Raw genomic sequence first — 142,749 nt, 5'->3', positions numbered from 1 at the left:
TAGTGCGACCAGATGAGATGTAGCCTGTCCAGCTGGGAGGAGGATCCATCATATCTCTCCTTCAGTAACCTCTGCTACAGTTGTCTGTTCTTCCAGGACAAATCAATTGCAGCAGCAGTGGCTGCCTGGTGAAAGTGCAGCCACGTCTGGGGTGAAACAGAGCAGCTATTCAACAGCCCAGTGCAACGCTAGCTGAAAATGGACGGAAGGCAGAGGGTTAACAACTGCACTGCCTCATACTGGAGCTAAAGCCATAGTAGGCGTGTGGCATAACTGGGTAGCAGGTGGGTGCCCATCAGTAAGGATCAGTAAGAGGGTATGGGTGTGGGGGATGGGGGGGCATTGTCCCATTCATGGCTTTGAGGGATAGTGCTGCACAGCCTCAGGAGGGCCACCCTGACCTGTGTGGGGCCAGACCAACCCCCAGGATGGGGGAGGCATGAGCCACCTCCTCAGGATGTTATGCCAGGCACCTGTGCAGGGCTGAATCTGGCCCGGTGGCTCTTTGGATATGGGGCTGCTTTGCGATGTCCCTTCACTGCAGCAGCGCCTGCTCATGGTTCTGCAGCCCAGCGAGCAGCATAATCCCAGCTGCACTGGCTGGGCCAAGCTCCACCCTCACTGACAGCCACGCACTGACCTCAGCAGCTCCAAAATAGGACCATGAGATGGGGCCTATCGGGCCAGTGATCCCTGGGGGCAACTGGAGGAGAAGGAGGAGGGAGCAGGTCCCCTTCCATCAGGGAGACTGGAGACAGCAGCTGCTGGACACTTGGGTCCCTCATTACCACCAGGCAGATGGGTGGGGCAGGAGCTCCGCAGCCCCTCAACAAGAATCCAGTTGAAAAAGCACCTACCCCACCACCCCAGACAAAGGGTTCTGACCCACCCAGCCCTGCTGGTGCCACGCAAAGGGCTACATCAGCCCTGGCACGGTGGCAGCTCACACCACCTGGACCATAGGGGCCTTTGGGTAGACGTGGATAGGGTTGTGTGATTGCTATGTTGTGACAGCTGCCACATTCCATCCCAGAGGAGGCTGCATTTGTGTGGTGAGTGCTGCGAATCCCAATATCTGTGTGGTTGGTGAAGCACTCTGGGATCTCCCAGCGTGGAAGGTGCTATCTCAGAGGCAGATCTGGGTGATAGATAGATGTATCTCACTGTACATGGAAGTCACCCCTAGCTCTCTAATGAGGCAAAACAAAACCCTCCATCTGAATACCCCTGGACGGGGAGAGGGGGATGAAGTTCAAATCCTGGTTCAGATCTGACATTCACTGCACTGAACCTCCTTGATCTGCGGGCCAGATCTTCAGCTGCTGTAAATCAGTGCAGCTCCAAGAGCTGGCTCTGTACGTCTGTATAGACAGACATCCCTAGCTACCAGGATATATCCTTTCTAGCATGCTTGTCTCGCCCCCACCAAGCCACTGACAAATGCAGGTGTCACTCATTCTGCACAAGCTGTGCAGCACGACTCGTGTCAACATCTTCAAAGTGGCACCCACACAGCCTGCTGGCATTTCTCTAACCTTGAAAACCTCTGGGTCTCACATGTCACAGGGACAACAAGCTGTTATTCAAGATGAGACCAAGACAAAGACGGAGAGACAACAGAGCTGGGGGTGGCGGAGGTGGCGGCTAACTTACCTATTACAGCCAAAAGTGGGCATGCGTTTATTTTTAAACTGCCCTGGGCTGTATTTATTGTTTCAGCGCAGAGCGGCCTGGGGGATTGTCTTTTGAATTCCTCTTGCAAGAACATCAGGGGCCGTGCAAAGTAACTCCGGTGATGGTGAGTAATGAGAGTGGGCAGCTGCGGGAATGACAGTGAGATGAGCTTGTCAGCAGCAGGATTCTTTACTAGGAGCATCTCTAGCGATCAGTGAGAGAGAGAGAGAGAGAGACTTTAGTGCCCTAATGGCACACACATGCCTTATAGCTCCTGAAACAAGGTAAGCAGTCTAGGGGTATTTAATACACGGTGGCATAAAAATAGCAGCAGCAAAGTGGGTTTTTTCTTCTAGGTTAACTGCTGCCCTGTCTTCAAATCAAGAACTAAACAGAGCTTGCAAAATGGGACTGAGAATATTTTAAGGTCAAATTGGAATTCTTTCCCTTCATCCATGCACCTTCTAGGAAGTACATCTCTATCCCTCGAACTGGCACATTTAAATCTTTTTATTTTTATTTTGCAGTACCTAGGAATACCAGACATGGACCCTCTCAATGGGGTCGCTTACAAATCTGTGATATTTATTTAAAAGGAAAAGATCATAGCAGATCACATGTGTGCAGCTAAGGTAGAAAGGACCAGAAGTTCTCAATAAGGTAGAAACTTTAGCACGTGTGTTGAAACATTTCCTGTTTAAACCACAAGAATCGCAATCAACTCAATTCTGGGTTTCATCTTCTTTGGTGTAGGAAAGGGCAGATTTTAGAGCACTTTAATGTGTAGCCATTGCAGTAACATCATTCTTAATAAAAAGTACAAAACCGTGATAAAGCTCATAATAGTGACAGCCATGGCATGAAATCTCCGAGACGTGCTTAACTATCTTTTCCACTCCTGAATGTCTATTGTTACAAGGGGAGATTTCTGTGCTTTTACTTCTCAGCCAAATGTCATTTGAACCACAGCAGATGTCACACTGTAGTGTGGCTAGTCATTTTTCATGTCGCTTCCCTACTAATCAATTTGGTCAAATGCATCAGGAGCTCAAGAAACTGAGCTCTACCCTACCTTGTGAGAAGAAATAATAACTCCCATTGCTACAGAACAGCATGTACTTTACCCCACACTTCTGAGCTGAGAAAGAGCGGATCATTTCAAGAACTAAAGTGCACCAGCATGGAGCAGTCCCTAGCTATTCATAAAGATTTAGGAATAAATTCAGGGTAGTTTAAATTTATTCCACATTGAAAAATACAGTGAGTTAATGATAGCATGCTTGAATTTTCCAAGGCACCCAAGAAAGCTAAGAAGAGATCAGAGGGAGCTAATTCCAACGTCTTCTCTATGTTTGAACAAACACAGATCCAAGAATTCAAAGAGGTAAGTGGCCTTTGTTGCAATGACCATGAAGGGTAAAGCCAAGAACCACCTATATGGTGGTATCGTCAAACTTTTTCTAAATGCTTTTAGGTTCGGTGATGTTGGATTTGGAACAAGAGTCCTAGAAGCTCATTTAAAAGACAACTGCTTTAGTGGGGGGACAAACAAACGTAATTCAACTACATAATCAAATACGGGGTCTTCTCTCAACTTCATGACACTGCACTCCCAGCAGAAGAGTGAGTGACAAGACACTCAGCCAATGGCACACAAGACAGCAGCCCTGTATAATCCGAGCAAATTCTCATTGGCTGAGCTGTGACCATGAGGCAGGGCATTATTACCGAGATCTGGTTAACCCTTTCATGGGTGTCATATGGTTACACATTTTCAGGTCTTCAAAGTTACCCACAGAGAGTCTTTGGACAGGGTGATAACACGGGGCCTTCTTTAGCGGAGTGTATCCATATTCCTCCGAGTACGATAACTGAGGACAAGGCAGTGGCCAAAACTGAACTCCTGCATGCTGGGAACCATGGGAGCCAGTTGGGGCAGGAGACCTCATGCAAGTGAACTCCCCAACCCCTGTGCTCCACAACGCCTTCTCCTGGCTGAGTCCTTCCCCCCGCCCCACTCCCTGGGCTTGTAAACACTGTCATAGTTACTCTAGCCCTGGGCTGCAGACAGAGTGGTTACTGCTTAGACAACTCCAGGCCTACTGATGAGCTTTACAAAACTAGAGAATAGCTACCATGTGGGAGAGAACATCTGTCACACCCCCTTTCCCCCCGCACAGGACTCCTACAGAAGGAATTCTCCTACCTGTAGTGATACCTTAGGGATAATCTCCCACCCCATGGGTCCTGCACCCTGACTGAGCTTTTGGACAGGGACATCTGCTCTCTTCTAGCTGATTGGCTGCAATGTCCATCAATCAGCGAGGCCCATCCCCTGCTAGCATTCTCAGTGCATCTTCTAATGTCATTCTTACGAGCACCGTGGTCAGCTGGGCTCCCAGGACATTAGCAATTGGTCCCATAGGGTGAGGCAGTTGGGTGGAGACACCTGCTCTGGAAGGGATGCAGTCTTGGGCAGCTGAGCAATGCCTCAGCCCGCATCACGCAGCCACTCCCAGAGGGGATCGGGCAGCAGCCTCCAGCCCTGCCCCACCAGGGAGCCTAATAAATGCTGCTGTACTGCTGAACAACAGGGGCTCTTTGGGCCCGATCCTGAACGCTGCTGGAAGCCCTCGCCTCTGATCCCACTGACGTAAATCACTGTGAGAGGAAGGTGCAAGAACAGCTGTGAACAAAGACAGTTATGTCCCTTGCCACACCACAGTTCCTAGCCAGGCTGAAATGTAACATGGCTAAACAGAGGGAGCGATATTACACTCTCAGGGAGCTGTGCGTTATTGTTCTGCATGCTGCCATTCCCTTTTCTCCCCTTTCTAGGCCTTCACCATCATGGATCAGAACCGGGATGGCTTTATTGACAAGGCAGATCTGAGAGATACGTTTGCTGCAGTGGGTAAGCCTGCATCTTACAACGCCCCTCCTTCCCCCCAGAAAAGGCTTTGATCGTGTTAGACTAATTATTAGATGAGAAATCAACGACTCTGCTTTCCATTTCATTCAATCCCTGGTTAATTGGATCTTCCATTTCCTCTGCTCAAAACTACGGGACCCAAAATCATTTCTATTACAAAGAGCAGATTATTTTACTTTCTGAACATTTTTGGTCAGTGTGGATCATTTTTGAGGCTGATGTTGTTAAATAATTTAGGCCCTGGCTAGCAAAAATGGTTATTAAATTAATTAGGGCCCAATTCCGCCAGACTTACTCCTGCTGAGTAATACCTTACTCTATGAGTAGTCTTGCTGGATTATGTGATTTATGGGGCTTATGTACATCCTTGGAGAAACATAAGGCCCGGTTATCACCTCACTTAGAAGGGTGCAAATCAGTTGTGACTGCATTGTAATCCAAAGAGGATCAGGCCCTGTTTTTGTAGCTCTATGGATGACAATAGGCAGACGTTTGGTTCTGTTCATTTTACTGACAAAATGTAGGTGGGAACTAATCATGGTGCAATTCTGTGATGTTCTCTAGACTCATAGAAATCAGAGTAGCAGATACCTCAGTCAGTGCAGAATTCTTCCCTACGATACACTTTCTAGTGCTTTGTCTGGTCCAGTTCTCTTTCTCTCCAAGGATCGAGCTTCTACCACTTCCCTGGGGAGACTATTCCCATGGTAAAAAATGCACCTTTCTATGTCTTTTAACTCATTCATAGGCTTGTTTGTGTATAAAATGGGCTCATGTACCTGAAAATCTGCATAAAGTTTAATCCATGTCCCAGGTGATTTGTCTTTTTGTTTCTTGTCTAGGTCGTTTGAATGTAAAAAACGAAGAACTCGATGAAATGATAAAGGAGGCTCCTGGAGCAATTAACTTTACTGTATTCCTGAGCATGTTTGGAGAGAAGCTCAAGGGTAAGATAAGGCAGAGGGACGAAATGAGTGGAAGGATGGTCCGGTGGCTGTTACAGCGCTTGGGGGGGCAAGAGATCTAGGCTGTATACCTGGCTGTGCCACAGACTCCCTGTGTGACTTGGGCAAGTCACTTAACCTATCTGTGCCACAGTGGCCCATCTGCAAAACAGGGATAATGACCCTGCCCTACCTCACAAGGGGTGCTAAGACTTAGCGCTTTGAGATCCTCAAAGTGAAGATGCTAGGAAAGGGCAATGTATATTAAAACATAAAGTAACTTTATTTGCAGTTTCTCCCCAAGGACCTGATCCTGCACTCAATGGGCGCCTTTGCGTGCACTTAAGGGGGCTTTGGCTCAGGACCTAGGAGTCAAATCACCCTCTTCCCCCCAGCAAAGTGCAGAAGGTGAAAATGTCCCAATGCCATTCCATGGGGTTTCTCCTGCATCTTTCCCTCAGCATGGTGGGGCAGGAAATGGCAAAGACAGGGTGACAGGGTGTTGACAGTCAAAGTCTCATACACAGGATATTCCCAGAAACCGTGCATCTTGGTCTAATGCACACAGCAATCGCTCCTATTCGTTCTCAGCCTCCCCTGCACTCTTCTCAGTTCTGCCCCTTGCCTGCTGGGTGACCTTGAGCAAGTTGCCACTGCTCTGTGCCTCAGTTTCCCCAGCTACAAAACAGAGATAGCAATGCTTACATCATTGTGCAGCACCCTGGGGCCTCTAGATGAGACACGCTCTCTAACAGCTGCCCACACCCCTCAGAGGGGTTTGGTGCCACGGACTCCAGGCGTGCCGATGTGAACTATTGTGGCTCTTTGCTGCCTACGTCCTGACAGGTTTTCAGGAGAGGATGTTGCGTAGAGCAGCAGCTTCTCTGTGACTCAGAGTCCTTCCTGCTCAGCAGCCATATCCCCTCACCCATTGTGCAACCCAAGCTATGGGACACTGGTGCAGAATTCCTTAAGCCCACCGAGCCCGCAGCTCCTCTGAGACTAGCATGCTATAAATACACTGGGTAGATTAGCTACATATTGGGGGCAGGGAGGGGCAACATGAATGTGCATCTGTTCCTCTCCATGCCATGGGATGCACATGGCCCCGACAGCAGGGGGTGGGTGGAGAGATGCCAGCCGTTGCTGTGCATGGTGGTGGTAGGCCAGGGCACGTCCATCTGCAGGCCCCTCCCTGCAGGGAATGAGCTTGCTCGACCACACAGCCCCTGTTTCCTGGGAGATGGCACAGGATCTGCGATCCCCCTCCCCGAAGGGGATGCCACTCCCCGGCGCGGCCCGCGGCAGGCATAATCCCTGCTCTGTGCCAGCAGCGGTTGCATGTGCTCCCCATTGCAGGTGCCGATCCAGAGGAGACGATCCTGAACGCGTTCAAGGTGTTTGACCCCGAGGGCAAAGGCCTGAAATCTGACTAGTAAGTGCAGAGCAGCAGTTGGGGTGTGCATGGGGCAGGGGGAGTTGTTCTGGTTTTCTCACCGTCCCTCCCTCTTTCTGACAACATGCTCTTTTATTTGCAGCATTAAAGAAATGCTGATGACGCAGGGAGAGAGGTTCTCCCAGGAAGAGGTATGCACAGGGCTCCTTTTCACTTCCATCCTTATACAGGGTGCACCATTCAGCAATGCCTAACACTGACCTGTTTACTGCGCATGCGTGGGCAGCAGGCTCAGGCTGTAACAGGTTGGCTTACCTTTCCAGGGTAGAGCACAAGTCCGTGCCTCAGTTTCCCTGTTGTGACTCAGTTTCCCCATTGGTCTGCCATCTCCCATTTGTGGCGGGGTGATCTAGTGCTTTGGACAGAGGAACAAAGCAAGAGCCCGCCCTATGGGGCAACCACAAGAGTTCAAATGAAACCGTCCTTCCCCTGCCCTGGACTGAGCAGTGCCTCAGTGTTTCCCATAGAGAATTCTCCTCACCTCACGGCGATGATAGGGGAGCCCATGCCCGGCCTCTACGCTGGGACCCAGCCCTGGGACCCTGCTGCAATCCCAAGATCATCCTGCGGCACAATTCCCATTGCCACTTCCGACCACTACCCATACAAATTCTCTCCGGGGCTCACCAAAAAGCCCTCTACAGCCCAATTCTTACTTCTCCTCAGGGTCCTCGCACTGTTCACCGCAGCCCTCCTGGGCAGCCCCCCAGCTCCCCTATTCCAAGTCTTGCTGTGTCCCTGGCTGCTCCCACATTGTCCACAGACAGTCCTTCGATTGTCCAGCCCTCATGTGATGTGGGGGCTGGGGGTACCGAGCCCAGGTCAGAGCCATGACATAGGGCTCCGGGGTGCTGGGGGGTCCATTGCATCAGGCCATTGCACAAAGTAACAACTAAATGAAGCAAATCAGTCTATTGCAACAGAGCCCATCTCCCACAGCCTGTACCATCCTACATCCTGGGGTCCAATAGCACTGGGCTTTGGGGGAGCCTAGGAGCTAAATTTCACAGCAGGCCTCTCTTTCCATACCCAGTCAAACCCAAGCCCCTGGATACAAACACTCCCAAAAGGTGAGAATTCAAACCCAGCCCGGATCCACATGTCACCATCTCTGTGATGGCCAGGACCAAGCCATCTCTGAATTGTGTGGGGGTTGGCAAGCAGCACCCAGGGCTGGGCGTGGACCCAACCTCTCCGCGATAGTGATGAGCGATGGAATCCCATCAGAGCGTCACAGGGCACCGCGCATCGCCGTATAGGCATGCACTGGCAAGCGCCTTCAGCGGAGCTGGGGGTCAGGGCACAGGGTTAGTGTAGATCAGTGGCCTTGCAGTTAGAGGTGCGCTAGAGACTTTCCTTTCCTTCCCATATTTCCATTGCTTGGTTAACAAGCGAGCGAAATACGGGCAGGCCGCCGCAAAGGGCAGTCTCCCAGTCCCAGCCTGCTCCCATTGACGCCAAGGACAGAACTTCCTGTGATTTCAAACAGCTCCCAGCCCCCTCCTTCACTTCTGCTCACCTGAATACCCAACCAATCTGTTTAACCCTTTCCCATCTGGGCCCATTTACGTTGCAGGTCGACCAGATGTTTGCCGCTTTCCCCCCAGACATCACTGGAAATTTAGACTACAAAAACCTCGTCCACATCATCACCCACGGGGAAGAGAAGGATTAAGAGCCGGGGTTGTGCAAGTTCCTCAAGCACAGTGATGGGGATGGCCCCCCTTGTAACGCTTGCCTCCCCCTACGGTTCTAGCTGGGTTTGGCCTGACTGGTTTCAGTGCAATCGTTTGTACGTGGTCCCACTCTTGCCTGTTTTTCTCTGCAGGGAAAAGCTTACTGTCACTGGGGAACTGCATATCTGAACTGTGTCCAAATTAAATTATACATTTTGCAGGAGGAAATCCAGCTGCCTATGTCAAGAGTGAAAAGGGTCTGTAAAATAAATGCTTCTGTCTGGGGCAAACACAACCCTGCAGAGCTCTGAGGAAAAGTGGGATGAGTGTGAGTGAGTGAGTGAGTGAGAGAGACAGAGATCTCCCCAGCTGTGGGCTGAGTCACACAAGACTCACTGAGCCACAGCTAGACAAGGTCACCACCGAAAAATCCCTGTGACTGAACTTCTGACGACGAGACTCAGTTACAGGGAAGGTGGCAAAGGCTGGTCCGAGGTGGGTTGTACAGTTTGCAAACATCAAACAGCAGAAGCCCAGCAGGGAGGAAATGGGATCATTCTGCGTGGCTTGCTGTCAAACTGCCACTAATCTAATGATGCACGGTACATCGCTGGCATTAGTAAACTTCTCTTACTGGGCAGCATGCGCAGACCACTAAAGCGTCTCTTTCTCTCTCTGTGACGGGTATCATGTAAGGTATGGGGTGCTTAAAAGACAAAATAACTAAGGCTCAATTGTGCTTTTGATGGCAAAGCAGGGCTACCCTGCCTCCTTTTCCAACAGCTACGACTACAGCTGTTATGACAAAGTTGCTGCCTTGAGAGCACAAAGACATGCAGCTATTTTATCCTCTCAAACCCACTGGTGCAGGCTCCCTTCATTCACACCCCTCTGGAAAACCCCCTGCTTCTGCAAAGCGCACAATACTGCTGTCCCACGTGGCTACAAAACCATCACCATCCAAAGTGAGAAATCTTTCCAAGCTACTGCCATCTCTCTGGATCTCCCAGGCATCTTGTCAGAGTCTCATCTGTCCTTGGAACAGGAACTGTGAGTGAGATGTTCAAAAGCATCTAAGAGGCTTAGGCGCTCTAGTCCCCGTCCCACTGACGTTCAATGGCACCACTGTGCTCCTCAATCACTTAGACGCTTTTGCAAATCCCACATGATTTGGGATTTCTTCATGCACAGTGCCAGGCATCCCACTAGCAACCAGGGATTCCGATCTCGCTTTCCCCCAAGTAAATTTGGAGTCATTCCCCTGAAGTCAGTGGATTTATGCCGCAGCCAACTTAGATCAGGATTTGGCTGAAAAACCTTTGTCCCATCTGCCTTTGGAGTCCAGTTGGGATCTTGAGCAAAACTTTAGGTCCCTTTATTATAGCATTTACTTTATCCTTCCTGCTGGCTTCTCTGATTCCAAGGGGAGGCAAACCGTGATTATCATCTGACGAAGTGGGTATTCACCCACGAAAGCTTATGCTCCAGTACGTCTGTTAGTCTATAAGGTGCCACAGGACTCTTTGCCACTTTTACAGATCCAGACTAACACAGCTACCCCTCTGATACTTGATCATCATGTGCTTTCCATTTGAGCAACTATGGCTGAAGGGTATTGCAGAAAGGGAAATCTCCTTGCTCTATGCGCTAAGCGATCAATGTCTGTTTCAGACTGGAAGATCAGGCAGTAGCTAGCAGTCAAGCTGGTTGCTTCCACTTTTGAGCTTTTCTACAGTAATAATAGACCACATAGTTCTTATACAGAGCTTTTCATGAGTAGATCTCAAAGCACTTTACAAAGGAGGTCAGTATCCGTATCCCGATTTAACAGATGGGGAAACTGAGGCACAGAGACGTGGATGTGAGTTGCCTAAGGTCACCCAGCAGGCCAGTGGCAGAGCTAGGATTAGAGCCCAGCTGTCCAGAGTCCCACTCAAATGGTTGATCCACTAGACAACAGTGTCTCTCCTGCTTTCTAGTTTCCCCCCTTTTGTCTAGTTCTCTGGGATTCTCGCCAGTGTTTGTCTACAGACAGAATATTTGTTAATTAAAAAAAAACCCCCACAGAAATGTTAAAAATCATGGACCAGATCGAAAGCTGGGGTAAATCAGCTCTATTGAATTCAATGGCGCTCTACTGATTTACACCAGCCGAGGAGCCAGCCCCACGTACTAAGAAGTGAGAGGCAGCCACGGTCCAATAGAAGAATCATCTCAGGTCTGAAACACCTGGAAGTGCAACATCAACTCAGGCCTCCATCCTTTGGTTTAATGTGTGGGGACTTTAAACAGGAGCCTGCCTGCTCTGTGTGGATATTGATGAGCCCATGGCAATTTGCACAGGCAGAGGAGATGGAGAAGTGAGGTCATGCCCACCTGTGGCCATTAAATGCCGATGTACTTAGTGCACCAGCCTTTTGCAACACAGAGGACGTTAGTCCCAGTGCCACGGCCAAACTGTTGTGAATGATTGTTAGACAACTGCTGCCCTCCTTTCCACCCCAGAAATGGTTGCATTTCTTTATATGTGATGCCTGCCTATAATTGGTAGAGCTTCGTTTAAGTTTGTAAAAGGCTTTGGGATCCTGCCGGATGGCAAAGCCTATTGTAAATACAAGACAATACTAGCATTCCTGAGACTTAAAGTTAGCTTTGTTTCAATTAAGCACAGAATCAGATTTTGATTTCAAGTGAATTAAGAACCTATTATTTATACCCAGTGTATTTGCTTTTCCCCGTCTATAAAATTATCCCTCTCTTCTTCTCTTTGTCCAGTGAGATCCTACTGGACTCGTCCTTCTCCAAGTTCCCAATAATCAGGCTGCGCAAACTGCCATGGTCCAAAGGCCAATCAACTGTTTCAAAAGAAATTGGGATTATTAGGGTGAAAAATCTCTCCAGAGCTTCAGTTAAAGTCCTAACTTGTCACTGCGCTTGCTGCAAACCCACACTTTCTGATAACTGTATCAGAAGGCTGCTCACCTCATTAATACTATGCAAATCCAGGGGCCCATGGAGTTTCACCCACTCACATTAGTGTTAAATATTGCCCCGGCTCTGCTATGGCATTTCATTCCCATGGCCATCTGAGTATAAGGGTGCTAAGTCCCCAGACTGTCAGAAATTTGCCCACGCCAATAAAGCAGTGAACCAAATCCTGGGTAGGCAATGAGCCCATACATCTCCCATTGACTCCAGCAGGAACTCCAGGCACTAGGGAACTCCCAGCATTTGGCCCCATCTTAGAAACGATGGGGCCTGATTCTGTGACTCCATTCCCCCACTAGAGGCAGGGGTGGAGGTGACTTTTAGCCACCTTTGCTTCCCTATATTTTGGGGCTATAAAGGATCCCGTTTCGTCCCTGGTTTAATTTAGAGCAGCCCCAGGGCTGCTCTTATGCTTCACTTCCCCTGGCCACTGTGAGCCCTGGGAAACAGAGAACAGCCATAGTGCAGTGCACTCCAGCCATCCCATCACAGGAGCTGGGAGCAGGGCTGGTGCAGAGCCCTTATGCCCAGCAGGGCAGCCCCCTCCACAGGGGATATTATCATAGCATCCTTTCCACCTGCTTTAAGGCTTCTTTATGCCAGGGCAATGTAGAAGGGCCTTGGCGTAGTTGAGAATCAGGCCCAGCTAGATCTTTTAGAACAGACTCCCAAGGGAAGTCGTGAAAACCCCATCACTAAAGCCATTTCAAGCCAGGCTAGATGGAGCATTAGCCAAGATGTGAACGTATTGGCAAGTGGGTGGGAGGAGACAGTTATAATCCCGGGAGCCTTTTCCACCTCTGACTGCTACGATCCTGCCATTTGATTCACATTCCCCATTTGGTCCTTTTGCAGTCTCCTTGCTTCTGCCCCAGCCAGGCCTCTATGGTTCTGTTCCCATGTAAGATAGGTTCTGTTCCTGTGAGCGATAGGTAGCGTCTGGGAGAGAAGATGTGAGTACTTACCATCCTCTACGTTCTCTACTACATGCTCTATGGTAGGGGAAGATGGGGGTAATTTCGCTGCATCTGTACTTTTAAGGAGTCCGGTGCCACCCAAAAATGGATTCAATAAAGGGAGCGAATCCTGCTCTCCCTCGACCTCCTTATAGCGCAGGAAGGATTCAATGAGCAGGAGATCATTGGTTTTCTTTTCTATGATACCTGTGTGGGACAAGTTAAAACTGATGACCCCCCACCAGATTAGGGTTGCCAACTTTCTAATCGCACAAAAACAAAAAGACAGCCTGCCTTAGCCCCGGGCCGCCTTTGTGCCACCGACCAGACTTTTAACGGCCTAGTTGGCAGTGTCAACCGAAGCTGCCAGGGTTTCTTTTTGACCGGGCGTTCCAGTCGAAAATTGGACATTTGGCAACCCTACCCCAGACCCAGGCATAAGATACTGTTCATTCCGAGCCCACTTCTGGCAAAAGCCCCACTGGAAGGCAGGAGCCTGGGTTCTATTTCAAGCTCTTGTGTGACATAGGTTATCACTGGGTAGGTGAGACCTTGGGTTTGTGGGGCCCTATTCAAAACATACTAGACCCTATGGTCCCCCCCTAGAGACAAGAATAGAACTCAGGAGTCCTAGTCCCCAGGCTTCTGCTCTAACTAGTAGGCCACACTTCTTCCCAGAGCGGAGAACAGAATCCAGGCTCCCCAGGCCCACCCCAACCACTGGAGCGCTATACAAAAGAGACCAGGTCCCACATTCCCCTGCTAGAGTCAAGAATAAAACTCAGCAGTCCTGATCCCCAGACCCTGCTCCAAGCCCAAGAGCCTACATTCCCCTCTAGTGCCAAGAAGAGAACTCAGAAGTTCAAGAGCCCCTTGTTCTAGCTACTAGACCCACACTCACTCCCACCATAAATGTGTGAGTGACTCACTTCTCTATTAGTGAGTTTCTCTGAAATACTTTGGGGTTGGTTTTGGGGTTTTTTTTGGAGCTTTACTAAAATTTGGGCAAAGGAAAAACCACTAACAACTCACCAAAATACTGCATCAGGTTCAGATCCGTGATCTCCCCACTCTCGCCAAGCTGCTCCATTATCTTGGTGTCCTTGCACTGTATTTGTTTAAACAGAAAGTCCACAGCGGATTTGAGCTGGTCCAGGACCTTGCTGCTCTCTTTACAGGTGTACTCGTACAGGTTGGCCTCTTCGGTGGTTTTCTTCAGCTTCTCCTAGCAGCACAAAGCAAAGCCATCCTAGGAGTTATCTAGGCTACAGGGCTTGTACCATGTACAAGACACGGGCCCAAAGCGAACCCCCCCAAAACTGTGCCCCATCCGAACACCCCAAACTCTGTTTGCAGCTCACTCAGGCCCAATTTCAGTTTAGGGTTGAAGGGTTCGAGGAGCATCTCCACACAGAAGGTGAGTGTGAAAGACACTGAGCACAAACCAGTGTGGAAAGGTTTTGGATTGATCTCGTCCCCGCTGTAATTCTACTGATGCCATGTGTCTGAGGGAAGTAGCCCTCTCCTGGCAGCCCCTTGAGGATGACAGAATCATAGGACTGGAAGGGAACTTGAGAGGTCTTCTAGTCCAGTCCCCTGCTCTCCAGGCAGGACTAAGTATGCAGGACATCACCACCAAGTGTTCCCTGAAAGATCATGGAGCAGGAGATACTCAGCACTTAGGAGTCAGGCTAACAATGCCCCACTTGCCCCAAGTAATCTCACTAAGTTGGGAGGCCCCAGGTGGCTGGGAAGGGCCACTTGCGGGGAAGAATGAGCCAAGGGCTCCATGAATTGCATAGACTGGGGGCCTGGGGTGACTGACCCTGAGCCCATTTGACTTGGAGGGTGGTCAGGGTTGGTGTGCAGTTCCCAGTCACAAGGTGAAGCCTGCGCTCACAGAGCCCGCTCCAGCATGCTGAGCCGGAGGGGTTTCAGACAGGGGCTGAAGGAAAGGGCTGGCAAAAGCCAAAGCAGGGTCCTCTGCTGGGCTAAGCCTATCCCTGCCCCCTCGGCACACACTGGTATCAGAGCTGACAGCAGGGGAGGGAAGCAACGTCCATTGTCGTCAAGGAGGGTCTAGAACTAAGGGCACTGGAAGGGGCAGGGGCTGGACCGGAGGACCCCAAACCGTGGGTCTGCACCCCTGTACGCTACAGAGCTCTGAACCCCACTAGGGAGAGGTTTTCAGGGGTGGCCTGGAGGCAAAGGGGCAGAGCAGGACCAATGGAGGGCAATGGCCATTCTCCTCCATCGGGGGGGTAGCATTCGGCTTCAGAGGCTGCAGCATTGGCAGTGAAATAACTCCTCTGCCAATGCCCATGCGGATAAATCCCAGTGCATGGCCAGGCCATGCAGACGGCATCCAAGGGCCCAGAATCTGGCCCATACAGTACATAGCGTACTGCCAGGAGGTAAGCCACGGGCTAGCGAGGCTCTCCCAGGACAGCTCCTTACCTCCATCTCCTTGAGACTGGTGTTGCTTTTGTCATCAGCAAACTTCTGTTGGGATTTTAAGTCAAGAATTTCATTCTGCATAAAATATAAGCACATAAGACTAATAATGAGGGCTGCCCCACACTGCTGAGCAAACACATCCTGGGACTTTGTATGTAGTAGTGTCATGGATTCATCTGTACACTACCAATGACAGTGTCTGTGTTACACCCTCAGCAGGGCTGATTACACGTAGGGTCTGCTTCCTGCAAAGTTCACTTCCTGCTCTCATTAACCCTGACTGCCAATGGGCTTGCGTGGGAACAAGACAGACCAGAGTATGGCTCCTTGTCTTTTTCCACCTTCTGTTAAAATAGTCCCTTCCAAAATCAAGCAGGATTTTCTGAAAGCAGCAGCAAGTCCTAGCAGTATTCCCTCCCTGGGTGTGGGAAGAGCAAATGGGAGAAAAGTTCTACTAATCGCTGCAAATTCCATTATTCTGAGCTCACATCATTGCAGCTTGAAAAATGTGGGCCAGTTCCTCATCGGCTGGTGTAAATCAGTGGGGCACTGCTGATTTACCACAGCTGAAGATCTTGTCTTTGGTGGAGGGCCTGAAGCTCAAGGGATCGGTCATCAATCATTCTCTGCAAGGTATCTATCACCTTAGGATCCAAGTGATTGGAAACACTTTGGGGCACGACCATCTTTTTGTTCTGTGTTTGTACAGCCCCTAGCACAAGGGCACGTTTGTACAGCACTTGACACCTCCTAGGCACTACAGTTATACAAATAATATATAATAAAAAAGTGCTTCCACCCCAGTGCTATACCCCTAGTGGAAATGCCAGTGCAGTCCCTTGGAATGTTTCAACCCATCTATATTCGTGTCTGTTGGATTGAACTGGAGAACCAGTAGTCCTAGGATCCAGTAGGACCAGTACACCCGTGGCTCTGCTCCAAAATGTAGTGACCAGCTGGAACCAGCTGAAAAATTTAAACTGGAGAATAAAATCACAAGAGATCATAAACAGCCCCATTGTGCTGTTCAACTCCAAGAGTGAAACGAGTGTTACAAAGTCAGCATAATGGATTTGTGTTAATTGCTTTCAACTGCCAGTCTGACGGGTGACTAGACCAACCACCCAATGCCTGATGGAAGCGTTCCGCACCTGGAAAGCACAGAGTATAGCTGCCAAGCACATGTTATGCATCATAAAGTTAAGCAGAGTGTGAGTCCCTAATGTTCAGTTTTCACCTGCAACGAATACATTTGTTCTTGCATTGGCTGCATGAATTAGCCACTGCTTAGGACACGTTTCCAAACAATCAGATCACAGTCACTGGGATATAACTGCTTCCTAGTTAGAAGGCAATAAAGGAAACATTTTTGGTTAGTAGCCAAGATATTTCTTTCCCACCACTAGGCTTCCCTTATCTCCCAGCTCCCAGGCACAAGTATCAGGGTTGAAAAAGTGTTTTCTTCTTTAGTACCACACAAACAAGAGGAGTATTGGGAGGTAAAGCCTTGGAACTAATCCCTTCATCCCGGGGAGAATTAACTATCACTGACAGCTAACACAGAGACCACTATCTCTAGGTCACTGGTTCACATCCAGGTCAGCAGTAACTGAAAGGTGACATCAGTCCAAACCCCAGGGGAACAAGTGTCCGTAACACCAAATTCTCCACTAGACTGACCCCATTGCGGAAGTTTCCACAGAGCAGTGAAGGACTAATTGGCCTTGAGGACAGAAATCTTTCTCCCCCGCAAGAGTGGTCCCTCCAGATCTGGGAGAAGGCATACTGGCAGAGCCGCTGCACTGCCTATGCTGTACCCTGTTCAGCAGGGGAACACACCTCTTCTTTGCTGTCATCCTAACACCCTCCCAAGCACTAAATCCCCACAGAAGATACATTTTAAAGCCCATCTTCTGAAGAAAAAGGAAGCAGAAGAGATTGGCTGCTTTGCCAATTCTGCTGTGTCCAAACACAGACCAGCAGCAGCCTCTCCCGACAGTCCCACTCTCTTTGGCTGTGCAGAAGATGGACCCACCAGCACCCTTCCCCTAAAGATCTCAGCAGCAGAGCCTGGTGGAATAATAATTCTAGGCCCATTCTGCTCAAACACAGGCCAGAGAGTAACAGAGCCCCACTGGTTTTCTCGCCATATTTTAGAGGTCCAGATACGCTGGGCCATGTGCCTCTGGGCGGCACAGAAGTCAGTATGGCTACATTGGGGAGCATTTGGCCAGCTATTCTCAGCCATGCATCTCTACTAACAGGAGACGCCATAGCCACTGGGGAAAACCTGAACAGCTGAGTGTTAAGGCGTGTCTTGAGTCTCTGGGAGACCCCTGACCAGCTATGTGCAGTATGGGGCCCCATTTTCTCTGGAAAACAATCCTTTGTAGCAAAGTAAAACTTTCTCTGAAAGGCTTCATGCTTCCACTCTCCTGCCACGCCTAACCTGTCCATTTGATGGGTCCCTCCCCAGCTCCCAGTCCTCAGTAGGCTGAGAAAGTGCAACATGGAATCCTTTCCAGCTGATCCTGCTTTTATTTAACCAGAATGCGTGGGGAGGCTGCAGTCCGCAGCAGTAACAGACAGCAGTTAAAGCATATGAATTAGAGCATCATCCCACAGCTGCAAGGAGGCTATAGAACACTCCATTTACCCATCAAACAAACCAGAGCTTAGACAGTGGGCAAAGTAAGATCTGGGGATCCCGTCACTAGGGGCTGGAGTGTAGAGTCTATTCAGTTCGAGTTTGGATTTGATGAAAATTTTATGGCAGGTGGGGAGCCAGGTTCCCAGGCAGGACAGAAATACCTTTCCACTGACAGAGGTAAAAAAACTTCTCTCTACCACCAAAACCTCAAACCAGGGGCCAAAATCCTGAAGTCCTCCGGCACTCCTGTCTCCCACAACACTCAATGGGAGTCTCGCCCCGGGCAAAGTCCTAGGAAGAGCTTCCAGGCTTGATCCCGCCCAGTAGAATTTTCTGCACCATTTGATGTCACATTTCTGTGCACATTTCCAGTGATGGCCACTAAAAATAACATCAGATCGGGTTTGGTCAGCATCTCATACAGCAAACTCCCCCAGCTCCGCACAGCTACTGAGCATCACTCTCTTGCAGTATCTCCTCTGGGTACAAGGTGGCAGCAATGAGACGTTGATTCTGTCTCCTAGACGAGAGTTCCTTTCTTTGGATACCCCATTTATGTTCTAAAAGTCACACGCCTGCGGTGGGATCGGCAGCTGAGGCCCTAGCGTGGGCGGCAACAGCTGCAAGAGCAGAAAGAAGAAAACCTTCATCTAAAAGCGAAACAGCAGCGTGAAGGGTGCAGAAAAGCAACCGGAACTAACCTGAATGTCCTGTGTCTTCTTCTGCAGCCTCTCCATTTCGTTGTTCAGCTCGGTGACGTAACTGAAATACGCAAAGTTCTTCTCCTCTTTCTCGATGAAATTTGTCACCAGCTGGCCAATGTCCCCGTCCTCGCTCAGCTTCAGCAGGCGCATATAAGCCACCTCGTAGCTCTCAAAGCTTTCGCCTTTGCTCTTTCTGGCCCGCTTGCTTGACTTGAGGGCTGGAAGAGATCAACGGCAACGCAAAAACTGCTGGGGCAGCAAACTACCTCTGTTTCTTGTCATTTCGTTCATGCCCATCACCGGGCAAACTCAAAAGAATTCACCTGAAAACACTGGGGATTAAATTCATGCCCCCCCAGGGGGAGCGGGGAAAGGTTGGGGCATGGAATGCAAACTCAAGAAGGCCCACAAAACCGATAGCAGGGCTGGAGAACGGGACATGCCAGAGAGACCAAGGGAGAGGATTTAAAGAGACTAAGGATACATCTACACCGCAGCTGAGAGTTGTCAAAGCACTTAAAGATAGCAGTGTGGTTGGGCACCTCGGGTGAACTCCTGCCCGACACCCTGGCTACGTACCTAGGGTGGCTAGCCCAAGCCGCCAGCTGGGCTGCCGTGGCCACACTTCTATGTCCTGAGCAGACCTAGCGCACATACATCTACCCGACCTGGGATTACACCTTCCAGCTGCTGTGTAGACATAGAATAAGGAAACCCAGGGTGGAGCATGTGGCCCATAAGCACCCGCCAGGTAACAGGACAAGTGGAGGATGGGAATTTCTCCCTGAGGATGGCAGGAGAAATTACTTCTGCCCTCAGTCCCATTGGTGCCACCTCACTGAACTCAGCTGAGGCGCAATAATAAATGATTAGCCCCCTCTAGTGTACTTAAAACTAGAGCCCATTTCCCCTCCCCCGCCAACACCTCTCTCCAGCACCTCTCTCCCTCCTATTGCCGCAAGCTCCCAGAGAATCACAGAGATGTAGGCCTGGAAGGGACCCAGGACACCAGCAGCCCAGGTACACAGCTCACTGAGAGTTGCTTAATTTAAATCCGGAGTAACACCACGGAAGTCAATGAAGTTATCCCGGAGTGAGTGGAGAATCCAGACCACGGTGTCTCTCTATTGGGTCCTTATCCTAGCTTCCCAGATCCAATGGGATTTTTGCCAATGACTTCAGCAATAGCAGGATTTAGTCCTCTGTCGACAAAAGCCCAAATGACCTTTCACATCATCATTACTTTTATGGATAATGCCACCCATTATGTGGGAGAGGGTAAGGGGCACTACCTGGTCCCCTGTGAGCAGGGGGTAAACCCCAGCTCAGCGTCCCCATCCCCTCACACCCAGATTCAGTGCTGGAGTTATTGGAGTGAGAGACACAGGGGTGAGAACCTCTCTGGGAAGGTCAAGACCAGGATGGACCCCAATCTGAGCGTGTTCTGTCTTCCTGTTATGGACATTCTCCTCATAGGACAAGACCCAGCTGACTGTGACCATGAAGTTTTAAGGTGAGTCACATCAGCTTCCATATTGGGGAGGGGAGGGGGGAGGTTTGTTATCCCATATGGTACCTTCTTCCCTTTTGGCCTGTTCCTCAAAGTCTGAGCGATCCACTAATTTGATGAGCATAAAGGCTTTCAGCTTGGTCTCGTGGTCAAAGACACGCTCCAGTTCCCTGAATTCCACGTTATACTGCGCGATGTCTTTGCAGCGCCTTTCCTTCATGGCGGAAACCCATGCCAGTGCCTCCACCCTAGACCCAGCCAGAAAGCACACAATGCGCCCCGTTAACTAGTTAGTCTTTCCTGTGTGACAATCCACACATACCGTTCCAGACACCGCTTCAACAATTAACTGGCAGCATGGACAGACTGTGGCTCCTGAACAGCACAACTCAGGAGAATGGGGTCCAGAGTCTTTCCCCTTAAGGACATTGGCTAGACTACGGCCCAGGTTAGTAGTCACCAAGCGTTGTGCCATCTTAGCTGCTGTTTGGGAAATGACTTGGTGTGGTTCAGTTTCCGTAGAACAGAAGTTTACCACCCCATAAATCACCACTGCAATGGGCACGGTTAAACCCCCACCCCCACCCCGTCTTAGCTAAGAGGCCAAGTGTTTGACTGGGCCGTCTCTACACGGTCCTGGCTGAGGCGCACTGGTAGTGGGCAGTGTGGGTGAAGCCTGTCCTACGGATGAGCAGAGGAGCTCAGATTCCAGGCCCACCAATCAGGCATCTTTCCTGGGCACTAGAAAACTCGTCTAGGCCCACATTTTCACTTCGCTTTTGGTGACCAGCTTCGGACATCTAGGGCCTGATTTTCACAGGTCCTGTGCACCCATAGCTCCAGCTGAAGTCAATGGGAGCTGCCAGAGATCAACCCTTCTGAAAACCAAGTCCCGAGTATTTAACACTGAGCGCCCAGAATCAGTGGGCACTTCTTAAAATCTGATCTTAGGTGGATATTTATTAATGAATGAAATGGGCATTTGTGCCCTGGAAAGCAATACCAAATGTACTGCCAAGAGCTAGTGCGGCCTGTGCCTTTTCCTCTCCCGTTTACCTTTGTTCGTATGCTTGGCTGGACTTATCAATTGCAGCGTCCATTGTTTTCCTCTGCTGATCTAGTCTTTTATGAAGTTTTGAATAGAAGTTGTCAAAAATAGCTTTCTGAAATCGCAGGTTTTCAATCTCTTCTCTGAGTGTGGCATTCGTGGTCAGGATGGTACTGAAACGGACAGTGGTCTGGGAAGACAGGTTGCAAATGAAAAGTCTGTAAGGGAGGCAGAACAGGAAAGAGGAGCCCAGCTATTATGGGTCAAACAACATAAAACAGGGCTAAGACAAACACAGCCCAGGGAAGTCTTAAGTGGGCCCTCTGGCTACCCTTGTCTTTAATACTGCAGCGCAGCCCACTGAGCCTACAGGAGAGGCCATTTGGATCAGGACAGAGCTGGGATCTTTTGCTATTGAAATCCACCTGCCCTGTTTCACAGATGATTGGCTGCAATCAACTTCGTTTTGCTGCAAAGTAGGTGTAGCCCTTGGAGCTCCTGGGAAATTGCAAACATTGCCCTTGGATGGACAAGCTTGAAAGAGCCTTGGATGTGCAATATACAGCAAGAGTGATCGGGTCAGCAAAGACAGGAAAAGTCCTTTGCATTGCTTGGGTGAACCTGAATTTTTAAATTATCTTGATAACAGAAAAACATTTTCCAAACCCTCCACATTCAGGTAGCCAGCTAGTCAAGGAGTTGCAGTGCAAAATGTATCAACAGCTCGGTCAAGCAATTGCTTACATGGTTTAGGCGATTCTCCAGCATCTGAATCTGCTTTTGCAGCCATTTGCTATCATTCGCTTGTTTCACCTTTGCTACAATCAGTTTTTGAGTTTTGATCTTTTTTTCCATCTCCATTACCTAAAAAAAATAAAAATCTGTCTTTACGTTCTGGATTTTTGTCAGTGTGCTTAGCCATTGTAAATACCCATGTGTTGACCTGAACTACAGTAACCCACGTCAGTAATGATCTTAAATTTAGAGTGCAGCTTTTATCTCAAACGATCCCTCTTTACAGACACTGAACTACAAACAGGAGTCACTTTATTTTTATGTCACCACTGAAATATGGCTACCTCTGGGGTGAAACAGCAGCTGTTTAGGGCACAACAACACTATGCAACAGAGTAGAACAGAAAAAGAAGAATATTTTATCATGGTACCTCTTGTGCCGTGGTCCATGTCCACCTACTGTCTGGGGAGCACTTCCTGAAGGTGCGTATAATGAAATGTTTGGAGAAATGGGGAATTGGAAGAATCTCCCAACACAAAGTGGTCAGAAGAATGAAACAGTTGGAGGACCCCTGAAACTGACCCCCTACCAGCACGATGGACAATGATTCCATATTGACTCACAAGGGAAGGTGCCACCTACTGAATCTCCCAGATCACTTCTGCAGCATTTGGGTGTTCCTTGGTCTCCTCTAAAAATACTGGCCAGACCCAACTCTGCTCAGCCTATGAGAGCTGAGGATATTTTTATTGTAAGTATTTGGTTGTTTTTTTTAAATGTCAAGTCTCAGGGCACATAAATGAATGTAACAAAAAACACAGTTTTTGCCTCTTTTCCAAGAAAAACAATGAGAGCAAGCGTGGGGTAGGGAATATTCCCCAGCAAATCCCACACTCCCTTTTCCCCATCCAGACCACCACCTCAAACCATAGTGGTGTATCGGAACACAGGGACCAGAGTCAAACCCAAAGTCACTGGGCAAACTTCCACTGACTGTAATAGGAACAGATTAGGTGGTCCATAATGTCTTCAAATCATGTGGTCTTTTGCTCGAGAGGTGACATTATATTCCAAGGCCTGAGCTGACACATTTTATATACAAATGCCTCAAACACTAGATTCCCCTGCAAACAAACTGCAGACAGGCCAGGTTTTTTCCCCTAAGACTTTAATTATTTGATTCAGAGCTTTATTCCCTTTGGCTATTTCATGCCATGATATTGCCATTGTGGTGTTCCAACTAATTAGGTCACAATCCTTTGGATTACATTATCAATTACAGCAGAAACCTGAAAACTTATAGCCAATTTAGGGTCTGATCCTACAGACACTTATCTGAGTAGTCCTTACTTATGCAAGAAGTCCCACTTACTTCACTGGCACTAATCAGGTGTGTAATGGATGCAGTAATGGAACCCAGGTAACAATCAGTGAATTGCTCTTTTAACAAGCTATGAAATGTGAAGACACCTGAAGCTGCAAAGCAAAGAAAGAGCTACCATCCCAGTAGTGACAGATAGGAGGGCATCGCTTGTTTTGTGGCTTTGCTAATGTATTTCATGTTTATCCATTTAACTGTTCAGATACTCTACCTTATCATCAAGTTCAGCTATCAGGGCTTTTGTTGCTTTAATCAGAGAATCATATTCCTCTTTGGTCTGTAAAAGAAATTTAAGCTCCATACAATTTCTGTCATCTAACATCATATTTCTCTGTGACTTTGTAAGGCTCAAGAGTAATGCAATCTCTTCATGTTCCTGCTTCAGTGAATATATTTCTTTTCTGTAGAAAAAATGATAAAAATAATATTTGGCACTTAGCATCTTCAAAGCACTGTGCAAACATTATTCAACCCTTGCAATTTTAGCTTCAGGCTTCTAGCGAGGGAGAAATTAGTTTAGACAAATTATTTTAAAAATGTATAAAAGACATTCCCCTCAACCAAGAAAATTAAAAGTTTTTCAAAAAATGTATACACTTCATAGCCTAATCCTGTCCTCTTGCATTTAAAACTCCCACTGATTTCAAAGGGAGTTCTGCATAAGGAAGGATCAAGACCTAAATAAAGCGTCTCTAATTATTCTAAGCAAATAGATTAGTTTTGTGAAAGCAGGAAATTCAAAAGGTTATCAAGAGAATAGTATCATATAAAGAACCCAATCCTGTAGTTTTTGTGCATCCAATATTCCCAGTGGATGAACCTGGGCTGAAGGATTGGGCCCAAAGCCCATAAATGTGTGCTTTTCGGACTACCAATATCATGTAGTATGCAAAACGCAGAGGGTCATATTCCCTGCTGGGGCACAGTGGCATAGTTCTGCTGCAGTCAGAGCAGCTACGCTGTTTTACACTAGCTGAGGATCTGGCTCAGAGTGGTTTTAATGTAACTGTTCCTGGCATAAGTAAGAGCAGAATCAGGCCCACAGAGGACATGTGCAGCCCGGATTTGAAGGTGTCTTTTCTTTTTCAGCCACGGACTAGCAAAATGAAGCTGCCCTTACTCCTGATGGTACATTTGCTGTTGAGCCTTGACACCAAAAGACTTCCGTCTTTCTACCATCATCCGAAATTGCTGCTGCAGCTTCCGGAGCTCGGTCTCAGCCATCATTTCCTTCTCCTTCTTGGTGAATTCCGAAGGGTCACTTCTGGACTGGGACTCTTTCCACCGCTGGGGAAATGGTACATTTTTGCCAACATCTTAATAAGTCACTTACGAAAGTTCAAGTACTAACACTTAGTGCCTATATACAACACCTTCTATTAATTAACATTTCCTAGTTCAGCCTCATAGCCATGCTGAGAGCTGGGGAAGCAGTCCGACCCCTGTGTTACAGAGGGGAAACTGAGGGACAGAGAGGGCTCTGTTGTGGCTTTAAAAGCCACAACAGCATAAGGGGGTGTCCTGCAGCTGACAGAAGAAAAAGTCTGCAGGGTCTCTTGGGAAGCACATGCAGGAGCAGCAATTGCTACACTCTTGTAAAGGGTGCAGCATTGCCCGCATGCCTGACTTTAGCAGTTATTGTGTACAGGAGTAGGATGTGGTCATGGCTGTGATACCCCCCGTGGGCCGCCTGCCGAACACCACAGCACGCACTAACACTGCTTTGCACCTGGAAGTCCGAATCTCAGGAAGCTGGCGGCCCCCAGGACAGGAGCACAGAAATGTGGGGCGAGGGCTCACAGCCCCTTCTTCCCCCGGTTCCACAAAGCTACCACAACAACTCAATGACAAAGGATCAGGCCACTGCTGCAATCAGTAGACAATCCTCCCCACTAAAGCCAACATTTATTCATACGAGTTGAAATCCTGGCCCCTGGGAGTTCTGCCACTGAGTTCAATGAGGCCAGAGTCTCACCCATGATCTTCTTGACAGCCGTGGGAGACAGTTTGTGCAGCTTTGCTCATAACCCTCCCTACAGTCTCTGATGTTGGCTTTGGGGATTTTTTACCTGTGAATCCTTCATTGTTTCCTGTTGACGTCAGCCTTCCGTTCTGGGCAGATACTGTGATAAGGTAAACGTAGTGAACCCTCCTCCAGAGAAGCTCTGTTCTTAAAGAAAAAATAGAGAACTAACAGGCTATGTCAGCAGATTCCCTGCACTGACTCGGGATTCAGTCTGTCTCCCCGCCCCAGCCCTAAACCCCTTTATTAGCTTTGGCACATGAGCAAATAATCACAGATGGCTGCATGCTGAATAAAAGAAGAACATTTGTAGTGATGTCACTGTGAAACATGTTCCTCCTATCCAGTTTATAATTAGGGGAAGAACAGATGGTTCAAGCCTATTCCAACCCATTCAGTATCTGAGTTTCCATAGAAATCATAGAAAGGGCTCATGTTTGCAGAGCAGCTGCATGAACCATACAGCAGACATGGGGACGAAGGGGTTAAAAGAAGATTGGGGAATCAGATTCTGCCCTCAGCTATAGGCACAGAACTTCAGCAGGAGAAGTGATGGTGGACGTGAGGACAGAAGTTAGCCCTAGGATTTCCAACCCCTCTTCAAATACAGCCCGGATAGTCATTAGTCATCAGTATGGGATGAATCCTGCCATCCTTCCTCTACCATTGGCTACAATGAGAGTTTGCACTGTGCCAGGACTGAAGGCCAGATTGAGCCTGACCTTTCTGCAGGGGTGCAAAGGAGCTGAGGTACAAGGGGCCTTCTCTCCCTTCCCTTGTGGCATCTGCATTAGGGTCCGACCCTGCAGTCTGCTCCCTCCCTACTCCTCCAGGGTCACCCAAAGGGGACAGGGAGGAGGTAGGGCCCTGAATCTGCCCCCCACTCCACACGACAGGGTTGCAGGTGGCCGTCTGTATAAGAGATGGCATATAAGGAACACTTCCCCAACAAGTTCAGGTCAGGGATGCCATCTGCTTCCGAGGGCTTGTGCTGAGTGGGACAGCTCTGTCTGCCCCTTCTTCTGGGCTGCTAAAGGGTGTTGCTATAGAAGCCCACAGGGCTTGCAATTAGGGCCAGATTTTTCAAAGAACTCAGGCACATTGGATGCTGAGTGCCTTTGAAAATCTGGCCTGGATCACGGTGCCTAAACGGCAGCTGGGCTGCTGGAGAAATCTGTCGCCATTTGCGGGTGCTAAGCACTTGAAAACCTGACCCTGAACTCTTTTGAAAATCTGAGCCTGGCAAACAAATCAGTGCTCATGAGGGACCCCTAAACAGTAACGTGTCAGTATCCAATACACCCTTTCTGTCCACTACTGTTGGCTCTGTGCAAGGACTGTAAGTATATTGTGGAAACTGGAAGCCTCTATCTATACTCGGCTCTTTTACAGATACCCAGCAACAGTTAAAACTTGTCTATACTTGAGAGTTAATTCAGATTAAGGTAGGTGTAAATTTAGAGCACAATAGCTATTCCTGAACAGCTCCATGTGTAGACAAGCCTTTACACTTAACCCGTAACTTCATTGGTGGGCTTTACAGTTAAAAAATAGAGTGAACCTGCTAAAGAAAATTGAAGTCATTAGAAACTATTTGTCCAATAACTTGGTAAAAACCTCCAGCAAGGTAGAACTCTTTGATCAGTTGTGGATTAAAGTCGTTTCAGTATTTACACACTTCTTGTCTTTGGGATACAGGCACACACGCACCCCCACACTGACAACTTCGCACCCCACTCGTAGAGGAAACTTGTCACAAATCTCCTAAAAATCAAGGCCAGTCCTTGCAGAAAGGGCTTAAAAAACTACAAATTAAAGCTTGGTTTATCCATAAACTCTCAAATTAAAGGCCAGACCCAAAGCCCACAGGAGTCAAAGGGAGACTTTCGGGGGCTTTGGATCAGATCCCGACACTTTCCTCGTCAGATACCATGGTCTCTGAATACAGCCCCAGGGCTTCAGAGCAGATGCGACTGGGAAGAGGCGGCGGGCTGTCCAGCCTTTGTAAGGGGTGCAAAGGTTTCCTCCCCCAGGAAAGCGGTTTTTAATAGATGACATTTAGAGGCAGGGGGTGTATTCCACAAGGGAACATCAGCTCCTGCTTTCTGAGCCGGGGCCAGCCGATTGGCCAAGGGAGGGAAGGGGAAGGAAAGAAAAAGGCCCCGTCCCCGACCCGCCGCCCGGTGCGTCTCCCCGGCCCCGCAGGGGCCGCCCCAGCTGGCAGCCAGCCTAGGGCAGGGCCCCCACGCCCCGGCCGGGCACGGAGCGCCTACGCGGAGGGCGGGCTGCGGGAGCCGGGCCGGGACGCTGTTCTCCTGCGCTCCGCAGCGCGGAACAGAACGCGCCGGGCCGGGGGTTCCAGGCACACCCGGGGCCCCTCTGTGAGGCGGCCGCCTGCCATTGGCTGCCCCGGGGAGGGGCGGGGACACTCCCCGGGGTCTGCCGGCTGCAGCCCCGCTCTCCCCCCGTTTTATGCTTCCCTGCCCCTCCTCCCCGCTCTGCTTTCCTGCTGCCCCCCGGCCGCTCCCAGCTCGCTGGGATCTGACCCCTGCTGTCCAGGGCACAGATCGCCGCAAAGTGCCTCCCTATTGGGATCCGGGAAGTGGGCGGGTGAAGCCTCTGCACTGCTAAAGGGTCCCACCCCCCCCCCGCAGCCTAAGAGGGGGATGCACAGGACCTGGACACCAAATAAATCCGGGGGACAACTAATGAAATAACAGGGACAGGAGTGTGGTCAAAGGGTCAAACGAAAGGAACCGGAGGGGGACACCGAGCAGAGAACCCTGGCCAGCGCCCACTGCTCCTCAAAGGCGTCAAGGTGCCTGGGGGGAAGACAGGATTTCCTGGAGCCCCCCCCGGGTCACTCCTGAGCTACTGCGTCGACCCTCAGTGCAGAGCGCTTCGCTGCTAGCCCGGCCTCGTCTCTGGTCCACTCTCAACGGCCTGGCCTGGCGGGCGTATTAATGGCCCCGCACATTTTGTGATTCCAAAGGGCTTTGATTGGCACAAATGGGGTTTTGTCCTCATGTGCTTCTTGTTTCGCAGGAGGGTGATACATCACACTGGGCTTGAAGAGGTTGATTGATTTGCTTGCATCCTTGCTCTGTTAGATTTGGGGGGAACGATGGTGGTTAGATACCTTTATTCTCAGCATTCTATTTAGCTCAGACTGGTATAGCTGAAATTTGGATTTTATTTCTGAGTTCAGAAGCCAGCTCCAATTATATAATCCAGCTGATTTACACACTGTATATATATGGGTGGATGGATGCACTGGGATAATGATGACTTGATTACAGAGCCCAGAGGTAGCTGATGCATGTTTTCCCGTTCAGATATTCACCACTAAGGCTGTCTATGATGATAACCCTGACATAACATCTGCTTGAGTTCACTTCCCTTATTTACAATGGTACCTTTTTGCACCAAGCATGTGAGGTAATATCTTCCATTGGACTAACTTCTGTTGGTGAAAGAGACAAGTTTTCCAGGTCACACAGAGTTCTTCTCTCACCAACAGAAGCTGGTCCAATAAAAGATATGACCTCACCCACCTTGTCTCTCTAATACCCTGCAACCAACACGGTTACAACGCTGCAAACAAACTTGATGCACATTCATTTGGCTTATAGCTAATTACATTTTCAAATGCAACATTTGAAATGACGTTTCAGTCTTTGTCGAGAATCCATCCCCCACATACTAGTGCAAGACTGGTATTTGCTTACTGCAGCCTTAGAAAGTAAAAAGTGAAGGACTCTGTTCTAGTGGTTGCTAGCAGAAGAGGCCAGGGAATCAAGCAAGTTTCTGGGTTCTTTTCCCAGTCCAGCCATTAACTTGCTGTGTTCTCCCAGCCTGGATCGATAGACTCACGCTAGCATGCTAAAATACCGGTGCTGACATTGCAGCGCTGGCAGATATTCAGCCTGGCCACATGAGCTCAGGCCCACACGACCCCTAGACACTGACCTGTCTCGCAGGGGGTTTGAGAGGATCAGTTCATTAATGTTTGTGAAATGTTTTGACCTCCTTGTGTGAGAGGTGCTATAAAAAGGCAAAGTACCATAATTAAATAACCTCACTGGCCTACAGTGAGACGCTGCAGTGCCTGAATAGTACTCCAGTCCCTATGAAGTCTCTATTTTGTACTAGTTGTATTGCTTACTTCGCTCTGGACTAAATGGAAATACCAGTTCACTGCTGGCAAGACAAGGGCATTTACACTCCATTTCATATGGCCAAGGTTAGCACAGTTAGTTCGAGAAAGTGAAGGAAAAAACCCACAAAAAATTCATTACTCTTAGGTCTGGTTTGCCCAGTTACTCGAAAGACCTTAATGATCTAAAGACCAAATGATCAAGTTTCAAGCTAATACTAAGCCAGATACATGCTGATAATGTATTTAATTGAAAACTACCTTTGCTGAGGAAAATGAAATGTGGCAATAGATAAACGCCAGCAGAAAATAATGAGCCTCGGGGAGGGATGATCTCAACAAAGCAGCCAAACCTGAAGCCACATTTGATCCTGGATTGCCACCAAGGCTAATGAGAGACTTGCTGGTCTTGGTTTCAGTGGTGTGTGGTGTAGAGTCTGAGCTGCTTCCTATTGACTGAGAGCTCTGGAACTGGGCTCTCTCCTTCTTAGACAATCCTGCCTGGGGCACGTTGCTGGTCCCCCTTCCTCCTGTTTAACAGGCAACTTCATCCATTCTTCCCATCCATGGAAGTAGGAGCAGTACCTGCAGCTGGTGCTACTGCAGTGTTTGGGCCTAACGTGTCATAAAAGTCGTAGTTGGAAGACCCAATCTTAGAGGCCCTGGATTTCCTTGGACTGGTCCTGCTACACAGAGTACACTTCAGCTTAAAAATGCTGGTCATATTGTTCCTTGAACCCATATTCCATGAACCTATTCTCAATTGTTTAGCAGCCACCAAGGCGGTGCATTAAATTGTTGAGAAGGGAATTGATTTGGTAGAGTGTGTCTGTCACTCTACCGCAGAAACATTTACTTTACCAAAAGGAACATATGTTTTTTACCCAAACAATGAACAACTGTCAGGCTTTTCTTGGATGAATGTGACTTTATTGTCTGAATGGACTCTTATGCTGCTGCTCAGCAAAACAGTAATCAGAGTGGGAAAAGATCATCAGTAACATCTGAATCCACCAGCAGCGCTGCCTCTATTTACTGGTGCCCCCAGAAAAGGAATTAATCTGTATAGAATTTCCATTTATCCAGCCCTCTCGAGTGCTGTTTTAATCCTCTTTAAAGCTATGTGCCCTGATTTAGCAGATACACATACAGTTGATTGACATGGAGGAATTATTTCAATTGCAGCTATTTAGACTAATTAAAATTACTTTTGCTACTTTGGGGACCAGATTCTGAACTCAGTAACTCTGGTGTAAATCCAGAGCAACTCACGGACTTCAACAAAATTACTCCAGCATTACATCAGTTTACCTGAGAGCATCGTCTAGCCTATCTAGATGGTATCTACAGAGGGCTGTGACCACCAGTGATACTAGGCCTGATTCTGGTCTCATGTGCACTGGTGTAACTGCACTTGCTTCAAAGGAGATTGCTTCCGATTTACGTTACTCCAAGTGAGAAGAGAATCAGGCCCATGTTTTTAATGCAAATGTAATAAATTAATGTTACTTAATCCCTATTTATAACAAATCCAAAACTTAATTCTACTTAACCAATCTTCAGTCTTTGACACATGAAATCTGTGAGTCAGAGGGCTATATATGGAACTGTCAGAAGTTTCTTTTTTGCTGAGGTTAAATCATATTCAAACTCAGATCAACTCCCGCAGCATCACCGGGCGATGCATGTAAAAACTGACAACCAGTAAGGCATACACTATGGTGGGAGGAATATTCCCAGCTAAGAGTCAAAAGGCAAAACCTAAAAGTTTTCTGATCTGAGATATTCATCAGGTACTGAGGTAGCCTGACAAGTCTGCTCCTGTGCTCGTGCCAGAGACACAGAACATGTAGATTTATATTTTGGGCCTACAGTCAATGGCTTAATTAGTTCTCTGGCTTGTGCGCACAAACTAAGCTGGTCTCCATCGCCCAATTTTAGCCCTGATTTAAGTGGGTGCTACTCCAAAAACATCGCTGGATTGGCATGCTTTTATAGTGGGCTGAATTTTGCCCCTTGTGGCTGCTGTGTAAAAGCCAAAATGCTGCTTTATAAAAATACCGCACAAAACCCACAAATGTTGAAAAACCCACTGCATGAAATTCCAGTGCAATTTTTCTCTGTGTCCTTCCTTGGTTAATAAAAGATGCTAAGTAGACAAATGGCGCAAGCAACTATTATTTATTTTCATTAGTTAATACTTGTATGACAATAACACCTGGACACCCCAGTCAGTACATAAAGGAAGGCAGGCCTTATCCCAAAAACGTACAGGATAAGAAGTAACAAGCATCGCTTTAGCAGTAGTATTACCAAACCAGAAAAACAATGCTTAACTTCCTCCTCTCTGGAGGTTTTCCTAGACAGTCTATAACAGCAGCTGACACTATGCTTTAGATATCAGAAACGGATAGATACTTCTCTGCCAAGGAGGTTACATTTCACATCTGAGGAGTAATTTTTACTGAGAAGCTTTTCTGGATCTCTTCTTGTTGTGCAGCAGTAATTCCTTTTCCCTTGAAATCTCCACTTATCTGCCTCTGAATTTCTAATTGTAAATTCCTTACAAACAGGTTTTCTCTGAATTATTAATAACCAACAAGATGGAATTTCGTGCAGTGGACAGACTCCTTTCGGTCTGATGATTTGGGTCTCCTTTGGGTCTGATGTGCTATTTTTAAAAGGAACATTTAGGGACTCATCCTATAGTCTTCAGACTTCCATCAGGCAGTGTGAACCTGATGGTATAAATTAGTTTTGTCCCATTCTGCTAACTTACATGCTACTTAGGCTGTGACAGATATTCGGCTTATGATGTTGAATTGAACTGGCGTGAGTCAGCAGGGATTTGTGAAAGGGAAATCATGTCAGGCAAACTTGATTCCTTTTTTAGGGAATAGCTGTTGGTCTAGAAAAAGGGAAACATTAAGATTTAATATGCCTGCATATTCAGAAAGTTAAACCAAGTGTAAGGTTTCACATGTTGAATTACTGTATGAACACTGTAAATATGGATTAGGTAATTCATTTTTAAGACAGATACAGATATGGGGCCTGATCCAGAGCCATTTGAAGTCCATAGAAAGATGCCCATTGACGTCAATGGGCTTAGGATCAGGGCCCTGGTTAGATAGCAGTAGGCACTCAGACATGGCAACGATAGAAACCACATAAGTATTTAGACATACAGAGAAACAGACAGACAGAGAGCAGACTGGAATTAAAGGCAGGAACTTTTTGTGGAAGCTGAGGAGTCATGGGGTCCTGCAAGGTTGTATATTTAAAATGTTTTTCTTCATGATTTAGACAAAGCTGTAAGAACATAACATCATCAGTGTGTTGATGATACCAAAAGAGAGAGAGTGATTAAGTCTCAGAGGGATGTAGCTGTTTTACAGGATAACATTGGCAGATTAGGCAAACCAGCCCAGAGGTAGAATATGAAGTGCAATGTGTCTGAGTGTAAAGTGATGGCACTTGGCTAGAAATGTTAACAATAAGTACAGTTTTAATAATAGTAATAATAATAATAATTAATATCTTACATAGCACTTTTCATAATAGAATTGAATTAGCTAATACAGCAGAGGAAAGGGTTTAAATCTCTGGATCAGGCCCCATATCTGTATCTGTCTTAAAAATGCTGGTCCTATCCAGTGTCTAGCAGCAAGAACACCAGTGGGATGTTGTCTTGTATCAGAGAAGTAAACTAATTGCTATGGGTGTCAGAAAGGAAAATCTCTCCCTCTACCCTCAATACACAGTTGGCTCCATGCATTAGATGGGCAGATGGAGATGGGGAATATTTCACTTTCCTTTGAAGCATCAGCTATTGGCCACTGCTAAAGGAAAGATTACAGTTAGATTGACCATGTCCTGACCTGGGATGGCAACTCCTATGCTCTTGTTTCCTCACCAAAATGTTTAACAGTCAGAGGGCCAAATTCATTGCTGTGTACGTAGGCTTAACTCCATTGAAGTCAATGGAGTTGTGCCCATTTCTGCCAACACTGAATTTGACCAAGGGTGTTTAAGCCCCCCATCCCCCAAAAAGTTATCTGAACACCATGAGCCAAATTCTAACCCCACATTGGTTTAACTTTTGCATGTGTGGTTCCATTGATATAAATGGAGTTTCTCCTGTTTTATATTGCTGTGCAATCAGAACCAGGCCCAGATTATGTTTACCGAATTGTTCTAACTTACAACATTGAAAACAGTACAAATATAGTGGCCAAGACTTGTTGGTGCCCACCTTGCCAAGCACTCTCCTTCAGGCTTAACAGGAGTGAAACAACCATAGACAATGGAGACTTCCCCATGAGGCACTATACTGCATGGCCAGGCCTGAGCAGAGTTAACCCGGGTAAGATTAACAGTGCTTTCCCCAGGCGAAAATGCAGGGGCTAGGAGATTGGTTGCTGCTTGTGTATGTTGCAGCAGAAAGCCAGAGAAGCAGTGGTAAAAGAGCTCCTTGAGCACAGAGCTCACTAGAATGGCAGACTTGGGGATTTCTGAGCAAGGAAACTGCCTGTTTGCTTCTACTGTGTTCAGGGAAACAGGACTTTGGGTACACATTTTTTTAAATAAACAAGATTAGACCGAGAATTCCGTTGACTCGTCGCCTCAATTTCTCCTCCCAACAGAAACAACCCTGTAAAGTCCCAGCTAACCACTTGGTACAAAGAGGAAACAATATGTAGCTAGGCCATGCATGTTGTATACAGTTAATACACACAATCATTTGGACCCCACTGTGCCTGTGTGGTTCCTTCGTATTACATTTATTGTGTAAAGAGCAAAGAACACAACAAAGCCATCAGGGAACTTAGAGATAAGTGACTCTATTGAAGTGAACAACTCATGCATTTTTTTGAGTCATCAAATAATTGGACCATCTTCACTTTGGAATTTTACTCCCGCTTCCATTTTTCTGAACAGACATTTCAGTTTTTCATTCCAAAGAACAGGAGTTTTCTCAGCTTCCTTTTAACATGTTATTCCTCCCTGATACAAGGAACAGATTGTTCAGAACATTCTGGTCCATTTGCTGTTTACGCTTGCTGGCTGGATTTGCTGTTTGTCACCACATGCTCAGCCACTGAGCTTTTGCAAGATCACAATTATTGGTCACCTCTTCTCCCATAATCCTTTGGGTTTTGCCTTCTCCTTTCAGCTGCAAGAATTTCAAGTGTGCGGTTGCTGTTTGTTGGCAATTGTCTGGTGTTACTCAATAATTTCATTAAATAAAAGCTTTAAAAAATTCCAAGGGTTTGAGATGCATATTTCTCTGGACAGCTTGAACCCAATTCTGATCTAATTTGTATCAGTGTAAATCAGTAAGCACTCCATAGAGACACAAGTATAACTCCAGTGAAAGTGGGATTGTAATCAGGATTATTGTATGTTTTGTTTGACATGTTAGTATGCATGTTTCTGGTGACTAGCTCAAAGGGAGGCTGCATGAGCTGAAGGAATAACACAGGGCTGGGAAACAAAGTCCTGAATTCTAATCCTGTTTTTGCCACTGATTGGCTTCATGTGCATGGGTAAATCAGTTAAGTGACTTGACCAAGGTCACACAGGAAGTCTGTAGCAGAGTCAGCAACAGAGGCTCAATCTCCAGAGTCCCAGGGCAGTGAAGAAACCACAAGACCATCCTTTTCCTCATCAATTACATGTATTAAATATCATTAACGGTCTTCTATTTTACCTTCAGTTTAGGGCCTCCTGTACAAAACATACAGAACAGGTTTTGGATCGCTGGCAGGGTGGTATGGAAAGGTACTTCACCGTACTTTCTATTGGCCACGTAGACAAGTTCAATAGGCATCAGAACTATAGCAGTTGCCAAGCAACTTAATGCAAACGTTCATCCTTATCAGAAAACATTTCTTTCAGCAACTTGGACTAGATTCACAAAAGGAGGATCAGGCCTAGCTCATCAGATGGTTTAAAAAAATAACACACACAACCTAGGGGGGCTCTGGATCTAATTTATCTGGTCGTCAGGAAAGCTGCCATCCACAGGGCTGCACAAACAGACCAAACTAAAAAAGGCAGCAGTTAGGGGTGAATGGATGGGGAGGCAAACCACCGGGAGGACTGGTTTGGAGAATGAAGGCAAAAAGTGCCCTGGAGTGGGGCGAGGATTTCAGCCATCTCTGAGAAGTGAAGGGTCTGCCAGAATTTCATTAATTCATAAAGGCTGAGGTTGAGATTTTTTAAGTGCCCTGGGGATTTTGACACAGTTCCCAGTGATGGAAGTTGTGCATCTAAATCCCCTAGGTGGCTTTGAAAATCTCAGCCAAAAGGAATAACAACCCTTTGTTCTTGTGGCCATGACAACAACCCTCCTACAAGACCCTTTCAGCAGCAGTTTGGGGACCTCCAGACACTTTGAATCCACTTACCAGAGTAAAAATTGAACTGGGAGTGGTTCATTATCCTAGATTTAGGGTTGACTTGTCTCCTCTATCTTTGTGTGATGGATCCGCAGGGCCAGCGGCACAGAAAGGGGAGCACCACCCCTGTGAGCTCCCTGCTCTTCTTCCTGCTCAAGGGGCAGCAGCTGGCTGGCAAATCCACAGTTGCAAAGGAAGGCTGAACAGGGCCATTTTTGAATGGCCGTAGGAAAGAGGCTGAAAGCCCTGTGCCTCACCACACACCAAAAGTATGCACGCCACTAACCTTGTAATTGACTCTCTCCTGGTTTATTTCTCTATAGGTTAAAATGATTAAATGCACACCTGTCATTTTGCATTACAGAAATGACATCCGGGGGCGGATCATTGGTATGGTATCGCCATCTCTGTATCTGAAAACAAACAGCCATGGCCTTAGCACTTTGGACATAGCAGGTGACAATTATCCCATGGCTGTGGTCTGTTCCTTTGAAACAAACTCTGCAGTATACGCCATTATAAAAAAATTAAACAAAACAGAGGAGCAATACTCATGGTGACATGCCCAGAAGAACACAAGGTGGTATGGCATTTGACTTGTTTGGAATTATTTAGCCCTCAACAATATTTGTCACGTGTATGCAACTCCATATGGCACATACAGAAGTTTGAAGAAATTACTTGATGCTTGTACTGAAAGGAAATTTAGACTAAATCATGACTTTCTGGATGACAGGGCCATATTTCCTAGCTGACTGCAGAAAAACAGCAAAGATTCACATTGACATAACCACCTTTCATCCAACAGGACTTCAGAGAACTTCAGTACAGAATTAACTAGCTGGTGTGTAGGTATACTGCTGCAGCCTGCTGGACAAAAGCAGAACTGCTAATCTGTGTCTTAGGCCCTATATGGCTCACAGCTAAGGAGATTCTCCTTTAACTCAAGGGTGCTTTTGTGGAAGAGAAGCTGAGATACCACTGAGCTTTGTGGAGTTCTCAGGGGCCTTGGTGTGTGTCATAATGACAACTATGAAGTCCTATGTGGCCATAGATTTTTTACATTACAGCCCAGATCCTCAGTTGGTGTAACTCCACACAACTCCATTGGTCCTCACTAGGTATTTATTTATCCACTTACAATTGAAACGTAGCCGCTTCTGGGGTGGAACGCAGCAGCTGCTAGTGCTCAGCAACAGTATGCAATTCTTTAGAATGGGAAGTGACCAGTGCTGTATCCAGCTGGAACTTTCGGTAGTCTGGAAGTAATTACCCAAATGGGACTGGTGGCCAAAAGGACACAGGGGTTAACACTTCTACTCTTGAGAAAAGTGCCATCAGGCCTTTATTGATCCTAAGTAGTCATGTCTGCCATATCCCCGTCAGAAAGTTGGCATCTCCAGAAACAGAGTGGAGCCAGCAGTGTTGATTCACTACTGATTCAGAGGACAGAAGGTCTCCTACTTCATCACCAGTGTTTGCAGCACCCAAAGCCTGGTCTCCCAGCCCTGTTTAGTTTTTGGGACTCTGACAAGATCATAACCTAAGCAGCTACAGCTGCAGGAGAAGAGTGATTTCTGCAAGCGAAAAATCTCTGTGCAATAGGAGTGAACCGGATGCCTTTGCTGTTTGGAAAGCTGTATCAATTATCTGCTATTCTCTCTCTCTTTTTCTGTTACATCTTAATTAGGCTGGCACCGCAACTATAGGGTGGTTGTCATGGATCAGCTCTGAGTGACACTGCTGGCAATTCAATCAAGCAGAAGTCGGAACTGGCCCACGTGTATTAACTGAAGTACTAGAGCTTTCCTGGCGAGCCTTCCTCAATCGAAGAGAGCACATTTAAACTCCGTTTTGAACTGACTGTATGTTTACAGCTGCCGCTGTGCATCAGAAAAGAAACCACATCGCCCTTGATCTGTGTGGGGAAACAGTCGACTCATATTTGTGTCTTCTGAGAAACCACTACTGTCATCACATGGTCACAAACATTTTGACTTAACTTGGGCCTGATCCAAACCCCACTGATATCAATGCCAGTCTTTCCATTGACTTCAATAAATAGGCTTTGGATCAGGCCCTCAGTCTATATCCAGACTGTTTTATGCCTTACATTTATTACATTTGGGGCTGCTCTCTCATAGACACAAACAGGCAGGTGCACACCTGATTCAAGCAGCTGCAGCTCCACGGAGGTCTTTGGACCATTTTCAGGGAGGATGTAAACAGGGCTGTAACTCAAATGCCAGTTGGAAATTGGTCAGGAAAAGAGTGCAAGTGAGGATGGTTTATTTTAGCTCTTTTCTAACTAAATCCTTAGTATCCAATAACTTGTTTTACAAACTCTGGGTCAGAATCTGATCTCACTCAAACTACCGTAAGTCTGGAGTAAGAGCAAATATCCTGGTTTAAATTAAGCTAATAGGATTTTTCCATTAAATTAATTGGGATCAGGATTTGTAGCTGACTCCATTGACCACAGTGGAGTTACTCCAGATTTTGGGGCAGGGATGTGTCTTTGTTCTGTGTTTGTACAGCGCCTACCACAATGGGTCCGCGTCCATGGCTGGGGTTCCTAGGGTCATGACAATATTAATAATGAAGAATCATAATACACCACTGGAACAAAGAAGATTGAATCTCAGTCTCATCCCTTTACATGGAAAACAGAACAGGGGATATATATGGAATGGAATACTGTTGGGATCAGAACTCACTTTGATTAACCCGTTTGGCTTTGTGTAGGTCATTGTGTACAGAAATACAGTTCAAGGAAGGAGACCAAGGAAGTGCGAATTGGCTCTGTACAAACCATTCTCTAGCATTCAGCAGGTGTCTGAGTAGCAGCCGCATTAGTCTGTATCCGCAAAAAGAAAAGGAGTACTTGTGGCACCTTAGAGATTTAAATGTGTTAGTCTCTAAGGTGCCACAAGTACTCCTTTTTTTTAACATACAATGTCGCTCTAGGTTTATGCTTCACTTGTTTCAATGCACCTTGTGTTTTCATAGCATCACACTTGCCAAATAGCAACTTATTGGCATTATGTTCTGAGATGTTTAGCTAAAAACCTGAAAGCAGTTCCTGCTGCTCCTGTAAACAGCCAAAGTTCCAAAGTCTCAATTCATCAGGTTTGTTATAGGTGTGAATATTTCCAGAGGGGAAAGCAAAGGAATGAGCAAAAATCTCTGCTGGGCTACTGCATATTTTGCAATGAGCTGATTTGTCAGTTACTCGGAACTAGCACTGTTCATTTTAGTTGGAGCTAATCAAGGACTCAATTTTCACCATGTCTTGATTTGTAGAAAATGAGACATAAAGAACATGATGACACTGGTCTCGGCTTTTTTTCTCTAAAGATTTTTCTCAGAGGTACTGGGCAAAATTTTCCTCTGGATTACACTGATACAACCTGATCTACCACAGTGGGATTGCTCCAGTGTGAGAGGAGAATCTGGCTCACTGATACTATACAGTGAAGTATAGATCAGGATAATAGTATACTATCTGGCACTTCTAGAGAATCTAAGGTTACTTTGCAAATATTCATTAACCTTTACAACACAGCTGTAGGAGAATGAAATATTATTGTCCCCATTTTAAAGAGAGGCAAAAACTGAGGCAGAGGGAGAGATTAAATGAGTTTCCCAAAGTCACACAGCAAATTAGTGGGAGAGATGGAAATAGAATCCAGTGGTGCTGAAGCCAAGTCCCTCGCTCTCATACACCCTCCCAAGCAAAGCAATCCTGTAGCATCATTTTATATTAGCGCACAATCACTTTCTCTTTTATATTTAGCTACCAAGTACTGTAAAGAGACATTATATAACATCCCTGAAGTATGGCGTTTTATAATTTACAAGGTCTACTTGTGATGCTTCTAGAAACACTCCTTTAGAGTTTATTCCATTGCACTGCCCAAATTCCTCTTGTTTCCCTTTGATCAGATAACGCGCTTGCACTGGGCCGTCGTGTATCTTTCTGTACATACCAGCTACAAACCCCCCGTTATTCCATCTCTCCTGCTATTAGCACCATTGTCAGCTAAATTCTAACTATAGAACCATTAGTATTGACAATGCTGCAAGAGGCAGAAGAGTCAATTGAACATTCTGTTCTCCCAGGGAGCTTGCACCTTTGGCGGATAAAAAAACCCTCTTTTGGATGGGAAGCTGATCAAGTGACCTCTGAAATCACGAAGAAGACATGAAGAGAGAAGCCCCAGGGTGGCACTTCTCAGCGTCGGAAAGCCTTGTGTTACCAACATCCACGTATGAGCTGCCTGCACTTGGCTGCAGTCCTGGTAACTGTACATTATGCAGAGCTCCATATTTCAGCCAGAGTTAAGCAGCTGGGTCTCCAAGTCACACGTTGCTACGAACCTCTGTGCTTTCCCCAAATGAAAGAAACTGCTGCATCATGACATGGTGTGAGAAGTGCAGCTGTCTGACTGCGGGAACTTTTAGCAAATGAAGATAGATGCCTGTTACTCATGGTTACAATGAAAGAATCATTCCAGCTGCCTAAATTACAGGCAGGGGGAGGAAGGGAGCAGCAAGAGGGCCCTTCCCAACTTGCACACCTGTGTAGGGGACAACCATATGACATTCGAGCACCCTGAACACAATCAAGGGAATTTACTACTTCACTGTGGCCTCTTTGCACCAGGTTAGCATTCCCTCTGCAGAGAAGACTGGGGGCTGACTGGGCCCAAGAAGGAAGGGTGAATTAGGTACAAATGAAGGCAGCCTGTGCTGAGAGCCAATCCAGCCTGCAGCAGTCCCTAAGTGGGGGAGATATAAGCCACCTCTCCTCTGTCCCTGCACTGGTGCACAGATGAATTTGGCCCACTGGCTTGGGTAGTCCTAGCACCACCAACAGTGCTAAACACTATATCCCTGCCCCAACTCTCCAGGAGGGGCTAGTGCTCCCACATGCGCTGCGTCTCAGTCATTCTGCGAAAGGGATCCCACCCTTTCATCTAAACCTCAGTCTCCCTGCTAAGCACAATGGGTCAAACTCTGCCCTTGGGTCTTGATTCTGTTGACTACACTGGGACTTACTCATGAGCATCCAAGGGCAAAATAAGCCTTGTCAGACGGAAAGCCCAATGGTATAGTATTTTGTGCAGCACTAAGGCCACAGAGCTTCAGCTTGGAAGGATTCTGCTGCAGAGATCAGAGCCTAATCCACCGTGTTGTAATGCTGCAAAGAAAAAAGCCGCAGCAGCAGCGCCGTGGCTTTGATGTGCAGAGCTTCTGACAGCTTGTCTTGTCTTCTCGGAATCTAGTTCTGCAGTTCAGCACCGGAGAGCAATGTATGCATTAAAGGATTTAATAGCAGAAAGCGCTTGATGTTTTTGGAGGGCACCATTTTACAAGGGGGAGGTCCTCTCTCCTGAATACACAGGCCTTCTTTCTGTGACTGATGGGAACCATTAAGCACAGATACACCTGTTTGTACAGGAACATTCTAGGGTATTGTAAAGAGTACGGTTGCATAAGAACCAGATCTAGTGCACTCCCTCTCTATGCCTCAAGCAAGTTGGGTGTTTCTGCTTCTGTAGAGCTTGCATTTACAACAACAATTTCTTCTCTGCTCTCCCAGTGCAGAGATTTTTACACAGTGCACCCTGTTCAGCCCTTGTGGAACTCCACCAAAGCCAGTGAAGTTATACCAGGACTGCACTTGGCCTCGCATCTCCAAGGTAACTCCAGGATGTGTATCTTGGTTTTTACCAGGGATTGAACCAAGGACCTATTCTTTTCTAGTCAATATAGATTTTTACACCACCCTCACCACCACAGCATATGACATCCAGAGCTAAAGCACTAAAATACAGATTTTTCAAAAGGCTCAGCTCCCATTTAGGCACCCAAATAAGTGCCCCATGTTGCTAAAAGTTCTCAGCATGCTGGGTGCACGTTGGATGCTGAACACTTGAAAATCTGACTGAAGTTGTGGGGGCTGGTCACTTAAAAACTTGGCCCTGAGCTCCTTTGAAAATCTGGTTTTAAGTCCTCTGGCCTCTATTCACATCCTTTGTGCACCGAACACAGAGCGGATCACGTAACACACGCTGAACAGGGGGTTCTTACACAGGCACATTCAAGGCATCTTTTGGTAGCTGTCAACTTCTAGACTTCACTGCACCACTGGAATCCTCAAGATGTGCTGGTCCTTGGCGTGGAAGCACAGAGCGGGAGCCAGATTGGCAGGGTGTGTGGCTATTCTCACCTGCTGTTTGGAAAGTAAAGATGGAAGCCACATCAAAAGATGTTTGTGGAGGCGGCAGTGACAGAGAGAGAGAGAGAGAGAGAACACTTTTCTGAGTAACGTAATCCAAAGCTGGACTCCTCCAGGACAGAAAAAGCACACATGGAAAAATTATATTTAAACATAGACCAAATACAGCAGCAAAGCTGAGCCTCCACTATGTTTTTTATCTTAAATTTGTATTATGTCCACACAGGGCAGCTCAACTGCGTTACAACCTGTTTATGGAGCAACTGTATTGGAGCCATATTTAAACGCAGTTCTGTGGGCTGTGTTGCTAAGGCAAGCCCTGGAAATTGGCCAAAGGTCTTGAACAGATAATAAGAGGCTGCTTTCTGAATAATAAACTTGGCATCAGTGAGAGGCTACTAGTGAAACTTCATATAGTAATACGTGCAGATATGAATAAGTGAGCCCTTTTGTCCAAGAAAGTGTGTGTGTTTGTGTGTGTGAGAGAGAGAGAGAGAGAGAGAGTTTTTGCTTCTCTTTTGAGAATACATATGGTTCAACACTTGTTTTACAATCTCTTGTGTTTCTTGGACATACTTAGCCACTAATTTCTGTCAGACTTATAAGTAACCCTGTTTTCCATTTTCCATGAGCCTGCTGTTTACACTCTAAGGAACTGTAATTTCATGCTTTGTGTGTATAAAAAGATCTTCTACACTTTCCACAGTATGCATCCGATGAAGTGAGCTGTAGCTCACGAAAGCTTATGCTCAAATAAATTGGTTAGTCTCTAAGGTGCCACAAGTACTCCTTTTCTTTTTGCGAATACAGACTAACACGGCTGTTACTCTGAAACCTGTAATTATGATCCTGGCTCTGCATGCTTTACTTATATTGAAAAGTCCTTACAAACTCAAGCAGTTTCCATAGTTGTCAGAGTATCAGCTTGCTTTCTAGGGTCCATCTGGCCACTATGCAAAACATTTTCAAAATTGCAAACAGTGCACTTGGGGGGATTTTCACTGTATTATTTCCATTACCAACTTCATTTTGATATGTTTGCTTTCAGGCTGTGTGTGTGTTTTATTTCTTTTAACTAGGCTTGGCAGAATTCAATTGTTTTTTTCTAATTTTGACGGATAATATCAATGTTTATTTTCAAGCTTTTTTCTATTTTCATCTGTTTAAATTTTCACAGTGGCAGGAAATAATGGAGGAAGTGGGACAGCCAATAACTATTTAATGATAGTAGACATTGAGATTCAAAAAGTTAAAGCTTTATAACCATTAAAACACAAATTGTCATCATCACAGGTCAAAATATACAAAGTAACTATCCTTAAATCAAACTTTGATAAGTTCTTAAGCAGCATTTTTCCTACTTTGCCTGTCTGTGCATTTTGATTATTATTACTGGAAATATTTGTTCACCAGTTTGTGTGCATATGGTGAAATCAACATGTACTGATAAAACTCTAATACTTCCCAGACTAGTTTTAAACTAAAATCAAGAATCCTACTTATATCATATAATGACCTGGCACCTTCTTAGTAAATAATCTTCAACTCTGAAGTACGGCGCCTCCCCTGGCAATGTAGCATTGTTTTAGACTTTGTTCGGATCAAAGTATTCTAGAACTTTTGTTGTTATCCATCCAGTAACATCCAGCTTCTGGAGACCCACCCAAAGCCCAAAATTAGCACAACAGTCCTGGTGTGGGGCTATTTGCCTAAGTACTTTACTTATTGTGAGTAAAGGCTGCAGAATCAGACGTTAAATAGTGAAGGATGAAATCTAATGCAACTGGCTTTGAAATACATGACTATAATGTTATAGAGTGGCCAGCCTGACAACCTCTAATCTTGAGAAATATACAAACAAAATAGGTTTCAGAGTAACAGCCGTGTTAGTCTGTATTCGCAAAAAGAAAAGGAGTACTTGTGGCACCTTAGAGACTAACCAATTTATTTGAGCATGAGCTTTCGTGAGCTATGAGCTGTAGCTCACGAAAGCTCATGCTCAAATAAATTGGTTAGTCTCTAAGGTGCCACAAGTACTCCTTTTCTTTAAACAAAATAGGGTTATTCAGTGGTTGTTTCATTTTCCATTTAAAAGTCAAATACCAGATTCCCTGCAGGAACCTGCCAGTTCAATGCACAACAAAAGTTCAAGATTGTTTTAATCTGTGAATCAGGAAAAATAACCACCACAAACAGTAAATCCTGTATAAAAACTGCAAGTGCAGTAAAAATTTAAATCCAACATGGTTCAATACAGGCGTTTTTCATCATCCTTTGAGGTGTATTAATTTTTTACTAACAAGATCATAACTTTATCATCAAGAAAGGTGAAACCGAAGAGCATAGCATAAATAATCACTTCATGATATGGTGCTCAAAATCTTTTATCAGGTGAACCCAGAGCATAATGAGAGGTATTAAATGCTGTTTTTCTGAACCACACCTGCTTTGCAGATAAATCATGCTAGCTTTGTCTGAGGAATTCCTCAACCTGAAGGTCAAATTCCAAAATATAATAATAGTCACATAAAAACATCTTTCCTAGACCTGCAGAAGAGCTCTGTGGAGCTCAAAAGCTTGTCTCTTTCACCAAGGGAAGTCACCCACCTTGTCTCACATAAAATTATAGACATTTCAGTTGCAGATTTCGGTCACGTGTTACAATGTTTATATTAATCAAATAGTGCTGCTAAAGCCCCGATGACTGAGGCAAACAGCAGAGAGCTAGTTGACTTGGTCAGCTCTTCTGCTGCGTGAGAGACTGGGCGAGTTCTTGTTATTCTGGCTGCTTGCACCCGAACTATTATTACAGATCTCTCCTATTGCCCTGGTTTCAGGGTACAGCAAATAACAGCAGAGTTATTACAGTTTCACCAAGTGACTCACTCTATTTTGGCTTTAGATTTGATTTCCTCATCACCTTTCTGTTTTTCATGCAAATGTTATGGCTGGCACCTGCTGTATTGCAGCTAACTGGGAACATTCCTACACTTGCATGCAACTTTCATCAACAAAATTCTTGCTACAGTTAGAGAAAGCTTGCACTCCAAAGATGGCCTGAGCTATCTTAAAAAAATATGAGTAGCAAGTGGCTGCAGTATGCATCAAACCAAAAGATACCATAGAACTTTATATTAACATATATTTGGTATTTAGTAACTTTCATCCTAAAGAATTGCACATATTGTGTACATACAGCCTCATTGAAATGCAGCCACTTCTGGGGTGGAGGGCTGCAGCCAGCCAGCCAACACTGGAACAGAGGAATTATTTGGCCAGGACACCTCTTCCTAAACAAAAGGTGCTCTACATAAAGTGGGTAGGATTTAGGGGGGTTAAATCTTATTATAATGATCCACACACACAGGACTGCATGCTGCTCATTTTAGTTAATTATTTCAGGAGGATAAAGGCTAGGGTGAACCCTTCTGGGATATGATCTTGCAGTACTACAAGAGCATAGGTATTCCAAGATCCAAGCAGAGATCTCTAAGCTCCTTTAGCTGTAAGGTTCAGTTCAAGCCAAATAAGCATATTTGGAAAAAACAGTGTGCATATGACTGAATGATGAGTCACTGAACCTTCTATACCCACTCTGTTTAAGGCAGATGGTGGGTTTTTCCAAAGTGAGACACACTGTGAAAAACAGGGAAGCCACAAAGGCAGCAAAGGAGGTCTTGGGACATGCAAACCAGGCTCAGAGAACAGGACGGAAACTGAGCAAAAGCAGAGAGGACCAGGAGCCACAGGGCATGGGAGAGAAGTAGAGCGAGACCTGAAAAAGGTCCTTGTAGCTTCTGCAACGAAATGAGCCACAGACAAAATCATTTGGGAAAATGTTTGTTTTTTTTCTGTATTGTCCAACTGGCACGTCATGCAATTTAGTGTCAGAAAGGATTCCAAGGTAGCATGATGATCAAATGATTCAGAAAGCACATAACAAGACACTATTTCAGCAAGCAGCGTATATTTGAAAAGTGGGCTTTAATTTCAGTTGCCTCCATTTTCTGGGTGGCTGCCAGAAGCTGCACTCAGCACCTCTGCATATCAGATCCTGAATGTCTCAGGTTGGTCACGCAAAAACTGGGACACCCAAAATTAGAGACCACTGTTGAAAATGGATGCATTAAGACAGATGAGCCTGTAAAATGGGAAGGTAATACCTACCTCCATCAGAGGGGGACTGTGGGACTGTATTAACTTCTGCTAAATTCTTTGAGATTTCAGAAGGAAGGAACTTGGGAAATGCTCATTATTTATTTTTATTATCTTCATCTCCATATTCAATCAGTGACAAAACCATCTCCTTACATGTCTATTTTTACATCCTGTACGGAGTCTTCTAGCCCTTTCTGAGATGTTTGTCCTTCAGCCAGTCACTTTTCTATTGCCCTGCTCTAAATGTACATTGTCTTGTATTAGCTTTAATATACATTTTGTTTGTCCTGTATGTATTTTATTCCAAATCATTGTCTAGAGCATTGAGTGACTTTCTGGGCTTGCATGTGGAATGGCTGCAATGCAAGCAAATTCAGCAACCCGTTGAGCGCAAAGCAATAACCCCTACATGCTCATGGGCACTGACATTAATGATGGTTAATCTGCAAGGTTAAGTGGTAGACACAGAGAAAAAGAGATATTTCAACTGAAAATATAAATGACCTTTTAATGGAGGAATACGGGCTCCTTAAATTTTGACTGAGCCACTCAACAACAACAGAAAAAGGCAAGTGGGACCTTGTTGAACCCTTTTTATATTTGTTTCTTTAAAAACCGATACTGGCAACAATATTGTCCTGGGAAAGACATTTAATTACAACTATGCTAAAAGAAGTCAGCCTTTGCTTTTATTGCCTCCAGAAAGCTTGATGCACAAACAGATTCAAAATTAAGTCTTGACTATCAGCTGGTGGGTCCCTAAGGCTGTCTGGTGACCTACATGCTACTGTGGGGAAGATAAACCCCACAACAGTAGCTTACAGTGACAAAGGTGGATGAAATTCATTGGCAGAGTCCTGTAAGTTTGTATGAGAAGTGAATACTGCAGGTATGTTGCATCCTGCTGAAATAATTGTCCCCTTCATGCATGGTGAAAGCGGCTGTCAAAAGGATACAGCCAAGCAGCTGCGGAACTGTAAACTAAAAAAAAAAAGTTTACAACCCTAACGTAGGGTCTCCTATTACAGCGAGGGTGGGGAAACATAAGGGTGAAATATATTCCTGTGTGGAGGGCTAAAACGAGGTCTATGGACCAAGTGCGACCCCACTTAAGTGTTCAAGATAGGAGCTGAATGGTCCATAGACTTTGTTCAGGCCTTCTGCACAGGGTGAAATATACCCCTACAGAGTTTCATTGTAACAGGAGAGGACCTAACAGGAAAAAGTCCCCTCCTTTTCACTCTAGCAACTGTGTGGCAAGGCCTCCAAGCCCTAACATAAACCTCAAATATTTTGGGATCACCAACACCTGCCTTTACATACATGGTACTATCTTGAGTTCATTGGCAATGAATTCACTCCTGTTACAAACTTCTAAGGCTGACAAACCCTGGTAACTCTAATCTAGATAAACCCTCAGAGGCCCGTGAAAGCTGTTGGTAGAGCTTCTTCACTGCTATTTTCTCCTCTCCTATTGGGGAGCAGCTGTGGCAAGGCTGGTTCCTTTTCACATTGCATCTTTCCCGGAGCAGCTGCAGCAAGACTATGCGCTAGGAATTTCTTTTCCTTCATCACCACATGAGGTAGTGGTAACTTCTTTCTCCTCTACTGCTCTGCCAAAGGCTCCCTTGGAAATGCAGCACGCTTGCCTAGTCACAATTGTTGAATTAAAAGAGTGAGGGGAGTGGAATCCATTTATAGCAGAGGGAGACGTCATTGGAAACAGAAGGCAGCTTTATTAAAAGGAGTGAAAATCCATTGAAATGTACTGAAGTGTTTCAAGGCTGTCACTATAACCAAGACCACTAGAAGCACATTCTGACTATGGCTGTCTCTACGTTAGACTCTTCTGGGAAATCTCCTAGCATTGCCCTAGCATTGGTGCAGTCTGGCAACCCATTTTGTAGCATTATCCAACGCCGATTAGGTAAAGTTGAGATTTGCTGTCAACAATTGTAAAATGTAATCAGCAGTTGCTAACAATGGTCATTTCACCCCAGAGTCTACAATATCTCGGTCTGAAACATGGTTGTCAAAGTCCTAAAAACCCCTTTTTGTCAGGATTTCCTCATATCTTGTAATGCCCTTTTTCCTTTGCTGTTAGTACAAATAACCCACTGGAAATGTAATACTTAAACCTGTTTACAAAGGAATTTTAATTGAATGTACACACCTTGCTATTTTATTATCAGCTGCCATGTCAAAATAGATGTGCTATTCATTGTCCGTTTTGCCTTGGATTTTTTGATTAAATTCCCTTTTTAAGAGGCCCAGTCCTGCTCCTATTGAAATCAGTGGGAGACTTGCCTGAGTATGGACTGGAGGTCAAGTTCGCTGCTATGCTGAGGGCCTCAACCAGTGCTAGGCACCACTTAAACCCTCCAGTGAGGATGTAAGTGGTGTTGGGGATTTGTGTTCTCTATGCACAGGAGTGAATTCCACCCAGAGTAAACATGTAATGAAGGCTTTGGGATGTGGCCCATAGCGCCAATGACAGTTACATCACAGCTTTCCCGCAGAAGGATCCTGCAGCCCTTGTCTTTATGTGGCAGAGCAGATCCCACACATCAGTCAGGAAGGCATTAAAGAGCTCATCTGGGTACAGTCAGCCTCAGTTCTGTGCACCTGTGAGGTTTGTCAAGCCTAGAGAGGGGCAGGTCCTGAAAAAGGAGGATCCCTGCCCAGTGCAGAGTGGCAGGATTGCAACTCAGCGTTCCCTGTAGTGATGCCATTTCAGATATTTCAGGGGAGAAAATTCTGGTCCCCACTCCCTCCAGCAGGGACCCCAATCTGGTCCCTGCTCATCTCCCCTCCTCCCACAGGGACCCTGGGTCTCCCTCACCCCAGGAGTCTCCCCTCTCTCTTACCCACACAATGCATGAGACAATGCTGCCAGGAGTCTGCTTCTCAGTGGACTTCCCTGTGCTCCGCTGTGTAGGAACAGACTCCCTGGGAAGCAGGTTGTGACGCCATTTGGCCTGGTCATCCTTCCATCCAGACAGAGAGGTGGTCAGGTCAAATTTCAGTGGCTTAGTGACCCTGTGCACCGGGTCGCAACATCACTCACTGAAATTTGGCCCTGCTGCCCCCCTGTCAGTAGGGAGGGGTGGCCAGATCAAATTTCAGTGGCATTGCGACCACACAGCTGGGGGGTGCTGGCTGGAGAAAAACCTGAGAGCCTTGGTTGCCCAGGCCCTCTCAGAAAGGAGAAGGGCCGGTACTTTTCTCTCTTTTTTGGCTTCCCGAAGGCCCACAATTACTTTTTGTGGGCGGCAGAAGCATCCTGACTTCTGGTGTGGGCTACTTTAACTCCACCCTGTATGGGTGCAGATGCCCTGAATAGCCCAGCTGGAGGGCTGTGCCCAGGACTCTGAGACAGGAGCACTGCCTGCCCTCTCCACAAGGGGGCACTAGAGAGGTATAGCCTACTGCAGCTTACCTAACTCAAATGAAGCCACCTCAGGGGTGAAGCTGGACTGTTTGGCAGTACCACCCGATGGCTCACAGCAGGCTTTACCTAGCTGCAACGACCAGGCGAGCTGATAGGACCCTTATTTAGATGGAAGAGTGTGGCCTACTGAGTCACCTGCGATTTCCCTGGAGATTTTTTCATTTTTCACCTCTCTCAGTGGGATGCAGAGATGCTTCCTTTTGTAACTAACTGTATTATTAGAGAAATCCAACTCTCTTAATTCGGGGTGAAGTCTGGTGGTTGCTGAGCATGGCAGCTCTCTCAGGAGGCAGGTACAGCACATGTTGCACTTGATCAATACCTCTGACAGCCTGATTCTACAAAAGGCAAGAGCCAAAATCTGAAAGACGTCATCCTATGGCATTATTGCTGGATTCCAGGAAATCCCGAAAGCAGCAGGAAACTACAGGGCAAAGAAACAGCCTGCAATGGCATGTCCAAGGCATTTGAATGAATTCAGAGGGAGCAGTGATTCAAAACTGGCTTGAGTCTCACATTCCTTTGAATTCATTCATATACCTTTCGGTGTAACATTACATAATAACAGCTTTGCTCCTGAAAATCTGCCAGTTTACACTAATAGAAGAGCTAAAAGGAGGAGGTGCGAATGAAAACAAATGAACACACGCACAAATAAAATAAAGGCAGCTACCTACACAAGGCCAGGTTCTCAGATCATGTATGGTAGTGGAAATCCAGGGTAACTGACTGACGTCAATAGAGTGACTATGGACTGACACCAGTGTGAATGAGATCAGAATCTGGTCCACAGACAGGAAGGGAGGGAAAGGGAACAGTGATTTCACATCCCCGGGACTATGGTCATCTAACTTCAGCATAGGGAATAGCTTGGCTGTATTGAGATTCCTGCCTTCAGTAGCTCAGTGAACGCTCATGTAGTCCCATCTTGCATTTCAGGCATACTCAAAACTCCCATTGGAGTTAGTGCTAATTTTGGATGCACAGAAGTGAACGGTCAGGCCCCTTTCAATTGTCTTTTTGGAAGCCTAAACGCATGACTGTGTCTCTGGCTGGCATTGCATTTACTCACAAATTGTTAAGCCCTTTTGTTCAATGTTTAGGAATTTTTCTTCCCCCCTCAATGTTTTGTTGCCCCAGTTTTGGTCTGTGGTTTCTTGCAACTCACTGTTTTGTTCTTTCAAGTGCCTCAGCTGGCTTGTTCCAGACTGATTTTTTCATTCTTGTGCCTCCTCTTGTTAAGTGGTGTTTCTTCCACTCTAGGGTACAAAGGAACTCTGCCCCCCTTGAAACCAGGAGAACAAAAATCAAGGTAAAATTTACCTTCATCCTAATTCTATACACTGCTCTTCTTTATAGCCCTTCCAGACAAATGTCCAGAGAGTCTGATTTTCCTCTCACGCTGGTGTGAATCAGGAATAACTCCACTGAAGTTAGTTGGGTTCACTGGTGTAAAATCAGTGTGGGTGGAGAACTGGGTCATGTCTCAGGGCAGCCACTCTACTGTTCCACCTGCGTCGTGCACATTTCAAGAGGGGGCTGCAAAGCAGCAGCACATCACTACTGAACAACCAGGCCATAGCGTCCAGGGGCACTTCACTGGGAGCTTTCTTCAATCCATGTGAAACTAACGCAAGCTACATTTCTGAACTGAGCTGGAGCTGTCACTGCTCCTGTTTCTGCATCTGATCCGGACTTTTCACAGGGGGAATTCCGTATGTAAGTTTCGTATTTTGAGAAGTTCTTGGATGCAAAGTGATCGCAGACCAACTTGTTAAAGTGAAGGGGTGTGCTTAAAATGCTCTCCTTTGTGACCAACAGCATGAGCAGAATTGGTCAAAAATTTTCCAGCAGGATGCTTCTCTGTCACAAAATACTGGTTCATTGAAACCAAAACTTCCCGTGGGAACATGTCAATTTTTACAACATTTCATTTAGAGAAAACATTGAAAAAAGCTTTTTGATTAATTTTAAATCTTCCTCTGAGATTTTCAGAATAGAACATTTCACTTTTTCTGTTTTGAAACAACTTTTTGTTTTGAAATTTCTTTGGCTTGATATTAGTAAAAAAATGTTGAAATTGAAACGAAATGTTTCGACTGACCTGAAGCAAATATTTTCCAAACGTGTCACATTGTAGGAAATTTCAAAACAAATCTCAAAAACGTGGCATTTCGTACAACATGAAAAACCTGGTTCCTGCACAGTGCTAGACAGGAACAGCTCAGCCCTCTCTAGTGCAAAACAACTGCATGCAAAGGAAAGGGCTGATGCCTCAACCCAGTGTCAGACCTTTCAGTCAGAAGGAAAATGTGGAGCTTATGTGCTTCCCTAGGTTTCATACATAGGGGCTGAGGGCACAAACAGAACTATGTATTAAGCAGTTAGGAGAGAGAACTTAGTGTAGTTTCTGGAAGGAAGCAGGCTACACATGTTTGACTATGGACTCGTCTATGTTCCGCTTTTGCACCAATTAAATGGAGGGGGCAGAGGCTTAAGCTAGTTGGTTCTAGGAACAGGGCAGTGGTTTCTTACTTGGGATTTCTGCACAAGGAGCTGCCTGCGTACAGTTTGTCCTGACTGCTGTTCAGAGAAACAAGACTGGTGTTTATTTTGTAAATAAACAAATTACACTAAGAAAAAATTGAACTGATTTCTGTTCCAAACAGGAAACTGACTTGTGTGGCCCAAAATTTGCCCAGTGCTCAGCCAAAGGGGGCAACATTACCACCAACTGGTGGTATTGCCCAGAAATTTGTCCGTTGTCAGACTTAAATGGCCACTGTCTATAAAGAAACATCTGAGGCTTCTGGGTCAGCAAACTTTTTTAGACATCAAGATTGAATAAAATGTGGAGAAATTTTCCCTAGATAGAAACGGCAGGATAACTAGCTGTAAACAATAGGAGGCATGGAAGCACACAAGCCATGTTTGAAAGTCGAGCTTGGGAAAGCCAAAATTGATTCAGTTTTATTCTTATAATGTTTGCAAAATGCAGGTAATTCTTCATTTAATACACATGGAATTTCATAGGTTCAGCAAATATGTAACCTAAGTCAATAGGGACTTTGGCTAATTCACATTTCTTATGATCAACCCATTCACATCAATAAAAAAAGAGCATTCATTAAAAAAAATTAGTTCCAACACCCAGATTGAGACAGTCTACTACAAATAACGCAGCGTATGTGCTAGTAATGGAGGAGAAAAATGGGTAAGAAAAGGCATTTCATATTCAGGCTTCCAAGGAGTTCTAAACCAGTGATTTATTTATTCCATAAATAAATCACTGGTTTAGTTCCTAGAGGAGAGGGAGGAAGCAACCCAAAGGTCTTGAAGCTGTGGAGCGAGACAAATAGCATGTCATCATGTATTTAGCAAACTATAATGCAAACCTCAGAAAAATAGAGAGGAGGAGAGATATATGTTCTGTAGGCTGGAAAGTTATTGAATGCTTGAAGCCAGCAAGCTGTTTAAAGGATGGAGGGATTTCCCTGGCTATTTCTCCCACAAACACCCTGAAACAAATAACTGGTGGTGGTGGTGGGAAAATTAAATTAAAACTATTAAAAATACTTTGGCTGTGCCCCTTTTTTAAATCAATGACATTGTTGCCGAGTGAGACTTGCTATTTTCTGCAAAGAACAATTAGTTGATTTCAGAAAAATTCATTTTAAAATGGCACTTTAATGACTGTGGTTTGCAAACACTGTATTTTATTGATATTAATTGTAGTTTAGTATTAGAACAGTGAGTGTTTATGTAGCGCTGTAAATGTACCTAGTGCATTGTAAAAAAGGGCCTGATCCTAAACCCCTGCTGAGGCTACTGGGAATTGTTAGTCCTCTGCACTTTGCATGATCAGATTCAGAGCAAGGCATATTCCCTTCCCTGAAGAGTTTATGTTCTAAAGGCCAATCCTGCATGCATGCAAGTAACTTCACACAGCTGAATGGTCCCACTGACATCTTTGCTGTCAGAATTGAATGCTAAAGGCCTGATTCTGCAAGGTGCTGTGCCCTTCCAACTCCTACAGAAATCAACAGGAGTTGAAAGTACTCAGCACCTCACAAGAGGTGCTCAGGACCTTGCAGGATTAGGCCTCTAAGATAAACATGATGTGGAACAGCACTTGAAATATGAGAGGGGATGGAGACCTTATTGGCAAGAAGAACAAGACAGGAAAGATTCCTTGGAAACATGGGGCCAGATTCTCTGCTGATGTAACTCTACTGAGTTCAATGGAGTTAGCTGGCAGAGAAGTTGACCCAGGGAATTAAAGGAGAGATTTAAAAGAGAGAAAGGGTGTTTGGTGGGCAAGAATTGGGAAATTGTTCCAAGGGAAGAGGCAGCATGAAAACAGAGGCAAACCTGAAGATGGAGACAAATGGAACAGTAAGGAGAATCAAGAAGTTTAGGGAGTGAAGGGGGAGTAGGTGGAAATGAGAAGGTTTGAATTTAAACACACAAATTTTGAAAATACAAAAGTTGAGTTTCTCATAGCAACTCATTACACGTGGCTGGCAAGATCCGGATCTCAGTCACACTGAAGACAATAAAGTTACTTCAGATTTACATCAGTGTGGGGTTACTTTGGATTTACACGGGTGTTCTGAGATTAGCATTTGACTCTGGGGTACCCATTAGAATAGACATTCACTCCAGAGCTAAATTTTGAAGGTGCATTTTGTAATCAGCAAATGCCTGTGGTTACCTATGGTCTCTACATCTATCTCCTTTCAACTGCTTCTTCATTATTGGCTCTAAAATGTGCTGAGACTGCAAGTTTCCTGCTTCATCACCATGATCAGCCTGAACTTTGCTCTGGCCCCACCATGATAATGAGTTGTTATGATTATTATATAACTGCTGTGTAAAGAATCCAGCACGTGTACAGTGGAAGCAATTTATTTTGGAGAGGGGAGGAGGAAACTGGGTTGGCAGAGACATCCCTGCAAATTAAACTAGGAGTAAATAAACCCATTAAACAATATTCAGGCATAGATGCAAAGCAGCGAGCAATAGTAAAAGCCAGCACAGACCATCTCACTACCAATGCAATTTAATTTGTCAGAGACTCAGCTGATTTTAATTGTTTTTGACTTTGCCTCCAATGTGTTTCTACTACATGTAGAATAAAATAATTTTAAATATGGATTACAATAATAAAATATTTTTTAAAGGATATGCTCATTTCTTGTGCCTTCCTCCAAGAATTTCAAAGCACTTAACAAACATCCTGGAAATAACTACAGGCCCAGGGAGACTTGCATGCATAGTTACTCATCTGTAGAAAGTATTGGCAGGATCGGGGCCATTACTGAAGTAAGTTTCAGATCACATCTGGGAGGTAGGTCAGTATGATTTACCCCATTTTATTGATGGAGCAACTGAGACTCCAGTTGTGCTATGGGAGGCCCATGGCCAAACCCCTACACCCACATGGAGTTCCTTGGAGGATAAGCATTTGAGAAACAGAGAAATTGACTTCCCCAACACTAAACGGTGAGTCATTGCCAAAGCCAGGAATAGAATCTGTGGACCCAGCTGTGCAATATGCTCTGCACAGTGGGAGCCGTGAACCTGCGTAGGGCCCTGCTGAAGACACTGGGAGCTCCATTTGGGTATAAGGGTTTATTCCTGTTGGGCACCTTGCAGGACCAGGACTTCAATCTCCGGAAGCTCTAGTCTGTGCTCAACAGACCACGTTTCTTCAACAAACTCCCCACATCTGTGGTTGTCAGACAGTTGTTTTCCAGGGTAAAGCCAGATGTCCTAAGTGGCTGGTCAGGTCTGTTTAAAAGAAAAAAGTGGGCACCTTTAAGCAATAGAGCAAATAGTCTCAAAATATGATCTATTAATAACACAGTTATCACTTGAAATAGTTATTGATCATTTTTCAGTTAGCAGAGTTATCAATGGCAAATTACAATTAATATTAATTAGGTATGTGTATTATATTTATGGATCGACAATTATTATTGATATTAGCTATTCAGGATTGCCATTAACAATAATCTTCGCTCTTTTTGGCTTGATCTAGTCGATTAGGGAGCCAGTCTTGCACGTCTGGGGGCTCTGGCTGCGAGCGGCTTTCTGAACACACCACCCCTTTGCAAGGCTGCGGGCACATGCCGGCTTTAAAGCTCCGGTCGGATCTATGTCCCTGCTCCCGCCCCCTCGCGGCGGAAGGATTTCGCGAGCGCGGGACGCTAGTAAAGCGAACTCTCTCTTCGCGCTCTGCCTATAAAGCGTTCCCGGCCGCCGTGCCGTGGCACTTAGTGTTCGTGCGCCACCAATGCTTCCTGAGAGGGGACGGCGGCCATTTTGTTCGGTGCTGGGTCGCTGCTGAGAGCGGCGGGCGGGCGGGAGGCAGGCGAGCGCCGGGCCGGCGGGCAGCAGGGAGAGGCGGGCGACTCGGGCGCGGGAGCTGCGGGGCCCGCATTGCCGCTGAGAGGCGATGGCGGATATAGACAAGCTCAATATCGACAGCATCATCCAACGGCTGCTGGAGGGTGAGGGAGCGGGGGGTCCTGGCGGCGGAGCGGGGTCTGGGGGTAAGCACGGCGGGCGGGAGAGCGGCGGGGGGTCCCTGAGGGGATGCCCTCGGCCCCGCCGGCTGCAGCCGAGGGAGGGTCCGGTGGGGCTGGAGCCTGGGGCGGCTCGCGGCAGGGGGGCGGGCGGGCGGCCGGGCTCGGCGCGAAGGTAGGGGCCGGCGCGGTGTGTCCGAGGGCGGGGGTAGCCGGGGGGTTGAGGGGGCCCTGCCCCATACGCGCCGCTCGCCCGTGCCGGGCCCCCCCTCCAACAGGGCTGGCCGCAGCGGAGCGGCGCTTTGCCCGTGCCCCCGTGACCTCCCGGCTTCGCCCGCCCTGCCGTCTCGCCCCCTCTGGCCGGCCTCTGCGTGGTCACGCCGGGAGTTTCCTTCAGCGCCGGCCGGCCCTGGTGGAAAACCCGTGTCCTGAGCGGCGCTGCGGTGCGCTTCCCCTCCCCCCGCCCCATTCCCAACCGGGGGGCGATTGGGGGGAGGAGGGAAGAGGTTCAGAAGCTGAATGTCCAGTATCCTGCCCCCCGCACACATGCGCAGTAGATGAATGCTTGGCTGGGCAGTTACCGGGGGGCTGCAGCTTGTCTCTGTCTAAAGCAGTGGTTCTCAACTTCCTGGGGGGCCACGGCCAGGTTTCAGGGGATCCACCAAGCAGGGCCGGCATTAGACTTTCTCGAGTCCGGGGCAGAAACCCGAAGCCCAGCCGCGTGGGGCTGAACCCCGGAGCCCCGCCATCCAGGGCTGAAGCCAAAGCAATTTAGCTTTGTGGCTTCCCCTGTGGCATGGGGCTGTGGGCGGTTGCCCTGCTTGCTACCCACTAACGTATGCCCTGGCTTTTATATGCAGAAAAACAGTTGTGGCACAAGTGGGCCATGGAGTTTTTATAGCTGGGGGGGGGGCTCAGAAGGAAAAAGGTTGAAAACCCTTGGTCTAAAGGACAGAGATTGAGTCTGTTGTAATAGCCTTTTCAGAATAATCTGTGGGATTTTCTGTGTGGTTCTTCAGGTGGGAAAGGTTATCATTTTTAATTAGAACATTGTAATCTGTTGTTTGTAGGAATACAAACCTCTGACTTTGGGTGTGTAATTATGAGTTTTAGTTTATAAAGCCTCATATTTGATTTTTTTAAAGTGGAAGTGGGCTGCTTTTGCACTTGTAAATGCCATTTTATTGAAATGGTTTGTTCTGTCCATCTGTAATGCTTTGGGAGATAGGGAGGTGCACCCAGTGTCTAGTCTTTTCTAAATAAATATGGGGGTTTGTGGTGGGTTTCATTTTTTTTATTTGGTCAGCAGCTGATTAAAATGGTTTGTTTTTCTTTGGTAAAGGTACAAGGTTGTGAAGTAGCCAGTGGATATTCTCCTTGGAATAGAAAGCAAAATAATTTATTTAAAGAAGAAAACTGGATTTATCCAGCCTGTCTCAAGTCTGTCTATGCACTCATAAGTCTGGATTTACCCTGGAAGAGCTTGGCCGGGTTTTAATTTTTTTCCCATTTGGCACAAAGTAATCTAGGACTTTGTTGAGCCAGATAGTAGATAAATGCCTTTAATCTCTTCCTTTTTGTGAGATTTCTTTGACCTGGATAATGAAAGGCCAGGGCAAAGGGACAATTTTGCTGCTATAGAAACTATTAGAATTTACAAATCCAGTGGATTTGGTTTGTGATTGTGCTGCTTATATATAGAGAGACAGAGCTCTTGTCTCTCTTGTTAGGGGGTGTTGAAGGGAAAAAATTTTTTTTTGCATGTCTTTGACAAGTTTAGGCAGAAGTGTTCATGAAAAATTGCTGCTTTTTGCAGGTGTCAGTTCCTTGTTTCAGTGCGTTTGGTGTTTAATAGAGTTTAAAAGTTGTTTGTATAGTGGCTACTTACTGTTGTTGTTGCTTGCCTTGCTATAGCATAACTATCAATAGTATTTTCCAGGAAAAGAACATAAATATGTCAAAGTTCTTTAACAAGAAAAAGTAGTTGAAATGTTAAAAGGTAGAACAAGTAGTAAGATGTATTTGATATTTTATATAATGCTTATTTGCTGTCTAAGACTTTTTGGGATTGGGTGGGAATGTGAAGGTTGCTGTCTTGAAATTAGGGTTGTCAAGTGATTAAAAACATCGTGATTAATCGCACTGTTAAACAATAACAGAATACCATTTATTTAAATATTTTTGGATGTTTTCTAAGTTTCCAAATATGTTTATTTCAATTATAACACAGAATACAAAGTGTACAGTGCTCACTTTATATTATTTTTGATTACAAGTATTTTCACTGTAAAAAAACAAAATAAATAGTATTTTTCAGTTCACGTGAAAAAATACAAGTACTGTACTGCAATCTGTCATGAAAGTTGAATTTACAAATGTAGAATTATGTACAAAAAATAACTGCATTCAAAAATGAAACAATGTAAAACTTTAGAGCCTACTAGTCCACTCAGTCCTATTTCTTGTTCAGCCAATCGGTTGGACAGACAAGTTTGTTTATGTTTGCAGGAGATAATGGTGCCTGGTTCCTGTTCACAATGTTACCTGAAAATGAGAACAGGCATTCGCGTGGCACTGTTGCAGTCAGCATTGCAAGATGTATGCATCCGATGAAGTGAGCTGTAGCTCACGAAAGCTTATGCTCAAATAAATTGGTTAGCCTCTAAGGTGCCACAAATACTCCTTTTCTTTTTGCGAATACAGACTAACACGGCTGTTACTCTGAAAATTGCAAGATATGAATCTTTAGCACATCTGGCACGTAAATATGTCCCTTCATGTTTCATCCACCATTCCAGAGGACCTGCATCCATGCTGATGACTGGTTCTGCTTGATAACAATCCAAAGCAGTGCAGACTGACACATGTTCATTTTCGTAATCTGTGTCAGGATGCCACCAGCAGAAGGTTGATTTTCTTTTTTCTTGTTGTTTGGGTTCTGTAGTTTCTGCATTGGAGTGTTGCTCTTTTAAGACTTCTGAAAGCATGCTCCACGCACCTCATCCCTCTCAGGTTTTGGAAGGTTTTCAGATTCTTAAACCTTGGGTCAAGTGCTGTGGCTATCTTTAGAAATCTCACAATGGTATCTTCTTTGTGTTTCGTCAGATCTGCAGTGAAAATGTTCTTAAAATGAACAACACGTGCTAAGTTGTCATCTGAGACTACTATAACATGAAATATATAGCAGAGTGCGAGTAAAACAGCCGGAGACATACAATTCTCCTCCAAGGACTTCAGTCACAACTTTAATTGATGCTTTTTTTTTTAATGAGCGTCATCAGCATGGAAGGTTTCAGAGTAGCAGCACTATTAGTCTGTATCCGCAAAAAGAAAAGGAGTACTTGTGGCACCGTAGAGACTAACAAATTTATTTGAGCATTTAAGCTTTCGTGAGCTACAGCTCACTTCATCAGATGCATGGAAGCATGTCCGCTGGCATGGTGGCTGAAGCATGAAAGGGCATACGAAAGTTTAGCATACCTGGCATGTAAATATCTTGCAATGCCAGCTACAAAAGTCCCATGCCAGTGCCTGTTCTCACTTTCTGGTGACATTGTAAATAAGTGGGCAGCATTATCTCCTGTAAATGTAAATAAACTTGTTTGTCTTCGCAATTGGCTGAACAAGAATAGGACTGAGTGGACTTGTAGGCGCTAAAGTTTTGCGTTGTTGTTTTTGAGGGCAGTTATGTAACAAAAAAAAGAGATTGCACTACAGTACTTGTATTTTTCAGTTCACTTCATACTATTTCTTTTCATCATTTTTACAATGTAAATATTTGTAATAAAAAAGTGAGCAGTGTACACTTTATTCTGTGTCGTAATTGATATTAATATATTTTTAAAAACCATCCAAAAGTAATACATTTCAATTAATATTCTGTTTTGCAGTACGATTAATTGCGATTCATTTTTTGAATTAACCTGCAATTCACCGTGACACTCAGCCAGCCAGTAAAATAGAAGATTTATTGGATGACAGGAACACAGTCCCAAACAAAAAGAAAAGGAGTACTTGTGGCACCTTAGAGACTAACCAATTTACTTGAGCATGAGCTTTCGTGAGCTACAGCTCACTTCATCGGATGCATACCGTGGAAACTGCAGCAGACTTTATATACACACAGAGAATATGAAACAATACCTCCTCCCACCCCACTGTCCTGCTGGTAATAGCTTATCTAAAGTGATCATCAGGTTGGGCCATTTCCAGCACAAATCCAGGTTTTCTCACCCTCCACCCCCCCCACAAATTCACTCTCCTGCTGGTGATAGCCCATCCAAAGTGACAACTCTTTACACAATGTGCATGATAATCAAGTTGGGCCATTTCCTGCACAAATCCAGGTTCTCTCACCCCCTCACCCCCCTCCCAAAAACCACACACACAAACTCACTCTCCTGCTGGTAATAGCTCATCCAAACTGACCACTCTCCAAGTTTAAATCCAAGTTAAACCAGAACATCGGGGGGGGGGGGGGTAGGAAAAAGCAAGGGGAAATAGGCTACCTTGCATAATGACTTAGCCACTCCCAGTCTCTATTTAAGCCTAAATTAATAGTATCCAATTTGCAAATGAATTCCAATTCAGCAGTTTCTCGCTGGAGTCTGGATTTGAAGTTTTTTTGTTTTAAGATAGCAACCTTCATGTCTGTGATTGCGTGACCAGAGAGATTGAAGTGTTCTCCAACTGGTTTATGAATGTTATAATTCTTGACATCTGATTTGTGTCCATTTATTCTTTTACGTAGAGACTGTCCAGTTTGACCAATGTACATGGCAGAGGGGCATTGCTGGCACATGATGGCATATATCACATTGGTGGATGTGCAGGTGAACGAGCCTCTGATAGTGTGGCTGATGTTATTAGGCCCTGTGATGGTAACAGAGCTTGTAGGTACAACCAGGACCCCTCAGTCAATTTCTTCTGGGGGGCAGGGAGTTCAGACCCCAGTATTGGGGCTCCCTCCGTTTCCGCAGCCAGCTCCAAACTGAAACCCCCTCCAGCCGTCTTGCACCCCCTCCCCGTAGTTCCTCCTCCAGCCTTTGTCCAGATTCCAGGGCAGAAGGTGTCACCCCAACCCCCATCCTGGGCTCTCATGTTACATGCTCAGGTATCTTCTCTCAGGGAAAGTCTCCCATCCCCAGTGCAGACAGTCCCAGTAAAACTCCCCTGCAACATTCCCAGGTCAATATTCCCCACTCCCTGCTATGTCACAGAGATTAATTGCGATTAAATTTTTTGAATTAATCACGTGAGTTAACTGCGATTAATCAACAGCCCTACTTGAAATACTACATAAATAGGACTTTAAAGAACTAACTAACAAGGTACTCAAAGGATATGGCCAAGTCACTGTATTTGTCACTACAAAAATTAGCAATATTAACTAGTGTTGCATTGATTAAATGCCAAAGCTTTAACATGGAAACTTTATATAAAATCAAGAGATTCAAGAGAGGATTTTAAACTGCTTGGGGCAGGTATTGTTTTTCTAGATTTAAATCACTTATGACACTAGTTACAAATATTAACAGCGTTCCCACATCAGCTAGTTCTGCCCCTTTATATGTATTTAGTGTATTATATATTTACTCCTATTTTAATATGAGCTGTAGCAGTCAGTGGCTATGTGGAGTAAAAACTTTGTTAAAAATCTCAATGATATTAGATTAATGTAGCCTTCTGCATTTAATACCATTTTTTACAAACGAAGGCCAAAGATCCATTCTTGCATTCAAGTAAATAGCTGTGTTTTGAATAGAAGTGTTAAGATGTGATTTGTGTAGCTTAAAAGGGAAATAACATGTAAAACCCACCATGCTATTTTAGGTTTCAGAGTAGGACCCATGTTAGTCTGTATCTGCATAAAGAAAAGGAGGACTTGTGGCACCTTAGAGACTAACAAATTTAGTTAGATGCATCCGATGAAGTGAGCTGTAGCTCACAAAAGCTTATGCTCAAATAAATTGGTTAGTCTCTAAGGTGCCACAAGTCCTCCTTTTCTTTATGCATATGTCTGAAACTGTTGCATAACTTCATATAATTATATCTCAATCAAATTCCCCTCAAATGAATAACAGTTCAGACTGAGTTCTCCATTGATTAAAAGTTTGCTCTGATGGACTAGCACATTACCAAAAAAAAAATCTTTTCGTAACTGGACATCTCTCAAACCGAATCTTAAAACTTTTTAGTGAAGGCTTAATCTTTAGAGCTATCTTGTATTTCAATACACCTGTCCTTAGAAACGATATACTCCTGCATTTGTAGGTAATAGTCATTCTAAATGTTTTGCTAATAAAATTTTAAGCATCTAGACAGATAATTTGGAGCTAACAAAACCTAATATCAATGGAAATTTCCTTGTGAAACACTTCAAATCAATGAGAAGGTGTTGGGATTTAAACATTGCTTCCGTATTTATAACATACTTTTTAGTCTTGTACTCTCTTTGCGGGAGACTCAAAGTGAAACTAACCAGAAAATCTATTTTCATTGTCCAATCAGAATGAAGTGATTAAATGGTGAAGAGTAAATTACTTTGTTTTAATAATAGAATGTTAATGTAATTGAACTTTCATGAAAAGGATAAGTTACATTAAAAATTTAGAGTGTAGAAATTGAATGTAGTGATTGTGCAGTTACCTATAACTTTTAACGTCAAAATATAAAGGAAAGAACTACAGTTGACAAAACATGGATTCATGTGTAAAAGAGAAATATAATTTGTCCAACTCTTAATACCCATTTGAAATGTCCCATTAATATGATACCTAGGAAAGATTCAGTGTGAAATGTGTTAAATTAATAAACTTAAATCTAAACAGATTATGGTTAATTTCAGTGCAAATTATTTGTAGTTCTTGGGCTGAAATTTTTAAAGACAGTTTAAAAAAAAAGTTGCTTATACTTTATTTTTGTTTTTTAAAAAGGGGGTATAATCTAACCCCATGTTCATGGACCCATAGAAATGTGGGGCTGGAAGGGAGGGACCTCAGTCATCAAGTCCAGCCCTCTGTGCTGAGGCAGCACCAAGTAAACCTGAAAGATTTATGTCTAACCTGTTCTTACAAACCTCCAGTGATGGGGATTCCACAACCTTCCTTGGAATGCTATTGTAGAGTTTGACTATGCTTGCTTAGAAAAATTTTCCTAATATCTAACCTACATCTCCCTTGCTGCAGATTAAGGCCTTGTCTTACCTTCGGTGAACTTGCAGAACAATTGATCAGTCTTCTTTTTATAACAGCCCTTAACATATTTGAAGACACTTATTGGGTCCATTCCCATCCCCCTTCTTTTCTCAAGAGTAAACATACCCCAGTTTTTTAACCTTCCTCATAGTGCAGGTTTTCTAAATCTTTTGTCATTTTTGTTGCTCTCTTCTGGAGTCACTCGAGGTCGTCCACATCTTTCCTAAAGGGGGTCCCAGAATTGGACACAATACTCCCGCTGAGGCTTCTCCAGTATTGAACAGATTGGGACAAATGCCACCTGTGTTTTACATACAACATTTCTATAGGTTTCAGAGTAACAGCTGAGTTAGTCTGTATTCGCAAAAAGAAAAGGAGTACTTGTGGCACCTTAGAGACTAACCAATTTATTTGAGCATAAGCTTTCGTGAGCTACAGCTCACTTCATCGGATGCATACTGTGGAAAGTGTATTATCTTTTATTTATAAGATAAATAAAAAGATCTTCTACACTTTCCACAGTATGCATCCGATGAAGTGAGCTGTAGCTCACGAAAGCTTATGCTCAAATAAATTGGTTAGTCTCTAAGGTGCCACAAATACTCCTTTTCTTTTTGCGAACACTTCTATAGATACACTTTGGAATATTAACCTTTTTTGCCTCTGCATGACACTGACTCATTCAATTTATGATCCAATATAACCCCCAGATCCTTTTCAGCAGTACTACTACTTAACCAGTTATTCCCCCTTTTCTAGTTTGTTTTTTCCTTCCTTGTGCAAGTGGTTCACTTGTCTGTCTTAAATTTCTTCTTACTGATTTCAGACCAATTCTCCAGATCATCAAGATCTTTTTGAATTCTAATCCTGTCCTCCAAAGCGCATGCAAACCCTCTCAGCTTGATGTCATCCACAGATTTTAGAAGCATACTTTCTATTATCTAAGCCATTAATGAAAATATTGAATAGTGCTGGACCCAGAACTAAACCCTGTGGTGCCCTACTATATTCGCTGCTCTACAGTTCGTGAACAAACCATTGATAACTATGCTGAGTACAATGTTTCAATAACTTGTACACCCACAGTTGAGTAGTTTCATGGAGACCACATTTCAAAGTAGCTGACACTTTAAAAAATGAATCTGTATGATTGGATTTTAAAGACTTGCAGACATACTTTAAACTTTCCTCATTGTAATGTAAATATTTGACCCTTCCTTTATTCCTCAAACTCTTATAATACAAAGCCATTCGACTGGTCACAACCTTAAAGAACAATTCAATGAAAATATAATACTTAGTGATAACTCTGCCTGTAATTGACGCTCCCTTTCTCTTCCCTTGTTCTGAGGGCACTGAGAGTTTATATACTTTCTGCTTATTCCCATTTGCAGAATATTCCAGTAATTTTCACAGCATACATTGATAGAAGAACGAGACTAGAAGTGGGGAGTAAGTAACAGGAACACTGCGCAGAAGAATGAAGTTTCTTAAAATTCCCCATAGTAATAGAATGAGATGTACAAAAATGTGTGTAGCAATACCTGAGCATATATCAGCTGTATAAGAATAAGAAAGGAGATGTAGTCAGCAGCAGTCAGCTTGTGAAATGGCCACTTCAAGGTTGCATTTGCCTGTTGGTAAAATTAAAAGCGTTAGTTACAAGAACAGTATGCTAGGAAAGATGCCTCTGAGAGAATGACCCCTACACTAGGAAGAGTCAGTAGTGATCAGATAGCCATGAAAAGGGGTTCTAGGAAATGGCTAAACTCCCATTCTTGGGGCCAGAGATTTTTAATCAAGATATTCCAGGGTTTTCAAAGCTGGAGCATGGCTTTGAAATACCAGTCTTCGTGCACTTCTGATATTTTGTTTTTATAACTTGAGCCTTCTAACTGCTTCCAGCATTTAGTGCATCACACTACCCTTATTATATACAGTATAAAAGTAGGTGCTGATCAAAAATGGAACTTGGTAGTTTGTGTTGACGCTTTCTAAATCAAATGCAACAATTTTTTGATTCAAAATGTACTTGTTTTATTTTAAAAAGCCAAACACCTTAACGATTAAATGAAACATTGCTTTTTTTGAACAAAACATTTAATTTGACCTGGAACAAATCTTTTTACTCTTTCATTTGCTGAGAAACCCAAACATTGCTTTGGGTTGACTTAAAATGAGTTTTTCAATTTTATGGAATGGTCAGCAAACTGAGAAATTGGTTATTCATGCAGCTGGACTCCACAATAATATAATGTCTTGAAAATTAGATTGAAACTTGCTCAACTTACTGAGGTGGCAAAAGAAAAGAAAACAATCACAGAAAAAAGGATTAACTGACATGTTAAAATAGCTGACCAAGATCTTAAATGGGTATCTAAGGGTAGGCTCCTAAACCTATCATAAACCATCTGTTTCTGAAAATCTTGAGAGCGCAAGAGTGTGAGTGCTGAGATCCTGGCTAATATATGAAAGTCTTCAGAAAGACTCCAAATCAGATATGCACACTTTCTACACCCAGATTTCTGTTCCTTGTAATAATACCTCTTACTTGCTCGTTTGGGGAGACATCCATTGATCTCTGTAAATAGGGAAAGAGGATTTCCTGGGCCTTAGAAAGGGAGGCCTTGGGTGGGAGGGTTGCCTAGGCAGTGTTTATAAAGTTTTTTGCCTTTTTCCTAAAGCAAATAATTTGATTTAAAAAAAAAAAAAAATTCCTCCCCACCCCACACCCCCGGCCTATTAACACTGCATCCACTCATTCCTACCTAATCAAACGTTTAAGGAAGCATTTTCTAGCGGTTAGTGCATTGGGCTGGGACTTAAAGCCAGGAATTGAACCCAGCCTCCTATTACATACTTCCTGTGTGACCTTGGGCAAGTCATTTACCCTCTCTGTGCCTTGTTCCCACCCTTCTGCTTGAATGTATAATACTGCTCTCCCATGTTTTGTCTGTTTAGAAGGTGTTCAGGGCATGCACTGTTTCTTACTATGCTTGTACAGTACTTAGCACAATGCTGATGCTGATTGGAGCCTCCAGGTGCAACTGTAATATATATAATAACTTACTAATCAATGTTTTAATCTTACAAAGCACTCTGAGGTATGCTTTGGGAAGAAAACTTTTTGTGGGAAAGGAAAAGTATTACACGGAATTCTTATTTCCTAACTCTTCCTTAGGTAAAAAGGCTTTCATTTTCTAGAAGTAAATGCAAATATTTTTCATAGTTTTCCAAAAAATTGAGCTATATGTTCTAAATACTCTCGCATCTAACATGTCAAGCATTTCCTTGTTTTTGTGAAGATCCTTATAGGGTTCATGCAGTTGTGGAAATGCAGTCTTCCTCAAAACAAGCCACCAAGTTCAATCATTGTTGTCTTTCACAAATACAGCCACTCCACCATGTTCTTGTAAGGAGAACCACTGCCCATGTGCTCCCATAGCTGGTCATAATGCCAGAGATGTGAGTTGAGGTGGTAGTGGTGATCACTGAAACTGCAACAGTGTTTGTGTGGAGGTGTCTCCATGTTTGCTCCATGGTCAGCCTCTTTTCACAAAGGAGCTAGTGTGGTGAAGTTGTTGAAAATGGGCTTGGAGACATGTTCTTGTAGCATTTAGGAGTGCACAAATGTTGACTTCTGTCTGAACAGCTACGTGCTGAATATGAACTCGTCTGTCTTTAAAAGTTCACTGCACTCAGATCTGGCAGCTTGTTCTGAGACTTCTCTGGCTTTCTTTTAAATCCCATGCTGCTGACAGAATTATAGGAGCATTTTATTAAACAAGCTATTTAAGTAACCCTATTTCAAAGCTCATTGGGCAAGCCTGGTGCATGTGGGACGCATGGTGTCCCTAATTAACAAGGAGTGCTCACTAGTTTGGAATGGGTCATACCCTTTAGTATGGATATCCTTCTGCAGGGATACAGCAATGTCTTATAGAATTAGATACTTAGAATCTAGGTCTTCCAACATTTATTTCTACCACTGTCACTGATGTGAGCAAGTCATAGAATATCAGGGTTGGAAGGTACCTCAGGAGGTCATCTAGTCCAACCCCCTGCTCGAAGCAGGACCAATCCCCAACTAAATCATCCCAGCCAGGGCTTTGTCAAGCCTGACCTTAAAAACCTCAAAGGAAGGAGATTCCACCACTTCCCTAGGTAACCCATTCCAGTGCTTCACCACCCTCCTAGTGAAATTTTTTTCCCTAATATCCAACCTAAACCTCCCCCACTGCAACTTGAGACCATTACTCCTTGTTCTGTCATCTACTACCACTGAAAACAGTCTAGATCCATACTCTTTGGAACCCCCTTTCAGGTAGTTGAAAGCAGCTATCAAATCCGCCCTCATTCTTCTCTTCCACAGACTAAACAATCCCAGTTCCCCCAGGCTCCCCTCATAACCTCTACCTCAGTGAATGCACATTACTACTTAAACAGTCTGAGTAAATATTACACAAAATACTATTTTGTTCTTCAGTCATATGTGAAGTACACATTTTCAATTTGGTGGTGCTACTGTGAGTTTTAGTCTTATCAAAGTTAATAGCCTTAGAATTTTCTCTCCTTGGGGTATGTATACACTGCAGTGTAAGCCCAGGGTTCAAACTCAGACTCAAACCTAACCCCCTTTTTGTCTGCACACAAATTGCTCAGATATAGGGTCTCAGGACCCCATGGGGAAGGAGGGTCCGGGCCTGAGTCAGGCCAGAACCCAGAGTTCAAACCTTACTGTTCTGCAGTGGAGATGTCCCTCCCCTACCCCCTCCCCTTGGATTCATGCTCTAGGAGTCTGCCAAAAGTATTCCACAGGCTGACGCTTTGTCCTCTGGACAGTCAAGTTTGTTGGGCAGTCAAGTTTTCACTCATTGCACCATGAACAGAGGGCTAGAGCATCCACTTTTTTGGGGATAACATTAGGAGGTCTGGGATATCGATGGTTGGACTTAGACCTGCATGATATGGTGTAGATGCTGGAGCCTCAGGCTGGGATCCACAGTTCAGCGATTCCTAACATGGGGTTAAAAATGAGCTTAGATGCTCATGCCCTAGGTTAACAAACCCAGGGTCTGCTAACTCAAGTTCTGCTAATCCTGGGCTTATGTTGCAGTATAGCTATACCCTTAGGTTGCCTACACTGCATTAGAAACCCACAGCTGGCCTGTGCCAGCTGACTTGGGCTCTAGGACCCTGTGAGGTGGGAGGGTCCCAAAATTTGGGTTGCACCCCAATCCAAAACACCTGCGTGACAGTTAAATAGCTAGTTAGCCCAAGCTCTGTGAGCCTGAGTCAGCCGGTGTCTAATTGCTGTGTATGCATACCCATAGAGGCTCGAGCATCTAGGAGTATCTTTTCAGTTCCAGTTCTGAATCTGAAATGGCCACCTCAACATAGCTGCTGCTCAGTCAGCTAATAGTTGAATTTTAACCATTCGCAAGTTATTTATCCCTTTTATGCCCTTGATACAAAATTAAGTGTAAAATTGTCATAGGAATGATCTGCAAATGCCTTTAGTTTGGCCTTACTTGTTTACTATTGGATACCATATTAAAACTCAGGAAAGATCGTTTAATCTAGTATTGAACTGTACTGTTGCTGTTAGACCAAGTCGTCTTGGGCCATGTCTACATGAAGTGCTTTGCCATTATAGCTGTGCCGGTATATTGTACTGGCAACGTGCTACTAGTGTGGACACCTCTTATGCTAGCAAAACTTGCTTTTGGCAGGAGATGTAACTTCTCCACTGGAGGAGAGAGCAACTCTGCCATAAGAGCAAAATAAGGTATATTGGCAGAAGCACAGTTTTGCTGGTGTAAGAAAGATGATCCCTGATCAACATAGCTGTGCTGGTAAAAGCCCTGGTGAACTGTGCTTTTGCTTATGTAACTGCATTACAGAAGGGGCTATTGCTGGCACAGCTGTGTCATATCCCTACATCTCATATCCCTGACTGACATAACTGTTCTGGCAGATGTTTGTAGTGTAGATATGATCTTACACAAGCTTTTGTAAAGAAAACATGAGTCCCGCATTTTTTTAGCTGTCGGCTCTGTAAGTGTTACTTTTAACCTAATCTAAGGACAAGAAGAAATTTGGTTTCATGTTTGAAAGAATATTTTGAGTAGTAATGTATGTATAAAGGACTCGGTCCATGAGTCCCTTCCAATTCTCCCTCTACACCTTATTCCTGAGCGACATAATCTATTCTTACAGCTTTTATCATCATAGGGCCATCTTCATTAGAGAATTGTACTGCTTCTTATTGAAGTAGTGGGATAGCAATGACAAAATGTGCTCACACTGACCTTTCTGTTTAGGGTGCAGTTCTGTCCTTTGTGTGCACAGCCCTCTAATCAAGCATTGCTGACTACTGTCCAGGGTTTTGGAGTGAGATTTTTTTCCCCTTCAACTTCTGGGAATTTGAGTGGTTGGAACCTGTCAGTCTTTCTTTTATGACAGCTTGAGGCTTCTGTGATGAATCTTCATGTCTTCAGAGGTCAATCGTGTAGTAGCAGGTTATTATGAAGGGAAAAAACAGTCCCAAAGGCACCATTGGTTCTGTTTGTCTCCCCACAGCTATCTTCACGCATTGCAATTTAGAGTCATGGAAAGCGCCAATAGACTAGTGCTTCTGGCTAACTCTTTTAGACTTGTGACTTCAACCTCTGATTTGTCTGATTTGACTTCAAGATGGCCCTGGGTTGTGTCAGCAGCAGATCTATGTAGAGGTGATGGTGGCTTCCAATTCAGGCAGCCTTAGAAAAGTACATGCATTAGAATGTTGACATCTGGTGGAGTGGGAATTTTCTGTAATACTTTCATAAATTATGTGCCTGGCAGTAACTTACTTGACTAGGGGTTGCTACTCAGGGGGTATAAAAGGGTTAAAAAGCTACTTTTGGGACAGATCAGGAGACATGAGGGGTTCTTACATAACTGTCTATGGTGGAACGAATGTGTCATTAGAGGACTGGCTGACACCGACCCATATCCATGGAGGATCTGGGAAGACAATGGGAGCACCAAGAACTGATCAGTTAACATCTAACAGTGAAACTCCTGCAGGCAGTGGAGTTTGTGAACTCAACCTGGCTCTGCAGGAACACAAAGGACTAAGAGGTGATAGGACTGTGTGGCTTTTGGAAGAGACTTGGAATCTCTCACCTGGGACGACAGAGAGATGGAAAAAAATGGATTCCATGTCTCCTTGGCTGTATGGAATGCTACCTTAGCCAGGATGGACTGTCTTAACCTTGATTCTCTATGCTAATGTAAAGACTTCCTGATGCTGTGTTTCAGTTGACTAATAAATCCTCCTGCCTTTTGAAAAGACTGCCTGGTGTCACTTGTTGAGGTGCTTTGGTTCCTGAAGAGTGTAAAAGTCTCTGATCAGGAGTCTGGCACAGTTGGACTTGCTGAGCAGAGCTCACATATGATACAGTGCTGGTGTCCAGAGGCTCAGTCTCAAGTGTGGAGACTGAATCACCTACCTGTAAGGAAGAGCGAGATCCCTTGGGGGCGTGGCACACTGAAAGGATTCCTCCAAGGGACTATTCAAAAGCTGGGGTGTAGCACAGGACCCAGAGGATTATCATCTTTCCCTTATCTTTCATTCTGGCCGCAGAGTTTCTCCATAATTTCTCATATCTCCCACAATGGAGAAGATTGTCTTGCTAAGAGAAACAACTAAACCAAGAGGCCTTAATCCAAGTTTCTTCTTTATAAGATAATCTCTGTCTAAAAGAGGAAAGAATCTGTCAATGTATTTTATTGACATTGGAGAATAAGACAGCATCATAAATATATCCATAAAGATCACGTGCAATTAGTACTTGTGATGAACTATTTTATTCTGTTCTCAACTGAATCCTCCTTAGCCTGGGCCACTATCAATCCCAGAATACTTCAGTTCTTGTATGTAGAGATAGTGCTTTCAGTGCCTCTAGAAAAATATTAATTAATATGTACAAAACTATCAAGCACACCTAAAAGAAAAAAAAAGTGATTACATGGCCAAACTGCCAGGTGGTATCTTCCTGCATGATCTCAGCCCAAGCTGCCTTATGTTGCTTCAAGTTCAAAGAAAAATCAGAAGTTTACATCATTATGGTAACATAATTTGTGACTTTTAGTGTGACTGATCTATTTGGAGAATCCCTCAGAGCAGCCTCTTAAGGATTCATTCAGGCTGAATATGCTGCTTTCTCTGGCCAGTTCTTATTGTGGATGAGAGAATCCTTGTTCCAAAAATATAGACAACTTCTCACACCACAGGCAGTCCTGCTGACCATCTTGTATTTCTGAAGCCAGGAGGTACCTTTCCAACACACCAGGACAGAGGTATCATATCTCCATCAGCAATTCAAGCAGATTATGCATATCAGCTAGTTTAGGAGTCATTAAGACTACAGAAAACTAAAATTTCCGTTCTCTGGCCTGGTTACACCTTTGGATCAAAGCATTTCAAAAGTCATGCAAAAAAAAAAAAGTACTGAATTTCAAGAGATTTCCCCACTTCTCTCTTTCCTTCTATCATTCTGTGGCAATGAGTTTAATGTGCCCTGGAAACAGAGCGATCAGTTTATATTGTCAAGACTGTCAGCATCCAAAGGACTAGAAATTGCTTATTCTTACATGAAAACAAGATTCTGGCATGGACATCTACAGGACAATCCCAGAAAGTTTAATACTGATTTCTGTTTCAGATTATCACTTCTAGCAAAAATAGACTCGTGCCATCTTTGGTTGGTCTAGTTTCAAATATAACGGAATGCCTGTGGACTGCATAATTTTGCTCATTCTAAGCCTATTTAATCTCCTTGCTTTTTTAAAATGTGGGATTCAGGGTTTCAGTGTCGTGGTACCTAATATGACTGACTAATGCAAGATTAAATCTGTTTCCTCTCCACAGAAATTACAGATAAACCCATACACTTGTTAATCTTTAAAGCAAAGGTTAACTTTAATATTTAAATGTTAATTTTTCTCTAGTGTCTCTTATAATGCAATTAACTTTGATCACTTTTTCTATAGATTTGTTAGTTGCTGCTGGATATTTGGCATTTTGGACAACTTGCTCAGCTCAGAAAGTGTTTAGAAAATTGCTATATGGCTGAGTAGCTTCATGCACAATAAACTATTATGAAATAAAGATTTAACTTATATTTCTATGCTTCATTACTTGCTTTGAACGTTTTAATGGAACACTTGAAATTTCGTGGCAATTCCAGTAATGCCATGTAATATCAATGCATGATGATATTACAGATATGCAGTGTTATAGCCATATTGGTCCCAGGATATTAGAGACACTGTGGGTGAGGTCAGATCTTTTATTGGATCAACTTTGTTGGTGAGAGAGGAATGCTTTCAAGCTTACCTAGAGCTACACCTGCGGGAATTCTGTGCCTAAAAATGATGCGCACAATATTTTAAAATTCTGTGTATTTTTTTGTCAAAATAACACTACATAATCACACCAGTTTCAATTTTTTTTGGTAATTTATTTCAAAATACCTGTCAGCAAGTATTCCTGTAACAATACAGACAACAAAAAAGATTCAGGAAATGTTTTTTGACAAATAGATTCCTTACTAGGCATACAGAACTCTGAGTTTTAATTTATTTAAACTATAATACAGAACCGTTTTCCACACACCCCTCAGAAGCAGTATAAAGGCTTGGACAGGTCGCTGGCAATACCAGGGGGTCCCTGGTATACATTTCCCCCTCACCTGTCGTTTCGCGTATCCATCGCTCATCAATAGGGGAACGTGTTCGGATTCAGTCAGTCCTGATCCGCATATGTCGCTTCACCTTTTGCATGGCTTTTCTTTGGGTGCTTCCCGCAGCGTTCAGGTGATGTTGGGAAAGGAAGGGGGAAGAGCGAGTACGGGGTGTGCTTGGAGGAGGAGGCGGGGCGGACCATTCTTTCTTATGGAGAAAAATTCTCTGGTATCCTTCTTTTTGGCGTCAGTCACCCTTTTTAGGAATGCAACCCTGACGTATACCGGGGACCCCTGTAAAGAGAAATTCACGGAAGCCTATGACCTGTCCCTGACTTTTACTAAAAATATCCATGATAAAACGGGAAGGGGCAGGGTAGCTGGGAGCTCTGGGGCCCCCACCACCTGTGGGGATTCAGCGCTTCAGGCTCCCCCTGCCCTGTGGCAGCAGCAGGGGAGCTGCCAGGGTATCTCACAGCTCCCCGCCACTGTGGGAGGCCCTGGGACCCTGTAGCTCTTAGCCACTGGGGCTGAAGTCACGGAGGAAGTCACGGATTCTGTGACTTGCTTGACCTCTGTGACAAAATTGAAGCCTTAATTATGGGCTGTAATTCCATGCCTCATATGAGTTTGTGTCTAGTGGTAGGTGACAGCTAGGGGTGTGCTGTCCAAGTGGGTTTTATTTCTGTAGTGAAGCAGGTTCTCTTGGGATATTTGGGTGGCCCGTCCCATGATGTGATCTACTTCTCTTGTGGAGTGTCCTTGTTTTGAAGTAAGGTAGGTGGGGGTGCGTGTGTGTGTGTTACGGTTTTTATCCCAGACTTACTCCTCCAATCATACTCTGTTATCTGAGTGTCTGGCTATAGATTTCTTAAGACTTAGTGTTTAGGTAGTTACTGTATCTCTGAAGGTATATGTGGTGATCCTTGGCAGTCCAAAATATAATAGATTAAAAACATGTTTCCCCGACCTGAAGAAGAGTTCTGTATAAACTCAAAAGCTTGTCTCAGACAGAAGTTGGTCCAATGAAAGATATTACCTCATCCGCCCTATGTGTCTAATATCCGGGGACTGACAGAGCTACAACATCGCTGCATACAATATTACAGATAGTGAAGCATGTATTCCTTGAGTGGTGGTGATGTTACACCTTTGACCTGCAATTAATTTGCATACAGTTAACACACTTTGTAATTTGAACTGAAGTTCAATTTCAAAACTTCAAAACACATAGATTTGTGATTCTGCAGCCTTGTCTACACTAGGAAAAAATAGTACCTGTGACATCAACTGACACTACTAATCCACAAGTGTAGGCAAGCCTCATATGCTGGAACTGTGTCTATGCTATTGGCTAGGTCATTGCTACTACCATTGCGACTTTACCTGGTATGACAGCATTATATACAACTTGGGCCATTTGCCAGCTGATGTATTTTTCTGCAGACTGTCAGAGCTACTAGCTACTTCCTTCTCTATGTAATGGATGTAGATAACTCTCTCGGTGTGCCTGTGATTGCTCAGAAACACCACTGAGATATAGTGTGTGTGATCAAAGATGCTCTCATAGGAGAGCAGCATTTGAAGACTACTAGAGCTGCCTTCACAACTCAGAATTGTAATTGGTCTTTGACATCAATTACTAAAAACCCACTTCTCTATGGCCACGCTGCAGCCCAGGTGAAGATCCTCTTTTATTCAAACTCTCTCCCTGCACAGATACAAATTTATATCCACAGATGCGTGTATCCGTGGATATAAATCAGTATCCATGGAACTGCAGCAGTGAAAGGAGCAGAATGTGGGGCCAGTGCCCTGTACTGTCAGCTCCTCCAGTGTGACTCTACCGCCCCCAACCCCGCCCATTGGGGCAGGCACCAGGCTCACCGGCAACTGTTACTGGTCTCACCTTTCTGTCGAAGCAGTGTGCACATCCCCCAGATGGGACATGCAGACAGCTGTGTGGAAGGGATGGCGGCAGGGCTGGGGGTGGTTCAGCCATGCTGGAGGAGCTGCTGGCATGGGGTGCTGGCTTCTGGGAGTGGTGGCCCCATGTTCTGTTCCTTTCACCGTGAGCCCTGCGGTTCCGCAGATATAAATTTTTATATGTGCAGGGCTGTAATTATAGTTGGCAAGTTAGGTCTTTGAGCTCCCACCACTACCATTCTAGCCACTGATGATAGCTTTTAATTTACTGAAGTTGGGGCTTTAATCCATGAAGTTCAGACCTCTTTGATCTTGATTATGTTTGGGGGTTGATCCCAACAGTTTTCACTAGTTCAGCTGAACTAAGGGAGCAATAATATAGACAAGTTCTGCTGGCTTCTCATATTTTAGCTAAACCTGCTGACTAAAATAGTGACTAAAAATTTAGAAACCACCTGAGCTTTATCAACACTATGGAGCTGGCTTGAATGGTGGATGGGATTTTTGTAAACTTTTCTTGTGAAGACACTGCCTTGGATACTGCCACTGTTAGATTTAAGGTATTAAAATCCCCAGGACACGCTGGACTGCCATTTGAGATCTGGAGGGATGGGCCTGTAATGAGTCAACTGTTGAGGTAAAATACTTTGCCTAAGAGGGACATTTACAACACACACCCTTTTTTCCTATTTAATAGGGCAAGGAGGAGACAAATATTGTCTCCACTCTGCTGTTACTGCACAGGGCATATCCCTAGCAGGAGCGATCTTACTATCATATCATGTCATTTTAATGCTCATTTGCAAAGAGCCCCGGGAGGCAAAAGAGGGGAGAGAGATGAGATCAGTAAAACTGAGGGGAAAGCTGCACTGGTAGCATGCTAACTCAGAACAGAGTTGGGGTTTTTACTGTCAATTTAGCAAAGGTTGGAGACAATTTAAAGAAAAACAAAAAAACTCTTAACACCCTTCAAAAACTGAAGTACTGGTATTATTGACAGACTTGGGAGGGAGCCAGTTGTGGGGATGCAGAAATGTTGGGGTACAAGGGCTGAAGAGAATATTGATGATACCAACAGTTAGTAACAGAAGGGGTAGAGGATGGGGAAAAGCAGGAAAAGAACTGAGGCTGGGATATGTGGGGCGGTGGTAAGAAAAAAGATAGTGAGAAACCCAAATCCAAAAGGGCTAGGGTGAAAGCTAGGAAAAACAATGGTGCGTTGTATTTTTTGTTGTTTTTTGTGTTACAGTGAGGATCTTAAGAGTTTCTCTTGGCTATCAGTCGGGTAGCCCAAAAGCTCAAATGGAAAGTCTAGAAGATCTGCTGTCTAAAAGAGTAGAGTAGATTCCCTCTCAAATTAAATTCAATTCAATTCTTTGTAATCTTGAACCAGTCTTGTTCAGAATGAAACTATGGCTTTGCAAAGTGATCATCAAAATTTGGTAGCCAGAATGCTTGGGGGCGGGCACACTGGGGGAATGCAGAGCTCTCCCTGCAGCATAGACTTCAAAGGCTTCAGTCCTGCTGGGCTGGGCTCTCTGCTCTGGGCATTGTGACATGCTGCACGGAGTCACAGTGCTACTCAGGTTTGGCCCAGCCACACGTCTCATAATGACAGGGCTGTCTGGGCCAAATTTGAGTGAGTGGTGCTACAGTCCCATAAACCTAGTCACAATGCCACTCTCACAGATTTGGCCTGGATGGCTCCCTCCTCAGGGGGACAAGACTAAACTTGAGCAGCACTGTAACCTTGGAGGTTGGGGGCAGGTTGGCACTTAACAAGTCATTTGATTCATTTAACCAGTTTTTAACTTCCCACAGTGAGGGGTTCAAAACCAGGTAAAAACGTCCAACTTCAAGAGAATGAAATTAGAGGACTGTGCTTGAAATCCAGAGAAATCTTTCTCAGTCAGCCTATTCTACTAGAACTTGAAGCCCCACTTAAAATATGTGGTAAGTATTGTGACTTACTGTGTATTGGTCAGTTGACACTTGACTTTCAGTGAACAGGCGTTAACTTGGAAATACCTTTGCAGAAATATTTTGTTTCTTACATACCTATCAATAGGTGTCTTACAAAATAGAACTAATGTAAAACATCAATAGTAATCAGCTGATTTAAACAAAAGGCTGTATGTAGCATAAGGGCATAAACAAACCAATGTCCAGTTAATCTAAAGAATAGTAATGAAGAGGGTAGCAAATACAGAAGTAAAAAAGTGGGGGATGAGGAGCAGAAACCCCAAAGACAAAGATAAGTTGGCTGAAACTAGACTACCAAAAAAGGATGGATGGGCTACTTCCGGGCGGGGGAGTCCCAGAACAGAAGATCTTGTATGAAGCAAGCCCTGCCCTTAGCACAGTCCTGAGTGAATCTAGGGATAGAACAGAGACCCACAGTAGTACTAGGTAAGGTATTTGGGGCATAGATTCCTAGCCTGTCTAATTTATATTGTGATGAAAGGCAAAATGGAAACCACTCCAGTAAGAATACGTAACTCTTTTAAATAGTTCTTAAATTAGGTCGTTTTATTAAATCCTTTTCTAAGACTAAAGATCACCTCAATTTAGAGTAATTTGATCATTATATCTTATAACTGCACAGCTGGTTTAAAGTCTAGTAGTTTTTATAAGTATGATTGCTAGGCATGCTCTCTTTTTAAAAAAGAAATCTAAACCAGAAGTGAAAGTAGCATTCACTTTCAAGCCAACTTTGCAGCTAGGATTTAAATAATCTTGTTACTTTCTTAACACATCCATAAATGGTACTCAAGATTTATATCTGGGAGAGATCTTCTAATTCTTACATATGCAGCATTCTGAAATGAAAAGCTGCAGATGGATGCCATCTGGAGGCATTAAGACCAAAATAATGGGTCTTGATCATAGAATCTTTTCTCAAGCAAAGATTGGAGTCGAATGGGAGTTTACCTGAGTAAAGACTACAGGATTGGGCTCAAAGAGCTTTAACTTTTGGATTGAAGTATTAAAAAATATGTATGAATATTCTTAGATAGCAATTCTTTGGTCATTCAGCACAACGTACTGGGTTATGTAACTTCAGTGACTCTGTATACTGCTGAATGTGCATAATTTTCATACTATGACTAGAGACAATTTGATTCTTCAGACATCTATGATGGGCAGCATGTAGCTTTACATGAGATATCAGAAATAGATGTAACTTTTCTCAAGTTTTATTTGGCTAGTAAGTCAGTCAGCAGTTGAAGTGAAGTTCTCGCTTATGTACCACTTATGAATGCCTTTGTTTTTAAGGTGACATCCATGGACAATACTATGACTTACTTCGACTCTTTGAATATGGAGGTTTTCCACCAGAAAGCAACTATCTATTTCTTGGTGACTATGTTGATAGAGGAAAACAGTCTTTAGAAACAATTTGTCTCTTATTGGCCTACAAAATCAAATATCCTGAGAATTTTTTCCTTCTTAGAGGGAACCATGAATGTGCCAGCATTAATAGAATTTATGGATTTTATGATGAATGTAAGTAACATTTGTTTTTTGGTGGATGGGAGAGGAGGGTTGTTATACACTTAATTATGCCAGCTTACAAAAATTCTCTCCTGGTCTCTGGTTTTATTTGAACTGTGTACTAACTTACAGCTTCTCTCTTGCATAGCTCAGATGGCCTCTTGGCTTGTTTTAGCAGGTGAAATTTGTACCCTCAAATGATCCAATTATGGTCTGATCAGCAAAATAGAAACTACTGCGTAGAATGACTGGTATAATTTTATTCCTGTTTAATCACTGCTGTGATTAACAGCTCTAACTGCTGTACATTGTTAAAGTTCAAATTGTAAGCCTATCTAATCTTGTATAAGATCGAAATTCTAAATTGGAGTACAAAAATATTTACCTTTTCTCTGAAGTATAAAACTTGTGTGTATAATTACATTGTAAATCCTTTAGAGAATAAATGGTCCTTTATCCTATACCCCACTTACCAGATAATAAATACAAGATTTGACTTTTTACAAAACTGTTTACATTAGAAATAGCTGGTCCTTACTTTCCCTTTTCAGGAGGACCTGAATAGTGACATAGCATGAGGATGTGATGTGAACTAACCAGGATGGATTGATTTAAATTAAAGCAGTTTAAATAAACAAGCAAGAAACATTGATTTAAATCAGTCTATTTTAATCATGTTTGCATTTGTACTTTCTTTAGGAAAATAACTAAAAAGGTGTTGTTTTTTTCCCCCTTTGGTAACCATTTGTAACTACATATAGCCTTTACACTAAATTTAATGCTTTCTTTCATGAACCAGTAGGGTACACTATATCTATACAAATGTATTTAAGTAATGATATAACTTAACATACATGGTGATGGTACTGCCCACCTAATAACTTTTGGCACCCCCACCGCCCTTCCTCCAGAGACACTTTTATTATTTATCTACAGTGGAATAGCATGACTGAGGGAGCCATATATCAGAATATCTCATAGCTCACTGGTTAAAGAATTTTCCTGAGAGGTGGGAGACCCCTGTTCAAATCTTGTATGTCCTGACAGAATGGGGGAATTGAATCTGGGTTTTCCACAACCCAGGCAAGGGCTCTAACTACTTAGCTAAAACCTACAAGGTAGGTGCCACCTCAGTTGGCTGGATTTTCTCGTCCATCATCTGGATTTTGAATAAGTCACAATCCTGTAAACAGCATTTGAGCATGCCTACCAGATTGGGCCGTATACACGACTTAGGTGGCCAGATACCTGGTTCATAAATCACTCTGGGGATTTGGCAGGAGATAAGACTCCAGACACCTAGAACGAGGCAGGAGTGTACATTCCCAGAGGCAGAAATAGTAAGCTCCTAGGGAACTCTTACAGCCAAAACATAAGAGCGAAATGAATGTAGGCACCTACAGGGTTCAGCCAGCAGAAGTTTTGTGGATTGCAGTGGAGCTAAAATATACTGGATCCAATCCTATCCTATGTTTTTCAAGATTCAACCTAGTAGATCTCATCCTCACGCCTATTTTTTTCATAGATTGGAAGACCAAAACAAGCTTCCCTGCTTTTTCAACTTCCAGTTGATTTCTTAATTTCAAATAAACTAGTAATAAAACTCAATTAGCAGAATAAACTGAAATGAAGGGAAAAATCTCTCTGCACCTGTAGAAGTGGCTACTGCTGTCCAAAAGCTGGTTTAGCACTTCAGCAATATCTGGTTCCAGTTGCTTAGGCAGTGACTTCCACCACTTTAGTAGTTTGACTTTCTTTAAAAATTGGCAACAAATATGTTGTACTATTTAATATTTTTTTGTATTTAATTTAAATGATTTTAATTGTAATTTTAGGGTTTTTAAATAAACTTGTATTTAATTCAAATAAGTCCACTTTTTTAAAGTTATCAGCTTTTATCCACCCTCTGCTGCCCCCACTCTTTAGAGGAGACAGAGAGGCAGCTCAGATTACAGGGTTGACGTGTTTCATCTCTTCCAAACATCACGTTAAGGTCTTCCAACAAAGGGAAGACAGTAAAGACCTGATATATTTCAAATATTGTTTATATTTTGGGGGCAGGAGGAGAACTGAAGCTATCTTTGTGCATCCTAATGGAACAGTAAATACTAAAATTGACTTCGGCTTGCAGTTTTACTTCTAAACTAAAATTGTAACTGGCATTCTTGTCTCTTGGTAAAAACGATCTTGCTGACAAGTGACTCTTATTTATGGTTTTGATTCCACTTCACTACTGGCTTATTAAAAAAAAAACTCTTAAGATTTAATTATTCATAGTTTGGCAATGGAATGAGGAATCTTTCATGTCTTGTTCAGATCCATCAGACTGGTAAATTTGATCTTGGTGGTCTTAGTATAAATGTATCCACATCATTCAGTTGCTACTGTGGATGACAGAAGAGGGGCCAAGGAGTGAATGGTTCATGAAGACTGAATTACCTTCTAATACAATATAGAGTGCTGAATTCCTATTACCCCTATTGTGACTGTGGCGCATAGACCTTCTGGTCCTCTAAACATTGGTGAACCTAATCCTTTACGAAGAGGACTTAAGTCTTCATAGTCAATTTGGCAACCAGCAATAATACTCTTTAAAAGAATGTTCATGTAAACGATATGAAAGCAGGATAGAAACTGACATGCAGTAGCCCATTGTGATGCGCTTGTTGCTTTAATGTTATTTTTCAAATACATGATCAGTAATTACACAACCTTTCAAATGGAATTGATTAAATGAATGCCGCTTTCCTAGTTATTGTGCCTTGTGACCTTAACTGTTGGCTGTGTGTGGACTAAAAGCATGCATAAAGACTGTTTTTTTCATATGTGCTGTCCACAGTATACACATTTGATTTTTAAAGTGCTGTGCTATTTCAAAATATAAACTTTGCTTGGAAAATATTACCTTTTTAAGTTTTAAAATCCCTTAGCCCTTTTTATACTATGGGGAGAATAAGGATACGAATTGTGCAGAAAACTAAGACAGTTTTTTGTTTTGCCAAATTTTATAAAGCTGGCTTCATAACTTATGACTCTTCATTATTAAAACACTTTCAAAGTCAAAAGAACACTCTACTTTTGATACAGTTGAGGGTTACTGGTGTCCTCTGAACTCTGAAAAAGATAATTTAGGTTTATATACCAAAATGTTAGTGTAGCTCTAGTACCTTGTCCTATATTATCTTGTGCTGTGATCTAATTTGATATTGCATGCTGAGCAGTTTGGACTGTATATGTGTGGATGGAAGACCTCAAAGGAAAACCAAGGTCCTCCATGAAATTACATTGCTGATTCAATAGGTGGCTCTTGTCCCTGAGTGTTGGTGTGAACCCATTATTCCACCATGGTGTTGAGGGTAGCTTTTGGTAAACTCTGAGCCACGTACAGTGTTGCTATGTACCGTTATCACTTGCCACTGGGAGAAAGTGTTGATTCCTATATTAATTAGGCTCTTTTAGGACAAAGACTACATAAGTATACAGTGTAAATCTTAACATAATTCCGTACACAAGTTGCCCAACTTTAGGGGGGGGTCAGTAAGCAAAATACACTCTCTGAATACGTTTGGTCTATGCTAAGAATGTCTCTAAACAAGTGCTCAGTTAATCATAACTTCAGTGTGCTTAAAGTTACGTTTAAAAGCCTTCTGGGGTGAAATTAAAAGTGAAGTTATCCAGCCTGTTAGGATTTTTTTTTTAAAGAGTTGAATGAAAATAGGGGGAGAACATGTAAAATACAGTAGACTTCATATGGGAGTGGGGGTCTCTTGCAACTTTATCTCACATTGATTCATCCAGAACATTCTTTGGATGAATTAATGAGGCTTCTAAATCTTCTACATATTCACTGTTGAACAACACAGATTAGTCATAGATGTCTTTATATAAAACAGCATGCACCTCTTGTGCTGCTTAGGATAACTTTTATAAAGACATAACTTTTTTTAATATGCTTAAATTTTAGGTCCAGGTTTTCTGCTAAGCTTAGTTTCAACTGGATACAGTTGAGTAGAGTCTGGGTATTAGGGAGACAGTTACACTCCCTGATTCTCTGACTGGTTTTATATCTGCTACAGTACCTGCTAAGTTAAGATTCGCCTCAAGGCTGCTCTGAACACTAGTCAACAGTGGTTTCCAAGGGACAGTCTTTTAGTTACGTATTTCCAGAGTGCAGCATGCTCCCAAAATGCCCCTATACTGGGGCTGCGTGGGTCGGGGGGGATAGGAGTTGGTTGAACTGTCTCTGTGCCTGTTTGAGAAGGTATGAGCAATGCAATGGAAGTAGAACAAGCCAGAGAATCTGGCCCTAACCTGTAAAAGGTCAGTCTCATTCTACACATGGAAACTCCTACGACTCCAAAAGAAACTTTTAAGAGCCACTTGGCTTTTCTGAATTTGCTACAGTCTGAGACTCATTCAGACCTTTTTTCATCAGCAGTAGAATGCATTGCATCTAAGAGGAGCTGATCGCGTGTGTGCGTGCTCGCACTTCATTTCTACACTGTGGCAAAGTTAAGACAGCAATGGTAGTATTGTAACATTGTTGGATCCTTTCTAGTTCTCATTTGGAGACCATATGTTTTTTTTCTCTAAAACTGCTTTGTAGGTAAAAGAAGATATAACATTAAGCTGTGGAAAACTTTTACAGACTGTTTTAACTGTTTACCAATTGCAGCCATTGTGGATGAAAAAATATTCTGCTGTCATGGAGGTATGTGGTGTTTCTCTAGTGGTTAGTCAAGTGATTGCTAATCCCTTACCTCTAGGTGTGCTAGTTCCATGTTTGTGTTTATGCATTTTCCATAGTTGGAAAATGACTCCCTGTTGGCTTAATCCTCGTTGCTGAAGTTCTGGAACACCTGTTCTCCCGGGGGGAATATGGGAGGCTCAATTCATGCACTGAGCTGGATATTGAAGGTTGAGGTTGAGGTTGAGCTGGATATTGAAGGGTAAGTTAAATAAACCAACCCTAAATGGGTTGTCAAACTCTGGAACTTGCTGCATATATTTTTAGACATTGAAATACTTAATTGAGCAAGTAGTTTAGTACCATTTGGGATATATGGCTGGCTGCTTTTCCTGTTCCATAGATGTTCATCTGCACTCACATCTCCTTTCAAATAGAGAATCTATGCAATTTGCCAAATAGATGGCCTCAGAGACTTACATAGGTTCTAAAAAGAAGAATAAATTCCAAGGACCTCCCCAGGACATGCCAGGGGGTTAGCCTATGCCTAAAAGTCAGTCTTATCCTTTTTGAAGTGTACTTAGGTTAGGTTTTTTAACAGCTGTTTATACCACTTCAGTAACTGAATGGGTCTAATGTATAACACAGTCCAAGTGTCACAGCAGTGTCATGTGGCTTATTGCAACTCTTGGTATTGGTCTATAATTTGCAACAATTATAGCTTAGCTAGACACTAGGTGAAAAATAGTATGAATATTCCGCAGTGTTACAGTAACTTAATATCTCCCCATCTTAGTATTTCATGTTACTATTCCTGAACAATGAGACAAGTACAGTATTCTTTCTATTTAAATATCTTTCCGTTTGTGTCTTAAAGGCACACTTTGTAGGTGTTCACAAATATTAAGCAGTGAGAATGATGTATTGCAGTTCTGTAAAATGCAGAAGTGACCTTTTCTCATCCTTCTACCTAAATTTGTGAACTTCCACAATAGGCCACTGTTTCTGCTAAATCGTAAAACTGTGAAGACAAGTCACTAACACCTCTTTGTGGCATGATGTGGCCCTTCAGAGTACCATCCACTCGGTTCCTTCCTGATTCTTCCATAATTCATTTATAGCCTGCGGTATTTAAAGTAATGTCCCCCTAGTTGGAGTCTTAATTTGTTAAGTTGTTATACAATAGTGTCTTAGCCCTTCAGATCCAACCTGTCCCACTTGAGGCTTTCAGTTCATGCTTGTAGGCCACTCAGTTCCTTCCCCTTAAGGGGTTTTAACCCTCCTTGTTGAGCTGTGCTATATTTCAGCAGCAGTCAGGCTTCTCCTCACCAGGCTTTTTCCCCTCTTCTTTTTCTCTTTTCCCTTCTCCACCCCCCTCCCCCCCCCACTCCCCCAACAGTTGGGCTTTATCATGTTCAAGAGGTCCTGTATACTACCTGGCCCTCAATTTGCTAGCTTGCATGCCACTCCTTTGCACTTTTTTCCTTTATGGGGCCATGTCATGGAATAGGGTTGGCCGGCCGTGGGCCCCACTGCTTCTTGATGGTGAGAGACCACCCTGTTACAGAAAGCTTTTAAAGTTGAATAAAAATAAAACTTTATAAATACTAATCACCACCAGCAAATCAACAGGGTGGACTTTAAGGCTTTTTGTGTCTTAATAGATGAGTCAAAATGTTTGTCAATGTGTGGAACATACTTTGAGTAAAACATTAACCATTTATACATCTTTAAACTCCTAACAGGCCTGTCGCCAGACCTTCAGTCAATGGAACAGATTCGGCGAATTATGCGTCCCACTGATGTACCAGATCAGGGTCTTCTTTGCGATCTGTTATGGTCCGACCCTGACAAAGACGTCTTAGGATGGGGTGAAAACGACAGAGGAGTGTCCTTCACATTTGGTGCTGAAGTGGTTGCAAAGTTTCTCCATAAACATGATTTGGATCTTATATGTAGAGCTCATCAGGTATTTTAACTTTTTTACAAGTACAATCCATGGTCCGGACCTTCCAGTGGGATCCTAGTGCCTCAGCAGAGTCCAATTAACTTCATTGCTAATAGATCACACTGCAGGATTGGGCCCTGTATCCATTCCTAATTGTTTTGATCTACTTAGTTTAGAATGTCTGTTGTCTAGGCTTAAATGGCTCTTCTACAGCTGTCTGTGCTAGACAGTCATACTATCTCACAGCTGTATGTAGGCTAACACAGAAGCATGTCATTTGAGAAATACTGTTATATGACTGTGCAGTAAGAAACTGTTCCACTCTAATAGAGCTATTTGTCTATTAAAGGTGGTTGAAGATGGGTATGAGTTCTTTGCAAAAAGGCAATTGGTAACTCTATTTTCTGCCCCAAATTACTGTGGAGAATTTGACAATGCTGGTGCCATGATGAGTGTGGATGAAACTCTCATGTGTTCTTTTCAGGTACAGTATTTTAAGATTTTGATTTTTAACAAATTTGCTCTTCAAAAAAACCCAACATACTATTGTAGAAATAAGAAAAGGAGTACTTGTGGCACCTTAGCTTATGCTCAAATAAATTGGTTAGTCTCTAAGGTGCCACAAGTACTCCTTTTCTTTTTGTGAATACAGACTAACATGGCTGCTACTCTGAACTCTATTGTAGAAATAGTTCTCACTGCAAATAGACTTTTACAAATGTGAAAGGTGGCTGGAAAGGAAAATACATTCAGTTCGGTCACTCATTCTCTCCTCAGAAAGGATCTAGGTTGCTGTCCATGTTGGCATAAAGTAGAGCACACTTCTCGCCATGAATTAGATTTTCCAACTGAAGTCTTGTCTGTTTTCCTGAATCTTACTGTCACGTGATTCCAGATTGTCTGGTCTAGTACTAGCATAACTGTTGGGTGGGCAGGGATCACACTACTCCTAGCATTGAGCATGCAGAGCTGCTGGCTGACTTTACTCATCATGGTCACCTGTAGGATGTTTTTTACAAGCAAATTAGCAGATTGGCTTATTTGCTGGCTAAATCACCATAGTAAATGACTGAATTGTCTTTTCAGATTTTGAAACCTGCAGAGAAAAAGAAGCCTAATGCTAGCAGACCTGTAACGCCACCAAGGGGTATGATCACAAAACAAGCGAAGAAATAGTAAATTTGGTACTGCCTAGTTGGGACTTGTATTATAGTATATAACCTCCATTTTTAAAACTGTAACGTGTACTGTTCAGCTTGCTCAAAATAGATAAACGTGTTTGTGGTTTTTCATTTTGATTTAATGAATGGCATTTGCTGGTTGTAACAGCAAATGAAAGACTTTTCTCCCTTCCCAAGAAGAGTTTTTAAAACTTCCCTTATGTCGGTGTTACAGCTGTACACTCCACAGCATCTTATCCTGTCATTATGGGTAATTGTACAACTGACTTTTTTGAATCTGTACAATGAGTAGTGTAAATGCTTGTTTTCTTCTTTAGGAACTAAAGAGGGCACTAGTGTGCTGTGAGATTAGAAATTTGTTACTGTCAGAAGTTACATACTGTTTATACAAACCACTGTGAACTTTTTTTACTTTAAAAATTTGTTTTAAAGGGATTGCTTTTCTTTTAATGTCTTGTCATGTACACATTAGTTTTATTGCTGTCAACATAAGAAATAATCCTCAACCTGACCAGCATCACTGGTATGATGTATATTTAATTAAAGCACACTTCCCCTCCCATATGCTTTAAATGAAAATTAAAGCCATTATTTTAAATGTTTGTGTCTCTTTCCTGAAGCCAAAGTTTCTGTTTAAAAAGCTGTATCTACACAACCCATCAAGATGAGTTGGCAGGGCTTTACATTCAAGCCTTTCTCTTGGAGATAAAAGGAAGTTTTGACTTTAAATACCAAGTTGTAATGCTGTGCTGTTTGTGCTATTAATGGTAAAGATAAACAATGTTTTGTACAATTTCAATATTCTGTTGAGTGAACCTTCTTACAGTTGCAGTTGTCCTGTGGCAGCCAGTTCCAGAAAGCAGTAACTTGTGGAAATGGTTCTAGATCTGCCTGAGAATTTGTCCATATCTGGCCTAAAGACTTGCTTCTGCAAAGAAGCCTAGAAAATAACTTGATAAGCCAACCAAGCTCAGGAGTTATTTCTGTTCACCAGTTTATACAAATCTAAGTCTCTTGTTTTTAAAAACAAAACTGTTAATCTTTTTTTGAACAGATGACAGTGTACAATACCATGTAGTGAAAATAATTCACTTATTAAACAAAGAAATTGTTAAATCTTCTCAGTGTCTATTTATCAGCACAATACACACCTGAATTGTCAGAAGATTTGACCAAATTAGATGAATATATTGATCTGGAAATGCACAAACTCATCTTGGAATTATGTTGGTGCTTCACACACTTGAGGTATGCTTCTAAAGGGAAGGTCTTGATATAGATCCATTATGCTTGCCTGTAAAACTTGAGTGCCTCCCCATTAAAAGTGAGATGGGAGAGTTGTGCTGTCAGACTAACTTGCTAGAGACACTCCTGTAGATCCAGTATAGTATACAAGTAAATTTAAGTTCTAAATTTGTCACTGAAAATACAGCAGCTTAAATATTTGTCTTCCATATATCAAGATAGCTGGAACACAACTCCTAGACAGTTTTGTTCGCTTTCTGCTGGAATGGGGAAAGAAGGTGCTGTAAGATCTTCCTGCAGCCTTGAACTGTGCTATTTTGCTTTCCCCTCAAAATTCAGACTCTTTGATACTCCTCCCCCAATTTCACCTTTGCAACCCAAAACTTGGCCTCTCATCTTCAGTAGGCTTTACTAGTATAATGGTACTTCCATTTAGTAGCAGTATAATGTGAGAGGGAATGTAAGTTTATATTTAAAGCCAAAAGCTTTAAATGATAGTAAGTTCCTGGTGATTAAGTTCCCAGATAAGAATGCTAATGGAGAAAATACTACACATTTTTTCTGAAAGACCTTGCAAAGTAGTATTTTAAAAGTAGAATGAAGTAGTTTGTCCAGCCTTCTTTCAAACAGCTTTGTCAGGAAGAACTCTTATCTCATATCTAAGTATATGGTTATCTGACTGTAATTACAGAACAAGTCTTCATCACTGTGAATGTTAGATTAATAGATTTTAAGGACAGAAGGAACCATTAAATCATCAGTCTGACTCTTTTGTATAACACAGGCTAAAGAATTTCATTGTTACTTCAATATGAAAGGAATTATATGAGGGAGTTGGCTGTGATAGCAGGGGACTGGACTCAGATAGGACTGAAGGGATCATTGAGCCCAATATGCTTTGCTCAAATGCAAGTTATCTCTGAGAGTCCTCTAATCTTGATTTGAAGACTACAACAGTTTGAGCATCCACCACTTTCTTGGTGGCTTGTTCCAATAGCTAATCACCCTAGCTGTTAGCAATAAGGCAAAACATTTTAACTTTAATTTGTCTGGTTGTAACTTCTAGCCATTGGCTCTTGTTCTACCTTACAGATAGATTAAAAATCCATTTAGTACAGTGGTTCTTAACCTTTGCTGCAGGCTGCACCCCTTTGGTTCTCAAAATATGTTTTTGCACCCCTTATAAAAAATCATTTGAAGTAGGTCAGTTTTTTAAACCTAGATATATTTTGTTTGTGTATTACAGTAATTGTTTAAAAATGTATAATGTTAATAAATACATAGGTTTGATGAAACAAAGTAGTTGTACTTAATTTGTGTTTTCCATGATTTACCTTCTAAAAAAAACCTGGCATGTCTCACACCCCCAGAAAGAACATCTTGCACCCCAAGTTAAGAAACACTGCTTTAGTACCAGATGCCGTCTCCATATGAAGGGGAACAAGAAGCAGTAGTGAGGATTTTTTTTTCCCTGATCAACCTTGTATAAGAGAACTTGTAGCAAGACACAGTTCTTATGCCATGCCCATCATGGTAAGTATCTGCATCTACTGAGGCTCATCTCTTCTCCCTGTTATGCCCTTCAGCACTATTTGTTTTACACCCATCTAATGGGATAAAGTGTTAATACTGAAGTAATATGGTGAGCACTAACTAGCTAAAACAGTTAAAATATAGTCTTAAATATTGCATGTCCTTGTTACTTAGACGTGAGCTCGTCTCTTACTAAAGCGGATGGGAACCAGGAATGGAGGCTTCTCGCCTGCTTGCTCCTATCTTTGTGTTAAGTGGCCCCACAGTGCCCTATTTATCAGACACAGCCTTACAACATCACAGATGGGAACCATTTGCCTGATCAGATTTCCTCCAGTAGAGTTGGGTCATATAGCTCTGGGTTAACGCAAGTCAGAATGGAGATTTGATTAGGAAGATCTCAGTGAAGTTCCTGTCATACCACGTGTTTTAACCTTGTAATATTTAGTTTATTTTCTACTCCCATTGAATAGGGGAGTAGAAAATCCATTTGTCTCTTTGGACAAAATTACACGTCTGGTTGATAGAGATAGTTACATTGTTGTATACATGGACTTCTTGAAGGCCTGTGGCAGCACTGGTAGGACTGCTCCAAGAAGACTTCAAGAAGAACCTGGAAATAGTGGAGAAAGTTCAAAGGAGGATAACAAATGTTATCCAAGACCTGGAAAACAAGTGTTAGAATGTGAGGCTTAAGGAGCTCAATTTATGCAGCTTACCAAAGAGAATAAGAGGTGGCTTGATAAAAGTATATACGAGACGCGCGATATCTAATAGTGGGAAGCTCTTAACTCATATTGACAGACATAACCAGGTTCACTGGCTGGGACTTGAAGTTAGACCAGTTCAGCCTTGACATAAGACTATGTCCTAGCAGTGAGGATAATTAAACATGGGAATATCTTACAGCAGAGGTAGAGTTGTCACCATCACAGGGAGTTCTTAAAATTCGATACTTTTCTACAGCTTGTGTGCGCAGAGGCTTGGGCTGGTCCTGGGTGTCCTTTCAGGCAGTGAAGTCTTTTCCTTCATGGCCCATGGGGAGAACAGGATTGCCTACATTGCCCTCGGTACACTTACAAAACTGGCAACTCTGCATTGACCATCACTATAATCAAAATTTAGGCTTCACCTGGTCACCTGCAGCAGTCTTGAAAGATTTTTATTTTTTATGCATAATTGGCAATATGTATCCAGTGTGTGTTTTACGTTCCTTGAAAAACAAATTCTCTGCAGATAAAGATGGTGTACCAGATGGGGTGGGCCTTGCCAGAAGATACCTGGGATTACCAGACAGCCCCACCCATCCTTCCATCACCGTCTCTTGTTTGACATTGATCATGGATAGGACAGCTCAATTCTTGTTTCTGTGAAGATTTTTCATTAGCCATCTTGTCAGGCTGTGCAGACCCTCCTGTGGGCAGCCTTTTGTGCCTATCACTGTTGCATTGCCCCTAGGCTGTTGCAGGAGGAGCAGCATTCTGTCATGAGATGCTGAGTGGATTAAAGTTGCCATCAAATAAACTTTTTGGCAACACCACCCAGCAGTTATTTCCTTTTATGTTCAGAATATTTACAAATGCTCACAGAATACAGCTTCAGACATCTGTCAAAATGTGCTGACCCCTCCTGCCTTGCCCTGCAGAATCTCTCAGGCAGTAAGGTGCAAGACCTAGCACACAAGACATGGTTACAAGAGGATAAATCTCTGCCTAGGGCCACCTCAAAACTCCAGCAGTAGGGATGCTCAAAACTGCTCTTTCAATGCAAGATACGTGATCTGTGCTAGTAAGAAACCACTCTTGGCTGTTTTTAAAAATGTTTTGTCAACTTTTTAAATTGAATCATATTTTCACTCCCCACATCCTTACCTTTTGTAATAAAATATACAATCTGTGGATTTCAGTTTAAAAAAAAAACAAAAAAACCCCACTCTCCTGTAGCCATTTAGCCTAACCCTGTCACGCTACATATGCTCTAAAGGCTACCTCCTATCCAGACCTTACTTATAGTTCATGTTTTTGACATCTCCAGGCTCAATTAGTATGATTCGTTCTAGGCCCAAGTGCTCTTGAAACTTCATTTTATGCAGAATGCTATAATCAGCTTAATCTTTGCTGTTAGATTTACTACTCTTTGTTTTTACGAGTAGTTCAGAATGCTGGTTATAAAGCCCTGCATTTTCTGGGCATGGGAGAAGCTTCCCCTTGCATCTTGTTAAGGACAATTAAGAGTAGTTTGCAAGTTTGTGCTGTCTGTTCCTGATTAAAATCTGTGCCACTGGGGCACTGTCTTCACTTCCTCTTGTGAAGAGCCAGATTTGGGCAGTCCCCAGGCCCCTGAACAAGTTTGTTCCCACTTGACTCATAAGCAGTTTAAGTAGCTTTGAAGCAGCAAAATAGGAAAGTTTAGATGAGATACCTGTATTTTATTTCAGTTGTGTACTTTCTAAAACTACTGTTTTCAAATGGGTCAGAAAGAAGCGCGAGCATAATACCTAGCTCTTTCATAGCACTTTTTGTCTTTAGAGCTCAAAGCACATCATAAAGAAATTCCGCAACATTGCCCGCATTTTACAGATGGGGTAACAGTCTTTGTTTTCGTTAGTAGCAGGAAATCAGAACTGAGTCAATTTTATGGCAGTTTTTATATTAGAAATTTGTATCAAAGTGCTACCTCTTCTTTCTGGTAATTTTGTAGAAGTTACTCACTTATAGTTAGCTAGGAGCTGGGCCTTTTCTCTATTTCTCAGCATAATATAATAATACCTTGCTCTTATATAGAACTTTTCAGTAGTACCTCTCAAGGTGCTTTACAAAGGTCAATATCATTATCCTCATTTTACAGATGGGAAAACTGAGGCACAGAGAGTTGACATGACTTGCCCAAAGTGCCCCAGCAAGGCCTGGGGCAGAGCTGTAAATAGAACCCAGATCCTTAGAGCACTAAATGGGGACTATCTACTCGGTAACACTGCCTTCCTAAGCCTAATATAAGGCTATTAATTTGAATAAGTTGTTATCCAGTCTAATGTTCTGTGAGAACATTTTAATCAATTCTTTGGGATACTATTTTGGATAATGGTGCATCATATTTAACTTATCTGAACAAACAACAAGATGGGACTCTTGGTTTAGCATCTCCCTCCAGAGAGCACATTCTCTACAATGAATCACCTTTTAATTTCCCCTGTTTGTCTTCACCCAGACTCCCACTAAGCTATTAACATCAGCAGGGCCTTGAATCTTAGGTTGATAATATCCTGTAATAGTTTAAAACCAAGAAAATACACGATTAACTGGGCCCTTAGATGTGTATTCACTGTGCAGTAATTGAAATAAAAATATTTGAAAATGTAGAAAACTTTCAAAAATATTTAAATAAATGGTTTTCTATTATTAACAGCACAATTAATCGTGATTAATTTTTTTAGTCGCTTGACAGCCCTAATTCGTCAGATGATGATAAAAGTCCAACAATTAATTTCCACTCTAGCAGCATTTCTAAAGTGACTCCCAATGCAGTGAATGAATTAAAAAATGCCAGCAAAAAGGATGCATGTGGAAGATAGGATTTATATAGTTTGGTTAAAAACCAGTAACTACTGGAGACTTGCTCTCATACTTCCCCAGAAGAGGGAGGATTTGAGGAGCGTCTTGCAAAAAATGTGCAGTTAACTTTTTGATTAATAAGAAAGAGTTCGGATGAAGATTCCCTGTTGCATCAAAGACTTCATTTATGATTGCTGGGCTTTAGAATAAGGGAGCTACACAGTTAGGCTGTTGTGCGTCAGAGGCTCCAGTTTTGTTGCTATGCTTTTCATCGTCCATGCTCAATTATTTATGGCCTCTTTTAGCTGTCTACCCTCGCTGGGTCTCTCTCATCACGTGTGATGGCTGTGTTCCTCACCAGGGCTAGGATACAAAGGGCCTCAATGCCCTGTTCAAAGGCCTCATGCTCTTTCATGGACATATGGATCATGCGGCTATTCATTTATTGCATCTTCTGAAAATGGAGCCTTGGGTTTGTAATCACCCTGATAAGCTCATCACCTCAACAACTGTGCTAATAAAGTGCCAGGGCCCTGTCAAATAAATCCACTCTAATTCATGATTATCCGGCTGACCTTGGACTAGGTTTATCCTGTATTAGAAAGACCTCTTTTGGCGCAGATCACTGTAGTGCTATCCCAGTGTTCTCATAGCAGGGGGAAAGGAAAGGGGAATTGGTTAGCTGTAATCTACAGGCAGTCAGTCTTTTTTTCATCTCCAACTTCTGAGATTCCTTTATACAGTAATTGTAAAAAAACGAGGAGTCTAGTGGCACTTTAAAGACTAACCGATTTATTTGGGCATAATCTTTCGTGGCTAAAAAAAAGCCCCCTCTTCAGATGCATCATTTGCATCTGAAGAAGTGGGTTTTTTACCCACGAAAGCTTACACCCAAATAAGTCTTTAAGGGGCCACCAGCCTCCTTGTTGTTTTTGTGGATACAGACTAACACAGCTCCCCCTGCTACTTTATAATTGTGTGGCATTCTGCACTTTACTGTTTTGGTGCTTTCTGCACACGAGTGGGGTAAAAATGCTTAGATGGATGGAAATTTCCAGAGTGAAATCCTGTCCCATTGATTTCAGTGGGGCCAGAATTTCAGCCTCAGTCTCTTTTGCCCCTCCTCAGTGCTTTCTTTGTGCAAGTAGATGGTTGTGGGGCAAGGCACTGCCTTCTGTTGGATGGAATAATAGATTGACCCTGTCACCTGGAAATAATATTAAGTCCTAAAACTGTTACATCTAACAGAGGCTCCCTCATTTTAAGAGGGCAGAGGCCTGCATTTTTGGAACTGAAAGGAAGCATTTTGAAACTGTAAACTAAATATTATTAAACTTCTTTGACACCAGGCACCGTTTGAACATTTGTTGAACCATTTTTCCAAGGAGTAGGTGACAGTTTGACTTTTTCATTAGCAGTTAACTTTGAGGAGATTTGATTTCATTTTGACTAGAGAACAGCTAGAACAAAAGGAGGAGGGATTTATTTTCCTTCAGTGAGACTATTTCAGATTTATTCCAACAAAGGAGAACATTAGACACAGTCCCTTAATACTTTTTGGAGCTTACTGGCTGCTGTTCCAAAATCAGGCCTAGCTTAAAATGGGGTGGGGCAGGGGGAGAACAATCTAAGAAGAGGATTCTTCAAGACTTCTGATGAAGCATGGGGTCTGTAAAGTGAGATGGGTTAATCATGGCCTAATTTTCTAAGGCTTACACTTGTGTAATCCTTTTGACCCCTACACCTTGGACTACTTTTTAGAATTAATCTGCACACATTGTCTTCAGCTGAATTCTGATCTCTGCATAGACTCATGCTTTAATGTCATGCCTTGTCTGAATGTCAATGGCATTTAGATGTTAAAGCTTGTTATCAAATCAATAAATGCCACTTAAAAGAAATAGGTGTGTTTGCATGATATACTGTTCCACCAAATGCATGTCTGCTTAGCTAGGCTCCTTTTAGTATATAGGATGAAGTGATTCTTGTAGTAAAACATTTTCTGCTAAGGAACTGTGAGGCCTGAAAATGAAAAATGTCAGTGATAAAAAATAAGAAAAAAGTTTGGTTGAGGGGAGTGATGCAGATGGTGTGATACTTAAAGACCATTGGGGAAGGAGAGAGCTAACATTTATTCAGCAATGGAAGGAAAGCTAAAGGAATCAAACTTATCTTAACTGTTACAGACTTTCACAATAGAACTCCACTCTTCTTATCCATCCTATTACCATAAGAGCAGTTTCTGCCTTAACTCTGCCAGTGAGGCCAATATGATCAGCTGCTTCTTCCTCAAACATCTATGTGCTGTCTCCCATGCTGACCCTTCAATGTGGGAAGAACTCCCAGTCAAAATCTGAAAAGCTACCACCTTACGCTCCAGGTTAGTTTGCCTCCTCCATAATGCATATAGAAAACCCTCCTCTTAGACTGGTTAGGCAAGTGGTGAGTTGTGATTATTGCTACTGATTGACTAGGATTTGCATATGTAAATCTTGGATAAAACCATCCCATTTTCTTTATTCCATTTTCCTGACTTCCTAAGTACTTGTTTGTCTCAGCCAACAATATAGCTATCATTGTTCCACAGTAGAATCTAAAATGCTAGTGTAGACAAGACTATAGGGAACTCAGGTGGCAGAGATTATAGCTTCTATATTCGGCTCATCCCCTTTATCTGAGTTCCTTCCAGTAGTGCACTAAGTCAGTGGCTCTCAACCTTTCCATACAGCTGTACCTCTTTCAGGTGTTTGATTTGTCTTGCGTACCCCAGGTTACACCTCGCTTAAAAACTACTTGCTTACAAAATCAGAGATAAAAATGCAGAAGGGTCGCAGCACATTGTTACTGAAAAACTGCTGACTCTCATTTTTACCATATAATTATAAAAGATCAACTGGAATATAAATCTTGTACTTACATTTCAGTGTATAGTACACCAAGTGGTATAAACAAGTCGTTGTCTGTATAACATTTTAGTTTGTACTGACTTTGCTAGAGCTTTTTACATAGCCTGTTGTAAAACTAGGCAAATATCCAGAAGAGTTGATGTACCCCTTGGAAGACCTCTTTGTACCCCTGGTTGACAACCACTGCATTAAGTGACCTGACCAGCATTGTCATGTGTTGTTTAGTCCCTCATCCTATCCCAAGAGAGGAAACTTGAGGATCCTTTGTGGCTTACTTATTTACAAGCCTGAACTCAGTAGTATTCATCAATTTCTAAACTCTAGTTTATAGTTACCTCGAAGAGCCATTGTTCAGACAGGGAGCTCTAGCAGTATTTAAATAAGAAAGGGGATGGGAGTCGGAGGTAACATACAGTAGCTGCTATTCGTGATTACACTTATCACAGCAACCCAGGGCTTTCCCATTCTGAGTTTAGGGGATACTGTAACTAACTGTGCTACAATAAATAGCAAAGTGCAGTAACCTATGTATTTATTTACAGCCACTGTAGGTGAAGTGCAACCAACAAGGCGATAGGTGATCAGCAGCTATGGTGAAAGGTAGGGCACAAAAACGGGAACAGAACAGAAAAAAGAGCTTTCCCTCCCACGCTGGGCATAGCGACCCAGCTTTTCCTCCCACACAGGGCATAGCCCTGATCAGTGACCAAGAACTAAGGGGAAATTGTCAGGGATAGATAAAAAGCCATTAAAATAAATCATAAAGCTATAAATTATGTTTGTATCTAAATGAAAACAGGGTTTCCTTTCCCTGAAACGTCTGCCGCGCAAACAGCGCAGGAGAAGCACCTTAAGCAGAGGGAAACAGACCAGATTATTGTCACTGTCCTGCAGCCGGGTGAAGTGCAAACGAAGTAAGCAAACAGTATCAGGGGTGAGTAATGCCCGGGGAGGCACGTTCAAGTCCCCCAGCTGTTGTTAGTGGCAGGCCGAGAACCTCCCCCCTGGCTGGGAACTGCAGAATCCACCGCAGCCGGCGGGGTTTGATGTCCCACGCACGAGCAATAGGGACTCGGGCAGGGGACGGGGCCGAGGTCTGAGTTTCGGGGCGCACCTTGCCCCGGGGGCGCGAGCGGCGAGGTCTCCTTCGCCTGGCGTGGGAGAGGGCGGGGGCCGGAGCACGTGTGGAGAGGCGTGGGCGGAGGCGGGCTGGAGGATGCCCGGGGCCGAGGGAAAGTTTGCAGGAAGAATCCACCTTCCAGGAACCGGATAACGGGACGCCGAGTCCACTCCTCCAACTTTTGTTTTCTTCTTCCACGCTCCTCCTTGCACCAATGAGGGGGAAGGGGTGGAGGAAGGCCACGCATCCGGCGGAGGGTTACTGCCAGCCCTGGGGCGGGGGAGATCGCAGCTCGCTCCGGAGCCCGGCGGGGTGACAGCGCCTGGCGGACGCGGGCAGCCCGGAGACACGGTACCGCTCTGCCGGGCGGGGGACTGGCTTTTCCGGGCGGGCGGCCCCTGATGCTGCTGCTCGGGGCCGGGGCTCGCTGCACTGAGCGCCCCGGGGGGGGGCCCTCCGCTTCGCAGGGCAGCGGGCGGGCGAGATGCTCCGGCCGGGGCCCCTTCCGCGGGGCGTGGGGGCCCTGCCCGGCGGGGAACGCGGCGTCTCTGAGCGGGCAGACGCCGGGGCTGCTGCTGCTGCTGTTTCCCCTGGCCTGAGCCAGGAGGCTTAACGAGTCCAACAGAGCAGCCCCTCCATGGGGCAGGGCCCGGCCGGGGAGGGGGCAGACGCTGGCAGATCACCGGCAGGGGAGGCCTGGGGGGGCGCTGACCCAGCCTCCCCTCTGGGTCCGCGCTTAGGAGCAAACGGCCTCCCCGGGTGCGCTACCTCCGGGTGCCTGAGGAGTTCATGGGCTAACAGAGGGGAGCAGAACCAGCGCGCCGGTGGCACGTGCCCTCTGTCCCTGTGATGTTTGTTCAGGGAGCCCGTCCCCGTAGCCTCTGGCCTCCGCACCGCACGCAAACCAGCAACCGCTGCGCGGCGCCCCCTGGGGGCGGAAAGGCGGAAAAGTGTCTCCCAGCGGCAGAGGCTCTGCCCTGGACACCGATGCCATCCATGCAGCCTGCCCCCTGCTGAGAGAGAGGAGCGCTTCCCAGGCCATCTACAGTGGACTGAACAGAAGCCGCCCAGTTGTGCTCCTGCTCCTTATTTTCACTGGTTTATCTGTAGATTTAAAATAATAATGGCCCCTGGCCAAGGCTCCAGGTGCCCACATGTGGCTAACTGTAAATACAATGAAAGAGAGGCATTAAAACACGTTCCAGGGGCACTCAGCCAGCTGCCAGTCCCCTTCCTCCTCCTCCCCTGCACTTTCGCCAGAGATGGCCTCAAACGGGCCTTCTGCGCTGGGCCTGGAGAGTGGCCCAATCTAGGTTATTTTGAACCAAGGAAGGAAGCAAGCTCCAGAGTCTTGGAGCCCAGCCAGAAGACACCCTCCCAGTCCCCCCTTCTCTTGTATGACAAGAGGGAGCCGGCTTGAGTGCAGCTATGGCGGTAAGGCATGGAGCAGGAAGGCTGGTCCCAGGCCCGTTAGGGCTTTAAAGGTCATAACCAGTAGGCAGCCAGTGCACGTCCGGGAACGCTGGTGTCATTTGCTCCCCTGAGAAGCCCCTCGCAGCAACATCTATGTGGCGGCTGGGACCGTGCCTCCCAACCCGGGTAGACAGACTCATGCTAGCTCTGCTCGCGGCGTCCACGCTGCTAGTTTTAGCATGCCAGCTCAAGCCGTGCCGGCGTGAATCTGTCTGCCCAGGCTGGGAGGCACCCCCCCTGAATGGTTTGAAGGTGCAGCCCCATGTCAATCACGTTGCAATAGTCTAATCTTGAGGTGACAAAAGCACGGGCAACCATAACTATGTGCCCTTATCCTAAAGGAAAAGTCACCTGGTAAAAAGCGGACTGGGACACTGCTGTAAGGTGCAGTGTAATATAATATTTAATGCAGGGGCTAGCAGCAGCCTCTTTGGAAGAACCTCACACAAACTTTCAAGCATGTTGTTCTTTCAATCCATTTTAATCAGTCCTGAGTTGTGATCAGTGTACAAATAAGTAGTGGGGCGGGGTCACAAGCCTAAGAGGGATGGTGGACAGGAAGGGGTTATTACTAACTATTGAGCAATATTACTCGTTAGTGGGTAAACTAGACTTGGCTCTCCTGTTCGTTTTTACACCACCACCAGTGATTCATGGTGGACTGAATGCATATTTGAAGAATATTTCATTGTTTACAGTGTATTTATTGTAACAATTTGAGACTTGATTTTTTTTTAATATGTCACCTGACAAAATTTTGCATTTGTTTTGTTACTGTGGCTTTATGGGCCTGTTTTTGGCATAGCGTTACTTTCATTTTTTCAATACTTCCTAATTTGGCAGCTGGGTGTAAATATCTAATTTCTCTTAATGTCATGTAACAGCTGAGGGTGTCTATGTAAGAGGTCAGGCTGAACCAGTCACCCCAGGGTTTTGGCGAAGTTTGGACCAGTGTGAATCTAAACCAAATGTCCTGTGTTTCTGGAGAAGTTTAGACCAGGATGTAATCTTTGCCTGTGGACCCATCTGATTCATATGGGGTTCACTGAAGTCAATGGAAAGACTCCCCACTGACTGCAGTAGGTTCAGGCCCATGTAGTGTAATTTAGTCCAGGAACTACAGAATAAGCAATCAATGAGGCAGATTTCTAATTGAATTCTATTGATGAAAGTGAAGCTAAGCTAAGGATGTGCACTGAGCGATGGGATGCAATGTAGGAGTGGAAGTGGTCCAGTAGATACAGCAGTAGCCTGGGACTTGGGAGGCTTGTGTTCTGTTCCTGCCCTGCCATAGACTCCCTGTGTGATCTTGGACTAATCCCATAGTGCCTCTCTGGCTCAGTTCCCCAGGTGTGAAATGGGGTAATAGCACTGCTGTACCTCACAGAGGCGCTGGGAAAATAAGTCTTATCTGAGCTCTTCACAGTGGGGACCAGATAAGTATCTAACATAGATTAGTGGAGACTAATAAATCGGAAAGGTAGCCATGTTAGTCTGTATCCACAAAAACAAGGAGGAGTCTGGTGGCACTTTAAAGACTCACAGATTTATTTGGGCATAAGCTTTTGTGGATAAAAAAGCCCAGAGCCCTCCATTCATCTGAAGAAGTGGGTTTTTTACCCACAAAAGCTTATGTCCAAATAAATCTGTTAGTCTTTAAGATGCCACCAGACTCCTCGTTGTTTTAATAAAACAGTGACTCCCAGACCCACCCCAGGCTGTATAACCCCCTGACCAAAAAACAAACACTGAACTGTAGCATCTTGCATTTTAATCTGAAATCTCCAGTGTTCCCAAGGACTGTAAAACTGACCACACCACTGCCATGTTTCAGGAGCTATCTTCTTGTGAATGTCTGAAGCTGAAATAGTAAATGTTTGACTAGGGGAATTCTGACTTCTGTAAGAGGAATCTTGTTCTTCTTATTTTAATATTGGGAATAAAAGGGTTTTCTTTTGTTTATTGGCGCAGATCTCAGCCCATTTGGCAAGATGCCAAGATCAGCTAAAGAGATGGAACAAAAGACAACAAATAATAAAGTCCGGAGAATTTCTTTTCCTGCCTTTTGGGGCCACAGGCCTGTCTTTGTAGCTGCCCTTAAGAGGAGCTAGGGAGAGCACTTGAGAAGGGTAAAGTCCTCCAAGACACGATTTCAGCTGCAATTCAGTGAGCTATTTATTCCCAGCCAAAGGGGAGCCAGAGGCTACAGGTTATATTGCAAGGCAGGGCAGAAGATGTTCTGTAGCAGCAAAGTTGACAAGGTAACACCAGATGCAGCACCCCCATTTTATCCCATCACAGACTGGTCTAGCCCGTGTTCTAGCCCAGTTTAGGGCCTATTCCAAAGCCCAAAGAAGGCAATAGAAAGACTCCCTTTGACTTCAGTGGCTTCTGGATTAGATAATTAACCTGGTTTGGTTTTAGGCTTCAGAGTCCTATGTCCCTTCCCGCAGCTACATCAACTTTGGTGTTTACCTTGAACTTTCTCCTATAGCTTTTCAGCTTCTGAAGGATTCTTGAGGAAGCAGGATTGTCCCTGAAGCTGTAACTCTGAAGTTTACTCAGTACAATATGGAGGCCTTAGCCCTGGTGAAAATAAAATATCATCATAGTGACAGTTTCACACAATGCACAATCAACCTATGGAACTTACTACCACAGGATGTTGTGAAGGACAAAAGTATAATTAGGTTCAAAAAGTACAAGATAGGTCCATCAATGGGTATTAGCCAAATTGGTCAGGGATGTAATCCCATGCTCAGGGCTACCCTACGCATCTGACTGCCAGAAGGTAGGAGGGGAAGACAGGTAGATCTCTCCAAAATTACCCTGTTCTGTTCACTCCCCCTGGAAGCTCTGGCACTGGGCTAAATGGACCAGTATGGCAGTTCTTAATTCCCGGCACTAAGTCTGCCTGTGTTACTAGAATCATAAAAGCTCTCCAATCCCCCATTTATTTTAGGATAGGTTGTGCTGCTCATGGTTTTTTTTCAAGTCCGCATCCTCATAGATCAGGGGTGGGCAAACTACAGCCTTGGGGCCGCATCCAGCCCTCCAGATGTTTTAATCTGTCCCTTGAGCTCCTGTCAGGGAGTAAGGTCCAGGGCTTGCCCCGCTCTGCGTGTCTCCTGGAAGCAGTGACACATCACCCCTACAGCTCCTATGTGTAGGGGTGGCCAAGGGGCTCTGCATGCTGCCCCCCCCCCCAAGCTCCCTTTAGTCGGGAACCACGACCAATGGGAGCTGCAGGGGCAGCGTCTGCGGACAGGGGGCAGTGCACAGAGCTGCCTGGCCATGCCTCCACGTAGGAGGCAGAGTGAGGACATGCCACTGCTTCCGGAAGATGCTTGAGGTAAGCGTGGCCCAGAGCCTGCACCCCTGACCCTCTCCTGCACCCCAACCCCCTGCCCCAACCCTGATCCCCCTCCTGCCCTCTGAACCCAGCCTGAAGCACCCTTCTGCACCCCCAACCCCTCATCCCCGGCCCCACCCCAGAGCCCTCACCCCCAGCCGGAGCCTGCCCCCACACCCCAGAGCCTTCACGCTCCCCAGACCCCAACCTCCAATTTTGTGAGCATTCATGGCGTGCCATACAATTTCCATACCTAGATGTGGCCCTCGGGCCAAAAAGTTTGCCCACCCCTGTCATAGATAATCATGTAAACCAGGAGACCTGAGAAAAAACTCTTTGCTTTATATTTTGTTGAGAAAAGTTTGACAGCCATGGTTAGATCTCCCTGCACTTCTGTTTCTGATCCACTGTTACTGTTCAACAAGCATGTTGTGGTCAGAGGCCTCAACCTGGTGAAGAGTCCATTATGATAGGCACTGCACAAGCATAATTTTCAATTAAATTCAGTTAGACTCTTTGGCATGACCCATGACGTAAGCATTGCCAAAGCATGGGGAGATGACAAGACCCACCTCAGCCATCTGTCCACAGGTGGGTACGACAGGTACGTACCCAACACTGTGTTGGGGTTTGATCCCTTGTGGCCATTACTCATTGTGGTCTGGTCTGATCAGATGACCGATTGATACATCGTATGATGCCATCTCTCCTTTCTGACAGCTCTTCCGTGTCACTTTTTGAAGAGACGTCTCTTATCGTTCCTGATCGTTTGCCGAAATATTTTTCTGGCACTTCCCCATATTTGGGACACTGGAGTAGAAAGTGTTTCTCTGTCTCAGTCTCTCCCTCTGTCACTTTGAGGGGACAGTCACTTCACCCAGGGTCATAGTAAATGATGGTCCCTGCTCCAAAGAGATCTAATTGTTTCTATCCTTATGTGTTCTCTCTGGGTTATGTACATTCTAATTTTTACCTTTCCAGTGTTACAATGTAGCCCAGCTTCTTAAAAACAAACACTCCATATTGCTCAACTTTGAGGATATTGACATTTTTCACAAATGGAATGATGTCCATATCCATTCACTGCACGGCAGTATTAGAGAACCCTAATCAAGTTTAACTGCTAAGAGCCAATCTCCTAGTACGCATAAATTAATGATAACCTTTATATTGGATTTCCAATAAGTATTGTTTATCTAACTTCCATGTGTTACATTTTTTACTAATCTTCCATTGTTGGTCTTAGTAACTTGGTGCCTAATGGAAATGCATCCTTTTGATGGATGAGCAGGTCAGTTGGGCTTTTTATTTTTCACCACTAGGTTGTGGGATAAGTGTTTGTGTTTCACCTCTGTAATTTTATTATTTGTTTTTAGACATTTTGAAGTATCTAGTTAACCTCCCTGCTGTTTGGCAACGCACAAGGAACAATTCTCAGACAAGTAGTATAAACAGAGATTAGCTGGATCTGTGCGGGGCCAGGTACCTTGCCCTCTTCAGGGGAAAGGACTTCCTTGCTCTAAAAACTTCCCTAAATCCCACGTTACCTATAGCATTATATCAAGGATGATGGAGGGGCAGGGGGTGTACGGAACCCTAGCCGTGGTGGTGGAGGGGCGGGGGGGTGTACCGTATCAGTGAAGCATGTGGGTAGCTGCACAATGTTAATTTAACCCCTTCCTCCCTATGGCCTAGATCCTGCTGTGGGTCTGATAACTCGGGCTCTCTTTCCTGTGCAGATTCCTGATCCCCCTCATCCCTTCAAGAGAGCAGAGCACCATAGAGTAGTCCTCAGGCTGCCAAGTCCTCTTGTAAGGGATTAGCTCAAGGGCTGACAGGTTACATTCCACTAAGGTGTGCAGTAAAGGTGGGTCACACCCACAACAAACAGACACGCAATAATGATTATTTTAACTGTAATCTCAGTTAAAGTGCTTATCCATGTTGCCCCAACAGAGCCAGCCCTAGGGCAGTGGGTGCAGAGAAGGACATGACAGGAAAGGAAGGAGTAGATGGATGCCCCCTATTGCAACAGTGACCTTTGATACAAAACATACTGGGGAAAGGAAAACGCACAAATTGGTCACCAGAACCTTTCTTCCTTGTTCTCCTGAAAAGACCCAAACAAGCAGGTTCCGGGTTAAACCCACCTCCTGGTAAAGCAGCCAGGTCCAGGTCAGTTAACAGAACCCCTAGGAGCTGAAAGAGAATATGTCCTGGGGCACTGTCAGTGTTGTGGGGGACACCAGAGAACCATCCTTGCCTGTGAAGGGCATGGAGAAAGAAGGCGGCACTTGAAGGAGTAAAGCACAGAGACCCCAGACAAAGCAATCAGGAAAAATGTACCCCAGAAGCAAGAGGCAGAAACTTAAGCTACAGAAATATGCTGAGGCGTGAAGAATACGTCTTTTCCTGAAAACGTGCCTGAAGCCTTGCTTGAGTAACCGTTTGGTTCCATGGCATAAGCCTAGATAGGCGTGAGACCTGTCTCCGCGAAAACTTGTGCTGCTTGCAGACAGGTGGCAATAAAGCATTTAAAGGGACTCGTTTTTCTTGCGCTATTTGTCCTGCTTATCTGTCTGGGTGTGAAAATATTTGATTTCCCCCAACCCTATGACAACATGCAGGGTATGTTAAGCAAAGCAAATGACAGTGTCTCTAAGCAATTTTTGATCAACAAGGTCAATTTCACGCCAGCCTACAAACTACCTGCTATCTTCTAAAAATAAGATACCGGTAGTAAAGCATCTGTTAGATGGGAAGGCAGACCTGGGTGTTAACCAGCTTATCTTTGTGGTGTGGTTAAGAATCTGTCAAGATTTGATATTGGAATAAATCAAGCAGGAAACAGATATAAGTTTCCATTGAGTTGAGCCTCACACTCGGAGATCTGAATGTCAGTGTGGTTCTGATACCTGAGTTGTAAGTAGATACAATATGCAAGTGTTCAAAAGGCTTTTGTTGCTTTCCCATTTCAGAGCATTGATGAGCTTGTTTTGGGAGGAATTCAGATTTCTGGGATGTTTCAGGGCAGTGGTTTACATTGTTTTACCGTTCTGACTGTGTATTCCCATAGTGTGTTTCTGCAGAGTAATGGTCGCTTAACCAAGAGCCATGTCCATGTATCTGAAACACTTCACTGTTGTGGGAGATGACCCCGTGCAGTGGGGCAATGACTACAAGAAATGGGAGGAAGAGCAGGTGGAGGAGGAAGGTGGGCAGAAGCCGGAAGATTCAACGATTAACATGAATTCCTCAATCAGACCTCGTTCCTTCCGGGATGTGATGAAAAAAGTCTTCAGTTCCCGCAAATTTCAGGTAGGGTTACAAGCAGGCAAGAGAAACCCTGACTCATCCAAGTAAGCCTGTTGAAACAATTGTATTAAAAATTCATGGAATTAGAATAGATGTAAAAGAACTAATAAATTCTAACATTGAAGGGGGCAGATAAAAACTCTTTAAAAAGACCCATAATCTCCTATGTGAAAATCTACAAATAATCTGCTGAACTAGTGCATTCTTTCTAAAATCCACGACTCAGTTTGAAGTGAGTCTCAGCATTTCCTGAGATGCTGAGCAATGTAAGGCCTTAATACATGCTTTTGTAATGGTGAACTTTCTGTGAGGTGAAGGCTGAGTGGGAATTTACCCTGAGTTCCTATGTGAGCAGGGATTTCCTAATGAACTCCCATTGCTGAGTAAGGAGAAATCTTTAGCTGATCTGGAGGGATTTTGGCTTATTTTCAGTAATACACGAGGTCACATGTAAATGAAGCAATTTCATACATTTAAACAAGACTTCGCAAATTTAGTTATAAACTACTTATTGTGGGCAGTCACCTAAACTGGAAAATCAAGGGCCAGATCCTGCAACCCTTACTAAAGTGAGTAATCCCCATGATGTTAATGAGACTGCTTCCATGAGTAAGGAATTACAGCATTGAGACAAGTAAGTGTTCCTTTCTCTGCAGCAACTGTCTGCGTTCGTGATGAGGGTCTTAGATAGGCACAAATGGAAACTAATCTAAATACAATAAATCCAATCAACAATCCAGGGCAGCCTTCATAGCTCTGCTAGTTTTCAGGCTGAATGTCCTGGTAAGATTGTACATATGCAGGCTGGATAATTTTAGCATGAATTTGTTTGTCAATTGCCCTAAAGAGTGCAAATATTAAACAAAAGAGAGTATTTATTATCCTGCTGTTGTTTTCCTCTCCTCACAGATATTGGTTGTTTGCTTGGTCATTTTGGATGCTTTGTTGGTGCTCGCTGAATTGCTTCTGGATGTGAAAATCATCCACCCAGACAAACATGAAATAGCACCAAAGGTAAAATGCAGACAAACCTCTGAGTGAACCAGTCTCTCTTCTCCATGGCAATTCAAGCCAGATAGCAAGATAGGGAATTCTTCCTTCTGGCAGCCACTGGGATTGGGGGACCTCAGATCCATCAAAGTGGTAGTAGTTGGAGGCTACAAAAGATGGAGATCCCGTGCAGGGCCTAAGGATCGCACCTGGCTTCTGCAATTGAGAACTGACTAATCTACCCTTCCCCACTCTCTGGTCTGAGTCCTGCTCCATAGCATTTGTCTCTACAGGAGCTCGAAGCTTTCCTGACTTGTGGAGTGAAATTACTGTGATCCCTGTCTGTTTTATGACTGCCCATAGAGTTCTGAAAGGCAGCAGTAAAAACTGACAAGACTGCTCTTGGGAACGCTCCAAGCAGCACAGGCCTTGTGGCTGTTTGTCTGCAGACTAAGGAAGACAACACTTAGGCCTGGTCTATGCTAGAAAATTAGGTTGGTTTAACTATGTTGATCAGGGATGTGAAAAATCCACACTCCAACCACTGTTGTTAAGCTGACTTAAGTCCCCGTGTAGACGTCAATGGAAGAATTCTTCTATCAACCTAGCTACTGCCTCTCGGGGAGGTGGATTACCTAAACCAACAGATGAACCCTTCCTGTCTGTATAGACAGAATCTCATGGAAGTGCTGCATCAGCGCAGTTGCATTTTAATTGTAGACAAGCTCCTAGTTATCCACTGTTATTGTCTTAGGACTTGCTTTTTCACTAGGAAAAAAGTGTATTTTTAAGTGGTGTTAAAACAAGCAGTGTTACAATCCTAGTGAAGACAAGGCAGTTGTAGTTTTAACCCATGTTAGCTGGTTGAGGTAAACTCTAGGAGGGACCTCATTTAGTATGTGTTAAAGGCCTTGTCTACACTAGACTTTTAAAACATGTTAGCTAACGTGCTAACATCACACCTTAAAGCCTAGTTTAGGTAAGGCCTTAGACCATCCAGAGATACTATACAAATGTTTGGTAGCTTCTCTTCTGTTCAGCAAGATCCTTTTGTTACACACATTTAATCACTTTGCCTATTTGCTGGTCAATCAAAGGTGCAGGAGTACTTCTAATATAATGAAGGACATGCATCAGACTAATTTGCTAATGTTAATAGATATATGGCTTCTACATATACCTGCATTGTCTTTTCCCAGGTATTTCACTACCTGAGCCTTTCTATTGTAACCCTCTTTTTGGTGGAAGTTGGGTTTAAAATATTTGTCTATCGCCTGGAATTCTTTCACCACAAGTTTGAAGTCCTGGATGGAATAGTGGTGGTGGTTTCGTTTATCATCGATGTCGTCCTTCTGTTTCGGGAACATGAATTTCAAGCGGCTGGACTATTGATCCTACTCCGACTGTGGCGAGTGGCCAGAATTATAAATGGTAAGTTTATGTCAGATAGTTAGTTTCAGGGAATTTGCTGGCTATTTTTACAGTACACTTGCTGAACCAAGTTGGGGGGGGGGGGGCGGGGCGTGCACGGGGGCGAAGCGTTCCAAAGACGTATGCAAGAGGCACATTTGCTAACCTGCATCCTGATCGTGCAGCAAGTGCCATGTGGACACAGGTGTTTTGCCCATGCAGATTTTGTTGCAGGAGTTTAGCCTGAGTTAGTTTGTAAGCTCTTTGGGGCAGGGATCATCTGTTTGTTGTGGTAGCACAGTTCCTACACAGTGGAGACCTGATTTATGGCAGAACCCAGATGCCCTAACCAAATAATACCCATGTATCCAGCACACCACTCTTAGAACATTCTTAGATTACTCACGCTTGAAGAGGGATAACATATGCGTTGTATTATGTGAGTGTCTTAATAACATGTCAGGGGGGAACAGTGTAGTCTCTCTGTCCTTCTGGGATTCCAGATCACTAGTAAAATATGCATTTTGCCACTTCAGCACTTCCTCTTGTCACTTGTGTTTTCCAGACTGCTGCTGGTGGCAATCTGGATAATGGTCGTTGTGCTACTTGAGAATCTTTTTCCAGTTGATTCTGGTTTAATTGTACAGTACTATGAAAATATGTACAAGCCTGTCTGCCCTAAATGTCACTCTCAAAAAAGGATTGAGAATTATTTACATTTTTTCTTGACATCAGCAAAGAAAAAATTAAAAGGCTGGCAGTGATATTTCTCCACCCCCCTCCCCTTCCAGACCTTGCTGCTACTGTAACAAAACAAGAAAAGGAGTACTTGTGGCACCTTAGAGACTAACCAATTTATTTGAGCATAAGCTTTCGTGAGCTACAGCTCACTTCATCGGATGCATAAAATGGAAAGTACAGTGAGATTTTATATATACACACAGACCGTGAAAAAATATACATTGTAAGGAGAGTGATCACTTAAGATGAGCTATTACCAGCAGGAGAGTGGGGTGGAGGGAGAGAAAACCTTTTGAAGTGATAATCAAGGTGGGCCATTTCCAGCACATTTCCAGGAGTTAACAAGAACGTCTGAGGAATAGTGTGTGTGTGTGGGGGGGGAGGAATAAACAAGGGGAAATAGTTTCACTTAGTATAATGACTCAACCACTCCCTGTCTCTATTCAAGCCTAAATTAATTGTATCCAATTTGCAAATTAATTCTAATTCAGCAGTCTCTCCTTGGAGTCTGTTTTCGAAGTTTTTTTGTTGAAGGATAGTCACTTTGAGATCAGAAATTGAGTGTCCAGAGAGATTGAAGTGTTCTCCGACTGGTTTATGAATGTTATAATTCTTGACATCTGATTTGTGTCCATTTATTCTTTTACGTAGAGACCGTCCAGTTTGACCAAAGTACATGGCAGAGGGGCATTGCTGGCACATGATGGCATATATCACATTGGTGGATGTGCAGGTGAACGAGTCTCTGATAGTGTGGCTGATGTGATTAGGCCCTATGATGGTGTCCCCTGAATAGATATGTGGGCACAGTTGGCAACAGGCTTTGTTGCAAAGATAGGTTCCTGGGTTAGTGGTTCTGTTGTGTGGTGTGTGGTTGTTGGTGAGTATTTGCTTCAGTTTGGTGGGCTGTCTGTAGGCAAGGACTGGTCTGTCTCCCAAGATTTGTGAGAGTGATGGGTCGTCCTTCAGGATAGGTTGTAGATCCTTGATAATGTGTTGGAGAGGTTTTAGTTGGGGGCTGAAGGTGGTGGCTAGTGGCGTTCTGTTATTTTCTTTGTTGGGCCTGTCCTGTAGTAGGTGACTTCTGGGTATTCTTCTGGCTCTGTCAATCTCTTTCTTCACTTCAGCAGGTGGGTATTGTAGTTGTAAGAATGCTTGATAGAGATCTTATAGGTGTTTGTCTCTGTCTGAGGGGTTGGAGCAAATGCGGTTGTATTGTAGAGCTTGGCTGTAGACAATGGATTGTGTGGTGTGGTCTGGGTGAAAGCTGGAGGCATGTAGGTAGGAATAGCGGTCAGTAGGTTTCCGGTATAGGGTGGTGTTTATGTGACCATCGCTTATTAGCACTGTAGTGTCCAGGAAGTGGATCTCTTGTGTGGACTGGTCCAGGCTGAGGTGGGATGGAAATTGTTGAAATCACGGTGGAATTCCTCAAGGGCTTCTTTTCCATGGGTCCAGATGATGAAGATGTCGTCAATGTAGCGCAAGTAGAGTAGGGATGTTAGGGGATGAGAGCTGAGGAAGCGTTGTTCTAAGTCAGCCATAAAAATGTTGGCATACTGTGGGGCCATGCGGGTACCCATAGCAGTGCCACTGATTTGAAGGTATACATTGTCCCCAAATGTGAAATAGTTGTGGGTGAGGACAAAGTCACAAAGTTCAGCCACCAGGTTTGCTGTGACATTATTGGGGATACTGTTCCTGATGGCTTGTAGTCCATCTTTGTGTGGAATGTTGGTGTAGAGGGCTTCTACATCCATAGTGGCCAGGATGGTGTTATCAGGAAGATCACTGATGGATTGTAGTTTCCTCAGGAAGTCAGTGGTGTCTCGAAGATAGCTGGGAGTGCTGGTAGCATAGGGCCTGAGGAGGGAGTCTACATAGCCAGACAATCCTGCTTCAGGGTGCCAATGCCTGAGGTGATGAGGCGCCCAGGATTTCCAGGTTTATGGATCTTGGGTAGCAGATAGAATACCGCAGGTTGCGGTTCCAGGGGTGTATCTGTGCGGATTTGTTCTTGTGCTTTTTCAGGGAGTTTCTTGAGCAAATGCTGTAGTTTCTTTTGGTAACCCTCAGTGGGATCAGAGGGTAATGGCTTGTAGAAAGTGGTATTGGAGAGCTGCCGAGCAGCCTCTTGTTCAGATTCCGACCTATTCATGATGACAACAGTAACAAAACAGTACATATAAAAAACCACATACCCAGCAGCTGGGAACCATTTCCTTCCTGCATCACAAAGAAGCCATTTTGGCATTAAAATTTTTAAGTCCTGATTTTCCCCCATTCAAGGCTAAAACCTCAGACCTAGAGCTGTACTGCAGCCCCTGTACACAGAGCCTACAAATTCACTGTACACAACTGCCCATTAGTTGACACAGTTGTGAATCACCATTTATTTAGGACAAAGCGAAGATATTTGTGTCCATAACATGTGGCTTGCACAGATTTAATGGCCAGCTCAAGGAAAACGGGAGAATAAATGAATTTTGGGGGTAGAAAGCAGACACTGACCTCAATCTGGAGTGAAGGTTGGAGACTGACAGTGGGCTAAAGTGAGTCTCTAATGATGCATATGTAAGTCACTGCTATCTCAGTCTTAAGATGTAATCTTAGTTGAAGCTAAACGTTTTAGTCCTGTCTCAAATATTTACAAGCAAGGAGAGTTCTTATCTTTGGGGTTTTGCTTTCCCTTCCCTTTGATCCAGATCTCCCTAATGTTCATAACAGGTGTCTGTCGTACAAATAAATAAAGGAAGCCAGATCGCTCATGTTTCCTGAATTGCTGGAGACTGTGCCTGCAGCAGTGCAGTTGCGGGAAGGAACGAGCTCAGACAGGGTGGGGACAGATTCTGGCTTTATCAGGATTCCATAGCTTTCAGGTTGTGTTCAGGCCAGGAGGGTTGCAGTCATCAGGTGCACGCACATGCCTTGGAATCTATGCAAAAAAGCGGTGTGGATGTTTTCATTCTCCTCTGGAGAGGCAAGAACTTGAAAATCAGGGCTGTGAAGTATGTAGAACCGGCTCCAGTAGCACTGCATGTAGCAGCAGGTATAAAAAGCATAGGGTGCCAGCTTTACGATTACACTGCCCTGTCCCCCAACAGGAGGCTCTTGAGGCTAGGAAGAATTTGGTGATGCAGTTCTTTGTAAAGAAAAAGGTAGTAGGATAATTCTTGCCTCAGTTATGGGGGAGGAATTATGTGCAATGGCTTTAGTAAAGGAAAGACACTTGTATCGTGAAGGGAAATGGAATGTCCTTCTTTCAGAGGCATTTAAAGAGAAGTTAAAAGCTTTAAAGTACAAGTGAAATCCTGGTCAAGGCAGCACCCCAGTCTGTGGATCTAGACTGGATGGTCAGTATTTTTGAACCCACTAAAACAGGAAGATAAGAATACTTGCTCTCCTCAATTGTGCTTTACACTAGGTTAAGGCCAAGGCCATAACATGGAAAACCTGAGTTTAAAATGGAGGTACAAATTGCTACTCTGCCACACATCCCCTTGAGTTCTGCTGAAGGGCTAAATTCAAAGTAGAGATTTGAATGACCAAGACCTGGTCATTGGTGGCAGAGTGCCACTTCCCAGCAGAATGCTGGCATTTGAAGCCCCTGTGGGACTAATCTGGGAACCATATTATGAAAAGCATGATTTAGGGGCAGAAGCAGAGTTTGAGAGGCTACATGGATATAAAACAAATTACTTGAGCACAAACCACAGATGCTATTAACTTCCTATTGTTTGCTGTTTTACATCATAAAGCTAATCCTCCATGCATTGTTTCCTAGGAATAATTTTATCAGTAAAGACACGCTCTGAACAACGGGTGTCGAAGCTGAAGCAAGCAAATCTGCAGCTTGCTACAAAAGTTGAACAACTTGAATACAGCTGCACAGAGAAGGTAAGAAGACTCATAAAAATGTAAACAGCTGCGTGAGCTGGACTACAATCCTTTCCCAGCAACTAGCTATCTAGGAGACCAATGGCCAGGGTCATGCTCTGGGCTCTGTCTTATCCCAGCAGCTTGATTTGGGATGTTGTACCTTGGCCATGAAATCTACCCAGCTCCTATTCAGTTGGTATGAGAACACCCTGGGGCATCCTATAAACATAAGGGCCCATTCAAAAAGGGATAAAGATATTTCCAATTCCCTCCACAACTTCTATTATGTAGGGTAAGCACACATTCTATTTAGCAATGCCTTGTTGAAGAGCTGTGTTTTTTCCCTGCAGGGATGGCTACCTTTTGAGCAATGGGAGAAGAGCTCTCTTGTTGTAGCTTAGAAAGGGTTTTAAGATATGAGCTACAGTAATAAGATTTTGTTTCCAACAGGAGCAAGAAATCGAAAGGCTCAACAAGCTGTTACAACAGCATGGACTTGTCCATCAGCTACAATAAAAGACTGGCTGTGTAGGGCGAGGGAAATCCTTCCCTGAGGAAGTTCCAGTGCAAAAAATGCTAGTTTGATGATCCCTTGTTGACCTCTAAGATACTTTATATACCTCCGTGCTCTCTTGTATAGCATTGTCTATATGTAGTTTCTACTTTACTAACACTGCGATTTAATCAAAAAAGTCTGGTTAAAGGTGTTGCAAAGCTCTCATCGTGTACAGGTAGTTCTTCAACAGATTATTGAAAAATTAAACCAGCATTCTCCCTTAGACAATTTTATTGCATAAATCTTTAATTGTATAGCTGTACAGTCAATGCTGCAACAAATTTAATAAAGTCATATTTACAAAGCTGTGAATATTGGGGGCATAACTTATTTCAAGGAGTTGCTGTTTTTTGCTGTGTTCTTCATTTGCAATATGCAGTAGGAGCTTGCAATGTAAGAAGACAACCAAGGTAAGAGTGCAGTCTGAGGAAGGTCACTTAGTTTACAGCTCAGCATTACTCTGTCTCTAAACCACCTCCTGCTCTATTCCCATTTGTCTTCTGTCAGAGGAGCTTCCTCGCTAATCTTTGCTCTGGTTGTATCATCCTGTTGCTGGGTAGCGTTCACTTCTAGAGGTGCTGTTGTACTTAATTGTGCAATTAGTCCCACCACGTGCAATTCTGAACAAGAGAAGAACCACATCAGCTACATCCAGTCCTCAGCAGCAGGCTGGAATACTCTGCACTGTATTATTTCTTCAGTTCTTGCTCTTCATTTTCATTTGCATGTGGGCTGCAGAAAAAGGGAACTGCATAACTGAAGATCTTAAAATAAAACATTAAAGCAGTGGCGTGTGTAAAAGTTAGCGCACTACTGAAGAGGATTATGCTCCAAAATAACCTATCATAACAGATTATTCCAGCTAGCAGGATTGTTCTTTAGGCTCAGTGCAAACTTGACCAAGGTCCTGGAAAAGGCCCACCCAGTGAGTGCACTCTTACTACGTGTGCAAGCACAGTTTTGAAGTGTGAAAACTGAGGGGTGGGATTTCAAGAGCACTTGGTGTTGGCAGAACTGCTCCCGTTGATTCCCATACAAGCAGGTCAGCCAATAATGAGGACATTGGAAAATCCCCAGCCTGCCTGTTTTTTAAAGAGAGTTACAATAAGCGGCATATTTCCTACTATCTTTAAAAGCAGATGAAGCTGAGGGCTTTGTTCATCTAATGCATAGTGATTACTTAGTTTAAGAAGTAGAACTTGAATGGGTTTTAGATATATACTTACATTAAACAAATGGAAAGAAAAAATCAAAGGGTAACTTGGCATCAATTGTTGGTGGAGCTTTATAGCCTGGCTCTGCCGGTGTAGAAACATCAATGAAAGTAACAGAACTTGCTATCTGAATAGTTCTTTCACTTCCAAAATGAGTCTGCAATAAAGATAAGTGTTAGGCTCACTCTGGTTTTATACAGCTGATTTTTCACTAGGGGTTAAATATTTAGCTGTCTCTGGTAACATAGGTACTTTGACATCACTGAATTTCCTTTTTGAGTAGTGGGTACAATTTCACTGGAAACTTGTTTGTAGCAAGGAGTCCACACTTGTTTGAATTGCAGTGAAAACTGATAGATACAGTACATTCTAACAAAGTTTTATCTTGATCTCTTTCTGACAGACTAAGGGCTCTCTCCCCGCGCTCTGCGGCGACTACACAAGCCACGTTAAAGCACTGCTGCAGCAACGCTTTAACGTTGCCAGTGAAGACCTGCCCTAAGGGAAACATAAGAGCAACAATGTTTATATAACAAGGCCTCTGTCATGTACAACTCATAGGTAATGTATAATAAACCGCCACCTCTAGTATTCTAAATAAAACACATTCTTCCACTCTTAAAGCAAGCAAATTAACCACATACCTGGGCCAGTATGGTAGTAATGACCGTTGCTGAGACGTTCACGATTTTAGCTTGTGGGTTCATCAAAGATCCATATTTAGTCCACTTCACTTCTATTTCAAATGATACTGGGATTTGGCATAGGCCCTGAAAACATTACAAATTAGCTTATATTGATTGATGCTTCATTCATTTTATTAAACATGCACACTACCCAACAGCTCAATGGAGGAGTTTTTTAAATTACCAGAGTAACTCTATAGTCCCCCTCAATAGACAATGCTGCTATCCCTGTGCTCTGGTACACTATTCATGCACGCATAAAAGCACTTGGGTCCTCACCTGATGTAAATCACTGTGGCTTCATTGACTTTACTGTGGACTTCAGTGCCCACTTACAGCAGCTGAGGACTCAAGTGTGCGTGTTCTTAAAAGAAAAATTAGTTATTTTCACCTGTTCTGAAGATTGGATGTGAGTGATTGGCACCCAGTCCAATACATCTTGAGCCTGAGAATTTCCAAATGAAGCTACATATTCTGGAAAATTTTGTCCTTTCAGTACATTCAAGATGATATTGGCCAAGAGTTGACATTCTGTACTTGCAGTGATTCTTTCAGAAAAGAAAAGATCAATTTAAGTGAAATCTTGTAGGTTAGCATAGCAATAATTTCCCCTTGATCTCATACAGTGCTCTATTCTTCTGACTATAGCTGGTAATAATATATATACACACACACAGCTATTCCAAGACAATTCCATTAAATTACTTTTAAAAAACTAAGTACTCAACACCCACCTCCACTACTAGTACATTGTACAAAAGTTCTAGCACCTAAAGATTTTCTAATCAGGTAAATGGAACCATTACTAGTGGATTATATCGAGAATAGACTGATAAATGCTCAATGGAAAGTTACCCTCTTACCTTAGTTTACAACCAGATATCATATTATAACCAAATAATACTGGGGTTCTGACTCCTTCTACAGCAAGACAGTCCTGGTTAGATGAGCTTTGCAAAACAGTAAGTTGACCATGTGTATTAGTGCTCTGAATAATGCCAGATATAATAGCAGAGAGTTAAGGCAAAATATTAAATATTCAGACTGTGTTATGAAATAGGAATCCTTAGTAAAATCCTCAAAATGCAAGTGAAAATGCTACAATAATATAAGATACTCTGTAGGTAGTTTAGAAACATTACTAGAGTACATAATTAGAGCCTGATCTTGTTTCCTTGGAAGTCAATGGCAAATCTCCCGCTGATTATAGTGGTACAGGAATTGAGCCAGTAGATACTTCTGAAATATGGGCTAGCAGGAATGCATACCTTTGGGAAAAGATAATGCTATAAACCATCCTTGGCAAATCATCATGAAGATGTATCAACCCAGGCACAAAATCTACTTGCCCACCTTTTACCATGCAGATGGTCTATATGCTTATATTTCATTCATTGATCTAAAGTACTTGCCCTAGGCAAGAAGCTTTTTCAAAACTGCTATAAGCCACATTTAGATGTGAAAAGGATATCCGGTAGGTCTAAATCCTGCCCTCAGAGGCAATCCAATACCATAACCGGGATTTCCACTAAGAGGGACTGGCTTTGTGTTTAGCTGTAACACAAATTACACAACATCAGTTCTTATATTTTACTTAAATATTTGGAAGACAGAGACAATCAATTCATTTAGGATAAACTGTCTTGAGTAGTTTGAAATATCAGTTCATACAAGACTTCTGCCTAGGACTATAAGAGGGTTTACTGAAATCAGAGCAACACTTTGCCTTGATTACAGACAGGTGTACAGTCACCTGATGAGCCTTCAAAAGGAAAACCACCAAAGCATTTGGAGGATGTGAACACACAGCTCTGAAATTCTGCCTGGCTCATGCATCCAGTGTAAGTTGTGTTCTACTTTACTGGTAATTAGTTCAGAGGGAAGTTTAATAAGGTTTGTTATTAAATTATCTTTCAGTAAGTCATCTATAATATCTTTAGACGTTACCTGAGTAAAAGTGATTTCAAAGCTTTGCTGTATTGGAAGCATTTTAGTGTTAATTGTCCCCAGGACAAAAGAAACAGCTGCATCTGTTATTTCTCCTGCATCCGTGTACGTAATAGAATAACTCACCTGAAAACAGAGTTTTCCATATTAATTAGAACAAGTAAAAAATGAGCTAAAAACCAGACTATCTACGGAATTTTTCCACACTTCTCCCATTCTTTAGGGATAAATGTGCTGGAAGATCACCACCATCTAGAAACATGCACCTTCTCATTTGCAATACCATGTAAAGTCATGTAGCTGTAGAGGCAGGATTTGAATCACTAAATCAGTACATGTCTGATCATTCTATAGTGGCCACATATTAGAAGTCAGACATACCTGCATATGGTTTTATAAAATGTTAATGGGTAAGGACTGATGGAGTCTGGGGAAAAAATAACCTTTATATTCTGGCTTTTCTCCTCATCAGGAAGGAACTTTGGGGAAAGGAAAGAGTGCCTACTTATCTTCCCATTCATCTACTGACTACAGAAGTGACATTCAAGGAAGTAGTTGTGGTCTAGCCTAAGAGAAAAATGTAATACTTGCAAAGAGAGATCAGTATTCCTATCAATAGATGTAGGAGATAAAGGATACAAATGTAACAAAAATCAATACATTAGTTATTGGTGAATAGGAATGATTTAATGCATCTCAGTTTCTTCAAAACTGACTTCCTGACACCATCTCTCCTACCTCGCTGTCCTATACCAACCCTCAAGTTTCGTTATTTTCAGAAAAGGTAAAGAAATAAACTAACTTGCGTTGTACCAACTCAACCAGCAATTTAATCTTATTTTGTGTATTCCTTCTTCTCCCAAGCATCCTGTCTCAGACTCATCTTAGATTCTAAGCTCCTGGAGACTGTATCTTGTCTATGTAAACTGCAACACACAAATAGTAAATCTTAAGTAATAAGAGATGGATTTTATCCCACAGCTCCATTTTGCATTAGTGTGCATTTCCAATCCAGCTGTAGGATACCATGCTGTATGTTGTAAGGCTCTGTTGTCCCAAAGATCAAGTTTCTCTTCACCACATGTTAGCTGAAAGTGTCATGATTTCCAATAGTTTGAGAAGTAGGAGTGATCTAATACATACATGCCTTTAATTTAGTACAAAGAGGAAAAACAATGTGTACCTACCCCAAGAACTACATTTATGCACACTTGATTATCCAAATTCTTGGGGAGCAAAAGGACATCACTACTGTTAAGCAGAGTACGTGTTCCACTCAGAGACTGGACAGTTATGGTCTGGACAGTAACATTAACCTGAAACATAAACAAGTGTCATTTCTGAATACTGGGTATAACTGAACTGTAAGGCACATACTATGATCCTGCCTGGATGACTTATACTTTTTCCTGTTTAAAAGAACTCCAACTGTTATCATTCGGAAGTCTTAGAACAGCGGCTTCCTGGAAAGTAGTAGTTTGCTTCCTAGAGACAGGAAGCTACAAGCGTTTGTCTGCACCCTCGAAGGGCATGCTCTAAAATCCTCAAGCGCTAGCCTGAGGTTTCTGTTCAAGAGGAACAGAACAATGGTCTTGTTACATGAATTGCTGAACACCAGTCAGATGTTCCATGTTTAATAGCACCTATGAGCTAACCTAGAGTCTATAATTATACTTGGGTGGGGATTCAATCACCAGAATTAATAAATCATCTCAGAGAGAAGCTCCAAGCTCTTGAGCACCCTTTCACTTGTTAACTGTACCATTGCTGACAGAAGACAGGCTAACTGGCTTAAACTGCATATTTTGCTTGGATTAAACAGCAAGAGTGAAATCTTGGCCCTGCTGAAGGCAATGATAAAACTTCCATTGACATCAGTGGAGCCAGGATTTCATCCCAAGTGTGTCTCATCTAAGAAATAATGTTACTTACCAGCTGACTTGACTTTGGTACCTAGGGGAGGGAACAAAAACAAGCTATTTCAAACAACAGCTAAATCATTAGCAAAAAATAGCAAATAAATAAAAAGGTAAGTGGTTAAGACTTAATTGCTTTGTCTATTTCCTTCTCCTCTACCAACAATTATCTAATATGACAATGGCTTTCACATCAGGGAAGTAACTAGAAATACCATATATTATCCTCAGTGTCAAAGTGTTAGCTACTCCTCATGATTTAAGAGCAAAATTGTGTAGTCCTTATGGTCTGATCCAGTGCCTGTTGAAATCAGTGGAAAACTTCCTAGATTTCAATGGATTTTGCATCAGGCCCTAACTTTGGCTAAACTCCCACAAACAATAATAATAATAATAAAATCAGCAAGGAATAGGTGGATCTAAGATTTCCTTAAAAGGTTACCAAAACTTGGTGTCTGCTCTTACTATTTCCAGTCTTGCCTGCCTTTTTGCAACACAGACTCTGAAGATAAAGTGAGCAGGATATACTATGAAAGTTTAGTTGTATCAAAAAAACGGCTTCAGAAATGGCACCTCTACTTTACATAACAGTTCTTTGTATGTCATACTGCTTAGCTTATTGACAAGAGTTTATGCTGCAATAATTCTGTAGAGCTCCACAAGCTCCAAGATGGATTCTTGCATTCTGCATTAAATCACCAACTAAACCAACTAAAACTTTGTTTTTTGTTGGCAGAGGCACACAAAGCAGAATCAGGAATGTTTAGGTCCTGGGTTTGTTTGCAGTGCTGTCAAGACAATGAAGTTGGTCTTAGTAAACTGAGCAAAACTGATGGAGATTTCACTGGCTGAGAATAATAATGAATGCCCATGTGTCATTTGTGCAACTGTGGCTAAGTCCACGGCCCAATGTTTGTCAAAATGTCTCCTTTTTCCCGTTTTTGGAGAATAACTAAGAAGGGAAGAATAGGAAAAAGATTTATTGCTGAAAAAGTAAGTTTTAAACTAGAACAATAGTGGGTTAGACAGCAGCAGGGCTCTGTCTTGCTCCAGTAAAAAAGGGAACTGAGGGATAGTTATGGCCAACCTGCCTTTTATGGGAGCATGAGGAGGCAGAGGGCACAGGTATAGCCCCAGACACTGCTATTCAAAAACATCCTATCTGGGCCCATGAAGTGCATGCGTACCTACAGTAGGATCCACACACACAAAGAAGAAAATTAATCTCACTCTACCAAAACCCTGGCCATTACCACCTTTGGCACTCTAGCCCAGACCCCCAAAGGAATGTAGGCTCCTAACTTCCAGTGAAATCAAGTTAGGAGCCTAAATACTTTTGAGGATCTAGACTCTTGGCAATAGGCTCTTTATGAAGGCCTAGGCATGTACATCGAAAGTGGAAACCCATGCCTCTACAATAAGTCCACTATCTCAGCGACAGCAATCCTAGAATCATACACAAACTCACATCTTCCAGGCTGTCTTTTGGTTATCTAAGCCCCCAACAAACAAGTGCTTTTCTTTTCTGAGCTTGAAAGGGGGGTGGGAGGGAATGGCTATTTCTACAAGGTATGATGGTTATGAAGATTTTTTCCAAATCCCATTTAAACTCCTATATAAAGTAAACAGTCATCATCCCACTTCCCTTAGGAAATGGAAATTACTTAATTCTAAAGATGTGAAGAGGAGATAGGAAATAAATACCAACTGTCAGTCAGCAGCTGTGTTTCAAAACCCTACTTACTGCTAAAATGCTGGAGTTGGTGTAAAACAGCATACTAAGTGCTTGAGTGGTGTTACAATTTCCCACATTTATCATTCTACTGCATTTCACAGCCTGGTTTACTAGAAAACCTGTAAAAAAGTATTACTGAGAGAACTAAAGAAAACACAATTATGAAAAGCAAAAGACAAAAATCTCAAGTAAATGCAACACAGAAAGTGAATGGGAAGTAATGCTTAGACAGCTGTCAATTAAAAGATTGTCTATTAACATCTCCACACTGCGCACACACTTGCCAGTGTAGACAGGGCCTTAGAATCAGTGCCTATTATGCAGCCTTTGGTACAACTGTAGCTAAAAAGGTTTATCACTTTTGTAGTGAAAATCCTCATGTTTAAGGTTAAATTCAAAACTAAGAGTTTACCTTTTCATTAAAACTAACTGTCATGGAGGGAAAAAAAAATAGGGAATTTATTTTCCATTTCTTTGGCATTTTTACTTTTGTTTAGAGACAGAAAAGAGAGCCACACTTTTTCACATAGTTTAAAGAGGATTTTCATGATTTTATCATAGATCATTAGTTATGTGCATGTATGCTCATTTAGGACATGGTCACATTCTTACTAAACGTTATTTCCTAAAAATAGAAATTTACAAAAAAAATCTACCATTAGACTTATGTTTGCATTTACAGCTCTCATAAGCTCATCATTCTTCCTTTAACTAGGGATTTCTGAGTTTCTCTTCCCCCATTATCTACCTTATGCCAATACTTTTATTTCCCATCTAGTATTTTCTGTAACATATACCATCTGTATTTATCTCTGAAGCATTTTAGGATATTGTTGGTATGAAAGTTCAGGACCCAATCCTACAACTCTTACTCAGGCAAACAGAGCTTACTCATGTGAGGAACTTCCTTGGCTTCAGTGGGGACTCCCTCCAAGGTATGCAGGATTGGGCCTTGTTTCATGTAACCCCATCCCACTTTGCATCATCACCCTCACACTAATTCTATTGCATCCATAAGGCCACAGGGGCTCAGTTTCAAAAACAGAAAAGCAACCTATTAATGGGACTCAGTGATTTATATTTGTGACTCTGAATGGCTCAGTCTACATGGAACACAATTTCTTGTTTATGACCAAAAGGAATTAAAAAAGCTAAGTACCATTTTTATAAATGAAACTTTACCCACGGTTGAACAGGTAAGTGTGCTAGTTCATTTGAATCATCTGTAAATTGGCGTGGCAGGATAACAAAAGCACACACTAAAGAGAGGATAAACAGGAATTAGAATGCACTTGCTAACCTGCAGGATTAGCATCGGAGCACTGAGAGGAGACAAGGGGAGCGGGCAATCTCAGAAATGCATCAGCCGTCTGGATAGGAACACCATACTGCCAAATAAAGGGGCAAACCCAAGCTTGTAGATTTTCAGTACACAGAAAGATTCATAAAATATACAACAAATTTAACCAGAACTATTAACATTTTGTTTGCTTCTACCATGGCTCCCAATAAACCAAACTTCTCCACCCACCAATATCTCAAGCCAAGATCATGTTACCATTGTAAACTGACTGCTAAATTAAAGATCTGCTACAATCACTGGAAATTCTCCAGCTTATCTGCTGTTATAAAAATAAAACAAATCTTCTCAAAGACTACAAAGTCCATATTTTAGAAATTTGCACTGACAACTGACTAGATAAACCCTACTGGCTAGATTTTAATGGCATCTTGCTCTTTTTTTTTTTCTTACCAACAATAGCAAAAGTAGCATAAGGAAGCTGCACATGTTTCCCAGATGTTAAAAATTCACTTTGATTTTGTAGAAGACTAAAGCCAAATGCTGCACTTTAGTCTTTTGCTCTGAAATTTTTATATTTAATGAAGGACTATAATGAAGTCTGTATTTTTCAGAAAAGTAACTTTAAGTTGATGCAAACAATGTTTATTCAATTATATATGGAAAGATTCATTAGCGAGCAAGTGTTTTATGATAAAAGAAAGTACATTTAAAATACTGCAAATATAAAAAGAATCAGATTATTTTTACCTCATATCTAGCAGTTTCATTTGTATCAGAGAAATTCTGAGCATCTAATTCAGTATTCAAGAGAACATCAGATTCAGCACTGAAGGTAACACCTTCAAACTGTTTAAGCAAACTATCAAAATTTTGTGAAGTAGGCATTTCAGGAGGAATAAAGGACAGTGCTTGTTTATCTGTGAAAAAATATTTTATAAGTGAGAAAGTTTTAAGTTATAAAAATTGTGTTTAGTAACAAACATTTCCATTGTGGAGACAGGAACATACCCTTAGAATTTAAAAATGGGAAGGAAAATATCAGAATAAGATGAATATTTCTCAAAGTTTTCTAGGAGGTATTAGCTGGTATCCGTAATTTGGCCCTGATTCAAAAAAGCACTTAAACATGTGCTTAAAATTAAGCACAGGATAAAATGCTTTCCTAAATTTGGGACCTTTTAGACCAAAGTCTCTGATTTGATCATACATTCAGATACCAAGACATACCAATTAATGGATAGCGCTTAAATTACTATTTCACAGTCATGGTGAGATGAAAAAATTACAGCATGAACTCTGTTTCACTTATGTGAAAGCCCCCACAAAACTGACATCAGAAGATTTGGAAAAAATTTCACCAGTTGCACAGTCACAACTGGAGCTAGTTAGAATTAGTTCCCCCTGCAGAAAATATTGACTTTTCATCTAAAAATTTAAACATTTTTAGTTTTCTGATGAAAAATTTAACATTTGAGAAAAGCAAACATTTTCTGCAATAATATTAATTTAGTCAAAAGCCCAATTTCCCACTGAAAAAAGTTTTGATAGAAATCTTCAACCAGCCCTAATTAGATCCCAATCCCATTCTCTCTATAGAGAGGCTCTGTATGGGGGCAAAACTCCTTTGATAAAACTGTTAGTGTTTTGTCAGGGCAAGGAGTATAGCACCAGACCATCACCATACAGGATAACCAGTCTTCTTGCAAGTTTGGTTACTTGCAGTTTTAGTCTTTATTTTTGTCATCCAAAAAGTTTTGAAGATGACAACATTGCACTGCTCAGCATGAGTTACAGATCTACTTACAGTTTGTAGCGTGAATGCAGAAAATACTTGGATTGTTCTGATCAACTAATTTAAATATCCTTTCAGGTGGATGTGCTGCAACATTGATTGAATATATAGCTGCTTCCTGAGTGCAAAGCTGGCTGTCACCTCTGCAAACAAATATACAGATCCAACAAAGTCAATTTTGACAATGTTATTTTAAAATCTTTATATGCATGTATTGTTATAACAGAAGGAAGGCAACAGTGGAGATGGATAACTACAGTAAAGATTTGAAGATCATTTATGCACCCTTACAAGGTTTAACATTTTATACTGTTTATCCCAGGAAAAAACAACAACAATTAGCCATTCTCCAATATCTTTCATTCACAGATTTCAAAACAGAGGGATGTGATAATAGCCACTGTTCAAAGTAGGACAGCATTTGATGACAATGATATAAAAGATGACAACTCAGATGGGATCCAATTGGCTTCAGATACCACAATGGCATATATGTTAAAGACTGGACATTCAGAAAATGCTTTTATTCATACCAGAGAGAAGGTAGGGGATGGGTCGGAATGAGGTTGAACATAGAGAAGGCTGCAAGAGGATCAGGGGAAAATGAGGTGCATGGACTTGAGATAGCAGCAGAATCATATCACTCATCTTCATAAAAAGAATATAATGAACTGCTCACAACACATAGGAGACAAAGGATGGAATGAGAAACATCAAGGAGGGGAAATATTGAGTCACTTTAGGATAGGTACAATGTGTTACCAGCATCCTCAATGAAGATCAACAAGAGAATTTGGTATTGCAGTGGGTATGGTCAATAGTGAGTGGGGTTTTCCAATAAGACCTCAGTGGATGGTAAATGTCACACTCTGAAGAGTACTAATCCCCCCTACGTTGGCTGGTGGACTTGAATATGAGACGGTGATTCCTCATATGCTAGAGAGAGTGGATACTGCAGAGTGGTCAAAAGCAGTAAAAGAACATTATCAAAATTAAAAGAAATGGCATATATGGAATTTATATAATCCTGAACACTACATTTCTCCTTTATTAAGTTATGCTAGTTAGACATGACCCATTAGGTAGAGTGTTGTAAACTATTTCATAAGGTGAACCACAGCTTAACAGGCCCACATCATGGACTATATTCCTGCTCCCTCAGGATTCCACAAACCACCTCCCCTCCTATTCATAATTATAACACCCCTGTAGCAACTACAGCAGTTGCTTACATGAAAGTTACCATCTTTAAAATCAGATGTAAAAGTGAGATGTAAAACTTGTGGCCATTGACAATCCCTTGACATGTCACAAAAGATAGCTTGAGAAAAAAAGTACAGCTTGATTTTATGCATTTCTAGTTGACAAGAATAAAATATTCATAGCAGAGGATTCAACTGTCATTCAAAAAGGCTTTGATTACACCTTTCCGATATATATATAAAATACCTATAAATGGGTGGCAATATGCATTGTGGCAAGAACAAAGAAATAGCAGTCCCAGGTGGCTGAATGATTCAAAGTTCAAAGCACTGAGAATAAACTCAGTTATTCAGATTGGGCTAATTTATGCAGGAAGTGGGTTGAAGAGCTATGCTTATTGTTCTGAGAAGTCACATTGAGCTATTTTAAATTCAGACTCTAAAATGAGCTTTCTTAACTCCTGTTTGAGAGGCTGATACCAGTGCAAAGCTACATACTGAAATAGGTTGTAAACAGCAACAAAAGACAAACAATAAGCCAGCATTATATTACTATCATGTTATATTTTAATATTTTACTATGTTACTTTAGAAAGGCAAAAATTGCCAATGAGATGAAGAGATTCTATGCTTGCTCCTAAAAGAGAGATCAGAGGAAAGCTCACATTATCTAATGATGGCCATGATGCTATCACGTTCCTAGGACTAGGACTTCTTACAGCAAAGGGTTCCCAAACTAACACTGATGGACTATTGGTGGTCCATGGAGAGAACCACCAGCTTACCAGGTGCTAATGCTCCTAATTTCCAGCTTCTAAATTGTATTGATAGGAAGCTGCAAATGTTTTACTCTTTCTCTTAAAGATGGCACCCGCAAAAACAATGCCCTTAATGTCACGATAAGGCACTGAGTCAGTATTGACATCGAGGGAAAGGTGTAACCTACATCACTCCCTGCAAAACCTGCATTTTCCTTCAACATCTCCTATCCGAGCAACAGACAGACATGACCTTGCTTAGTTTGACAGGTCTGATGAGATTACAATCCAAGGCATAGCACAGTGAAATTAATGTAGAAGTTCAAACATCTGTTCCAAATAGCCACCCAGTGCTATAATGGATACTAAATTACCTTTGTATCTCCATGTCAAGATGTAGGCTGAAGTCATTCCTGAAGTATTAATAAGAATAGTGCCAGCACTCAATTCTTGACATCAGAACAATTAGAGGCTCAGCTCCATAGCCTTAAATATTCACATCCCACTCAAAAGTGATCTTTTACAAACCTACAGCTCCCTTTTTTATTCCAGAAACAGTTCAGTGCAAACAGACACATGTCCCAACAAGAGACCATTATCAGCCTCCCTTGGGACTTCTCTTCAGCTGTAAAGAGATATCACTAAAACTAATTCCAGACTGTGACGGAGGTATACAAACCCCCCATTGGACAGGAAGGGGTTAAAAAGCAGGACTAAACTGAAGCCTCCCTGCTCCACCACATCTGTGAGGCATTTCAGGCCTGGATGAAGAGTTTTAAAAAGAGGGAAGCCCAGCCCAGTTTGGGGAGAAGTGTAAATGAGGACAAAGACTCCTCCATGACCACAGCCAGTCTAAGCAGAACTGGGCATACCCTGAATGTCTATTTCAAAGCTCCTGTCAGTGATTTACCTGAGGGCTTTGAACCCTTATACAGACTGCTGGAGGTCCCTTGTTTGAAGGCAGGCCTGCTGCTGTCTTTCATTAGTTTGTTTATGACAGTCCCAGAAAGGGAAGACTCCCATGGGATTCAGATGAAGGCCTGAGTCTCCCAGGCCCAGTAGAGCTGTGCTGATGACTGCCTAGGTACTGAGGACTGGATGGTGGGTGAATGCAGTGCCCTGTCACACAGCAAGGAGGTTCTGTGGGAAAACAAGCCCACAGTGCAGACCCTAGCCTGTATCCATTGAATTCAATGAGAATATGATGGGACTCTGCATCGTTGAGCTGAAAAAAAAAAGTTATTTATGAACTTACGTGACAATGTGAACTGAACATGTAGTAAAGAGACTGAAATCTGCAGCACTGCAGTCTGGGTCACAGCAGCAATTTACATCACACTGTGCCACCGAGAGGTCACAAACACACAATGTAGCAACTGGAGAGAAGAAGATTTAAAATAAAATTAGGAATGAATTTTAATGCCTAACAAAACATTCTTTATATTTTTTGTTTTCACAGTGTCCTTCTTTAACTGCAGTTAAATGTTTATATCTAAATCCTAAGGTATCGTTTTTAAAACCATGAATTATTATTTAAGATACACATTTTCTCAAGAAGTGACCATATGATGAGCAATTAACAATATCAAGGGCATACGAGAGACCTGATTCTGCATTCCTTAGGAATCCAAAACTCGTAGTGAAATAAACAGGAATTTTGAAGATGTCAAAAAATATGATCACTACCCAATACTGATATAGAAAAAGTCATATTAATAAATGTTGATCTATTTGTTTAGATTCTAACACAAATATAAAACATTTTGTTATAACTCCCACACAATTGCAAGGACAACACATGCTCCATGTACAGTAATATATTTTCCTGATGTTTCAATATGAGTTGATTTTTTTAAAGACGTGAACTTTCTTTCTTTCTTTCTTTCCTCCTGTTTCCATATAATCTTTGCAGCTTTATCTTAAAATTTTTTCTAGTTTCAATTAACCCCCTATAGACTGCCCCTGGAGGAAAGCCAGGGCACGCTAAGGCCTAATTTGCTGATGAAGTCCAGCTTGGAGAGGAACTGGGCTGGGCTTATAAAGCCAAGATGCTGGCAACAGAGAGTCTGGCTGTAATCATTCCCTGAGAGTAGAGAGGTGAGTTTGAGACTATAGGGTACTACAATCTGCAGTTACTCCCTGTGAGGGGGGAGGACCAGAGGATGTAGGAAAGAGCAACAGCATCTGAGTGAAAGGGGCCTACAGTTTGCAGGTATAGGGTCTCTGGACTGTAACCTGGAGTAGTGGGCAGACCTAGGTTCCCCTACTGGCCACTAGGGAAATGGCACAATCAGGGCACTGCTAGATAAGACTGCCTGAGATCAGGCCTGCAGAAGGACTTTGGCACCCTGCGGGGGATACAGGCTGAATGACCTGGCTGGAAGGCTGAGTCATGAAGAGGAGGCAACAGATCCTTAAGCAAAAGAGGAGCCACAGCTGGCAAAAGAGCATGGTGGAGTTCAACCACAGGAAGGGGTGTTAGTTGTGCAGAGGCAATCCTCAGAAGGGGGTGCCATCTGTGGTGAGTAGTGTACCCTGTCACCTATCAGTAAGTTTATTTGCTTTTCCTTTTAATCCCCATAATTGTTTCACTTAAGACAAAACCAAAACATTCTTTGGAATATCATTTTTGGAAGTGAGGGAATTTGACTGACAATATGAAATTGCCAAGTTCTGTTAGTAGTAAAATGGTTATTCTTTACACATCCATAGTAGCTTTAACAGGATTTCAAGGCGTTTAATCATTTAAGCCTTATGGCCTGCTGTGAAGTAAGCAAGCATTACTATTCTAATTGTAAAGGCAGGGAAAGCCAAGGCTTGAACAAGCCTCTAGAGAGTCAGTTGCAAAGCAAGGAATACAACTCAGCAGGGCTAGCACCCTGGCCACTGCTCACCATTATATTTTTGTCATTTGCTATTATGTAAGTAAATATAGATTGGAGGGAGGCACTAGAGATCTTGATTCCAAAGCCTCTGGAATTTGGATCAGTGATGTATTTACCCACGGATTGCAAGGGCCAAAGGCTAGAACAGGGGTCTCAAACACATGGGCCAGTTATTTCCTGAGGCCCGCCATAGGCGCCAACTCCACCGTAGCCAAGCTCTCCGTGCACTCCTGCCGAGCACACCGCATCCCTTCTCCTCTGCCTGCCTCCCAGCACTTCCGGCCGCCAAACAACTGTTTGGCAGCACTTACGACTTTCCAGGAGGGAGCGGGGAGGAGGTGGAGAACAGGCGGGGCTGAGGCGGGGACTTTGGGGAAAGGGTTGGAATGGGGGCAGGGAAGAGGTGGGGTAGGGCCTCATGGACTAGACAAGCAGTCTGAGGTATGAAGTTCAGCATGTATGATTCTTTGCTGTGAGTAGTTAAAAGGAGCAACATATTTTGTATGAACTTACTTTAAAAAGTTCCTGCCATTACAGCTATGTTGATAGACTGTTAGTGTAGATAATCATCAGTGTTACTGACCACATAAGGAATAGTTACAGGTGTTTATTAAAACCCCTCTTCGCATTAGTTTTTAAAAAGTTAATACATTGACTTTTAATACCATGCGATATTTTTTTTTCATTTTTGACTATACTTTTGCATCATTGTATGAAAAGGTTTCAGTGATGCGGCCCTTGGGCCAATGTACTAGTCCTCATGTTGCCCTCGTGGTGATTTGAGATCCCTGGTCTAGAACAACAGTAAGTGAGGGACAACAGCTGGCAGTCAAGATACAGATGACTTTTTATAATTTTTTTTAATTTCAATTTGTAACTTTTAAATTTCACTATGGCCCACTGGATGCTATCTGATCACCTAGACAGTGTCCAACATGTTCTCATTAATGCCTGAAGAGCTCTCTGGACACTTGAAAGTCTCTCTCTCACCAACAGAAGTTGTCCAATAAGATATTACCTTACCCACTGTCTCTCTGAAGTTCTATTAGCTGAATTTGGCACCAAAATCCTGAATTGGAAATGTAAAACAGGGATCAATTTTGAGGGATTTTAAGTCCCCTGACATTTGGAAAGGAGTACACGTGGGCAAACTTCTTAGTTCCTCAAGTGATGTGGGGTCAGCAGCAGCTTTCAAGAGAGACAAATCAGGAGTGAAATGCAAAACACAGCTACCAGTTGAAAGATATTGTCAGGATGAGTCTCTCTCAGCATAAAATTATTTGTAATGTAGTAGTGTCTTGGAGCCCTACTAACAGCCCTCAATCCCATCATGCTAAGCACTGTACAAACACAAAACCAAAACACAGCCACTTCTTCAAAGAGCTTTTGGTCTACCGAAATCCTGAACCCCACCAAAACAACCCTTACGTGTATCGGGGAAAAGCAAACTCTAAAATGCATGTTTCCAATTTCTTATAGGAAAGTGTTTTTACTCAGTATGCAGCACCATAAATGTAAACAGGGCTTTACAGAACACAAAAATGGTAGGGTCCCTGACCTGGAGAATTTATAATGTGCTTCTGAAAAGGAGGATGCAAGGCACAAAAGTGAAGAGAAAGGTGATGGGGGGCTTTGCTAGCAAGAAGACTTTCAGTAACGCCTTCCCCACAGAAGTGGGGCTTCACGGGGATGATTTCCAGGATGAATAAAAGGGCAAACTGGCCAGCAAGCGATTGTTCCAAGTCATAGGCAGGCATAGAAGAAGGCATGAAGCCAGAGGGGGAGAAGGAACCAAAGGGAGTAGTTAAGAAGCAAAAACCATTTACAAATCGATATTCTAAATACACTCAGCAGGCCCATGCTTCATCGAGGATTCCTAGGAGTCACCCAAAGGCCCTGATGGCATCCCGCTGGAAGTGCCACCCAGGACTTCAGAGAATTGTAGGGATAGAAGCTGCAGGTGCTGGACTAGTGCTGGGAGCAGGGAGGACGCCCCAGATCCCCCCCGCCCCAGCCAGAGCCTCCAGGGCCCCCCACCTCCCGAGCCAGACCCCACAGATCCTCCGCCCCATCCCCATTGCTCCCCTGGCCTGATCCTCCCCCGTCCATCCCCTCCTCAGCCGGTTCCCGGCTCCCCCAGCCGCTCGCCGGGCGGTACCCACCGTCTGTGACGGGGGCAGGCCCGGGCCCAGCCCGGGCCGCTGCAGTGGCCGCAGCCGCAGGGGAGGCGGCGGGCGGAGCGGGGGTCTCTGGCGGCGGCGACTCCGGGGCTGGGGAGGAGCCCACGCCGGGCCCGGGAGCTGTGGGGCTGGCGGCGGGGCGGCGGGGAGTCTCTCGAAGGGAGGGGGCGGGCGGGCCCGAGGGCTGCGCGGTGGCGCTGGCGGAGCGGCTCTGTCCCGAGATCCTCCTAACGGCCGGGAGCGGCGGCAGCAGCAGCAGGATCCCGAGCCTCAGCGCCACTGCCGCCATCCCGGCTCCTGCGAGCCCCGCTCGCTCGCGCCAGCGCCTCGGTAACCAAGGCGACGCCCCGGGGCATCATGGGAGAGGGCAAGCCACAGCCCCGGGGCATCACGGGACAAAGGCCAAGCCCCAGCCCCGGGGCATTATGGGATGGGGTCGGGGTCGGGCTGGCTTGGTCCCTGTCATGGCGGAGGTCGGGGGGCCGCAGGGCCCTCAGTGTGTGTCTCCAGACTGGAAGAAGGGAGGGTGAGATGGGGTCAGTCTGTCCATAGCTTGTTGTCATTTATTATTTGTGTCGCTGTAGGAGCTAGAAGCCCGCGCCCTGGCCCAGGAGCCCATTGTGCTAGGTGCTGTACACCTCAGAACAGCAACATGCTCCGGGCCCCACATAGGTGCCCGGGCCCAGACATTCTTTAGTCTCTGTAGCACCTTCTTTAGTAGGTGCTTGGGCCGTTGAGTCCTGCAGTTCACGCCCAGGCTAAATCCCCACGGACTTCAGTATGCGTGGGTAGATGTGAGCATATTGTATGCTGCGGTTTTGTCCACCAGGAATATTCACATTTCCCACCATTGCAGCTCCACCAATGGTGATCGCTGTCAGGGCCGCTCCAGTGTAGACTAGCCATTGGCACTTCAATCACTTTATCATGTATCCTACTCAGAGCAGGTCTATAGGACACATTAGTTAAAAAGCTGGTGGCTCACAGACACTAGTACTCCCATGATTGCTACCACCAACAGGCCTGTATCAGTGGTAGGGCAACTAGGGAAGGTCTTAGAACCTAAGAACGACCATACAGAGTCAGACCAAAGGTCCGTCTAGCCCAGTGTCCTGTCTTCCCACAGTGCCAATGCCAGGTGCCCCAGAGGGAATGAACAAACAGGTAATCATCAAGTGATCCATCCCCTGTCGCCTGTTCCCAGCTTCTGGCGAACAGGCGAGGGACACCTGCCCATCCTGGCTAACAGCCATTGATGGACCTATCCTCCATGAACTTATCTAGTTTTTTTTTTAACCCTGTTATAGTCTTGGCCTTCACAACATCCTCTGGCAAAGAATTCCGCAGACTGTGCGTTGTGTGAAAAAATACTTCCTTTAGTTCGTTTTAAGCCTGCTGCCTATTAATTTCATTTGGTCACCCCTAGTTCTTGTGTTATGAGAAAGAGTAAATAACACTTTTTTATTTACTTTCTCCACACCAGTCATGATTTTATAGACCTCAGTCATATCCCCCCTTATTCATCTCTTTTCCAAGCTGAAAAATCCAGTCTTATTAACCTCTCCTCATACGGAAGCCATTCCATACCCCTAATCATTTTTGTTGCCTTTTTCTGAATGTTTTCCAAGTCCAATATATCTTTTTTGAGATGGGGTGATCACATGTGCGCGCAGTATTCAAGATGTGGGCATACCATGAATTTATATAGCAGCAATCTGATATTTTCTGTCTTACTATCTGTCCCTTTCTTAATGATTCACAATAAGAAAATTGCTAGGGTAAACATAACTTCAGTGGAGAACAACATACAAAGTGAGGGTAGAATTTGGCCCTTAATTTGATCAAATCTCTTGATTCATAAATTGATGCAACTATTTGATGCTATCTTGAACTAAGTAATACTGAATAACTACTAAATAAACACTTAATGTATTATTGCAATTATATTTTTAAGACTATAATTAAATATCCTTTTTTCTTAGGAAGAACTCTATGGCTTTTGGGACACTTTAATGTTTGTAATTAATTTTAACTTCACCACATCTCTGAGATATACAATCATTATACCCATTTTATAGCTGGGGAAGCTGAGGCAAACTGGCTTACTCAACTCGCAAAGTTAGTTGCATAGTTGTTCCAGACCTATTGTCTGACCAATAGACAACGTTGCTTTCCCAGTTAAAGGGCCATTAATGACTGTAGGCACATCAGCCACTCTCAAGTTTATAGGGGTAGCTATCCAACAAAGCTTCTGCAAAAAGATTCTCACTCCTGTGCACGAGTCATTAGTGGCCACTTTTCCTAATTCCCTATGGTGTTCTGCACAACTGAGGTTAGGCTGCAGGATATTTTGAAAGATCTGAAGCTTCCTCTTCTTCTGTTTTGTCATAATCTGAAGATGAATGTTTTTGCAACAATTATTTTCTGCTTGTGACCTGACCCTGCATCATTATACAGGGCTTTCTTCTTTTTCTGATCAAGTTCATTCCTGTTACCGTAGAACCTCAGAGAAACAAACACCAGAGTTACGAACTGACCAGTCAACCACACACCTCATTTGAATTGGAAGTATGCAATCAGGCAGCAAAGGCAAAAAAAAACAAATACTGTACAGCACAGTACTTTGTTAAATGTAAACTACTAAAAAAAGTTGTTTTAAAAGAAAATGGACAAGGTAAGGAAACTGTTTCTGTGCTTGTTTCATTTAAATTAAGACGGTTAAAAGCAGCATTTTTTTTCTGCAAAGTAAAATTTTAAAGCTGTATTAAGTCAATGCTCAGTTGTAAACTTTTGAAAGAACAACCATAATGATTTGTTTGGAGTTTTGAACATTTCAGAGTTACAAACACCCGAGGTGTTTTGCAGTGTTTCTTGCATGCAGCCACCAGGGGCTTTTCTTGTGGCCACAGCCTCATGGGCTGTGATTTGCGGGGCTGGGAGGGAGAGTAGTGCCACTCCTCGCCCCCATTTCTCTGGATGCACTGCCTTGGTATTTGGTTGCTGGGGCCACCTGCAGAGGTTGGGCTCTGCCCCCATCTGGTGTCAGCTAGGGCACAATGCTATAGGTGCAGGGAGCTGGTGAGTTCCCTTCCTTCCCAGGGCCGGTAGGGCTCAGGCTTTGGGCTTCACTGCTGGGGTAGGGGGCAGCAAACTCTGGTCGTGAGGCTTTGGGCTGCAGCTCTGGGCTCTGGCTGCATGACTGCAGACCCCAGGCTCCAGCCACACAGCTTCGGGCTCTGTCCCTGGGCTCTGGCCATGGGGCTTCGGGCTCTGGTCACAGGGCTTCAGGCTCCAGCCTCCTACTGCCTCCCTCAGCCAACCACCACCATCTCCCCTGGCCCCCACTGCCTCCCCTGACCCTCCATCCAGCTTAATTTGTCCCCAGGCTTGCCAGGGCAGAGTAAGTCTGTTGTGAAAAATTTCAGAGTAACAGCCATGTTAGTCTGTATTCGCAAAAAGAAAAGGAGTACTTGTGGCACCTTAGAGACTAACCAATTTATTTGAGCATAAGCATCCAATGAAGTGAGCTGTAGCTCACGAAAGCTTATGCTCAGATAAATTGGTTAGTCTCTAAGGTACCACAAGTACTCCTTTTCTTGTTGTGAAAAAGTGATACTTATGTTTGTTAGGTTTGAGAGTAACAGCCGTGTTAGTCTGTATTCGCAAAAAGAAAAGGAGTACTTGTGGCACCTTAGAGATGAAGTGAGCTGTAGCTCACGAAAGCTCATGCTCAAATAAATTGGTTAGTCTCTAAGGTGCCACAAGTACTCCTTTTCTTTTTATGTTTGTTAATATCACTTTTTCACAACAGACTTACTAGCTAGTAATAAATAAATTACAATGATTTGGACATGTTTGTATGTGTATTTATTTGATTTTCCTAAAGTTAATTAAATATTTTAGGGGAAAGTATGAGAGCAGCCACCAGCAAGAGTTGGTGGCCCCACACTGAGGTCACCAAAAAAATTTGTCCTGAGAACCCTTTGCTATCTTTATGACCACCAGAGGGCGCATTGAATTTTGTAAATAGCACATCAGAATGCTTACAGTGCCATCAACAATATCTGAATAACATAACTTCCAGTTGTAACTTTTGTGTGCGAATTCTTAAATTTTGGAGAGGTTTCAGCTGTCATACTGGAGACTGAAATATTTCCATAGACTAGGTACAGTATGGGCAGCAGCAGTGCCAGCTTCTTCACATTGTCCTTTGTCAACATGCTGCACACCTGATCTGGACAGACCTCATGTAAAGTCCCTATGGTCTTGTCAGGCTTTGACTTCTCTGCTGAGACTGCCAGCAAGAGGACTAATTAGTGCCAATTGTGTTTGAGTTTTGTTAGGCAAACAACTGTCTGCCTGTAACTGTATCAAGACCACAAAATGGATGGTTCTCTGTTTTAAAAAACAGCCCTCCATTGGTAACAACTGTCAGTCACTACTAATTTAGGGTGGATTTGAATTTACTTCTTATCGTGTGACAGTTTCCTTGAGTCATCCTGCTCCCTAGAAATTCATTATTCTGTTAAGGACAGGTCTCTTCAATGCACCCCACTCTACCTGAAACCCCAGAGCAGTTTACTTGCTACAACTGTATCACTTGGTTAGCCCTCTAATACAGTGTTCTGTTAAAATGTGTATAATCCTACTTTATTTCCTTCTATAAGCAGAGGGAGGAAAGTTGATACACATTGACATTTGGGGGTTTTTTTGGTACCTTTTATCATTCTGGGTTTTTTCCGGGTTTGATGCAATTGGTAACAAGTCTATGCATTTCCTTTAAATTAGGTCTAAGGAAAGATCCTGGTTCTTTTTATGCTTAGTTTTCACATTTGGGAAAGAAGATCAACGATGACTTAAGATATGGTTCTACTTTGGAAAGTGACTGTAAAAATGACATTGGGGGACACCATCCTTTTTACCTCTCAGTGATTCTATATTGCATGTGCTCATTTTACAATCACTTTCTAATGGCAGATTTCTAAGTCAGCTTTGGATCTGAATTAAATCTGTGGTTTTGTCTCCCTCCATCCCTTCTTGTGTGTGTATAATGGTTGTGTAGGCTGAAATCTGCCCTCCTCTTGAAGACAATGTGGTTGCACAGGTGATCTTCACTGATGCCTGTGCACTCACACCAATTGGGTTTACATATGTCTAATGCATTGGCACTTAGTGAACAAATCTGATGATGCACAAGGAGAAATGGAATCCAGCTAACTCTCCCGTAACTGTATTGACTCTGCAGAGTTAACCTGAGCAAAAAGCAATCACATCTTGGGTGAAATCCTGGACCCAATGAAGTCAAGGGGAGTTGTGCCATTGAGTTCAATGGAGCAAGGATTTGTCACCTTACTGTTAGTCCCTAAAGCACATGGAACTCTGAAGACATACATGGAGCAGGTCTGTTGAGTAAAAAGTGCCATTTTTACACCTTTCAGAAGAGAACCATACTTTAAACACCTCATCAGGATGACCCTATTGCTGAAGCAATATCTGCTATCTTTATTTTTATTTTTCAGTTCAATTCCCTAGATTGATTGTATGGAATTAGCATCTATATCTGCTTCCCCTGTGAAGCACATCTTTATGTCCTATGTATGTGACTAGTGCTGTAGATGTTAATGTTCACATTGGTATTCTATATAATAGTGGATGTTGAGAAATGTGGTTATCTAGCTGAACAACGTAATCTTGGAGGTTTTGAACAGTTCTTCTTTTATACATAACTCTGGAACACTGTTCGGCACCTTTTCTGTTTGAAATAGTGAAGACATCTATCATCACATGCTGTAATGATAAAGACTTACATTTACGTAGCACATTTCATCTGGAAGGATCCTAAAGTGCTTTATATTCTTTTTATTCATCTCTGTCATTGAAATCTGCCACTTCTGAAGAGAAACTAGAGAGCTGTCTAACACATCATGTGATACTGTATTATCAGCTCTCTCATGATTAATATTTTCTTAAGTGTTTTACCAGGGTTTCTCTGAACTTACAGGAAATGTGACACTGACAGGCCTTTTTTTTTTTTTTTTTTTTAATCAAGATGCTTTTTACTCATTAGGTATTGGCTAAAGCAAGCAGCACTGTCCTACTAAGTGTGGGACCAGATAATTTAGTAAACTAAGATTTTTTTTCCCCAGAGATGTACACATACGTCCAATCCACAAGTAAATTGTATAGAACAACAGATAAACACAAAGAAAACAGAAAAATAAAACTTCTTCCTGCACAAAATAAAGGCAAAGTCTACCCAGACTAAAAGATGAACAAAAATAAAACCCAGCACACATTCGACTTGAAAAGCAGGTTCCAAACAGCACACTTTGGAGTATATAGCACAGACAAACCAGGCACAGTAATAATATTTACCTCCTTCACAGATGTGCTGGTAGATTAAATTATTTAATTATTATGAAGTGATCCTCACATGGAAGGTAAGATAACCTGAAAAATCAGCCAGTTAGGTCACAAAATATTGTAGATTTCAACAAATTTTATGAAACTTGATTTTAAAAAAATTCATCAAATTTAAAAATATCACTGCCTATGTGCCCTTGGGCAAGTCACTTAGCCTGTCTGTGCCACCATTTCCCATCTGTAAAATGGGGGTGATGATAAGCTTTCCGAACTCACAGGGGTGTTGAGGATAAATACATTAAAGAACGTAAAGTGTTTTAAGATCTACTGATGAAAAGTGCTGTATAAGACTAAGTGATAGTATTAGTACCTGAAAGAAGTGCAAAAAGAAAACAGCATTACTTTTTAAAATAGTTCAGTTCTATCCATCTAATCTCTTATTTAATAGCACAATGAACTGTTTCATTTTTAACAATATGATTTTTAACTTAAGTGTCCTTGTAAAACTATATTTCTGTGCATCAGAGCAAAAGATACTAAGATTCCATCAAGCCATTTCATCAAGAGCAATTCAGTAGCACTGTTACTTAAGTGCAAATCTTGGCCTGGCTGTGTGTGTGTTTTGGCAAAGTCAACACGTTTCTTTATGCTAGGGTGAAATTGAGGAAACTTGTTGGATGGGGTCAGACACTTTCCTGGCTACATCTTTTAATTTTTTTAAGGTACTTGCACTAATTTAGAACTGGATAAGGTTCATACTGATATCCATGCTTTTGAGGAAGACATTAATGTGAGATCATTTTCCTATTGAATATGCCACATGAAGGACTCTTAACTAGCCTGCCAAATGTTGCAATGTCTACTATCTTTTTAGTAGGGAAAAACTTCCTGTCAGTAAGATCTATTACCAGGGAATAGCCTCCCAAGGGAAGTGGTGGTAGACCCATTATGGCAGACTTTTAAAATCAGAATGGACAAAATCCTAAACAAAAAAAATAGTAGAATTACGCAAATACAGGATTGCATCTCAAACATCTATAATTCTGTTTTCACATGAGTCACGATTCCAAGTGATTCTAATACTGACCAAAACATACTCCAACTGTGTTTAAACCACCAGTTGTCCTCATTTTACAGGCAAGAAAACTGAAAGAGAAATTGTGACAAGTCTATGAAGAAGCTGCAAACTGAACCTAGATCTCCTGACCATCTTGTCCTGTGCCTTTACCAAGGCAGGTAAGTAACATTATCCCATATAACTGATGGAACAACTGACACACACCAAAATTAAGTAACTTTCCCAAGGCTTCACCGAGAGTCGGTAGCTGGGCTGGAATTAGGAGGTCCTAGCTCTCAGTCCAAACCATTAGACTGTGCTGCCTTCCTGAATACTTCTCTGGTAGGGGCCTAATCCTGTTGCCGTTACTCACATGAGTTTCCTCCCTGACTTAGCTACAGATAAAGGTGAGAATGTTGTCCTTGACAAACTTATTTTAAAGCAAACATTGTTTCCACTCTGTAATAGAAAAGTTTAACAAGTCAAGTAGACAGATGGTTTTGATGCTAAATAAAAACAAGTCAAATAAGCCTAAAATAAACTCCATTCTGGTCTAGCAGAACATTAGCCTTTAAATAAATACTAAGGAGCCTGGGAATATTAGTCCCTTTCTCTGTACAGTGGATGGCATTACAGGTTATATTTATCAAACTCAAATCCCTAAAATAGCAGGGGAGCGGGATAGTGATGTCAGCTGTTCTTCAGACACAAATCAGGTTGTTTTAAATGTCTTAGTCTGAGCTGAAAAACTACGTGTGTGTCTGACAGTTTATTACACTGCATGGTACCTCCACTCTTAATTCACTGCTCAGTTTATTAATCTGGTTGAGCAAACTTCACAGAAATACTTCATTTTGTTTCGCAGCTTTAAATTAATGGGTATGAACGAGTCTTGGACTTTGAGGTGGGAGGATTCAATCCAGCCACAGTAACCGGGGGGGATACACTTTGCCCCAGTTTTTGTGCATTTTAGAATTGTAAGCAAATGTTATTTAGTAAGGGTCTAACCTTCTCTTGAGAGTAAAATATAGGACAGCAGGGGGCACATTTGCCAGTACAGTCAGGGGGTTTACATGGAGAGCCAGCAGCAGGAACGCTGATCAGCAGGGATCCTAAGTTTTTTCCATGATTAAAAAAACCCCCAAATTCTCTGATTTTAAAAAAAGCATAACAATTGGCTTTTTTCTGCGAGTAAAATGAAACGCTGAACTTTAGTTTCCTTAGCCACAATATATATAGGTATAAATTGAACACTATTTTATTGATATATTTACAATTTTTAAGCAAGTTCAAAGTCTACCAGTTCCATCAATCATTATATTAAAATTAATAGAATGATCCAGTCACAGTGCATGGTTTCTTTGCTGTTGTCAATGGCCCTGCTGTTTCAACCTCTTGTTTTAGTTTATTTTCATGTTTTATGTTTAGCACTTTCCATGTATTCTACAATTGTCTGCCTTTGAATGTAATCTAATGCCTTGCTGCATACAGTAAGAACAGCACATCCATCAATGTGAAATTTGTTCTTGCCAAACTCAGTGACATATATTTAGGCATGATTTTTAAAGTTTTCAGCATCTTTTCATAACTTTAATTACATCTGGAAGCTGAAGTGAAATTTGAGATGTATTAACCTATATGCTATTGAGGAACCGCTATATGCTGGAAGCAGTTTATCGGAGTATGTTTAGCTGTGAACATTTAAAGCACATTCAAAAAATCAACCAAAAGAAGGGGAGGGTGTGCTCATTGAATAAGTGACACTGGTACTTTCAGTAAACTTTAGTTAATGTTTTTAATTTTTTTGCAATATGTAAAAACTAAAGATTCTCTGTACAAACGCAGATTCCGCGATTTTCTGTGGCAAACGGATTTCTAGGATCCCTGCTGATCAGTGAAAACAATGAGGAGTCTGGTTCTTAAAGGCTAACAGATTTATTTGGGCATAAGCTTTCGTGGGTAAAAAACCCACTTCTTCAGATCCATGGAGTGAAAATTACAGATAGTGGCACATGAAGAGAAGGGAGTTACCTTACAAGTGGAGAACCAGTGTTGACAAGGCCAATTCAGTCAGGGTGCTGATCAGTGAGTGAAACTAGTTGTTTCTTCCATGCCATGAAAACGATCTGGTTCTTTCTTTTGTAGCAGCCCAATAATCCTCCAGAACAGAAAACGACAGTAATATTTTTAAAGGGGTAAAGCACCTGTCATCCTGCAGGATTGTATGGATCAAAAGAGATCAGCAACATTTAGTTAATATTATAAGGCTGTGTGTGTTCTCCCCTTGGTCTCTGTGCAAGCCTCAGATCTGATGTGGACCGAGGGGGGCATGAACTGAAAACTTATTCTGGCCCAAGGACCATACTTAAACTTGGAACTAGGCCCTCTCCTCCAAATGTGTTTGATTTCCCTTCTCTAATATCAAACTAGAAGGACAGCCCATTTTGGAATTCAAGCCCTGTCATCCAGAAGCTAACCAGAAAATAGCTAAAGTAGTTTTTGAGTAAGTTTTTAAACAAATTTGTTCTCATGTTGAAAATCTGCAAGCATAATTTCAACCTCTAGCAGTTTTAAAGTGAGTTTTAAAACCCTCAAGATGTACACCAGTTGAAATATCGACAGCCCTCTAGTGCAACAGTAATACTGTTAATTTCATAGTAAAAAGGTTCCTTTTGAGTTGCCAGTGAGCTGTTAATGTACCATCAATTTTGTCACTCTCACTTGAATCATCTGGGAATCTGAGTTTAAGCGCCACCTTTGATTTCTCCCTGTTCATTGTTTTGCTGTTTGCACATTCAGCTGCTTATATATTGCAGAGACAGCCTCTTGCAGATAAATGTTCATGCAGAAATTTGTCACACCTGGAAGATCCAAATCACAGCACAACTGTTGTTTTAAACTACAAAGGACAAGATTTTCAGAAGTGACTAGCAGTTGTGGGTGCCTAACTTGAACACCTAACAGGGCTGATTTTTCAGAGGATAGATGATCAGTGGCTTCTGAAAATCTGGATCCATTAAGGTGTCTCAGGTTGAGTACCCAAAAACAGAAGCAACCAAAATCACAAGTCTTTTTAAAAAAAATCTTATCTAGGCCCTTTTAATACAGTGATTGTTTTCAGACCTATGTGTCTTTTGGAATACATTATTAAAAGAAAAGAAATTGTTGCCACTGTTGTAGAAAAGTGTAGTGAATCTCTTAGAAAAGACTGAATAGGTTACTTAATATTACCCCGTATTTGGTACTGATTTGTAAGAAATATGATAATTTGCCCATTATGAATAGTATTGAACAATTAAACCTCAAAGAACTTACTAAAATATGGACCAGTTCAGAATCCAGCTATTAACTTTACATACATCCTTGGTGATATTCTCTTCCAATACTCTTTCTCATCAAACTGCCTTTATTCAAGGAACATCTGCAGTCAGCAACATTAAAAAGGTCACAGTACGTGAAAAGCATGTCTTTGATCCCTATGAAAGATGTAGAAACAAAGGAAATTAAATACAACCTACTTTGTAGAACCAGAGTCCTATTTTGACAATCTGTCTGGAGTTACTGACTTTTAATTCTTTTAAGAAAATCTAATTGGGGGGGGGCGAGGCATTTTCATCCTAAATTGGATATTTTAATCACTGTTTGATATGGCTATTGTGAAAATGTTTTCTCATTAGCTGAGGACACATTGTAGAAAAGGTTTTAATCAATGAAGAAAGTTTCCCCCATGGTTATTCTGCATATCAAGTCAATGTCTCCATTTTGGTGTCCAGTCTGTTAACAAAGGCCTGATTGTTAAATTAGGAGTAGATCAATTTAAATCATGGGATTTATACTGGTCTAAAACTGGTAAAAGTGAGAGGAAAATCAAGACTTTGAATATTTTTGTTTTTGAAACTGTCCAGCTCCATGGGGCTGATTCAAGGCTTGTTATTTTTATCTAAGGATAATTGTGAAAAGATCAAATGCAATCACTTTCTTCAAAAAGATTAGAACTGAGGAATTGGCGTCTGCACATTTTGAATGTGTTCATCACTGTCATATTTAGGTGCTATATGTATATGCTTTATAATTATAATTTTTAGGGGGAAGGCATCGGGGGGAGAGGGATAGCTCAGTGGTTTGAGCATTGATCTGCTAAACGCAGGGCTGTGCATTCAATCCTTGAGGGGGCCATTTAGGGATCTGGGGCAAAAATTAGGCATTGGTCCTCCTTTGAGCAGGGGGTTGGACGAGATGACCTCCTGAGGTCCCTTCCAATCCTGATAGTCTATGACTGGAAGTCAGGAGACCAGAGTTCTATTCTTTGTGCTAAAAGAAAAGGAGTACTTGTGGCACCTTAGAGACTAACCAATTTATTTGAGCATGAGCTTTCGTGAGCTACAGCTCACTTCATCGGATGCATACCGTGGAAACTGCAGCAGACTTTATATATACACAGAGAATATGAAACAATACCTCCTCCCACCCCACTGTCCTGCTGGTAATAGCTTATCTAAAGTGATCATCAGGTTGGGCCATTTCCAGCACAAATCCAGGTTTTCTCACCCTCCACCCCCCCACACAAATTCACTCTTCTGCTGGTGATAGCCCATCCAAAGTGACAACTCTTTACACAATGTGCATGATAATCAAGTTGGGCCATTTCCTGCACAAATCCAGGTTCTCTCACCCCCCTCCCAAAAACCACACACAAAAACTCACTATCCTGCTGGTAATAGCTCATCCAGAGTGACCATTCTCCCTACAATGTGCATGATAATCAAGGTGGGCCATTTCCATTACTGGCTGTTACTCTGAAACCATTCTTTGTGCTGTCACTGACTTTGACTTTGTAAATTGGGAATAGTAATATTCATCATAGGGAATCTGTGAGGCTTCATTAATAATTGCTTGTAAAACCATGTTACATCTTCAGAAGAAAGATACTATAAAAATGCAAAGTACTATTAGAAATAACACTTCTTTTATTTGTCTTCAAGGACCCTGTTTTTGTGATAGATGTAGCTATGTTTTCTGCATAGAGTGCTTAAAAATATAAGAAGTCAGTTAGCCTGCCTGTCAGGCTGCTGGTGGTAGCGCTTTGAGGAGATTGAAAATGGAGGATCTTGCAGAAGAAAAAACATGTTGACTTCTCTTTTGTGGAGACTTTATATTTGTTGTTTCCCTTACTCTAAATAAAAGTATACATTTTATTCTCTGTCCGTGGGGTAACATAATTTTTTTTGTGCCCCACTTTATTTACATTGCTTTCTTAAGTGGGGTCATGGCAATGTGTTATGATCATTTGTGGCTGCTAAATAAGATGACTTTATTTTAAGGGCTGTCTGTTATTTGGTACTTCATGTCTATCATCCTATACAGCTGAATATACAATACACTTTATCCCATATTTCAG

The 142,749-nt window shown here is 43.2% G+C and overlaps 5 protein-coding genes across 9 annotated transcripts; 3 read left to right on the top strand and 2 right to left on the bottom strand.

Moving 5' to 3' along the window:
• The first annotated feature begins 2,971 nt into the window (after positions 1 to 2,971).
• On the top strand, positions 2,972 to 8,681 carry MYL2 (myosin light chain 2). 3 transcript variants are annotated; one of them, XM_077834911.1, is made up of 7 exons: positions 2,972 to 3,090; positions 4,017 to 4,083; positions 4,513 to 4,588; positions 5,449 to 5,553; positions 6,910 to 6,985; positions 7,089 to 7,137; positions 8,583 to 8,681. In XM_077834911.1, exons 1-7 carry the CDS (start codon positions 3,023 to 3,025, stop codon positions 8,679 to 8,681), a joined length of 540 nt encoding a protein of 179 aa, XP_077691037.1. In that variant the 5' UTR covers positions 2,972 to 3,022. The 3 variants fall into 3 exon arrangements, with proteins under 3 accessions (XP_077691037.1, XP_077691038.1, XP_077691039.1); XM_077834912.1 differs by lacking the exon at positions 4,017 to 4,083 and having other exon boundaries at positions 2,975 to 3,058; XM_077834913.1 differs by lacking the exons at positions 4,017 to 4,083; positions 4,513 to 4,588 and having other exon boundaries at positions 2,975 to 3,058; positions 5,421 to 5,553.
• Positions 8,682 to 11,421: 2,740 nt separating this feature from the next.
• CCDC63 (coiled-coil domain containing 63) lies at positions 11,422 to 24,306 on the bottom strand. The gene is made up of 10 exons (XM_077835253.1): positions 24,233 to 24,306; positions 23,324 to 23,513; positions 21,740 to 21,859; positions 21,004 to 21,185; positions 20,014 to 20,195; positions 18,435 to 18,655; positions 15,084 to 15,158; positions 13,659 to 13,851; positions 12,636 to 12,833; positions 11,422 to 11,537 (listed from the first exon to the last, which is right to left on the bottom strand). The coding sequence occupies exons 1-10, from the start codon at positions 24,292 to 24,294 to the stop codon at positions 11,422 to 11,424; spliced, it is 1,539 nt and encodes a 512-aa protein (XP_077691379.1). The 5' UTR covers positions 24,295 to 24,306.
• Positions 24,307 to 55,862: 31,556 nt separating this feature from the next.
• Positions 55,863 to 88,786, top strand: PPP1CC (protein phosphatase 1 catalytic subunit gamma). Its single transcript, XM_077834715.1, has 7 exons — positions 55,863 to 56,063; positions 76,753 to 76,884; positions 78,208 to 78,438; positions 83,033 to 83,137; positions 84,859 to 85,082; positions 85,411 to 85,545; positions 86,148 to 88,786. Exons 1-7 carry the CDS (start codon positions 56,009 to 56,011, stop codon positions 86,235 to 86,237), a joined length of 972 nt encoding a protein of 323 aa, XP_077690841.1. The 5' UTR covers positions 55,863 to 56,008; the 3' UTR covers positions 86,238 to 88,786.
• Positions 88,787 to 96,866: 8,080 nt separating this feature from the next.
• On the top strand, positions 96,867 to 112,625 carry HVCN1 (hydrogen voltage gated channel 1). Of its 2 annotated transcripts, none has more exons than XM_077835068.1 (6): positions 96,867 to 96,948; positions 104,499 to 104,740; positions 105,647 to 105,751; positions 106,927 to 107,158; positions 111,663 to 111,775; positions 112,208 to 112,625. In XM_077835068.1, the coding sequence occupies exons 2-6, from the start codon at positions 104,537 to 104,539 to the stop codon at positions 112,271 to 112,273; spliced, it is 720 nt and encodes a 239-aa protein (XP_077691194.1). In that variant the 5' UTR covers positions 96,867 to 96,948; positions 104,499 to 104,536; the 3' UTR covers positions 112,274 to 112,625. The 2 variants fall into 2 exon arrangements, with proteins under 2 accessions (XP_077691194.1, XP_077691195.1); XM_077835069.1 differs by lacking the exon at positions 96,867 to 96,948 and adding an exon at positions 103,024 to 103,597.
• Positions 112,626 to 112,760: 135 nt separating this feature from the next.
• TCTN1 (tectonic family member 1) lies at positions 112,761 to 130,235 on the bottom strand. Of its 2 annotated transcripts, XM_077835066.1 has the most exons (15): positions 129,914 to 130,235; positions 126,122 to 126,242; positions 122,919 to 123,049; positions 121,862 to 122,031; positions 121,112 to 121,199; positions 119,821 to 119,930; positions 118,093 to 118,113; positions 117,348 to 117,476; positions 116,161 to 116,286; positions 115,685 to 115,767; positions 115,077 to 115,217; positions 114,605 to 114,761; positions 114,172 to 114,297; positions 113,540 to 113,684; positions 112,761 to 113,045 (listed from the first exon to the last, which is right to left on the bottom strand). In XM_077835066.1, the coding sequence occupies exons 1-14, from the start codon at positions 130,218 to 130,220 to the stop codon at positions 113,541 to 113,543; spliced, it is 1,854 nt and encodes a 617-aa protein (XP_077691192.1). In that variant the 5' UTR covers positions 130,221 to 130,235; the 3' UTR covers positions 112,761 to 113,045; position 113,540. The 2 variants fall into 2 exon arrangements, with proteins under 2 accessions (XP_077691192.1, XP_077691193.1); XM_077835067.1 differs by lacking the exon at positions 115,685 to 115,767 and having other exon boundaries at positions 115,077 to 115,201.
• Positions 130,236 to 142,749: the final 12,514 nt, after the last annotated feature.

Source organism: Eretmochelys imbricata, chromosome 15, assembly GCF_965152235.1.
Source record: "Eretmochelys imbricata isolate rEreImb1 chromosome 15, rEreImb1.hap1, whole genome shotgun sequence".
Taxonomy (NCBI): Eukaryota; Metazoa; Chordata; order Testudines; family Cheloniidae; genus Eretmochelys; species Eretmochelys imbricata.
The sequence above is the reverse complement of the archived record's forward strand: the minus strand, read 5'-3'. Positions and strand labels throughout refer to the sequence as shown.

Excerpts from the sequence above, each read along its gene's own strand:
- MYL2 (XM_077834911.1), top strand. The coding sequence starts at position 3,023 with ATGTTTGAACAAACACAGATCCAAGAATTCAAAGAGGTAAGTGGCCTT. Across the intron at positions 3,091-4,016 it reads TGTTGCAATGACCATGAAGG|CATTCTCAGTGCATCTTCTA; the intron begins GTAAAGCCAAGA and ends ATCCCCTGCTAG. Across the intron at positions 6,986-7,088 it reads AAAGGCCTGAAATCTGACTA|CATTAAAGAAATGCTGATGA; the intron begins GTAAGTGCAGAG and ends TTTTATTTGCAG.
- CCDC63 (XM_077835253.1), bottom strand. The coding sequence starts at position 24,294 with ATGATGGTAGAAAGACGGAAGTCTTTTGGTGTCAAGGCTCAACAGCAA. Across the intron at positions 21,860-23,323 it reads TAGCTGAACTTGATGATAAG|GTAATGGAGATGGAAAAAAA; the intron begins GTAGAGTATCTG and ends TATTTTTTTTAG. Across the intron at positions 11,538-12,635 it reads AGTAGAGAACGTAGAGGATG|TTGATTGGCCTTTGGACCAT; the intron begins GTAAGTACTCAC and ends CTTTTGAAACAG.
- PPP1CC (XM_077834715.1), top strand. The coding sequence starts at position 56,009 with ATGGCGGATATAGACAAGCTCAATATCGACAGCATCATCCAACGGCTG. Across the intron at positions 76,885-78,207 it reads AGCCCCACTTAAAATATGTG|GTGACATCCATGGACAATAC; the intron begins GTAAGTATTGTG and ends TTTGTTTTTAAG. Across the intron at positions 85,083-85,410 it reads TTATATGTAGAGCTCATCAG|GTGGTTGAAGATGGGTATGA; the intron begins GTATTTTAACTT and ends TGTCTATTAAAG.
- HVCN1 (XM_077835068.1), top strand. The coding sequence starts at position 104,537 with ATGTCCATGTATCTGAAACACTTCACTGTTGTGGGAGATGACCCCGTG. Across the intron at positions 104,741-105,646 it reads TCAGTTCCCGCAAATTTCAG|ATATTGGTTGTTTGCTTGGT; the intron begins GTAGGGTTACAA and ends CTCTCCTCACAG. Across the intron at positions 111,776-112,207 it reads AATACAGCTGCACAGAGAAG|GAGCAAGAAATCGAAAGGCT; the intron begins GTAAGAAGACTC and ends TGTTTCCAACAG.
- TCTN1 (XM_077835066.1), bottom strand. The coding sequence starts at position 130,220 with ATGGCGGCAGTGGCGCTGAGGCTCGGGATCCTGCTGCTGCTGCCGCCG. Across the intron at positions 122,032-122,918 it reads CTGCATTCACGCTACAAACT|ATAAACAAGCACTGTCCTTT; the intron begins GTAAGTAGATCT and ends ATTTTTTCACAG. Across the intron at positions 114,298-114,604 it reads ACATCCAATCTTCAGAACAG|GGCCTATGCCAAATCCCAGT; the intron begins GTGAAAATAACT and ends TAATGTTTTCAG.